This window comes from Saccostrea cucullata, unplaced genomic scaffold (genome assembly GCF_032062105.1).
Source record: "Saccostrea cucullata isolate Sc308-1 unplaced genomic scaffold, CSIRO_AGI_Scuc_v1 ctg564, whole genome shotgun sequence".
NCBI classification, from domain to species: domain Eukaryota; kingdom Metazoa; phylum Mollusca; class Bivalvia; order Ostreida; family Ostreidae; genus Saccostrea; species Saccostrea cuccullata.
The window spans coordinates 7,351-137,500 of record NW_026928294.1 but is presented as its reverse complement, the minus strand read 5'-3'; the positions used below and the strand labels follow the sequence as shown (position 1 = coordinate 137,500).

The 130,150-nt window shown below is 34.2% G+C and overlaps 8 protein-coding genes, 1 long non-coding RNA gene and 1 other non-coding gene across 17 annotated transcripts in view; 5 read left to right on the top strand and 5 right to left on the bottom strand.

The window, feature by feature from the left end:
• Positions 1-4,609, bottom strand: part of LOC134277101 (WW domain-binding protein 2-like) — a 9,025-nt gene extending 4,416 nt beyond the window's left edge. The window contains exons 1-3 of the mRNA XM_062759389.1: positions 4,504-4,609; positions 1,038-1,140; positions 516-654 (exon numbers count right to left, since the gene is read on the bottom strand). Of these exons, the coding sequence (XP_062615373.1) occupies positions 516-654; positions 1,038-1,140; positions 4,504-4,559 (298 nt within the window). The 5' untranslated portion in view covers positions 4,560-4,609. The remainder of the gene's footprint in view (positions 1-515; positions 655-1,037; positions 1,141-4,503) is intronic.
• Positions 4,610-15,464: 10,855 nt separating this feature from the next.
• On the top strand, positions 15,465-18,438 carry LOC134277089 (FMRFamide receptor-like). The gene is made up of 4 exons (XM_062759366.1): positions 15,465-15,612; positions 16,098-16,556; positions 16,877-17,308; positions 17,528-18,438. Exons 2-4 carry the CDS (start codon positions 16,110-16,112, stop codon positions 17,750-17,752), a joined length of 1,104 nt encoding a protein of 367 aa, XP_062615350.1. The 5' UTR covers positions 15,465-15,612; positions 16,098-16,109; the 3' UTR covers positions 17,753-18,438.
• Positions 18,439-24,225: 5,787 nt separating this feature from the next.
• On the top strand, positions 24,226-27,838 carry LOC134277077 (uncharacterized). The gene is made up of 4 exons (XM_062759349.1): positions 24,226-24,243; positions 26,257-26,522; positions 26,863-26,979; positions 27,127-27,838. Exons 2-4 carry the CDS (start codon positions 26,294-26,296, stop codon positions 27,300-27,302), a joined length of 522 nt encoding a protein of 173 aa, XP_062615333.1. The 5' UTR covers positions 24,226-24,243; positions 26,257-26,293; the 3' UTR covers positions 27,303-27,838.
• Positions 27,839-30,288: 2,450 nt separating this feature from the next.
• LOC134277088 (caskin-2-like) lies at positions 30,289-90,598 on the bottom strand. Of its 5 annotated transcripts, none has more exons than XM_062759361.1 (20): positions 90,256-90,598; positions 86,617-86,668; positions 82,769-82,866; positions 77,412-77,557; positions 74,502-74,597; positions 74,001-74,131; positions 72,922-73,030; positions 68,640-68,748; positions 60,721-60,815; positions 55,797-55,905; positions 54,771-55,013; positions 50,946-51,016; positions 41,802-42,002; positions 38,743-38,937; positions 38,368-38,478; positions 36,467-36,568; positions 35,810-35,948; positions 33,886-35,625; positions 32,576-32,639; positions 30,289-32,328 (listed from the first exon to the last, which is right to left on the bottom strand). In XM_062759361.1, the coding sequence occupies exons 1-20, from the start codon at positions 90,347-90,349 to the stop codon at positions 32,220-32,222; spliced, it is 4,014 nt and encodes a 1,337-aa protein (XP_062615345.1). In that variant the 5' UTR covers positions 90,350-90,598; the 3' UTR covers positions 30,289-32,219. The 5 variants fall into 5 exon arrangements, with proteins under 5 accessions (XP_062615345.1, XP_062615346.1, XP_062615347.1 ...); XM_062759362.1 differs by lacking the exon at positions 90,256-90,598 and adding an exon at positions 88,842-88,972; XM_062759363.1 differs by lacking the exons at positions 72,922-73,030; positions 74,001-74,131; positions 74,502-74,597; ... (2 more) ...; positions 86,617-86,668; positions 90,256-90,598 and adding an exon at positions 70,058-70,182.
• A 1,798-nt stretch (positions 90,599-92,396) lies between these two features.
• On the bottom strand, positions 92,397-92,505 carry Trnai-uau (transfer RNA isoleucine (anticodon UAU)). Its single transcript has 2 exons — positions 92,468-92,505; positions 92,397-92,432 (listed from the first exon to the last, which is right to left on the bottom strand). It is a non-coding gene; the product is annotated as a tRNA-Ile (tRNA).
• A 177-nt stretch (positions 92,506-92,682) lies between these two features.
• Positions 92,683-109,838, top strand: LOC134277085 (TATA element modulatory factor-like). The gene is made up of 25 exons (XM_062759358.1): positions 92,683-92,798; positions 94,024-94,191; positions 94,505-96,343; positions 96,534-96,601; positions 97,164-97,220; positions 99,009-99,112; positions 99,305-99,422; positions 99,676-99,731; positions 99,873-99,937; positions 100,064-100,160; positions 100,890-100,975; positions 101,140-101,201; positions 101,476-101,540; positions 101,801-101,957; positions 102,397-102,489; positions 103,180-103,234; positions 103,375-103,476; positions 103,855-104,024; positions 104,603-104,625; positions 105,817-105,886; positions 107,442-107,534; positions 107,729-107,839; positions 108,101-108,250; positions 109,644-109,769; positions 109,833-109,838. Exons 2-25 carry the CDS (start codon positions 94,062-94,064, stop codon positions 109,836-109,838), a joined length of 3,903 nt encoding a protein of 1,300 aa, XP_062615342.1. The 5' UTR covers positions 92,683-92,798; positions 94,024-94,061.
• A 96-nt stretch (positions 109,839-109,934) lies between these two features.
• LOC134277102 (uncharacterized) lies at positions 109,935-112,263 on the top strand. The gene is made up of 2 exons (XR_009994186.1): positions 109,935-109,964; positions 111,239-112,263. It is a non-coding gene; the product is annotated as an uncharacterized LOC134277102 (long non-coding RNA).
• Positions 112,264-113,375: 1,112 nt separating this feature from the next.
• LOC134277076 (uncharacterized) lies at positions 113,376-116,517 on the bottom strand. 4 transcript variants are annotated; one of them, XM_062759346.1, is made up of 2 exons: positions 116,289-116,517; positions 113,376-114,086 (listed from the first exon to the last, which is right to left on the bottom strand). In XM_062759346.1, the coding sequence occupies exons 1-2, from the start codon at positions 116,301-116,303 to the stop codon at positions 113,631-113,633; spliced, it is 471 nt and encodes a 156-aa protein (XP_062615330.1). In that variant the 5' UTR covers positions 116,304-116,517; the 3' UTR covers positions 113,376-113,630. The 4 variants fall into 4 exon arrangements, with proteins under 4 accessions (XP_062615330.1, XP_062615328.1, XP_062615331.1 ...); XM_062759344.1 differs by lacking the exon at positions 116,289-116,517 and adding an exon at positions 115,780-115,901; XM_062759347.1 differs by lacking the exon at positions 116,289-116,517 and adding an exon at positions 114,934-115,114.
• Positions 116,518-121,443: 4,926 nt separating this feature from the next.
• Positions 121,444-123,742, bottom strand: LOC134277087 (uncharacterized). The gene is made up of 2 exons (XM_062759360.1): positions 123,484-123,742; positions 121,444-122,038 (listed from the first exon to the last, which is right to left on the bottom strand). Exon 2 carries the CDS (start codon positions 122,023-122,025, stop codon positions 121,615-121,617), a length of 411 nt encoding a protein of 136 aa, XP_062615344.1. The 5' UTR covers positions 122,026-122,038; positions 123,484-123,742; the 3' UTR covers positions 121,444-121,614.
• On the top strand, positions 123,718-128,760 carry LOC134277086 (N-alpha-acetyltransferase 25, NatB auxiliary subunit-like). Its single transcript, XM_062759359.1, has 2 exons — positions 123,718-123,964; positions 125,932-128,760. Exons 1-2 carry the CDS (start codon positions 123,719-123,721, stop codon positions 128,602-128,604), a joined length of 2,919 nt encoding a protein of 972 aa, XP_062615343.1. The 5' UTR covers position 123,718; the 3' UTR covers positions 128,605-128,760.
• Positions 128,761-130,150: the final 1,390 nt, after the last annotated feature.

Here is a 130,150-nt window from a genome sequence, read left to right as displayed (position 1 = left end):
AAAAGTTTACAGACAGACGGACAGACGGACAGCTAGACAGACGGACAGACGGACGCCGGACAAAATGTGATCAGAAAAGCTCACTTGAGCCTTCGGCTCAGGTGAGCTAAAAAAAACCTCTGATGAAAACAGAGAGATTCTTCTGACATTCAAATCTTCTCAATGAATACTTATGTGTTATGAATTATCTTCAATGATAACTGTATAAAATGCACGTGTTTATCTGTAATTTTCCTGAAATCCTTCATTCTGTAGATATACATGATTGTAATAATGACTATGAAACACATAAAGATTTTACTGTTGCTTGAATTTATGGATTATTGAGAGTACAAATATTGCAAAAACAAAACACTACATTTTAGTTATGTCAACCTATAATGTATGACCAATCACAAATAAATACCTACATAATATATTTTCATTTTTATAGAACAACACTTCTTTAGACTTAAAATGTGTGGGAGGAAAATTAACATTTCTTCCGAACAAAGGGGGGACAAACTTTTAATTACCTCCTTGCTCTGACATTATCTTTCCTTTGATGTAGTTTGAACCAAACACAGGTTGTTCCAGCTCAATTTCCCGCATGCAGTAGAAGGGCATACTGAATGACTGTAACACCTCATTACTGTTACGGGCATTAAAAATGGCCTAAAAAAAGAGAAAAAAAACTCCAATCTAAAGGATACTCTTAGAGAGAATGTTTTACTATATTTCTAGAATATCACAAGTTTATTCCAGAAAAAAGACAATGTCAGAATAGTAAAATAATTAGCAATTTGACTACTGTAGATCACAAAATTTTTGCGAAACCTTATTTTCGCTGGATAGTCATTGACTCTTAATAAACGAGACAAAATTTTCACGAATTGTGGTTACTGCTTTATATAATCCTAAGGGATACTATTATACGCGAGCATTAAAATTTTTTAAAGTTCTCGCAAATAAAAAGTGATTTACAGTACCTAAAGGCTGTTCTACTAAATATAATATTTAAATCATACTTTTTCCAGCTGTTTTCTCATGAGACTTACCCTGTGAGTGGTGAGGTACATTCGACCTTTCTTGTGACCTTTGAACTCTGGTAGATTACCTCCATCAAATCCGATTTCCACATCATCACAATATAACAGAATCCTAGTGTAAAACATTAATTGTAAGTATTTACAAGCATACAATAACTGCCATTGGTCTTTTCATAAAGGAGACCCAAAATTTAATCTTCAACTCAATTTTCAACATTTTGGCTACAATAAATTTGAAATGTATTTGTAAGTCTTAATTAAGTACATGTATACATTAAATTATAACTTTTGCAAAATGTTAATGTTTAAAAACTTGTTTTACTGCATTGGAATATTATAAACAGTCAAAAAGATTGATACCTTTTTTAAGTCACTGTTTTAAACACCTAAGATTAATACTATAGAATAATCATATTGCAATATTGAGTAATCCCCAACTTACACTGCTCTGTAGCAAGAAGGGAGAAAACTGATGTACCTGGCCTGGGGGCAATATAAAACTTTATAGATGAGCTCACTTTTGATCTCTGTCTCACTTTTCCACTATTTATTCCTTTGGTGAGCTTGTCCAAGTTTTATAGCCCTTAGGCCTTATCAGGGTTGAAATCCTGAACAGCTAAACTCTATACAGGGGCTCTAACAAATGATTTTATTTGGCCATCAAACCTAGTTAGAATAATCTGTGTCTGTGACAGGCTTTCACATCATTAAACTGGGTCCAGAGGACATTTATCATTTTAACATGTTTAAGGATGGAACATTCTATCTAATCAAACTGCTTAACTGCTACATCCATTCTCCTTAAATATCACTGACATTCATTATACTTCAATTCCGTATTATCAATACAACACCCCAGACCCTTTTCTGGGAGGTTTTTAATTACCATACCATATTTAAAGGGCATTTTAATCATGGGCGCTCCCCATGTAATTCTGTAAATGACGAAAGATATGTATATATAGGTCTACCCCTCTATACTTACTACAGTGAAATATCTGTATCTCGAAGTTGAGGGGACCTGGATACGACTTCGAGATATCCGGGGGTTCGAGATATCCGAAGTTATCTTCCAAAGTCGAATCAACAATTTCCCGTTTTTTTTGCGTATATATCTTTACACATAAAACTATCCTGTATTACCAGACATGTAGTCGTTATGGTAAAGATTCAAGCATATTCGCAATAAATATTAAGAAAAAACAACATTGTAGTTTTCTTTATCGTGTATAATTGTAAAACAATTTAATTTACATGCCTTATTGCATATACAGCAAATTTACATTTTCTAGGTCATGCTTACCTGGTCAAACGGGATGTATCATAAGAGTTATAGTTGAAGAACCTTCTCCGTAAGAAAAGAAAAAGACGATCTTTTTCAAAACATTATTTGATATACCGGTAATTTAGTGCAAAATGTTATTTAGAGTGCTAAAAAAAATCAGTATTCATATTGTGTACTTGAATATTATTAATAGCTTACACGTATTACATTACGAAGTACATGTACTACTAAAGAACATATAGTTTATGAAACTAACAATGCAAATGGCGGTCAAGGTTATCTATTTATACGCAGATAAACATGAATGTAATCAATCACTGTGCATTACGCACTGCAACTTTAATAACTGATTAATTTAAGTTTATTGTGAAAAATGTTTGTGTTATATGACTTTACGATTTCAATTATACAGAACATATTATTAAATGCAATATCGGTAATACTGTCCTTATTTAATTTCTGAGTCGCTGCGAAGTGGTTAGTTTTATTGGTCGTAGACTACACCAAACACCCAAACTGTCATAACAATTAACCTGTCACAGATACCCAACATGAGCTTGGGATTAATTAAGATTCCCCAGGTTTGAAGGTGTTAATTAATAGCCACTGGCGAGAATGTGTGAAGTCTTGATGCCAGGTGTGTTTAGTGGACCGAAAAATTCAGTGCACTTCGAGATAAGCCATGTAAAAAAGGGCTGGGGACTTTGAATATACTTCGACATAAGCGGGGTATTTGAGATTACCATGTTCGAGATATCAGTAGTTATTTTAATCATATATATTGTTACGTTTCACGAAGTGTACCTGTGAAATTCGGGTTAATTCTTGTTTACAAGTTTGGAATATATGGAACTTGAACCCGATGTTTATAAACTCCGTAAATAATTGTCAATGAACAGTTAACGAAAGAAATGAACAATAATTGATTTAAAGAAATGAACAATAATTGATTTAATGACTTTATTAATTTAACATGTATAATTTAATGAGAAAGTGATGTATTTTGTATGTTTTATATGGGTACAACGTTACTAATTTAGTAGGTAATTTTGTTGGTTAAAACCCGCTAACTTATTGATTGTATTGATTGTGACGTAATTTAGGTATCTGATTGTCTCTTACGTCATCATAACAACTTTTGTCTATATAAACCAGCTGTTTTGGGTTTAGACTTCAGTCGGCTGTGGGGAGCGACTCGGAGCACACAGCCTTCCCTGGTTTGGGAACGACTCCGTATACTTCGGTTATAAGATACCAAGTCTATGTATACGAAACCATTAAGGGGACCAAGTTAGTAGGAACGTCCTGTATTGACCATCGGTTGGTCACCTTTTTGTTAACCAAATAACGTTGTACCAACCAAGTTACAGTGTACCATATATATATCGTCTTAATAAATGTTATAAACTTTTAACAAGTGTTATTCCTATTGTTTTACCAAAAGTTGGTCAATAAACCAAATAAGTGACCAAAAGTTGGTCATTACGTCTACCAAAGAAGGGACCAAAAGTTGGTCATTGTGTCAACCAAATAAGTGACCAAAAGTTGGTCATTACGTCTACCAAAGAAGGGACCAAAAGTTGGTCATTACGTCAACCAAATAAGTGACCAAAAGTTGGTCACTACGTCAACCAAATAAGTGACCAAAAGTTGGTCATTACGTCTACCAATCAAGTAACCAAAAATTGGTTATTAACCATTATATAAACTGTGACCAACGGAACCATCAAACCTCGACCAAGTGACCAGAAAACCAATAGCGGCCCACGAGTTTATTACACGATACCCTCGGATATATATAAATTTGACTTTAAGCAAATATCCCATATTCGAGATACTGATATTTACCTGTATGTTGATTTTATAGTATAGAGGGATAGACCTATATATACGGATCTTTCGTCATTTACAGAATTACATGGGGAGCGCCTATGCTTTTAATTAATTGTTTCAATGTGTTCAATAGTACCGTAGTTATGTCCGTAAAAATAAAAATCAATCATCACCAGGTTCAAGGATATACAAATTATTTCAAATTAGTATGTTTCCATTAATGATAGACATGATTACATATTTTATGACACACAGTCAGGTGATACCTTAAATTATTATTTCAAATCATTTTTTTTTCGATTCAAAATTAACACACAGGAAAAAATTTATGTAAACTGTCTAAATATATGTATATACCTTTCTCCAGCAAAAATCAAGACCCCTCCTTGGGCATGTGCTGTGTTAATTGACATTTCTAAGAATTTCTTTTCCTATTTCTGAATTTTCTTTTGTTTACCCGAGTATATATTTGCAGCAAATAATTTTGTTCTGCTTTTTTAAAAAGGGTTCCTAAAGTCAAAAGAAGAAAAGGAAAAAAAACAAAAATAAAAATCGTTATTAGGAAACAAAATAATTTGTACTAAATTAAAGCTTTATTATTATATTTTTTTTTCAAAATTCTATATAACTCGTACCGATTTTTTGAAATCCTATAATGTCTCCTGTTTAAACATTTTCATACTCTGACTTTATTAGGCTCTCGAATCGTTTTACATTATTTTAAATATCTTCAATCTCATTAAATTGAAAATATTATATATGGGTCAATATAAAAAAAAGCAGCTAAATGGTTCATATGAAAATTGGAGATACAAATAAATATTTCCGTTTCTTTTTTGTATCTAAATTGATAAAGCTACACAATATTTTCGGAAAACAACATTTAGCAAACAGTAGGGAAGCTATTGTTTTCAGAATGTTCTTCTAAAAATTATCAAACTGTTTTTCTGTCATTGGCGTTACCTTATAAAATTTTGTTGTATAGAATCAAGTGAAAAATTTATGAATGCAAGCTATGGATTATTCAAGTTAACTGATAAGTCCAAAAGTTGTCCAGTGATGAAAATTAAGTTTTCAATCATATTTGGACATTGACATGAGACAAAAATTAATAGACACACGCTAAACTATGCTGTAAATGTGGTGCCATGTGTGTATAAATCAAAATAATATAGTTTATGATTTTTTCAAGGAGTGAAATTAGGTAATATAAAGTTATTTCTTACTTTTAAACTTATTAAAAGTAAAAAAATATTAAGTTTTAGGTTGGTTATTCCACTGACTTAACTGTAACACCAATGACAGAAATTAGTAATACCAATGACTAAGCACTTAACAATTAGCAATTAAACATAATAAAACATGAAACTTCATGTGAAAGACAGAATACACTGCATGGCTAACATACAAAAATTAAATAAGTTTCTGGGATTTCATACTTAAAATGAATCTTATAACAAAAAGAAATCTGGTAACACCAGTGACAAAGACTTATCCCATTGTGACCATAGAATAATGCAGAGCTACATGAGATGTACTGTCATTAAATCATTTTAAAAATAAGTGATTTATGTAGATATTTAAATAACTTTAAAAAAAAATATAGGAGAAAACCCCCTATTGCAAACATTAATTTTTTTCTTGCACTTTTCTTCAATTAAGCCGCACACGTATACTGTATACAAATGCATGGTAAAAGCTGAAAGAAATACAGTGTTGGTTTATCATTGGTTTGAAAAAAATAATGTTGGTAGGGTAAAAAGGATCTCATTTGTGACGGATATAATGTTTTAAATCCCACATTCTTCATTAAAGAACTAGTAGATAAAATGTATTAATCAAAATCTCTTGTCACTGGTGTTACTTCACTAGTCATTGGTGTTACCGTAAAAAGGTAACTATTCATAGAGAAATTTAAACAAACAAAGTTAAACTTGACCAATTTTACTTTACTTAGGTAATAAACTCTGACATTCATGCACGGCCTGTGAATTTTTCAGAAAGGAAAATATATTTTATGAGCATAAAAAATGTTTGTCATTGGTGTTACATGTATATGATCTGAAGTTGTCATTGGCATTACCATATACATGTATTTAAAATGTCTGTAAGTAGGAAAAAAATATTTATTGGAAAATAAATCAAATAACTTTCAAACACCATAAATTAGTTTAGCAAAGTAGAATTCAAATAAATAATTTTTCTGTATAAGAATAATATATTTTGCCTCCAAAAGTACTTGTTTTGTGAATGGTGTAACCCTTCCTGTCATTGGTGTTAAACTTCAGGAAGTAATGCCAATGACAGTAACACTAATGACGTATTAGTCATAAAATGATCTGGTATCTCTAATTTACCCTGGATAAAGTAAAATTTTTGTCCACATTGCTATTAGTTCACCTAAAGAACATCTTTCGTAAAAGATTTCAATGCATATCTAAAATCGTTTTGAAATAACGATGGAAACACCACTGACAAAAAAATTTTGTACTAGTGTACTTTCTTTACTTCTGAAGTCAATCAATATATTCTGATCATGAATATCAAGGAACAGTTTCTGTTCTTTTTGGTGAGAAGTGATGTAATATGACTTAGCACTGTTTATATTCTCTTATCAGGAATGATAACTCTTTTGTAGCAAAAACAAAAATAGTAACACCAATGACACAACTTTCTTGTACAGTCATATTTAATGCTGTATCAGTTAAATGGAAGATGGGTTCATATTTTTTTTATTCCAATGTGTATTCTATTTAACATTTATTTTATGCATACATGATTTTTCAGACAAAATTTCATATAATTTTTGGCGTATTTATCCTTATTTGAAGAGAAAAATTCCATTGACAGCATGAATTTGGCTGATTGGTGTGATAAAATCATCATTGACTTTAATGAAATTAATTATGTGGAAATTTCTATTAGTAAATAGAAAGTATAGATGCCATAGATTATAAAGCAACAATCCAAAATTGGGAGAAAATAAGAAATAGGATTTTACAAAGAAGTGACACGTTTAGCTGCTTTTTTTTTATATTGACCCATATATTGATTTATTATATTGAATATCCATTTATTTACATTCTTTAACCACCTTGAATTTTTTAAAAAAAAATGATATGAAGTTAAAATATGTTGTAATTTTAAAGATTAAAAACAAAGCGAAACAAAGAAAACATAAACAGAGCCCCTGTTATGTTCAACTTTGAACTGAACATCGGTTTTATATACATGTATCCATGTAATACATGTACGAGTATCATACAACAATACGCAATTTAACTCAATGGACTTTTCATAGACCTTTTTATTAGTCACTGATATCTAAAGATCTATATACAAATAGACAAAGGGTCGGATTAGACAGTTTACAAAAACATAATAAATATATATATAGTAAAATGGGAATGAAAATTAACGTCGGCATTGACAGTATGATGGATTACACAGATGTCGGATTAGTCAGTTTTCACTGTATATCATATATATCACCCTAATCTGCGAGAAGAAGGGGGGACAATCATTACTGTAAAACATGTATTTTCTCCTCAAGTCTTTTTTATTAACAGAATATTTTTACTTATAATATCGAATATACAAATCTGCGAATTGACATGTTTTTATTATTTTTTTTTTACTATTACTGTTTACTTCCTTTTCTCTCTCTGACTGCGGTGGCATAATATATAAGGAATGTCTTCCACTTCCCATGGTTAAGTGCTTTGTTGATTTTTTTTCCTGACACAGTGCCACGTGTTACACTCATTATTACACTAAGTTTCTAGAACTTCTGTTTTAAAGAAATCATTAATTGCGTCATGTTGTAAATTTTGAATTTACCGGGTGGCAGTAAATACAAAATTTACAAGCTTCATTTGAATCGGTTTTTTTTTTTGGTCAATTATTGCTATTCATAAAATATATAAATTGATAACTAAAAATGATCGAGATCTATTTTATTAAATGAGCCGATAATATTTTAACATAAAAAACTCAGTAAGCTACAGGAAATCTTTGGGGTAAAGTCGGAATTTTAATTGCAGATGTTAGTTCGTATGAGCATGTTTTAATAGCTGAAAACCGCGGAATATTTAGGTCGATTTTTAAGAAGTTATAGAGGAACAAATAAGTTTCGGAGAGCTTCCTTGTTTTCTGTGTTAATGAATTAGAATTATGACACGGTGAACTACTTAACAAATATGTCGGTCTAGAATGAAAAGGGAAAAATCGTCAATACGATGTGTTTTTGTGTGTGTTTTTTGAACACACAGGCTCGTCTGTCTGTCTGTCTTGAGAACTTTGTCACTCTGTCGTTGTGTCACATAGTTCTCCATGTCTCAAAATTCCTTATGTTTATATTTCCATACTGATTTATTTTCAGGCAAAAGGATTCGATCGAAAATTAAGTTCTCTGTGTCCATAATAATCTGTTGCAATGAAATTTTTTTTTTTTTCGGGGGGGGATTAAATAAAAAAGAAGACATCTAATAAACTCACATGTTGAACAAGATATACTAGTAGTTTCCAGATAATGAATTTAGTTCTCTTTGCATGAGCTTTATCAATGCATCGTGGGTGATAGACAGCACTCAAATGATGTATATTAAGGCCAAAATGTGAACGCCAAACTCAAAACCCCTTTTTTCATTTCTTTTCTTCGCTGATTTTATTGTTATATAGGTCTCTCATACTCCTAAATTGTTATATAAGTCTCTCAACCTCCTATTTATGCGCCTGGATTGATAGATCTGGGGCGTATATTGTTTTTATCCTGTCTGTATGTTTGTTTGTTTGTTTGTCTGCAAACTTTAACCTTCGCCATAATTTTTGAACCATGAAAGATAGAGACTTCATATTTGGTATGCATACTCAAGTAATTAAGCTCTTTCAAATAACACCAAGGTCAATGGCCTTGTGACCTTGACTGTGACCTATAGGCTAAAATAGCTTTTTATCTGCAGACTTGAACCTTCACCATAACTTTTGAACCGTGAAAGATAGAGACTTCATATTTGGTATTCCTACTTCACTAGTTAGCCTCTTTCAAATGACTCAAAGTCAATGACCTTGTGACCTTGACTGTGACCTGTATGCTAGAAATCGTTATTTCGTACCTTTGCCACAACTTTTGAACCACAAGAGATAGAGACTTCATTTTTGGTATCCATACTTTACTAATCAAGATCTTTCAAATGACACCAAGGTCAATGACCTTGTGACCTTGAATGTGACATATATGCTAAAAATAGCTTTTTAAAAATTTTGTTGCCGCCGGGCGCATAAGTTTCACAAACACATCTTGTTAAGTTAATGTTATTTTGTCATAACCTGCACTAGCTTGATATGGCGTTAAATGGTTAGCTTTAGTCAGTAACAAAGTGAAATCAAAAGTGGAGATGACGAACACAGGGGCCTGTAACATACTGTATTTGATTTTACGTAATCACTATATGTATACAAAAATCCTTTTTTGTATATATATAGTGATTACGTAAAATCAAAAACAGTATGTTACCGGTCCCTGTGATGACCAACAGCAATCAAGCTCGAAACAAATGTAGACCTCTAAAAAATCAGGGGCGAGATTAGGTGCCATGAAGGAGTAAGCATCCCCTATCGACTGGGAACACCTATACCGTGTGGTTCTTGTCATGATTGGACAAACGGAAAGTACATATTAGTGTAAATAATGACTGAACAATTATAACGATAATATGTAAATATGTACTGCGCACATGTTGCGCATCCGCATCTGTTTCGTCACGTACATGTATTTTTATAAGTGGCAGCCCTTGACTTTCTTTTTTTCAATGGGGGACACTTATTGTTTATGACTTCCTTGAGGTGTTTATGTCTAGTAGCATGACTTGTAAAATATCCATGAATGAAACAATATCCGTCTCACCCACTATAACAGACACGATTTGGTTTTTAAAATCTTATTTTAAAATTTCTAAAAATTAAGTAGTACTCTGACATAATACACTTTTTCTTAATTGATTCACGTAATTTCTACATGCAACACGAAGTTACTTTGCAGCATAGCTAAGTGGGCGTACCGACTATCAAGGATTTCTTTGTCTGCACATGTCTGGTCATAGTGTTTCTATACCCCATTCATATGACATGATTTGCATACCTCAGTATATTTTACACATACATAAATTTGCTCACATGTGCAATTTTTGTCGTATGAACTCATTTACTCATATGCAAATTCTGCAAAATTGAGTAAATTTACACCTGATCAGGACTAGGTGCAAATTAACTTTTGCATACACATTGTAGCACATTATTGGTTCATGTGTGTAAATTTTGTTATATGAACAAGCAGCAAATTTACATATGTATGTATTTTATTTTGTTTATTGCAAAAATATTCTTTTTTATGCCCCGAATCGAAAGATCCTGGGGGTATATTGTTTTTGTCCTGTCTGTCTGTTTGTCTCTCTGTCTGTTGTCAACTTTAAACTAGCCCATATTTCACAGGTGTTTTCTTGCTGACAAGACCTTTCCAAGAGTACCACCAAATTTGACCTCTTGACCTTTGAGTTTGACCTACTTTTACAAAAGTATACCACACTTTAACCTTGGCCATACCTTTTGAACAGTTGGAGATAGGGCTTTCATCCTTCACATGTGTATTTACTGTGACAAGACTTTTCAGCTGGTATAGATATTTTGACCTTGACCTAAGAGTTTGACTCGCTTTTTAAAAAACTTTTACCTATGTCATAACTTTTGAACAAATAGAAATAGGGCTTTCATAATTTACAAATACATGTATATTCCTTGTAATAAGACTTCCCTTTGAATACCAACACTTTTGACCCTTTGACCTTGACCTTTGGAGTTTGACATGCATTTGAGAGAATTCAACCCTATAGCCATAAGCTGCCATACAGGGACATCAGTGTTTCACAAACACATCTTGTTAGTGTTGTTTCGGCTGTGCATTGTATATTAGTCGGTAAACATGGTGGCTAGAAAGCAAAACTCTTAACAAGGAGCCATTATCTCTATTTGCAAAAACGAGGACATGTTTTACCCTTTGCAAACCTATGTTTACGTGTTGAAAGATATAGCTGTGGTTGCAAGCATGTGCCCTGTAGGATCAATAAGAAGAGTCCTTACTATTCAATTTGTCTCTTTGGGAATGCTCCAGAGCTATGATAGGAACATGCATTCCATCAATAGTTCGGGTCCCATCACCGTTTAGCTCTTGAGGACTTTCTTTTACCTTTTTCAGTTTTTTTAATTCAGGCAAGCTACTCACATACATGTATAAGTTCACCTAACAAGAATTTCAATAAACTCATTGAAAGTAAGTATTCGTAAGTATCCTCCTTGATGCCTGATCCCACCATGATTCTCTTTGGGTGCGTGTTAATTTCCTATTCACATACATGTAAGTAGTATAGCCGACATATGGGGGGGGGGGGGGGTAAACAATGGGGCATATTGTTTGAGAGAACAATAGCTGACCTTTTCGTGACCTGTATAGTTGACCTCGTTCTTGACCGTGACGGTCCAGGAAATATGTCTCCAGGTCACGATCAGATCGTTCACCTTACCCCATTGTTCTTTCCTCCTCTCGACTTTCAATAGAGGGATTACACCCTCTTGCCTACCAAGGTCGCTATGAGGTCAAGAAAGAGGTCAACTACAGGTCACGAAAAGGTCAGCTATTGTTCTCCCAAACAATAGGCCCCATTGTTTACCCCCCCCCCCCCCCCCCCCCCTAATATGTCGGCTATACTACTCATGTATTTGTATCGTTCACAGATTTTTGAGATCGATCACTGTTAGTTCTCTTCATCCTTTTCATTCTCCTAGAAAATACATAATTATCATATTCAAGTAGATATTTTTGATGGCCTCACGCACTTGATGTACATGTACTGTAGATTTCCCAACACCAAAAAGATTTCAATTGTCATATTTCTGCTGAAGGAAATAGATGGCAACAGTCACCTTTTTCTCTACAACCAACGGCTCTTCTATAGTCTTTAGGACCAAGGCAACGATATTTTCCAACATTAAACAAAAATTTTATTTATTTTTTTCTTTTTTGATTGTAAATTCTTATACCATTCTTTGTCCTACATTTGTAAAAAAAAAAAACAAACAAAAAAACAAACGTTATGTTCGGGTTTTTTTGTACCAATAAATCAGTGGATCGGTTCCTTCCCCCCATGCAGTTCTTTGAGGAACATTAAAAAATTAGTCTTATACCCAAACAGTAAGGTAATATCCTTTTTCTATAAAAATTCACAATTCTCTCCTTATTTGTATGAAAATATGAGGATTTACTAACAGTACATAAATCTCGTCTGAACGCAAAGCAAATTAACTTTTACTTATGTATGTAGATTTACTTATATGTAAATTTGCACACATAAGCAAATTTTCGTCGCATGAATGGGGTATAAGTAAAATTGATTAAAATTTAATAAATGCGTTATCATTCAAATTTTCCTTTAATCGAAGCCCATCTAGGACCAATTAAAACATATTTCTGAGTTCGATAAAAAGAATTGACGAATTTGTTAAAACAAATTTTATTTTGTTATAACATTTGAATTCGTTGTAACAAATTATTTTTTTTGAATTTGTTACTTCATCAATTAATAGAAAGTTCTGCTTAATTTTAAGTTTTTTTCTCTGTCTGCCCCTTTTTAAAAACGATGCTATGTATAAAGAAAATTGTTTGATTTGTTTGTTTGTTGTTTAACGTCTCTTTCGAGAAGTTTTCACTGGGATCTTTTACGTGCCAACACCTACTTCGACAAAGGGCCTGGTTTTATAAGGTTTCATCCGAAGGATAGGTCTCCACTTCCCACACTGGGATTCGAACGCCTTCGAATTCGAACACTCCTTGCCTTACGATTCTAGAACAGGCGCTCTAACCACTGCGCCAGTACGGTGAAATTGTTGGTGAAAAAAGTTAAATTTCAAGATTAATTTGTCTGGGAAAGCAGGGAAAAATCTCTTACTCACCTAACAGGGACGATGTGTTATAACATCTTAATGAAGATAATTAGTGAACTTATTTTTATAGACACCCTCTCGCGGGGTAAAACTACCCATTTATCACTAGTTATCTACACGTTTGTGTCGACACTTTATTTTTGTCGTAAGAGCCTGACAACATTATGTAACACTTTCCAACTACTGCTGAAGTCTGCAGAGGTTTTATCACGTTTTCCATGATGGCGTCCTTTTTCTAGATGGGGGTAGTGCACTGAAGGTTAGGAGCTGCGTGGTTGTTTTTGCTGATCATTCAGGGGGAAGGGGTTGATGTTCTTGGTATTGATGGTGAGATTCAGAATACCCTTGTTGCTATAGAGCGCATCTCTTTTTCAAGCTCCATTTGAAGGATTCCTCGGCCTTAAGCAACAATTTGAACTTTGAACTCTACAGACAAAAACACAACCCCGAAATCCTTGTCCATATAAAGATTACAGCTCATCCCCTCTGTTAGCTCGGTATAGGTCATTACTTGAAGTTATAAGGAACATCAAATAAAATCAATATTACAATTTAAAAGTTAAAAACCTATTTTAAACAAGGAAAATTATCCTTGCCGATCCAAGTGCTCCAATTAACCATTTTTTATACTGGAGAATATAATGTTTAAGTACATCTAAAAACATTTCATTGGTCCCATTTCAAAAATAAAGTTTGAAGAAATTAAAAAAAAAATAATTGAAAATTTAATTAATTATTGTTATTTCAATAGTATTGGTCAAAATGGAAATATAATAAATATAAAGTTAAAACCTGAAAAACGGAAATACATTAAGTGGATACTTTTGAATGTATATCGACAAGAACGTACGACTGGTGCCTAATACTTACATATAGATCGAGATATGTCGGTACTTTTACATTCTCATTAGAATAAAGCCCCTTACAACAAAATTTTCATCATTTTTTTTTTTCAATTTCAAAACAAGCAAATGATTGAGTCAGGGGCATAACCCTATCCCCCTTTATTGCCCCTACTGCCCCCTCTTCCTATTTTCAATTCTTCCACGAAACAGAGTTAAACAGTGTACGTACTGAACCCAATATTGCCTAGAAACACAAGGGATTAATTCCGTCATTTGTTGTCCATAATGTAGAGAGGCAATGACCGCATAAACCACGTGATTGAAGTCCATATTTAGAGTCACGTGTGGCAAGTATATCCCGAACACGTGGCGATTTTAAAATTGTGCAGTAGTTATCACTTTTTTGTTTTGCGACAATTTAAGAGCGAAGATATCATTTTCCAGCACGCAATTTGTCAAGGGTCTTTAGTACTTATTTTTTACAGAGTAGTAGAAATGCATTCTTTTACATCGTTATGATTGCAGATTTCAAGATACTTAAAAGACTATGAATGAAACTTAAAAAATTAACGTCTTCTGTTGCAGAAAAATCCAGAATTTTTAATCTACTTTTTCAATAAATGCTTTCATCTTTATTTTGGGATGAGCGAAACAATATCCAGTTGATATAGATGTTAACAGAAATCAACATATTTTTCAAAGAAAGCGTTTGATGTGACAAAGTGCATACTGTAGTACATGTATTTTAAGCTGACATTTAAAACCACTAAACATCCCCTTGATGAACTTCGAATATTACCATAAGGATTCAAATTTATCCACTTTTTTTTAACTTAAAATAGAAAAGAATTCTTCGCTCCAAGTTATTGTAAAGAGAGAAAAAATACCGTTTTAACTTATTTTACAGGAATTTTAATATAACTATCATCCATTCTTCAGAATATTTATGCAGACGGAAAAGGTCTCGATTTATGCATGCTATTTTTTTTTTTAAATGAATATATTCAATCATCAATCATATTGTAGCGAAGAGTATAAAATTACGATACTAATTATATTAATAGTGATTGATAATGCAAGAAAATAATATTTATATAGCCAGTGCCAAAGTTATAACTTTTATTTGTTCGAATATCTTGTATAGATATAGATATCCACTCTATGATATCTATACGTTTCATTTCGCTTGATAAGAAACTCTAAAAATGGTAGAGGCAGTTAAAAAAACCTCACTGGTAACTAAATAGTTCTTTTTAATCTAAGTAGATACCGATGCTTATTGTATTCAAGTGATGAAACCTAGTTTTTGACCAATGTCCATACAACTTTGTGAAATGCATTCAGGATTAAAGACAATAGACTTGAAGGTACTTTCTTCCTGATAAACAAACTACTTTTAATTCAATTGTCCACTTGAACCAAGCCTCCCCTCCGGAAAATGACAATGACTATGTCACTCGCGGTATAATCGCATATAATTATCACCCAATCCTTACAGCGCGGGATTTCTCGTGAACTTTCTCGACGCCCTGATTGGCCGAATCTCGCTCCATAAAAATAGCATCTCTCCGACGCATCTTTATTCACACAGAAGGAATTCGACAAGGAGATTATAATATTTCTGCAGAATGTGAGTAAATTAGTAATGTTTAAACAATTATACATATCTAAATTATATTACTGCAAGAATTAAATTTAAAAAAAAATTATTTAAGTTCATTAACATTTTTGTTTTAATGATTTGATTTTCCGAAAGTAAAATAAAATCAAACTGAAATGCGAGCAATATCACCGCTTGGTAGTGGCCTTTTTAAATGTTTGATTTAAAAAAATCTAAGCAGAAGACTGTTTTACGAAAGAGCTTATAATTAAGAAAAAAAATCAGTCGATTGTAAAACTTTGCAAAAATAATGATTCTGTTAAAAATCGCTAGCGTTAAAAACCTTTCTACATTTCCTTTTAAAATACATTAAAACTTTTTTCAATCAAATGTAAATTAGAAAGTTATATGCAAAACTAAATTTGGGTCTTAGTCGTAAGTTCTTTTGTAAAACGGGCATTGGCTCCTTCTAAAGAAAATGAAAATTTGTGATGCTGAATTTTTCTACATGACAGAGTCCTCAAAGAATGGCGGATAATACCTCCCTAGCTGGCTTTACGGACGCTGGGGTACGGACGGTTACCGAGGCCCCGAGTGTAGCAGATGACGTCATGGCGGTAGCGAAGAAAATGCATTGGGTGACCAGTACTATATTTGGTTGCATTTTCGTCATCGTGGGACTCGTCGGAAACACTCTCTCTATTCTCATATGGAGCAAAAAATCCATGCGATCTTCCACAGGGATATATCTCATTGCGCAAGCGCTGGCGGATATGGGTCTCCTGATTTTCTTCTTCATCACAGACAGTCTGCCGATGATGGCGCCCTCTGTCAAGTCTAGCTACGCGTTCGGAGTGTTTTTCTCGTATATTGGGTACCCTATTTTCTTTCTGTTTGTGGTTTGGAGTATCTGGATGACGGTTGGGGTAACAGTAGACCGATACATTCAAGTTTGCTGGTTCACGAAAGCAAAGGTAGGAAACTGACGTAACTTTGAATGGTTAAAAAATGTGTATCAATGAGTACTTTTAAGAGCCCACATCCTTATGTTTAGGGCGGAGATCCAAATATTTGTAAATGAATTTGATCATGTTTTACGTAATTACCAGTATCAAATATTAAACATCCCTCTTACAATTGTTATAAACAAGCTTCGTTATTTGAAACTTGCTATTGATCTTAAATACCTGTGATTTTTTTAAACGACTGGTAAAAACTGCAATAATAGTACTTTAAACACAAAATGATAACCTAGGATCACAAAAGTTTAAAGTTTACCTGCCTCATATTACAGGAGATGTGTAGCGACAAGAGAGCCGGTATTGGGATCGGGATCATCGCTCTTCTTTGCTTTGTGATCAACACGCCCCATTTTAAGACATTTTACCCGATCCCGGAGTCTGACAGAAATCCGGAAGATGACGCCTACTCTCACACAGAGTTTGGGGCCAGTGAGGGAAGTAAGCGCTATGAATTCTGGGTACACTGCATGTTTCTGGTCCTGGTTCCATGGCTTACAATCTTCATCCTGAATATGCTTATCATCTGCCGCGTTGTCAGGGCCAACAGGGGCATGTCAACCAGAAAGAGCATAAAAGGACAGGAGAAGGCTAAGAGGGCAGAGAACCAGATGACTCGCCTCCTTTTGACCGTGACATTCGTTTTTCTCATCCTCATTGCCCTCCAGTGTATAACACAATGCTTCTTCATGATGCAGCCAGAAACGGTGAGATGAATTATAAGTCCCCAGTTAGTTTCATTATACTTGTTTGAACTTGAATCGTTTGAAAAGTATGGTCGGCCGCGCGGGAGATCTGTTGGTAGACCACGTGACAAGTGATGCCAAAGTCACGTGTTCGATTCTCCGATTCAGCGATATATTTTCTTCTTTTCTGTTGCAATTATACTAGTATTTTGTTTAAGATATGTCTTTTATTCGTTTCAGGCCGATCTGCGTATTGTTGATGAAGCATTCTCAGTCGCCAAACTTGGAATCGTAATCAACTCCTCCATCAACTTCTTTCTGTACTGTCTCAGTGCGCGGAAATTCCGAAAGGAGCTGTTCCGAGTGATTGGAGTCCGTAAGGGTGAGAGAGAGGAGTCCTTCTCCAGCTCCACGGCCTCTACCACCCTGTCAACGTCCAAATTCAAAATGTCCTACAAAGCCTGATCCAGCTCCACGGCCTCTACCACCCTGTCAACGTCCAAATTCAAAATGTCCTACAAAGCCTGATCCAGCTCCACGGCCTCTACCACCCTGTCAACGTCCAAATTCAAAATGTCCTACAAAGCCTGATCCAGCTCCACGGCCTCTACCACCCTGTCAACGTCCAAATTCAAAATGTCCTACAAAGCCTGATCAGTGGAGAAATGACGTCACATGTCAGCAGTGCTCAACACGTTCTGAAAGTCAAATGTGTGAACTTGCAAAAATCTCTCCAGAAGAAACTTTCGAAATCATGAAGATATGCCCTCTTCCCTATTTCCCACACTGCACTGATAAAATAAGGGTCCAAGGGAGAGCATGGGTTGGCATTATAATTGAGAGTTTGCTTTTTATTAATAAAATCCAATAACAGTATTGTACAATGAAAAGTATTTACTATTGTATATATTTATTTTCCCTTGTCTACATATGACAACCTATTGGTTTCTTGTCCAGAATACTGCAGTGATTTTTCTTTAACTTCTGTTATGTGAAGTTTTGTTGTCATAAATGCATCTCGATATTTTATATATTCGATACACCATTTGTATTTATATAATGTTATTAATGTTTTCCTACTTATAATCATTCTTAGATCATGAAAATGTTGCTGTTTAAAAGGTTGTGTTAATAAAATGTTTCAGCTCTTTTATGTTTAATTGTTAATTAATGCTTATATAAATAGAGTACAAAGGGCTAGAACGGGACTGTGTGCTTTTAATTATTCTTCTTGGGATAACACTTTTTGGGCATGTTATAGGAGTATTTTTCTTTCATTTTGTGTGTGTGTGGGGGGGGGGGGGGGGGGGGGGGGTGTGTGGGGGGGGGGGGGGGGGGGGGGGGGGGGCGGTGCTGCATTCTGCATTCGGTTTTCAAGATGACATAGTTCGACCCAAGTTATTTGAATCTTGATGAGATAATATACTGATATGAAAATGATGCAACCAAATAGTTTTAAGTATGCGCATTTAGCCATTTCATTAAATAGGGAGATGGGCGAACAAAACAAGCTTTAATTTATGAAAGTTAGCTTTAAATTAAATTTGTCAAAGTTCGCCCATGTGTCAGCGTCTGCTCTAGAGTCGCGGAGTAAGGAGTTGATCTTTACGTCAATTTAAGGATTCGAATCCCAGTGTGGGACGTGGAGTCCGTAAAAACCGAGGTCCCATGTTGCATTTGGTGCTGGCACGAAACTCCGACGATGGGCACGAAAAAGATCTTTCACTGCTCATGGTCCAGAGTGCCGCGTAAAGATAAAAATTTGCAGCACTCCGCCAGGTCTGAGAGAAAAATTCTCGAGAGGGACGTTAAACAACAAACAAACGATGTAATTAGTATTTAGAGTATAGGTACGAAATAATGACTAAACTTTTTTTCCGCACTAAAGTTTGGCTTATAAAAAGGGGTTGATACTTCAGGGGTTCGAATCCAAGTACTAAAATCATCAGTATCATTTTTTTTCCTTTGAGACTAACAAGGTAGCCATTTTTTTTTTTACAAAAAATATATAATAATTTGACATGAAATATAAAAAAAAATTTATCACAATTGAAATATACTTTGTTTTCATTTTTGTTGCAAAAAGGCATTTTGAACGCCATATTCGCCCATCTTCTTTCTTGGCAAGTAAACTCTCCTTAGAGTATCTAGGCCAATGATATTGTATACTTTACTGAATGTAAGTAATTGCAAAATTGTATCAAAAAAGGCTACTGGAACAATGGAGTGTTATATATGATGAACCAAACAGGTGAATCAACTGATACACATATTTAATTATTTATACATGTTGATGATTATTATTTTAACATTTCCTTGTCATGAAGTTTATAAGTGCGAATTTAATTTTGTCTACAGTCCCAAATATAAAAAATACGATTGCTAGGCTGTTACAACACATGTTTGAAATCATTAAGGAATAATTATTTTTTTTAATTTTCAATTAAGACGCGATACAGAAAATGAAGAGTCTGTACTCTTGATGAACACTATTTGTCCATTTCTGGAATGAGCTAAGGACATGTACATGATATATCATTAAACACCACAGAAGAGGATCTACTTACATTGGATGGAAGAATATGACCCTCTCCTCTTAATTCAATGATGTTCAGTGATTAAGTGTTAATCACAGGGTTGATTGATACATATTTACATATTATTGGTGTTCGAACTGGTCATTTTTCGTTCTTTTTTGTTTATTACTTTCCTGTTTTGTTTTGTGTCTCCATTTTTTTTTTATTTTTTTTTAGTTGTTTGGTTTATTTTAAAGTCCCTGTTATCAAAGATTCGGGGTATAACTTTTCTGGTCTGGCTGTCTATTTGTTCGTAAATATTAACCTTCTTAGATCGACTTTTTGTTTCATCTGTGTTCACCTTGTGACAAGACCTTTTTTTGGGTACCAACATTTTCTACGTTTTCATCTTGACCTCAGAGTTTGATACTTCAGTCAACCAAACTGTAAGGTTGCTAATAATGTTTGTTAGTGATAGAATTTTTATGATTCTTTTGTTGATTCCTTCCATCAATTCTAACACCTTTTACCTTTTGATTACTAGTACCCCGGTATAACCTTGATTTTTACCTACTTTTGAAAAATTTGATTTTGGCTTACTTGTGAACGATTATCGCTAGGGTTTCATATTTTACATAACCTTCTTTTAAAAAAAAATTTAACCTTTGTCATAATTTTTGTGTGGTTGCTGCTTTGGCTTTCATTTTTCAGGTGCACTCTTTGTCACAAGATTTTCCCTTGGCTACTCACAATTTTGACCTTTTCACTTTGACCTTGGAGATTTGCTTGCATTTGAAAATGGCAATAAATTGTCCTTTGGGAAAATCAGTGTTTCACAAACGCGCATCTTGTTTGTTACCGGGTACATTGTAACGGGTTGCTAGCAGGGCAAACGGCTCCACATTCTTTGTTTATATTCATGTATGCATTTTGTTTGGTACATTTACTGTCTATATACTGTATATACACATGACTTCTGAAACAGTGAAAATAGTCAAGGGATTTTTGTTTCGCTTATTTTGAGTCAATATGCAGCTTGCACTTGATTTATTTAACTTGAAAATGCTTAAAGTTCTCAAATATTTAGATTATGTATTGTCCGGCTTTTTAAAAAAATGTTCAAATTAAACTAACCTAAAAGATACTTATACTTGTATTTAAATGAATGCATACTTTAATTTTTAATAAGCACATCAAATAATAAGAAGATAAAATGATATAGTAACACTAACAAAGAAGCAAAACATAACAATATAAAGTATATAAATCCGTTTTCACCAAAGAAGATAAAAACAAATCCATCATCTTAAATTTAAGAGAAAGGATATTCTCGGACATGTCAGATTATGGGAAGTAGTCTGAAATATTTTACATTTTCCAGATTTTTTTTTTACGATTTTGATTTTTTACGTTACATGTGCCATTATTACGAATACTGGTTGTTACGCCGTCCCAGTCGGAGTTGATTTTCGATGCTTAACCGAACTAAACGCCGAAATCATAATTTATCAATATCACAATGCTTTTAGTACTCATCAATATCGACGTAAAGAAAATATAACTCCACTTCGTTACAGGACTTGCAAGATTTCAAAATCCACGAAATGAAGACAAATTTCGACAGTCAGTCTTATTTATTAAATGTTTTCATCGCATTGTATATTTTATAAATGAACCATAAAAACGATATTGGTAAGTTCTAAAAGCAATGTAAGATATTTCCACAGGCACCTGACGTTACTTATTTTTCTTTTAATAAAAAAAAAATATACACCTAATAATTATTAGGTGTATATTTTTTTATTAAAAGAAAAATAAGTAACGTCAGGTGCCTGTGGATATTTCGGACTTCATATGGGAAGCAGAAAGGGTACAAAAGAAGTAAATTATAACTAACATATTTATCATGTTGTAAATTTTGAATTTAACCCCCCTCCCCCTCCGTAAATTCAAAATTTACAACATGATATATTGTTGGGGAAAACATTGTGAAATACCAAACAAGCAGCTTACAATCGAATAAAAAGACGCAAAATCAACAGACAATTTTGTGAGACGAAAGTTAATCGATGCCAAACCAACAGAAGCTGCTCTCTTCCACTATATGGCATACATGTACTGTACATGGCTGTAAACTTTCTTGGATACTCAGTAATGTCTTTTTTATCTTTGAGAACGCATATGACGCCGTCTAGAATGAAATCATGGGCTGCAATAGCATTATATCGGAAATTTTGAAAAATGATCGGTTATCATTGTACCGAATATTGTTTATCATTGTACCGAATATTGTTTATCATTGTACCGAATATTGTTTATCATTGTACCGAATATTGTTTATCATTGTACCAAGTATTGTTTATCATTGTACCGAATATTGTTTATCATTGTACCGAATATTGTTTATCATTGTACCGAGTATTGTTTATCATTGTACCGAATATTGTTTATCATTGTACCGAGTATTGTTTATCATTGTACCGAATATTGTTTATCATTGTACCGAATATTGTTTATCATTGTACCGAATATTGTTTATCATTGTACCGAATATTGTTTTTGTTCTTTCTTTAATTTCCTGTAAACTGCATAAAATATTTATAACGAAAAATCAAATAAGTGAAGAAAAAATTGCAATCGCATGTAGTAATGCAGTGACCATGTATCTGGAACTGTGTCACGCTCACACTTTGTTTCAGTGGAACTGAAATTCCCATGGGAACTAATTGCGCCCCTTATAAGCAGACCTATTTTTATATTCACATGAAGCAGAATTTGTCCATAATCTTATACGTGAAAAGAAGAAAACACTTACTGTGGCCTTGAACTCAACATTTAGATATATCGACGAGGCATTGTCAATTAACAATGGTTATTTTCATTCTTGTGTCGATACGATATAATCATTTAATATAACATTTTAAAGCACAACAACAATATGATATGTATGTATTTTTATTTTTAACACAAATTACTGAATTTTTTTGTTTATCTACTTATTGATTGCCTTTGTCTACACATGTACCTTTCATGCCTCTCTGGGGGCCCTTAATTGGAAATAAAATATTGTCTATTGTCTGTTGTCTATATATCCTGGTGAGCTTGAAATAAAAGATACCACAGAGTCTGACGCACCTGTTTCATATTTAGATATTTTAAAATTAACGTGAAAAAGACGTAAATGGTAATCTAACAACCGAGCTTTATGACAAAGGAGATGACTCTATCTTTTAAATCGTCAGCTTCACTTACTTATGCAGCAATATACCTTCATCACCTGCATACAGGGTTTACATTTTTCAGCTGATTCGATACGCAATTTTCGAGGTAAGTTATTGACATACAATTAAGGTTTCGTCAAAGGTCAACATGTCTAAAAAATTATTTTTACAATAGCTCCAAAACTATGTGTGGTATAAAGTCAAGACGTTTACAGTTTATAAATATATCATTGATTAATAGATAGAAAGTATCACTTGGTAACAAATATTTTAAAACAGATATTATTTGAGAAAAATGTATCAGAAAATGTGCATATTTAAAGAAAAATGCACCTGCTTAATTCAGGGTTGTAGAAATAATATATGTTTATCTTGAAGGGCAAGTTGGGCGTGAATGGTCTCTGAAAGGCTGTTGTTGAAAGCATGACATGTATAAAGACAAGACCCCTATAGAATCGGCCATTTGCAATGTACTTTCACTTTCAAGTCTTGACATTTGGACAAAATAAACAGGGAAAACAACTTTCCAGAGGCTATCCAAGTCCAACTTGCCCTTCATTGATAAACATATTTTGTTTCTGCAATGATTTTTCACTAAGAGCATGGAATAAACTAGGTGTATTTTTTTGAAAATATATGCATTTTTAAGAAGAATTTTTCTCAATTAATATTATTCCAAGTATTTTTTTTTTTATAAAGTGATACTTTCTTGTTAATCAATGAAAAAATTATAAACAAAAGTTTCAATATCAATAATAAATTTTTGGACATGTCAAATGAATATCATAAGATACAATGTCTTTGTCAGCAAAAACAATCAATAATTTAGTCAAATGTTGACCTGTGGTCTTCATACTAATTGTAAGGCCATTATATATACACTGAATTTTCGACGGATTTTTTTCGTTCATATCAAGGAACACACGGCGGGTGTGACCGGTCGGCAGGGCATGCTCACTCCTCCGTGGCTCCTGATCCCATCTCTGATGTTTTGGAGGTTTGCTCTGCTTCTATTTTTTATTGTTTAATGGACTTTTGAGCTTGAATACTGTGCGTTAATTATTTCCATATATTTCATTATTAGAATTATTGGGAAATGCCAGGTTGTTTCATCAAAAATCCGGAAATATCCGAACAAGGTTATTTGTCCTATGTACTCGGAATCACTTTAGAGTTTTCATTAAACCATAGCGAAATGAAATGCCAAAACTAAAATACAGTAAGTTTTCTTTTGACATCATCTAGTACTTTTATTTGACATTGTGGATGCTTTCAATTTGTGAAATTAAATCAAGGTTAGCTGTAAAATATGTCGAAATCACGACAATGCCAACGACTCTTACGTTTCATGATTTGACGTTACGTAACGTTAACAGAGTGAAGCCAAGGGGAACTATTTACCAGTGTTTACACTATTATGACTATACTAGTATACTACAATAGATGTGGCAAGAAGTTATACTAATTTTTTAAGTGACAATTTAAAGCCCAAAGGTACTCCCATATTGCCATAAAATGTATCCATGACAGCAACTATGACTGAGTATGAACATATATATAGACAATATGATGAATATCTATAATTTCTTGTCAATCTGGCAGTCAAATGGATTAAATTGCCAGGGGCTAGAGAGCTCAGTTAGTAGAGCACCTGACTGGAGATTCAGGGGTGTACACGTTCAAGTCCCAGTCAGTTGCTTGTTAAGTTTGGTGCTATATGTCACTTCCTGGAACTTATAGGTGAAAGACCTGCTAGAGAAGAGCACAGGATACTCATAGGTGTCTTTAGGGGCAAAGACCTTTCAGAGGAAGGAATGTGACAGTCAAAGGGCTCAATTGCCAGTGGCCAGTACATCTCAGTAAAGCAGTGACTCGGGAGATTTAAGGTCCTGGGTTTGAATCCCAGTCTGGTCCGTCACATTTTTCTCCTCTCCAGTTACATTGCATGATCTGTTTATTGTTTATTGTGTTTACATTAATTGTTACCTATGACCTATGTCAAATCAGAAATGTGTAGATAAACACAAATTGTAGGTGGGTAAAGTCAGTCAAGTCACAGGGGTCAGAAACTGGTACAAGATATAAACATGTTATAAACACTTGGCTAATGGCTATAGTTCCTGTGGATGATACATGTATTTATATGCACTACAGTACATGTTATTTAAATGTTAATGTCTTTTGTTAGCTTTCATCAGGGATTTTCCACTACCCCGAAGGGGAAAAGTTCCCAATTGCAAAACCTCTCCCTTTAAAATGAACTCTCTGTTCAATTTTTGAATGTCTCCCTGTCAATGTGTGACAAAATACAAACATGGTCAGGTTTGAAATTTGGGTGTGTGAGGGTGTGTGTGTTTGATTGATTATTATATATGTTACCTCTTTTAACTTTATCCCAGCCTGTGTTGAAATGCTTTTCAATAGTTCAAGTTAAAAATTATTTTCTGCAAACTGATATTTGTGTGTGTGTGTTTTCAAGTTTTGTGTATTTTCACTTTGAATTAAAAATTATTTTTAGCAAATTATTAGTGTTTTGTGTAAATTTCACTTGATTTAACTTGATTTGGTTTGTCAGGAATCCCAAGTTATGTTTAAATGTTTCTATACTTACTAGTCATTAAGGGTTAGATATACGACAGTTTTATATGATATACAATGTCATGTACAGTGGAAGCATAATTATTAATATTTGGGAATCATTGTGTACATGGAAAAGCAATATTTTATTGTTTCTGTACAGTTCATGGGCAGAAGAGCAATATATAATTTATTGGTCTTTTTCAATTGTACAGTGGACCCCCTGTAATTTCAAATTATCTAGATAACTCATAAGTCAAAATTTGAAGATAGTCAAAAAGAAACTTGTTTATTATCAAATATCTTGGTGGAAAATATTTTTAGCATAATCTGAGTTCATTTAAAGTAAAGTTGGAAATTTTAGATTCTTTGTTTATTTTTTTTTCAAAATATTTTTTGAAGTTAAGATATGATATTAAATATTACAAAGAAAATATCAAAATAACTGCCCCCTTTTCGCAATTTTCTAAGCGCCCGGGGCGGTTAATAGGGATTATACGGTAATTGTTATTAATGGTGATGTAAATTTTGATGTAAAGAAGGTGACACAGCATATATGCTGTGAAGGTTTTGTGGTAACATTTAACTGTATCAGTGTTCAACAAAGACTGTGACCTATGTGATGTAGAATGACTTTATATGATTTTTTTTCCAGGATAAAAACTAAGGATTAGGATATGTAGATAAACACCATGAGTGAGAGGCCTACGTTTAGACCGTACACAGACTACCAAGAAAGACAGCGGCATCTCCTCGCACACAAGGATGAATTCGGACCGAAGCTGTTTAAGCAGATGGTGGTGGGGTTTGTGTGTGCTGGACTGCTGGGGGTCGTTTTTCTGATCATGGGTGCAGTCTTTATGAGAGAGGCTCTTGAGTCAGAGTATTCGATATCAGTGATGCTCTGTGTGTTTGGAATGGGTAAGAAATATACTAGTAAGGTATCAAATGTGTATAATTTGTATTGTTTGTGAAGTGAAATCTCATGTCATGGATTTATGTACATAAAATATTTTCTTTATTTAAACATTGTTACAATTTTAAGTGTTAGTGCAGAAAGATTTATAAGAAAATTTGCAGTAGTCTGTTGCTGGATAAGTTGAGATTTACTTGTTATGTCAGCCAGCATAGCTCACATGTTATCTAAGCTTGGTTTTTACTGTTTTAGTCATATAAAGGACAAAAATTTCGTAAGAAGATTGCACACATTATCTTGGCTGTCATCTATATCTTGGAGTTATCATTCAGGTATTTTTTTCAGTGGCGGGCCTTATCATCATTGTGGGGACAGCCATTCTTGGTAAACTGTCAATTTCCAGGAAATGGCTGAAGGCTTCACCTGCTCCCAGAAACTCACAGTGCTTTCAAACTTGCTCAGGTAAAAAAAAAAGAAAACATTAAAAATCCTTTCAAAGAATTTCAATGAAATTTGAAAGAATCTATGATAAATAAAAAAAACCCCAAAAAATCTTGTGATAAAAAGTCTTAGAAATGTGTAGAAAACTTGAATTTCTTTTACATCCAGTTGTGTACACACCTTCGCAAGACCCTATAGGAATACAGGAGGCACCCCCTGCATATGATACGATCATGCTCGGCGAGTTAGTTCCGGGGACAGTGTTGGAGACGTCGCTGGCGGGAATGCTGCCTCCTAAGTACTGCGATGTAGCCTCACTTCCAAATTATGGGGAACCTGTCTAATTGATTTGGTCAAATGCCTTTTTTTCAGGTTTTACAAAATGATTTATATATTATTTTTATATGTGTATAGAGTTATTTTTTGTCATGCATATCAAATGTTCAATTTCAAATTTTTTGCCTTTGCAGGAAAAACTTAATAAATTCTATGCGAAATGCAAGTTTTATATTTAATATATATATTTCATGATTGTTTATATAGCATTGTATTGTATTAAGTAGCCAAGAGATATGTAGGTTGTTTCATGTTTTTGTGTTAAAGACACAATATGTATATAATTTATAAATTAGTACCGTATATCCCGTTATTTTCGCGATGGTCTATTTTTCGCTTTTTCTGCGACCATTTTTAATTCACAAAATATAAAACACGCAGAAATTATATCAACTTTAATGTGACATAAAAACATTACCATTTTAAGAAAAAAATCTTCAATCGTAAAAAATAACTTACGCAAAATAAAAAATGTACTAATATACCCCTTTTTCGCAAAATTTCCAACAAGTGAAAAAAAAACGGATATAAGGTATTTTTGTTAAAGTTTTATTGTACTACCTAGTACTTGGCATTTTGTTTTACACACATAGAGAGAAATGCCAATCATTCTGAATAAAGTTTTTATCCTTGTTTGTGACGTCACAATGTGAAAATGACGTGTACACTTGTGACTAAACAAACGGTCTGATATAAAATGTCTGATTTGGAAGATTGTTTATCAAAACAGATAATTTTACCTTTGAATAGATATGTGTTTTTAATTAAGCAATTTGCTATCAAAGTTTTGAATTAATATTTGAACAGATTATTAAATACCTAAGTACACTTTTATATTAGTAAACTGGTGTTTATTCGCCATGCTTATTTTTGGAAAGGATATTCTATCTAGTATTTGTATTAATTCTTAATAATAATCATTTGTGATTAATGTATGTATGCAGTGTAATTGTAACAAAGTTCAATCTATTTCAGCATGCATTTATTATACAGTTTTATTCATGTATTACACATACTCTATACTAGTAGTGTTGTAAAAATGAATTGCTTTTGATTTAGATTGTTAATTAAATTTCATTCCAGGAAATTAATAGTTTGTTTTCCCAGGTTTTAATAACTTGTTGTCTTTGTGAAGTTTGCTTTTGAGTCTGTGCACAGTTTTCTGTTGATTAATTTTATTTGTACAGGTGCTCTGTTCTCTGTAAACATGTTCCTTTTCTATAACACCAGAGATGAACAAAAACAGATCTTTATGAATTTTTTTAATCGTATTGTTATAGATATATTTTATATCTGTTTTCTAGTTCTATGAAGATTTTAAGTTTGTCCATGAAATTAGTGCTTAATTTACATAACATGTACTATATACTGAACCAAGACTGCAACTTTTTGATAATTTTTGGTTAATTAAGATTAAAAAAAAACAAACAAATAAAGGAAAAAAAACAAAAAACAAAACAAAATTCTGTTAGATGTTTCTGATTGATAGTCTTTGTTGTGATTCAGGCATTAATGATGACAAGGAGAGTTATCTCCCTTTGAGATTTTTAGAGCTACTTGTGAATTTACATTTTCTGATTTAAAATGTAAATACTCAGGTCTTGAAGAATTAAATCAGTTTAATTAAAATTAGCCCCATGTTTTATTATACCACAGCATTACAAATACTGTAAAATCACTTTTGATTTTGTTGAGTCAAATTTTCTGGTTTGAGGGGAAAAATTGATTTGTGGGGATTTCATGGATAAAGAAGACAGTGCTGTGTTGTTTTCATATGTTTGGAATTAAACAATTTGTGGAGGACATGAAAACAATGAAAATTTACACCTCCCCCATTAGTAAATATAAGTGATTTCTTAAAAAGAAATAAAAGAGGAGGCTAATTTTAAGTATACTGTAGTTCAGTGTTCTGAATTTCTTGTCTTTAATGTAAATGTATTTTAAAAATAATTTGCTGTGATATTTCATGTATATTTTGTTTATATACAGATACATATACCCGAGGGTATGTTTATATATTGAAAAACACAAAGTAAATATTGATCTGCTTAACTTATTTGTGTTTCATTGAAAGAAGAATAGCTTTTATATGAAACAGTCTCAGAAACAGAGGCAATTTGCTTATACATTTTGTGTTGATTTTAACTAGGCATATATGAAATTAGAGATAATTTTATCTTTTGAAGAATGGAGTGAGAATCAATATATGTAAGATTTTTAAAACTGAAATTCCACTTGCGATTCATTTTTTTTTAAAGCACTCCATAATTTTTGCAGATGCAAATCACATGGAGATTATGTGTAATTTAAGTCCTCTCTCCCCTACCTCTAGATGTTAAGATTGACACAGATTATAAAATGTTACAGTGTGACAATGCTAGGATCAAACCTGGTACTAACACTATGCACCGCGCTACCGAGACTGATATTTAAAGGCCATTCAGATAACTTTAAAGTGCACACTTCGTCATACTGTATATGACTTTTACATTTTAACAAGTCAGCATTCATAGGTAGGCAAACAATAGTTATGGGCATTTAAAGCAGTGGATTTTAAGTCCATATCCTCCTAACTCTTCCTTATAAGTAATGGAACCAAGGCTTATGATGATTACTAACCTTTTATTACCTTTTTAACAATTTTTCATACTCTGTGTGCTTTTAAGGGATGAGAGTGTCCCACTTAGGGCATCTATCTACTTTATTACGACAGCTATAGAGACTTAAATGTATGATTTTCTGATCATATTTTCTTATATTGTGACCCAAAAATCCCTCAACCCCCACCCATTCCCCAGTTAAGCTGCAGAATTTCCCTATAGCCCTGATAAATAAAACTATATACATATATAGTCATAAAGTGTTGTCATTTTAATCATGACGTATAAAAAAAAGGAAGAATGTATTGATAAAGAAAATTGCTCCCAATGTCCCCAATTTTCAAAGTGGACATTTCTAGATAAAATTCCCATTACAGATAAACAACACTGTAAATTCTGAGACATTTATTTTATTTGTATACATCTTTGATGAGCTGTATGTTTGGTACAGCTTTGTATTAAGACAGTAACAATAACATAACACAAAATAACAAACTCCAAATGCTCCTGATAGCTTCACAGCATTCTCCCAGGTGCTGAATATTGGGATATTACAATTTTGGCATTTATCTCCCTTATCTTTAAAACTACCAGAATTATATCCCCTTAACATAATAAAATACTATCAGGCACTTAAATAATGACAGCATAGTAACTATGAATGTAGGAAGTAAGTTAAAAATCTATATAAATAGGAATATCTGTCTAATGTCATGTCCAAAGAGGATCTGAATTGTAGTCTTGCAATAGCACAGAAAAGGTAACATTTCAATACATGTATAAATAGAAAATATTGATAAAAACAATATTTAAGTTTTTTTTATTTAGTAAACAACAAAGGTAACGAAATAAAAACCAATAATTCAGTTCAGACTTGTCTATTTAGTTCTTGTATGAAATGATTATATTCTTCATATAAAACCTATTTTGTTGTGTGACAAAAGCTGGTGTCTTTGAAGTCATTTTTCGACATAATTCCCTTAAAATATTTATTGCTGATGATCTCTTAAAAACTGACCAGTGGTGCTCAACTTATAATGTTCAGCTTAAGTAGCTCATAAAAACCATGTTCCCTGAATTATGTTGAATATGCAGTAACTGTTACACTAACTGAAAATGTTTCAAAAGAATTGGTGTACGAAAATAAGGCTAGAATGACCGTTATAGCGACTACACACTCTAATTTCCTTATAGCTAAATTACCACCACTATTCTCAATAAGAACTGAATATAACCATTGTGCATTCCAAGATCATAACTAACATTATTATGCCAAAGATTATGTCACAACCATACAATCAAACAGTGTCAGAACTTATTGCAAAATGGCTGAACATTGAGAGATCACAAAATACAGAAAGATAATATTTTATAGGATTAAATGAAACTTAACCCTTTTATAAGTCCTTTTGAAAATCATTTTTTAGAAAAAAATAACATGACAGGAATAAACAGATCTTAGATGGTGCCATTTACTGCAATAGCATTATTTCCCAGAGTAAATATGCCTTAGACATTCAGTGAAATGCCGGTAGATGTGTAACAATTAACTGTACATAGATAATACTGCATAGTTTATTATTTGTCTCCCATATGAAAGTATACATATGATTAAACCTGACACTACATGCTGAAAGAAATACTTGAAGGACAAAATTTGTCATTCAAAATGCATTTAAAAAATAACCAAACTGCAGAAAAGACCTAAATTTCTATGGAACATGAAACAAAGTCATACTTATGTGGCAAATTAAGGCATGTACATTGACACTAATATTCAAAGATCTTTAGCACAGTATAAACACTTAATATACAAGAAGTTATCACAGGCACAATAAATACATTTCCTCATTGACATAACTGACTAGGTTTACAACTTAAAATAGAACATTTTAAATTAAGACATGATGCAATGGTTCAAAGCACTCGCAGAAGCACGGGGATGTTTAGCTCTGTACAATATAAACAGCTTCCTGACTTTGAAATTATTTGTTTTTAAACTTCTCCTTATGAATGACATCACATAAGTATTAAGTCTGTTTCCCTAAGGAAAATACATGATGAAATTCACACCTCCTCCAATGAAGCTTTGTGATTGGCTATTTTAAACAAGCCTCACCATGTCCAGCCAATGAAATTAAAGAAGACATTCTGGTAGTGATGAGATGATGTTTGAAATGAAATTCCAGATGACTTATAATGAGAGCATAATATATAGTTTTTGAAGAGCCCCATATCTTTTTATAACTTGTTAATAAATAAGATGTTCGAAATGAAATCCTTGTTTTCTTTCCTGTCCACTTTGTTCAATAAACCGTGACAGATTCACTCGTCGATTTCTAGCTCCTCCTCCAACATTGCGTCTAATTCCTCTGTCAGGCCTTGTAACATATTGTCTATATCATTCAACACATCTTCATCCTTCTTCTTACCACTGAAAAACAAATCAGTTTAATTTCAAAACTGTACCTTATAAAGTTATTCTATAGCATTTTCCTTAAAAATACTATGAAGAATTTCACTTCTGAGACTGAGTAACAGATACATGTCTCAATTTTCTAGTTTAAATATGAAATCTGATTAGGTGTTTGCTGAAACTAGTTACCAAATGAAAACCCAACGGACTTCAGAAACTTAAGGTAAAAAATTCAACATCAGTTTTCTGATGAAATCAAACTTACATTTTTGGTTTGGTTGGCACTGGTGGTGAGGCATTAGGCTTCATAGCCACTGAGGGTCTTGGTCCTGAAATACATATAGTGGTACATTATCACCTATTTACCGTAGTTATTTATAGAATTTTTCCTATTTCTGTCCCCCTGCCAAAATGAACCTTACATTACTACCTAATGTCTGAATTCTAGAGCCAGGTAAGCAGTGATTAGTTACACATACTCGGAGTACATTAGTTGAATCTACCATTATACCATATATACAGGTACTCGCCCCTAAATCAGCTGTATTTTAATTTTCAGATTAGTTTGGAATTGTCATTGTCCTGATTATCAGTAAGATTTTTGTTGCCAGAATCTGTTCCAATTTTCAGTTTAATATTCTGGGGATTTTTTTGTGTTTCAAAGAATGCTTAGGGGTATGTCATCAATATTTGATTTTTTAACAACAATTAAAACAGATATATGATTATTAAAATCTGTGAGCACTTGAGTTTTATAAATATAGATCTTCCGTTCCTTTAATAGCAAAAATATACAATCTATCTGAGATCTTACACTTTAGGTCTATGATTACATGTATCAAATGATTTCAAGACTGTCATTACTCATTAAGCTATATTAGATCTTTAACCAAAATCCCCCCTTCCCTGACCAAGTCACTAGAATGAATTTAAACCTATATTTGTTGATATTCTATTCTGTTGCTTCCTGTTACACATTTATTTAATGCTTCCAGCCTTCCACCCAAAATGCCAAAATGTTGAGGCTTGAGCCATGTACCATGTTTAGGCAATTTTTTTCAACAACTAAGTTCCTGAATTAAAAAGCATTTGTACAGAAAATTGTGAGAATCTGGCAAAAGCACCAAGTACCAAAGGAAGCAACGAGAGAGATATTAAGCAGATTCGTGGATATCTGTCCAATCTACGACTGCCAAAGCATTAATTCTGAGAGATTAGATAACGTGATGTGTACTCATCAGCCTTGAATTTAAATTCTTCTATCTCTAGAATATCTGCAAAAACATCATGCTGCAACCATAAAATACAGCTTTTACGAGGAAAGGGATTAGAAATTGATAGATAGAAATCTATATATAAAATTGCGTCACACAGACCTTATCTGTGTGTAAAAAGATTATCAATGAATGCAGAATTTTTACAGTATGCCACTTGTTTATATTAATGATTTCAAAATTGGCTAATAAAACTACATGCTAATATATTTTAGTGCAGAACATTGTGAATCATGAGTTATGGTTCCTTATTGTACAACAGGAGTTATGGTTCCTTATTGTAAGAGTTATGGTTCCTTACCTTTGTTTGGTGTCTTGAGGTGAGCTGGGATGCTCGGTTTCTGTGGAACACTGGGTAAGACTCGTTGATGGTCGGGGAATCCCTGTCCGTTACCCTGAGCTGGACTCTCGTTGATTGGCACTATGGAGGGCTTGGCTGGAGGTGCACGTTGTTTTATTGTTCCTACATTCTCATTGGCGAAAGGCAAGGTGTTCGAGTCTACACTGGAGGCTGACACTACAGAATCGGAACTCGATGTCGAGTCTTTTCTTTTGAGTTCATGAGAAACATGTTGAACTCTGGGAGAGGTTTGAACTTGGTCTTTTGATTGGGCAGTGGTAGTCACATGATTAAGAACAGGGGGATTCTTGGTAAAGTTTGGCACCATGGAGACTACGGGAGGTGATGGGTTCTCTTTGACTGTTTGTAGAACAGGAGCTTTATAAGTGAATGAGTTTGGTTTATCATTAGGTGTGGGGGTGGGGGGCTGCCCTAATTTTCCCATTCCCCTTAATTCACCTGGTGTTTTATCATCCTTGCTGGGGATTCCATAGTTATGAATTTTTGGAGTGATAATGTCCATGGCTATTGGAGGAGGGGGAGGTGGAAAGTCTTCTCCATCAGAACTGTTCACATCCTCTGAACTCTTCTCCACTCGTTTACTGCCAAATTTGACTGAGAGACTTTGAACACAAGAAGCAAAAGCAAGTTGTTTCTGACCATCTTCTATGGACCCCCTTCTGGGAGTTTGTTGAGAAGAATTCCCAGTAGGCATCGCTGGAGTCTTCTGAGCGTTTTGATCATTATTCTGTAAGGCAGACTTGGGAATACTTCCAGCATACCTGGATGAGTTTGTATCTTGCCTGTTGGAGATTGAATTAGTGCGTTTGGGAGGTGGAGGAGGGGGAACTTTCCGACTAGTTGGTGAATTCTGTGGCTGTTGTGAACCATTCTGATTTGAGACTGAGACAAAAACCGGTGCTGTTGTGCTGGCAGGGAACGGATGGGACATCGGAGAATGTGTGGGAGACTTTGGAGATTTAGGAGAGTTCTGCATTCTCGGTTGATCATAGATGTGATCAGATTGTCCCGTCTTCTTCAGCATCGCTGCATTGAGAAGGAAGGCTTTTCCAGGACTCATCCCCATTTCGTGATTTTTCTGTGCCTCGTATTTCTCAATGTCTATAATCTCTGGCGATGTCTCTTTGCTGCTTCGCTTTGTTTTGGCAATGATCTTGGCTACTGGCTTTGGTTTGATCACAGCTTTTGGCACCGAGGGGGCAACAATGGGAGCAGGCTGCTGTTCCATCTCCTCTTCAGCTGTGGGGGTGCTGTCTCGATCCTCCCTTACAGAAGTCGGTCCCTGAAACGATGAAATCCTAGCACCAGGCATGTCCTTCGGAGATTCTGATTGAGATCCGTGTCTTTTAACCTGAATGGCCACGACGTCCGGCTGATAGCTGGTGTTTGGACTGTGAGACACAAACTCCAGACTATTGTCACTATGCTGTGAGAATCGGTCACTCTTTTGTGAGAGACGGTCACTGTTTAAATTGTCCCCAGAGAAAGATTTCTTTGTTTTAAATGGTGAGGATGGAATCTCGTGGATGTAATCCTCCCCTGACCATCTGGTGTGGCCCAGGGGTGGGGGTGGGTCTATTATTTCACTGTGTCCACTCCTGTCCATTGAAGAAAGTCGTTTACTGTTGGCATTGATTCTTTTCAGACGCTCTATAGCCAAAGTTATTTTCTTTTGGTGACCTAAAGAAAAACAAAAAGTTCAGTAAAAGAAAACACAATGAAGAGGTTACACATGTACTGATATATTGCTAAGCTCTAATGTAAAAGTTGTTTAAATTATACTGCATTTGTAAATTTACTAGATTATGAATGGTCTACTGACCTAATTTCTGTAAATTAACTAGACTATGAATGGTCTACTGACCTAGTTTCTGGATGCCTATTTCCTCCAGGTCCTCCCAGGTTATGTCCGTGACCTTGTCAAGGTCAGTGTAGCCCTGCTGTGACAGGGTGTTGTAATACTGTTCTAATCCTAGCATGTGGAGCCACTCCATCATATCGACCTAAAATCAAAAGGTCAAGGTCAGCAAGTCTTGTGTATCAATAGAAATAGAGGATCAAGACTAATCAAGTGAAAAATCTAGTTTAGATTTTATTTTAATATTTAAGTCTATTTCTAAATTTCTCCTCTGTGAGTGTTCATAAAATTTTAATATTATTATCTATCCTCTAAAAATAGAAGCAAAACTCATGACTGGCTTTTCTAACAGTACAAAGCTCATTTAATCATGGATCATATAGATGCAAATTCACTTGAAATTGACATTTTTTATGTTTTTTCACAAGACTACAGCACATCTGAATGAACAAATCTAATAAGATTTTTTGAAAAAACAAATTCAGGTTTATACCAACAAGACATTTTGATATAGCCTTCTCTAAGATACACACTCCCTCCTTTGAACTTAGATGAAGGTTCAATGCTGGCAGAACACCCTAGTTAATTACAGTTATCAATGAGTTCTACTTTACCAGCTGTATTCAAGGTTCTATGAATAATGATATAAATCATGTAAATTACGGGTTTGAAATCCGGGATCCCATCATGAATATTCAGCCGAGCTATTTCTGCCTTCAGTCGTTTCCTGTGTCCGGGCTTGGTAATCCCTATAGCAGATAAATCCTGTAATGGAAAAAATCACAATAAGCTGATATGAAACATGGGGGTGGGGTGTTAAAATTCATTTTGCCCCATCTTTGTAATTTACCCAATAATGATTTTTTTCTTTTGTTCAAAAAGTAATCACTATGGTTTTTTTCAAAATGAGAACAGGGCACAGGCACTTATTTATTTCAATTTTAACCTATAGTTATAAAATTATTATACTATGGCTTAAAATTTATTTCCGAAACAAGTGCTTGGAACAGGGGGTGGGATTGGGGTGAGTTCTGATAAGGAAGTGTGACAAAAAGTGTAGTTACAATCTGGTTATAATTCAGAAAATAATCACTCTACTAATATTGTGGAATTTTTTTTATGTGTTTAGCCTATGTAATGAAAAACAAATATTGTTAATTACTTTTAACAAGATAAACCACAACTACAACCTGAAACATTAAGAGAAAGAAATGCATTTTAGCCTGACCTAGCTACAGTGTTGTAATTTGTGTTCTTAGCACTCAAATGAGATGGAAGAAAAAAGCACCACTCAACATGGGGTAATAAAAACACAAAACAGACTCATTTGTAACATCACAATACAAGACAGAAGATATGGTACACCTGTAGTTACAGAAACACACACTAATTACTCTACTTCATCACACCTTGTAGGTGCAATGACGCGATTGTCGAAATATAGAGACATAAACAAAGATGTAAGTTTTAGCCGCTCATAAACGCCTTTTCTAATACAAATTATGTTTTAGCAATTTTTATATTAATTTCAAATCACTGGTACTCTGATTTTTCTTTCTGGCTTTGGGATCAACATAAACTGGCATCATTAACAAACTGCTTGAAATATATGCTAGTAAGAGAAGAAGAGGAATTGTTAGGCTAAACATAGAAATATAGCTTTAAGATAATCTTCACCACTCAATGGCAGGAAAGGACTCCATAGCAGATTAATTTTGTCACACGTAGGTGAAAATTGAATTAGGCATGCCATCCAGGAGTAATTCAAACGAATAATGAATCTCCACCAGATTTAAATAAGGATATAAAACAATAGTTGAAAGAAATTAAAGACCACACACTGCTGCCCTTATGTGGGAGTTGATCACTGATTTCATCATTCAAAGTTTTTCATGTTCTGTTCAATGAAATCCTAAACAATTTAAACCCAAAACTTGAATTTACTCTGCTTCTCAATTTATACAAGACTGCAACATTTATTGAAGTCTATCATAATGTCTAATACTTATAAACTCTTCATTCAATATGTATTTATAAACTCTTCATTCAGTGTGTGTGAAGATAACTTAGCCTGACACCGGAGAACTGATAAGATTCCACCAATTTACATACAAATATCTGACAAAGATGAGAGTTACAGAGATGACCGTTCAAACTGACAGTTCTCAAGACTGACCAAATTCCACAACTAAACCAATTTACTTAAACAATCTCTGAAGGTCACTCTGACAAAACACCAGTTATCTTGTTTCTGCTTCTGTTTTACCAGAATGAAATCATTATTTCAACTTCAATGTCACACAAGACCAAGCAAGAAAACTTCAATAATAAGTGTAAAATTCTTGCAATCAGAGTAATTAACTTCAGAGTAGAAATTCTTGGAATCACTCTCTAGTTTATTAGGTATGCCATGCCACGGATATCAACGATAGTTGAGACATTGGATAATTTGCATAAGGGGAAATATTATTTTTTACACAATTTTGGACTCTTTTGCTGGTGAATAAGGTTTGTTATTCAATATAGATATCAATTAAATATGGCTTGGTTTATTATAATCATACCTGAGGTGTCATGTGGGAGATGGTAGGCATGTCATATCCTGCCTGGACAAATAAGATACAATATTCCTCAAAGCGGAGGTCCCTCAGCCAGACTCTCATCACCTCATGGTCCTGAAAGACAGAGATGTACTCATAATACAGGACAGATAAAAACTAGGACCATTCAATTAACTTAAAGTATCTAAAATATATTCCACATATTTCTGAAAAAAATTTGAATTTTTCTATTTCTTTAATTAAAATATTGTTAAAATTTGATCATGTCAACTTCTGAATAATCAAGCACAAAATATTTATTCAATTGAAAATTGGCTATACAAGACACTCAATCAATATCGCATATACCATACTCATATATGAGATAAGTATACATACAGGCATGCCTGCCCTGAACAGTTCGGCGACGTTGATGGTGCTCATTTGTCCCGATTCCTCCAGTCGGTCGAGACTGCCCACGCTGGAACTGGACGTGCTGTGATAACTCTGTCGCGACGACACCCCAGACTCGTAACTCTGACTGGACAGTCGATTGTTGTTGTTTATCTGGACATTGGCAAAGTTATGCGGTGGCTGAAAAAAAAAAAACATAGATATAGATCATTAACCTAAATCACCTAAATCAACTTCAACTAGATATTTAGAAACTCAAAGGAAGATCAAAAACAAACCAGATATTAACTGGTAGCTGCATTATTTCATGTTTTTGCTTTATTATAAATCAAATCATATCTGGAGATTTGTAATTTGGATGCCTACCAACTTCTGTCTAATGTTTCATTGTACAGACACAGAAAAATATAAGATTAAAAATAAAAATCTCCAAAGATTCTACCATGTTCTAATAATGTTCAGTCAATTGCTGTAAATGTAATCAAAATAGAATCAAAGCCATAAAAATCAGCAAGATCAGCCAACATTCTATCTTAGCAAGTGAATTTGTGCATATCCCAAAAGTGTGGTAAAAAGTATGGTAGTGAAGGTACTGGATTTTATGTATTCACGATCTGATAACAACTAGGGGATAGCAAGATAATGTTTTCAAGAAAATGATTCAGTATGGGATATAAACAAAACCAATACTAAAAGAAGATGGTCATTACTATAACAAGATACTCAAGGAATTTCCAAAAAAATCTCATTCTTTTACCTTTACTTATATGCTAATTTTCATGTGCATTATATCACCTGGAAAAAGCTTAACAAGGCTTGATTTTTGTAATGTAACAATTTGTTAGGCAAAGAAAATGAATATTATTGTGCAAATTACTGATTCTGTTACTTAGATTAAGAATTTCAATGATCGATTTATGTGACCAAGACTATATCTTTTGAATATTTCCACATGTACTGACAAAGTTTTGATATCAATTTGAGGTTATTTTGTAAAGTAACATCTTTTATCGGTGATCAATGTTTTTTTTTTTGGTCTTCTCTCTCACACCATCTTTCTGGAATTCAGGAATTAGATATATCAGTATTTACCAGACACAACTCATTTACATACACAAAACCAGAAACTCATTATTACCCAAACTGTTTCCATGCCAGCTTGTCATGTTTTCTATCTGTCGTTAGCGAAGGTCCTTACTTTGTCTCTCTCTCCAAACAATTAACAAGCTAATCATCTTTTCTTAAACTAAACAATGATGCTTCCTTTTGGGTGAAAAATTATTCGATAGTCTTTTTTTAAAAATGAAATTGTTGACAAAAGAGTTTTTTTTCACATAGAATTCACATTTAAAATCAAACAAATTTGAATCTGATCAGTCAGCAGAAATGCTCTATTTGCCTGGTGCCTGGGGAAAGTCTCGATATAGAATTACTTGAGGAATCTTAAGTTCTCTTCCATTTCCAGGATAAAACTACTTTCTATCTGAATTAAGCTAAAACCTCACTTTATAGATACAGGAGAAATTGCTTTTAGTGGTGACATAAAAAATAAAAAAAATCTATATCAAGAGAAAACTCATTTAAAGGAAAATGGAAACTTTTCTGCACTAGGGAGATGAATTTTAGAGAACTCTTCAGCAGCAAGGTGATTTAGGAATACAGATTGCAGGAGGAAAAGATTAGTTCTTCCTGCATTGTTCTGTCATGACAAACACATGTGCCAACTATGCAGTTACCAAAAAGCTGATCGTTGATCATTTCTGAACTGAACAAACAGTTCCATACAGAATTATCTAAACAATTACTCAGAATGACAAACTATAACTTCACCACTGTCCCAAAGGCTGCCCATTTCTCTTTGCTGATAGCATAATTGATTTTTTCCCTCACTCTCCAAGCTTATGATATCATTTGTCAGAAAAATATGATAATTGTGTAGAAATTAAGTTCTTTTTTTTTCTTGTCAGAGATTTTCCAGGTGCAAATGTCCCAGCATACCTTCAGGACTTCCTGTGTTATAATGCCCAAGCATGATAAATTTTGACTATTGATTATTTTCCATCATTTTACTTTTATATCAGATTTTTCATTGTAATCAGACTTTGTCAATTAGCGACTAACGTTAATGATCCAAGGTTGACAGAGTACTTCATCAATGTTTATATTCGGAGGGATTGACACATAAAAGGGGGAACTCTTAGGTCTTTATTGCCAGATTCTGATGTTGACTTTGGTTTTCACTGCTCTGAAACCCAAGCATCCTTGAGAAATAACCTTGATTCCATTCCCACTTAGTTAGACAAAGTATTGGGAAATCAATTAATGAGTTCAATATGATCAATTGTTCCAATTTTAATCAAGAGCTCTGGTTAAATGAATAATTAAATTCAAATGGAGACTCTTTGAGGTGATGGGTCACAGGCTGCATTTCATTTCCGGAATTTTTGGTAATTATCTACTTTTCATTTCCGACATTTTTCATTTTTCATTTCCGACATTTTTTTGTTTTCATTTCCGACAATTTTCAAAAACATATGTACTACTTTTAGTAACAGATCTTATGACTTTACTTATGATAAATTTAAAGAAAAAATCATAAATAAATCATTGAAATACAATAGCTGAGTTTTGTAAATCTATCAATGACTTGTACATAAGTGTGGTGCTGTCACTGACATTTAATTTAATGCATATTAGATGTGGTGAAAAAGTTTATGCTCATTGAACTCTTTTACCTAGACTTATTGCTCAAGAATGCTTAAATGTGTTGATGTTTTTTTTTTTTTATTTATTTAATTTTTCATCAATATTTTGTAATAAATACTTTTAAAATTCCATTTCACTTAGAAAACATTGAATTACCGCACAGGTACAGTTATGAACCTTGAAACTTAATGACATAATTACACACACTGGAAATTTTAATTGAATTTAAAAAAAACTTTCCAGATATTTTCTGTAATACATATCTAACTTACCAGAACCCTGTATCTGGACATCTTTTACAGTGTTTAATGTTAAGTGAGTTGTTGTTGTTTACGTACCTTAACGTTAGCGTTGGCGTGGTCTAAATGTCCTGTACTATATCCCCGTCCACTGTCGCTGCTGGCCGCGCTGTTACGATTACTGTTAGTCGGGCTTCCTTTTCCATGTCCTGCATTTCTTATGTCACTGGCAAAGGCAGGAAGCGATGACCACTCACCCACTTGTTCACCATTATGGTTCACAATCCGGCCATTCAAGTTCTGAAACGTGCAAAAACAAAACGTCATGGAAATAGCCACAGAGTCTCGATTCCTTAAAATATACTGTCGATTATCACAAAGTCAATGCATGCATTGGGAACATTCCAAGAAATTCACTTTACAGGATTCAATCAAAATACATGCTGCCTGTCCTATAAATGTTGAATTTTTTATATCATTTCATCACATCTTTTCCCATCCACTTGCATGAGATGTCAGTTAAATTTTCACAGAAATGACAAGGGAAAATCAAAAAGTTATTATCTTGTCAAAAGCAGTCCCAATACTGTTTTGTTATCACTTCCACAAAATGTAGAATAAAGCTAAGTATTTATGATCTCTATAATGTCTTCAGAACCCAATGCCTCTAGGTCCTGTGTAACAGTTTAAAACATAATTGCATCCTACTAGAATGCTGATTGACCAATCAATAGCCTGGAAAGCCAGGAGAAACCCTCTCTGGTTCTTTTATGCAGTCTCAGATGTTTCATTTTTATCAATAAAGCTCTTAATACGCGGCATGGCTCATAAATACACATATCAGAATTCTATATCACTGAGTATTGATGGATGAAATGACCATAAACAATGAATTAAACCACAAATTACCACCACTTGAGCCGACAAATGGATACAGACTCATTCTGGATCAGGTTGATACATGTTTACCTGGCCCCAAAAGAGACTTGGGAAGGGTGACTAAGACATATAAATTTCAAGTGCTTCACAAACTGGCCAATTGATTACTTCCTACCCCCAAATCCTTATATTGTAAGAATAATAGGTGGAAAAAAAAATCATTTTTTTTCAAAAATAGATATCAGACTTTTGAAGTAACACAAAAGTGGAGAGGACAATTGCTAGACTGTGGAAAGAATAGCCCACCTTACTGAAAATAAGAATCATCAGTAAAGGCCCCCACCCTTTCCCCTCAGTTTTTCACCCTTAGCTGGCACCTCATTGACCTTGAATACAACATAAGCAATAAAGTGGAGATTGTTTTTCTAACCGACAAATCTCCAAAGTGAAAAAAATCAATCCTTATTTATTTGTCATATCATCAAAGTCTGAAAGTATCATCTCTTACAATGCATTACACTGTAATTGCACTTTCCTGTGTTAGGTTCATCTTTCTATCTCTGACAATGATCCAAATTTTAATGTTCTTAAAAATGCTCACATTTTTAATATTAAAAATTTACAAGGCTCAGAAAAGAGACATAAAGATGTCTGTAGAACCGGCCCCTGATGAAACGGCTTGGTGTAAAATGCGGAGGATGGAGTCTCCACAATGACTCCAAAATGGAGGGTCAGAGAGTGCAAGGGGTGGAGCCTCTTGTGTCAATTTTAATACATTTGCCCGTTTTATCTTTCAATCATTTTAGAAACTGAATACAACTGGGTTGCTTGTAGAGCTCTCCATCAGTGATAAAAAGTGCCTGTCAGAATTAATTACTGGGTCTAGATACCGGTATGTCCTAAACATTTTATTGCAGATAATTATGTCATGCATAACACACCGCAGATCACTTTGTCTGCAAATAATCAACAATTAAAAAATATATTTCAAATTGCTGTAAAAGCTGCAAAAGCTTCTGTATGTGTAAACCACAAAAAGAAGATACAATTAAATGACAACTGAAAATGAAATTTAGCAAAAAAAAAAATAACATGACTTTCAGTTATATCAACAACAAATGAGGGGACAAATTTGCTTCTGTACACTAATATATATTTTTTTTATCTTTCCCTAGAAGTTTAGGTAATCTAGCCCTTAGCAATTTTAACATTTTTCCCTTCAGATATTTGATACCTATACTAATAAAATCTGTCAAGACCTCATGGGTTACTGCGAGATAGCAGTGTGAATCAGACAGTTTTCATTGCAGCATAACAAAATTTAAATCAAAAGCACAGGCTGCATGCCCCTCAATTATTTCTCATATCTATAGGTCATTTCAATTCTCATTTTGTTGTTTCTTTATCATGTTGCTTGTTTCTCATTCCTTTTAGAGCAATAAAATAGAATAAAATAAAAACAGTTAATGGCCAGAGTTCTCTAATAAAACAATAAGTTCATTTACTGAATCTATTAACTAATTATTTTTAATTTTTCTAAAATGTTTTTGTGTGCAGTAGATAATTGGGATAATATTTCTGAGTGAATAATGACATCACGGCACATTTCCAACATCGGACAGTGTCTTCGACAGCAATCAGATATTTCAGATGGTAATAGGTGTTTTGTAATGAGGCCGATATTCATCGACACCTTTATTTACATATCAGTCTATTAATATATATCTGTATGTAATATCACCAGAAGATAATAATTTTGATGCTATTCTGTTTCAGTCAGTCTCTATTATCTTTAAAAATTAGATAATCAGCAAAGCTGTTCCCCTCGTTGAAATGTGGTGTTCTTTTTTTTTTTTTTTTACTGTTTCCTGTTTCTTTGTTTCTCATTTAGTATTTTATGGACTTTATAAACAAATGTCATCAGATACTGTCAAATGCTCATCACAAAATAAGGTTGGGAGATATAACTGAGTTTCATTCACTCAACTTCAATGGAATTATTATTTTTTTAATTGTTTGGGTAATGTAACACTCCAACACATTCTCACAGAGTATCAGAAAATGAGATGACAGATCTAATAAGCACGTGCTAAATTTACGACAAGCACTATGCTCCACCTCTTGCATCATCTAACACAAGAGGCTCCACCCCTTGCACTCTTTGACCCTCCATTTTGGAGTTTTGTGGAGACTCCATCCTCCGCATTTTACACCAAGCCCTGATGAAACGTCTCGAGATTAGAGCACAAAAATCCTCCTGCACCTGTTCCCAGGAGATAAGCCGAACATTTGGGGAGGCATGACACACTGTTAACTAGCCGAAAACACAGCAATACAGGCAGGGGATGCACCGAGAGATCACCTAATCACATTCCTCCCCGCTATTTTTAGGTTCTCCCCATGAGCCATTAAAAAATATTGTGACATCAAAGTATGGAGCATTAGTAGAAGAAAGTTTGCCTGATTTTACCAGACTGATAAGGCAAAAATCAGGCATCGCTGACGGCATGCGAGAGACGTATAATCAAAGTAAAATTAACATGTACAGCTGTTGGGGTCTTTTTTAATGCATTCAGATTTGCAGATTTATATATGAATTTGTCCGACTTTGATTTCAGATTTTAATAAATTTTTCCATCTATGATTCATCAAAGAAGAACTAAAATTAAATTTGTTCAAATTGAATCAACAATATTTTTTATATAAAACTTAACAAGTACCAGGTACATGTATTTCAATGGTCTAAGGCAATTGAGCATAAATGAAGTTGCATTACATTGTAAACAGCACTAGTTATGTATGGCACCTACCATTTCCATGTTTAGAAACTTTTACAACACAAATAATTCCATCATGAAATAAGTAGTCTGCAGGGTTTCAATATCCTTTATATTGCAAAAAACACAAGTACTCCACATATCACACTTAGAACTTGACAAACTCCAAACCAATCAGAAAACTTTGTGTCATAAACTGAAAGAAGATCTATCATCAAATACACAAGGAAAAGGAGTAAAACACTAAATACAAGTAGGTCAGGAGGCAGGGCAGGATCCTGCAAATGTTGTTGTCAAAGAAAGCTGTGGGTAACGAGAGCATTCCTGGTATAACACAACACTCATCCCTGGTTCATCCCCGCTACACTCGGGCTCGACCCTCGACTCATCAGCTCGAGCTGTCTTATCTTTTTTACAGGGGAAGATGTTACTGGGGCCCTTTTGAAATGCCAGAGTAGATAACATCAGTGATGCAGAACGTGGCTGTGTTTTTCTGGGAAGCTGTGAGGGCCCTATCTATGTATATTCTCCACTTGATCAGCACCAGTTAGTATACAGCTCTCCCATCAGGGGGTTCCCCCTCAACAGGCAGGGAAGATTCTGATGAATGGGTTATCTCCAAAAATAACTTTTTTATGAATATTAAGTACTACAGAAACACCTCAATAGATATTTAATGAAAAAGATGAAAAATTCAAACAGGATGCAGATTATGTAGCATTTTAGATACAGTTATGAACCAATAGATATTAAATAAACTTGTTGAAGTAGTTTTCATTAAATGCATTGTAACATACTGCATGGTTGTTTTGATATCACTGCATCATCAAAGTGCAGAAATTACCCAGGAGTACTGCCATTAATAATTCATCAATTAGTTTTGTAGAGGAATTATGATTGTTTCATTCACAAAAATTGGCTTTAATGGAACGATATTTCACTATGAATTACAGAGTTGGATATTTTATCCTTTGATTCAGAAGCAGAGTAAGGGAAATGAATGGGTGTCCATTTCACCCAATGCAGATTCCACTTAAACAGTCATTACAAATTCCAAATGAGCAGAAAAAATGGACATTTCCAGAGATAATTTCTCTGACAAAGGGCTATTGCTTCACCCAAAACAAACCCATAAACCCGATCAATGGAATTCAATACTACAGAAATCCCAAACTTGTACAGTCCTCTAAAATAACACTTTACACCAAAGTCAAGTCGAGCTTTTAAAATAAATGTGATTGACCTAAGGTCAATGGTCCCCAATCGATGATTGGTTTCAAATAGCCGACCACTGAAGTGAGAGAAGTACTTGATATAGAGTATTTAGCCGATATTATTGATAGAACAATGGTCAAAAGGGGACAGTGCCCTGTTAGATGTAGTTAGTTCATAGAGAGGGGGATTACTCCTGAGATATGTGATATTATAATGGAATTCATTTCGTTTCCTTTGAAGTTTACTTGTATGTCACACTGTTAAATGGTGTGGTAATCATTATATCTATTGTAGGATACACAAAGAAAACAATCATAGTAATCATATGTATTAACCAGTCCACTTATAACCGATTCTTTTGATGTACAACAAGGCGAACAAGCAGCACTTTTTTAATCATACTTGCCGAGTGAAAGCCTGATTCCCGAAGAGAAATGTTTTATTACTTATCTTCTAGAGAAATTGTCTGTCAAAATCCATCAAAGAACTATATGCGGTATATTGCATATGTTTGCCCCCACAAAAGTCAAATTTTGAAAACTTCCTGAAATGTGCTGAATTCAATAAATTGTACGAGAGAAAATATTATAGTTCCAGAGCAGTGTATTCACAATTTCTGTTTTTATGACGTCACAAACTAGTCCGATTTTATATCCTTTTTCAGAAAGAGGACAAAATGGACAAAATTTCAACAATTTAAGCTTTAAAATTTATAGAGCGCATGTGTGTTCAGGAACAATATTGACATATTTCATTGATATTATCATTCTACACATTATATCAAAATATTTATCCTGAACACACATTCGTGACTTTTAAAAATATCGACGAAATATGTACATTTTTCTGCAAAATTCATAAAAAACTGAAATTTACGTCATATTTGTGACGTCATTACGTACATATGACGTCATTACTTATGAAATTATTCAGTGCTTTGAAGTCAGCATATACTCCCCTGTTTAAGGACTTAATTAAATATTACTCCATCAAAGTTTGATTTTGGGGGGCAAATGTTGGTTAATACCGCATATAGTTCTTTGTTAGTTCTCCTCTAAAACAATTGCTAAAATAAAGTTCCAATTCATCACCTTTAGTTCTAAGACGTGTTATGAGGTTAGCTTTCCATGAAATTCAGAATGCCTTCATAAAGACAACCTCATGTAACTAGAAGCTTTTCAAGACCCCTTAGACTCAAGTAGAAAACTGTTTGGGAAACACTAATAGAGATGAATTGTCATCAATTATTCATAAAGTCTGTAACCAGATAAAGCATCTCTAAACATTCCAGAACTTTATAGCATGCAGCAGGGCGGCCATTTTGTCCTTTCAGACAGATGGTCATAAGAAGCAGCCTAATTAAAGCTGTAGAATACTAACTAGCATCAAATTATCAGGGCAGGAGACAGACTTAATCAATCAGCTGGAATCTGAAGTGGTGTAAGACTCGAACTGACCTGAAAGATAAAATAAATCACCCAATACCTATTCACTGGGGAAATATCCCATTTCCTCTACCTTAAGGTCAATTCATCACATTTACAGTATTCTGATCTATCCATCAATACCACAGTAATCAACAACTTTATAGAGCCTTATTATATGGTTCTGAATCTAACTGACCTTAGAGGACAGAAATGCAGATAGACAAGTGTTCTAAGATGCTACTGTTACTCATCAATGCCAGGCATGCATGTAGGCAAAGGAGATCTACCTCAAATGGTATACATCAAATGATGGGAAGAAAGAAAGATTCATAATTCCATTGAATAAAATGATAGACAAACAACACTTATCCATCAATGTTAGTGAATTACTCAGAATTTTGATATACCTCATCAATTGTACTTGTTATATTAAGACAAGCATTAATCACCCTCTATAATGTGTTGGCATTCTGTACAAATCGTCCCCAGATGGACCAGATAACTTCTGCAGCCACTCAGACTGGGAGAGAAGGAGATAATGTACCCAGTCCAGGGGGTCACATCACACAGCATTAACTCAACAGATAAAGGCAATCATTGAAATCCCATACACCAGGGCAGGGGATTAAGTTTAAGGGAAATAATCCATACATGAAGAGGGTATGTAAGTTTGTTGGATAAGAGTTACTTCAATGTCGGACTGACATGAAATGTTCAAAGACTCGGCTAGCTTCAACATTTACAGGCAGGGGACGTTAACAGGTGCTCCTTAGATGTCAGCAATCCTCGTTTACAGGTTGTGATAAAAATAAATGAATTGCTACAGTAAAGAATTTGTTTGTTTCAATCTCCAGTTCCTCTCAGTGAGAGATTTTACCTACGATTTGGCAAGGATATTTATACAGGTTCATTTATAGATCATTTGCCAGATCTCAGACACCAAACTGGTCATCTCAGTTTAAAGATCAAGCACCTTGCTGATTGAGATGAAAGGCTGGGGGAATCCAACAGGAAGCCGTTTTTTTTTTTTGGTGAGGGTGAGATTAGGACAGCTGTAGGGGAAGACGGGAGTGATATAACTTGTGTTTACATAAGAGTTCAAACTTCTGGAGCAGGGCCAGATCAGCTAAAATTACCCAACATGTGTAAAAAGATGATATAGACTGACAGAGATCTATACACAGGTGAGGAGAACCTGTCAGAAGGTACAGGGCATCTGTCTACTGAGGTGTTCTATATACCTATGTACCGTTATATATCAGAACTGTGGTCAAGATCGTAGGTGCTACATAGCTCTTAGCCGCTAAGATCCTGAAAGACATGCTAGCCTTGAATTGTAAATTTTTCATTTCAGAACATGCCATTATAAAGACAACTTTACAGAAAAATTAATTCACATATTGCTTTAAAAACAACCTAGATATCTAACTCAGCAGCAAGACTGGATGCTAGGATCTTGGATGCAGCCCAGAATTGAGCGATGGAAAGAAACCTTTGAATAAAACAAGCCCAGGGTGAAGCTTAACATTTCTCTCCTCAGATTAATCAGAGTGTAACCTTCTGTTCTTCTACATTAACATGATTAATACATTGGTAGAACTCTTCATTTTCTGGAGGAGCATATGCATGCCATGAAGAAAAGGTGTTAAAGAGTTTACCAGACCAATTACCAAATTAATTTTTCTGAGATCATTCCATCTGGTACGGTATATAATATCACAGTCAGGAACTGTTTTATCACAGACATAATCAGGTTCAATGACTTAATACAACTTCCAAAAATACAATTATTAATGGATTTTGGAAATGTCAAAATATAAAAATATAAAAAAAAAAATAAAGGCCATGTTACTTATCTTTGTGAAGGTCTTAAAAACATGAACAAGAAATAAAATGTAGTAGCTAAAAACAGCTGATTTTCCAACCCCTTTACTTCTCATCTACAGCCAAATTTATCAAATTTTGGCACTTTAGCCAGATAAATGTAATGAATCCCTGATATATTGTTTAAAACGTCAGTGAAGCAGCATCATTATTTTACCCATCTTATTATCTGCTTAGGCTAAGTCTAGATAATATCTGTTTATAAAACACTCAGCATGAAACTAATTGGCTGACATCATTATCAGCTGCTAAGTTAATTCTAATGTTGGGATAATTAAGTGTTACATTTCCCCCCTCCCCCTGAAACCAATGATGAGGCCAGCTGTTTTGACCAAGGTCAACAGTATGAATTTCCTCTTCGCAATATGAGCCAGTCCTGAAAGCTGGGGTCTCTCTAAGGATTCCTGTATCTAATGGTGGCACTAATGACAGTACAGTTGTCACTTCATTATGCTTGTTTCCTTACATAAAATATTCTTCATTTGATGACACATTCTCCTTAACCAGTTTCTCTAAACTTTAATGTTTATAAGCATTTAAGGGGATGTACCTATGTCTGAGAATTTAATAGGTTTGTGTTGGTTTTAAAGTCCCTAGCACTTAATAAAACTTAAAAGGTTTAAAGTATTGTGCATAGACATGTAAGGATGCTACAAGACATAATTAGAGATACTGAGTAATTTTATGCAACTTGTACATACACAGACAGGATAAAAACAGGAAATTGCTTAGATAAAAATACCTAACCACAAGTCCTGGTTCAGAGTGAGAGATAATCACTTATAAAAAAAATCTTAATCAAACACAGGGATTAATTAATCATAGTTAGGAAAGAAACCAAAGATCAGAAAAATACATAACACACATTGATTTTTTGTAAAGTGTAAAATTCTAGACATTCCATGATTAGATGATGTTTTAAATTGAGTGAAGAGAAGGTACATACTGACAGAATCTGTACCAAATACATGACATACAGAATAGAATTATACACAAGAATGAAATTTTATTTAGTTGTCCAGTTTTTATGTCAAAATAAAGTTCCTGCAAATAAAACTTACCTCTGATGAAGTGTTGTACAGTCTGTAGGTCTGAGGTGGTGAAAACGTAAAGGCACTACCTCCGTCCCAATCTGAAACCAAGGACAGAGAAATTATCATAACAATATCATATTTACATACACAGACATTTATAGATAATATTCTCGCGCCTAAATGATACACACCCACAACTTAACAAGAAAATCCTTTTGCATGTCAACAAAAAATTAAAAAAAGATCATGCCCCATCATTATTAGATGATTAAACTGTCAAAACTCAGCAACATTCTTTGACTTCATAAAAATCACTCTTCCATAAAAAGATAGAGTTTCACTTCTCTTGAATTTGATCTTTATGCAAATCCTGATGCATTAAGCTGCCACGGTTAGGTTAAATAATCACATGTATTAATAGAGCTTACTCTCAGCATACTCCTGACAATATAAATCAAAAACAGGTCACTAATTTACATGTGCTAAAACAATACCTGCCAGAAAACCACAGCACACAGACACCTGTAACTTTTACCTGATTCAGGTGGGAAGGTTTCACTTTCAATGAGCAATTAATCAACACAAGTATCCAGCAACAGAGAAACGCAGATCTCCAGAAAGGTGTGATGTAAGAAAATTAATGCTTTCCTTCCACATCACACAAAAACAGCCGGCCTCCCAAACCTCCTGTAAACTTCAGAACAGACCTGATTGTCTGGAGTAATTATAGACTATTTCCCACTTCTCTAACACTGAGCAAGAAACTAATTAGCAGAGAGTTGTCAGAATCCAAACTTAGACACACTCTCTCATCTGTCTTATACTGGCATTGGGTAAAAATGTGCATTGTAAACAGAAATTATCAATATATCTAAATTATCGTTAGGAATATACCTTAAAATTGCAAGCCCTACATTTCCCTTCATTTCAATTACATAATGGCACTATCATGTTAGTGTATAATGATAGTGTACACATTCATTTCACTTAGGAACTATAAGATACAGCTTATATAATGTATCAAGGGACTTTTCCTCCTAAAGTCTACCAGTAATATTGGTTAGCATTAACCAATCAATTGGGGCAATATTTAGTTTGGTAGCCAAACTCTGCCTGAAATGATGAATTGAGAACAATATTAAAACTGAAGTGATCATGAAACTGATCTAGATTCATGCTGATACTGGACCATAAAAATTTTACTTTTACATTCATCAATTCCCTTGGTAACACTAAATTCCACTTTTTTCCCAACGAAATTTGGATTGTTTAAGCAGAAATCGTGTTACGGACAACAGTTCTGATATTCCACAGATGAATAATTCTAAAGGCATACATTCAGCTTGCTATTCTCTTGGTATGAAATTTCAATTTATATGAGGCTCTCATTTATTATTTCATAGACTGGTACACAAAAGCAGGAAATGACCTTGAAATATTTTGAATTTTTTAATAATCTTGTATAAAACAAGAACTTTATCTGACATTAATCTTTGATAAGCTACAAAGAGAATTCTGATATCCGAACTTTTTTCGATGGTTATCCAGGATTATACATGTAACAACAGTCATGTGACCTACCACCTGTCCACCTGTTCTTTTGTTTATTCCCTCCCCCTCTTTGACCACATCAGTACCTGAGATGATTATACATGTATTGCCTTCCCTAATAGCTTTACCCCCATCTCCTGACAGACTCCACACCTAGAGTCAGGAGATGGACCCCCATCCCGTGCAGGTAATGACAGCCAGGTAGGTAACCTTAGTGGGCCATGAAAACCACATAATACGGGGGTCTGATTTCAATACACCTCCAAAAGTACTTACAGTCAGGGTGATCATTGAAATCAGTAAAGGGGGAGAAAAGCTTAGAAATATTATATCCCGCTTAGCTATAAACCACATCAAACACGACCTTTACGATTTTTATGACAGCATTTAATTTCCCTCTCATATAACAATAGAGAAAGAAGGAAAGAGAGTGTTATATTAACTTTGTTGCAGCAATCCCAATGTTTTTTGTCTCCTATATTTAACATATGCTGGTTAGCGAGTACACTGGTGTTTTCCTATTTACTACATCTGTGTACAGACTTCAGATGTAACCTGTTAATTAACCCTTGTCTGGTTTCTCAGTGACTCTGGGTGTGGGACTATTTCAAAAAGATTACTACATTGCATGCTATCCAATTCAACAACAGATAGAACTTGACAGGATGTTTCTTAATCCAAAAGATTATCATTTAAGCCAATGAAATTGAGTATTTTGACCCTTAAAACATAGATGAAACACCTGGTTTGATCAAGTTTAACAAGGGATAACTCCAAACAAATGTTATTGACATCGTGTGACAATCATTTAAACCCCCTTTTTTATAGTAAGAATGTCTTTGTCTCTATTAGCAGCAAATACAAAAATAGTGGTTAAACATCAAGTTGCCAAAGAGAAGCAAAAAATTTTTAAAAACCTACTTTCAATATTTTCTTTGAGTTAAGATAATATACCTGTCTCTTAGAATTCAACTTTCTATAACAAGATAATTCTTTTCTAATTTTTAAACACACCTTCTTCTATGAAATTATTGATTGATTGTGTACTACACATGTCTTTTAAGAAAAATATAATATGGAAATGAAAGGGAAAAAACCGCCTAATTTTATATGAGTATTAGCACTTTTACTTCACTTTACATTGTATATAATGTCACCAATTACAGTTGTATTTTATTTTAACATTCCGTGATGCACATCAATGGCTGTCAAACTCAGCAGTAAATTTAAAATTTAAATTCTCATGAAAATATTCCATCTCACTGGAAACCCAACAGAAATTCAGAAATAAATTACTCCTATTGGACAGGGAGACAGTATTCATAAAAAAGATATTTATGAAGCAAAGTCTTTTTGGTCCAGTTTAAATCCTGCTGAGAAATGTAATGAGAATTGATGAATTCATAGATTAGGGTCCATCCCAAATGATGTATCATGACCACTCAGCAGAAAATTAAAATTCAATGTGATGCTTCAGCAAAAATAAATAAGTACAAAACTGATTTCTACAGTTTCTACATATATTTATCTATACATCTAGAGGCTAAAAAAATTCCACATAAAACTATGACCCCAGTAACTGCTAAACTACTTCCTACATGTGACATGATCAACTACCAGTTTTCTCACAATTTAAAACAATAATTCCTTGACATAATGGTCTTCATCAAAGAGACTGGAAATTAAACACTTCAATAAATAGAAATCCACCCACCAGATCTTTTACTTTTTTGGTTCCTATTGCCAAGGGATATCATGACAACACCAAACCAATTGCCATCAACATCATATAAAAAATAATGAAATAGGGCTTTTCATAGATATCTTCCTTGCATTTTTATACTGAGTGAGAAAATGTGAATATATAATTGCAATTAGTCACTGAGTTGTGATGGCTTCAATCCAATGAAAATAACAAACAACATTCTCGGACCCAGAAAACAAAGACCAAATATTAATGTGAAGGAAGATGTATATGACATAAAGATCCGAAGGGAAAAAATGGACCTCAATCTGTTTAAAACCTTGGTAAAAATTTCCTAGTGTTACCCATTAAGTGAAAAGAATTAAGAGAATACCAATGAAAACACACAACAAACATAAAATAAATGTACCTGTATTAAATAAAATTTTAAAACAAATGTAAAAGGAGGAAATAATTCCTAAAATGATAAAATATGCATACAATTTCTTATTCTCATTGACCAGAAAATACTTTTGCTGACATTCATGATAAAATTCTGTGATCCCCCTCTCAAAACACATTTTATCAATACCACAATTTCATGATCCGCTCCTTACCTTTTTTATAGGGTGAGTTGGGTGAGAACATGGCTGGGGGTGGAGGAAATGAGTGGTCCATGCCGAGGCTGGTCTGTGATTGGTGGTGCCCGGGGCTGTGGAGGTACCCCGAGGGTGGGAGGGTCGCGGAGTTAAAGGGGCTCCCTAGGCCGGTCTGAAGGTATCCTGGGCTCCGATTCAGTAAGTCGGGGACGCTGGGCATATGAACCCTTTTTCCTTCGATAATGTGGCTGGGGTAATGTGCTAGAGTGAAAAAGGAAAGCAATCAGTTTATTCATTTTGAAATATTATGGGTCAGACATGTTAACATGAAAGGAAACATTGTCAAAAGATGACATTTTGTGAAACAAGAGACCATTTTGCAGTGAATGAAAGCTGTCTGCATTCTTGACTTGTTTGTCACAAAGTTGTTCTTCGTACAGATACTCCTTTAATGCTAGTGGAGCCAATCATTAAAAGTGCATTTATTACCCTACTGTACTCTAATGCATTATTGTAAGAATGCCAACAAATCACCCTATCAGACATATCATTGTTTATACCCACTCATTACCAAACTTTTGTCTTGTAACTTACACCATAGTGTCGGCAAATCAGTTAAAATGGCACCAAGCATAACCCCAATTCTTTGAGCTAATAATTGTCAATAATATCATTCCATCTACTTTTACAAGTGACTGCAATGGCATTTGCCAAGGCTTTGTGTAATGAAAGTTCTAAAGCAGATAGATGAAAACCTCTATAATTAATCTGATGACCTTGACCATAATCAAAACATCTATTATTATGTTTGTTTGTAGTTAAGTTTTCAATACATAAAATATTTTTAAGAAAATCTATTTTACCTTTCATATCTTATCACTTATCTAGATATAATAGAATTCCCGTGCAAGTTAAAAAAAAAGTATTAGTGACCTTTCAATGTTTTTTTCATGTTATTTGTAAAAACTGAATGTCTCTACTTTTACCCTAGTTGTTGAAGTATCTACAGAATATTCCACAGAAAAAAAATTAACAAAGAGCTACCGGAGTTGTCCAATAAGACTACAGCATCTGGAGGGAAGTATCCAGGTTTGGCCATCCGCCCATCACTGATCACCACCCCCTTCCAGGCATCGTCTCTCTGTTCTAGCACCTGTAAAGACAAGGAAGAAGTCAGTATCACAATCAGCAATCTGTATCACCGGAATTTATAAGTACTTCATTAATTTTGTTCTAGCTTCTATCAATATTATACCACAATCCACTCTACCATTCACAAAATGACGGAGAATGTTTTATTACTTCCTCACAATTTCATCCTGTATTAGATCACACACAGAACTTCAAAGTCTCCTGACTGATAACAGTCCATTTAATTTTTATTCCACTGTTCAGTAATAATTCCTCAGTGAGTATAAGGAGCAGGGTACCATGTGTCATGCGATACGAAGCCTGACTGGTCCGCTCCAATACTCTACATAACAGAGAGACTGCTAGCCAGGGATCCAACTCTCTCCAGGGAAATGTTATGGAGATTACCACAAATTAAATTTTCTGGAACATTAAATCTATTATGACCATGATAACCTAGATAGCTAGGAATCTGTAGCAGTCCCATTAGCAGAAATTCCAGGACACTTAATTCCTCAAGTCTTATGCTGGAGTCAGAATGGTATCACAACACGAATGTGGGTGTTCTGGTGCAAAGTCATCAATGTAACAGTGCATGACAACTCACCTCAGGTGTGCAGAAATATAGGATCTACTTTACATATTATATTACTGCAGGTGAAAAGTAAGGAAGATCCAGTTCGCAGAACTCACTAATTAATCAAATTATATAAACTTATCAAATCTTTAGTAAAATGACTTCAGACTCCCCAGAATGAAAAGTATGAAAAGCATCATATAAAACATTATTTCCAATGATTCTATACATGGCCTTACCTCCATATTGCTTTCAAAAAACTAAAAGCAGAGCGACATATCTAGATATTTTGTAGTAATCTGCCTAATGGTCGAGTGTGATTGGTATCTGTTGGTGTTAGATGTAAAGTGTATGTCAGATAAATAAGGGAGTCAGAAGATGAGAGGAAGGGGAGATAATCAGGTTATACCATCAGTGTTACATCATGGTGGCAGCTCTAGGTGTTATACTTCTCTGTAGATCTAACACGGCCGCTCACGGAAATGTGGGGTTTGTAAAAGGAAAGTAATCACTTCTGACTGATCTGCCTCTAGCAACATTGTTAAAAACAAAGCGAAAACCCACACTTGGTGAGCAAAAGTGAAATAAAATTCATTAGAGAAATTTGAACAGCAGGTAAGATTGACACAACAACAAATTATAACAGAAGCACCTACACTTTCAATGCTAAAACAAACATTTGTTCAATAATCTTGTATCCATAATTCAGGTTGACACATTATGAAAACACCAAAGCAGAAAGTGAATTACGTAACTGTGTGTAACTGGTCTACAATCTTAAGCATCTTGTGAGTATAATTCAGTTAGCAGCTTAAAGGAGCAAACAGATGGAGGGAGCAGTCATTATTGTCCAACGACAGCCCCATCTGTGAGGCAACCATACATAGCCATAACTGAATTATAGAAAACCAATACCTGCAACATGTGGAGAACTGACTGATTTAATAAACCCAAGCAATGAATGGACATTTCCACTGACTCAGTGAGAAAGTAACTTGATTTGAGACAGTAATAAAGTTATTACTCTCAGATACAAGAGGCCCATGGGCCTTATAGGTCACCTGAGCATTATGCAACAACTTTCCAGTGATTGAATTTGATTCATGTTTTAATCCAGATGCTATGGCATTCACAATTTTGAAATAGGCACCATTGATCATCATAACAATACACTTAGCAGTTGCTTAGTTTGTTTACTTAATACCCATAGGCAGGGTAGGGGAACAAAAAATGCATTTCAAGTAATCAGCAATATTCAGCATGATCAGTAATGCCCCAATCACACATGAACCCCTGACCCTTAGGCCTAGATCCACACATTGCACAATTTTTGAAAGGCACCCTTGCTTTTCAAAAATATTTGATAAATACCAAGGAGCAGATTTCAAACAATTCATCCAGTTTCAATATATAAGTACAGCCCCCCCCCCTCCTTTATGGTACCCCTGACCCTGGGGCCTTGAAATTCACAATTCTGGAAGATTAGGACCCTTACTCATCATAACTACATAGGTAGTTCATCTGCTTAATACCAAGGAGCAGAGAAGAAAACTTTCAAAGATTAAGTGTATTTTCATTGTATAATCAATAAAGCCCCACCCTATCACTAGAATCCCTGATCCTGGGGCCATAAAATTCACAATTTTGGAAGAGGCACTCTTGCTCATCATAACTATGCACTTATTTTGTTTATTTAATACCCAGAAGCAGAGAAGAAGATTTTCAAAGAATTCATGTATTTTCACTATATAATCTAAAGAGCCCCCCCCCCTACACCAGAACCCCTGACCCTGGGGCCATCGAATTCACAATTTTGGTAGAACCACTCTTGCTCATCATAACAAAGCACTTAGTTAGTTAATTCAATACCCAGGAGCAGAGAAGAATATTTTCAAAGAATTCATGTAATTTCACTATGTAATCTATAGAGCTCCCCCCCCCTTACACCAGCACCCCTGACCCTGGGGCCATAAAATTCACAATTTTGGTAGAGACACTCTTGCTCATCATAACTATGCACTTAGTTAGTTTATTTAATACCCAGGAGCAGAGAAGAAGATTTTCAAAGAATTCATGAAATTTCACTATATAATCTATAGAGCCCCGCCCTAACACCAGAACCCCTGACCCTGGGGCCATAAAATTCACAATTTTGGTAGAGGCACTCTTGCTCATCATAACTATGCACTTAGTTAGTTTATTTAATACCCAGGAGCAGAGAAGAAGATTTTCATAGAATTTATGTATTTTCACTATATAATCTATAGAGACCCACCCTAACACCAGAACCCCTGACCCCGGGGCCATGAATTTCACAATTTTGGTAGAGGACTCAATGCTGATTACAATCATGCAAACAGTTTGACTGCTTGATGTCCAGGAGTAAAGAAGAAGATTTTTAAAGATTGCACTAATTTTAGTGGTTTTTGCCCCACCCCCAGGCCCCAGGGGGGCAGGGCCCATGAAATTCACAATTTTTGTTCCCCTTCACCCATAGATGCTATATGCCAAATTTGGTTGAAATTGGTTCAGTGGTTTCAGAGAAGAAGCTGAAAATGTTCAAATGTTAACGCACGACGCACGACGAACGACGAACGACGACGGACGAAAAGTGATAGCAATAGGTCACCTGAGTTTACTCAGGTGACCTAAAAACTTTAAATTGAATTGTATTGATTTAAAAATACGTTTTTATACAGAATTGCTTTTGGAACTGGATTTTTAGATGTTTTTGCAGCAGCATTTCAAGCCATACAAATTATTGCCCTATTTCTTCAATATCAACACAGAAGAAAGCAACATCTCAGACTGTCTAACTCCCTAATTCCAGAGATTCTATTTGTATGACTTTGTTGAAAAACAAATGAAATTAATTTCACCTCTCTTGACTTGCCACACTTTGGCCAAGCCTAACGACTTGCCCCTAACACAAACCATCTCAGATCATTCCCCCTCCACTAGAAATCCACGATTCCTGCTGTATAACAAGACCGAATCTGGTGTTACACAAAAGTCTGACACATAAATCACAATTCATTCAAGTACCCTCTCTCACCCAGTGTCTAAACAAACATTTGCTGAAGCAATGACCCCAATTCTGGGCTCAAGTATCAGATCGGAGTGTGTTTCTTATTCTTACTAACCCCCCTTCACTTTACAAAGCTCACCATACAAAGCTTTGGAATGCCTCATCTTAGAACCACCCAGACTTTGAAGTTCAGGATTTTTGTATCTGTTCAATAATTACATCTCTGTCACATCTCTAGACTTCAATGAAATTTAAATCTTTGATATCTTATTAATTGTGTCACCCCTTTATACAGTGTATATTTAATGAGGGTAAACAAGTCTTAATAGTTGGGTTTGAGGAGTATTCTGCCAATGACCACATTTTTGATGCTTGACTTTTCTCCTCAGCTGTTTTGATATCACCAGAAAAGTTCAAGCAGAATAAAGTACAGTCTACCAATTTACAGATACTGGACTTTTAAACCAACTTTTAAAAAAAGCTTAATTCAATCTGAAAATTATTCTTCAGGTTTATTTTAAAAACAAAATACATGTACAAAATTTCTTAACAATTGCAAGGAGGGCAAAACCATCTTACATTAAAGAGTTATTATTCAGTAAATAAACTTTTGATTAGGACCATTACAACTCTTTTTTTCCCCCAAAGTAATCACTTCAACATACTTCAATGATAATTCTAAAGTCTACATTACCACAGACCTAAAGTTTGACTCGGGCTTACTAAAAAATCTGTTATCAATTGAAGAAAAAAATCTAGAATTAGTCATCACACTGAAATTTCACTTTCAGGTGCTAATAAATCCTCCCAAATTCAAAAAAAAAATTTTGTCAAAAGTCACAAAGCCACTGTATGATTGAGTATAAATCGTTATACACTTTATGTTAACTGTGAGACAGAGAACTGGAATACGAGGACTTCAGTATGGGACTCTATCAATGCGACAGACTCGACATCATACATAAGTAAACACACAACCTGTAAACATGAGCACTAGGCTAGTTGTGATCTCTATAGACCAAGATTAATGACTAATGGAAAATGTTTTTTAACACCCTCTATAGATTCAAAAAAGTTAAATCCATCAGAATCTAAACATCATATACATTATTCTCTTCAGATACGTTTTCTGCCTTTCACTTTCTTTAAAGAGAAAATGCATTATGTCATTATCCTTCAATTCAGGAGATAAACAAGAAAAATTCTTTTTTTTTCGGCAAAAATTGTCTTACCTTGATGATATCCCCTTCTTTAAATGCCAGGGTACTCGGGTCATAAATATTACAATAGTTTTTGATGGCTCTCGCCTGCACAGCGAAACTGGCCTCTGTAAAAAAGAAATGTCACTGTTATAGAAATATAGAATAATGAAACTGTATCCACTATGTCTCTAGCAAAGAATATTCATAGACTGAAAATTATATGCTGGTGGCATTTTAGGAAAAAACGTGATCAATTTTACAGTTGAAGACAAGACATCAGAAGTCATTATTCATGTAAAATACAAACCAAAGTCTCCGAAAGTCACAGACACCTTCCCTTGTATAACAGAGAAGACATATATATTATCCTATTTTTATTACACGGTGTCAGTTTTTAACTCTGACACACAGAGTCAAGTTCATATGAAGTGAAACCACAATTTTTTTCATCCTTGTATGATAAACCAATAGCACGAAAAAGGAATGAGAAAAAAAGGTAAAATACAGTAAATAAAAGGAACGTACCGGTATATGTATATATACAGAGTGTACGATATACAACTTTATCAGGTGCGTACATTACAAGGTCACCATTGCTCTATATCACAGAGAGAAAGTAAGACCTACCTGGGGAGATTTCAAACACTTGATAATTGAAAACAAAGTATCCTATGTAAAAATCCTATGGCTGGTATTAAACTCCCCCCAAGTTTTTATCTATGAGGACACCAAGGAACAACACACCATTCTAGAGATGACCGCGATTATCAAATCAATTTTAAAAGTAAACTGTCACTTTGGATCTGATTAATCGTGGACCTGGGATGCAAATATTAACCGATTCCTGATAGAGTTCTATATTACCTGAACATGCATGGTGTTAAAATCTTACTAGTTCAAAGGATGACCTCTGGATTTTTCCTGGGCAGAGTTTTACATAATTTTCACATTTAAAATCACTTCAATTACCTGCTTGAATTCCTAGCCTACCATTACACTATCTAACCCATCTTAAATAGGTAAATAAAATATCTAACATGCCTTTCTAATCAGAAAAACTCGAGAGCTTGATACGTAAGAACACAATGAAAATCACAGGTATTGAACAACCAACAGCTCTTCAGAGCCATGGTGAATTTGAAGATCCTCAATACACTACAATCACAGGTATGTCTGCTCAATGGGAGCCATGCAGGTATACCAAAGACAAGAGAGCAAAAATTTACTTCTTCTTCAAGAAGTCAACTTTAAAATTCCTCAACACTTAGAATCTCCAGTACAGACACATAATCCAGGTATAATCCGATTAAGATGAACTCTTTCTTGTTTGAAGGTAAAATAAGTGATAATTACCCCTTGATGTCAGATGAGGTGATACAGTCACAACAAACTAAGAAACTGACCCCCTGTACCACAGGTAAACGTAACAAGACACCTGTCTGGCCTATCTCTTCTATTAACCTTTGTTGACCACCGTACACCTCGCCAGACAGCTAAGGTCAACAAGAATTAATTTCTCTCTGCTATGTATAAACAGATCTATTGCTGAAATGTTTAAACGAGGTTCCTCAGCCTGAGTTTTTTCCCTCCCTGTCATGTATAAAAATAATCCCAAGCTATTTTATGATGGATTTTCTGTATCAATTTCAAATTTGTACTTTCAGAAGATAATTCAGCTTTCTTTTTGTCCGAATTTCAATTACAGAAACTTTTTTTTAGTGTATCAAATCAAGAGTTTTGACATCTGATTATAAAAACAGTAACTAAATGCTAAATCTCACAGAAGAACAGCAATGACAGGCACATATCTGTGACAGGTCTCCCCTTAATAGTAGTGTAACATCCAATGGCTCTTTACATTACTGTCTTGGAGACCTTTCCCATTTCATCAGCTGGGGTAGGGTCTACATTTCAAACCATGTGACAGACAATACCCACCCAAATTATCAGAACTTTACTACTAAGCCTATTTTTCTTCAAAATGTAAATTGTACTCTGACACAAAAAACTTTTTTTAGTTAAAATTTGCATTGATATTCCTATAAAACATGCCAATGACCTGGCCGGGTCAGAGATTCTGTGATATTGCCGTGCCTTGACCCTTACCTTCCTGGGGCTCCGTTCTGTCCCCCTCCCCTGTGATATTGCCGTGCCATGACCCCTTACCTTCCTGGGGTTCTGTTCTGTCCCCCTCCCCTTTCTTCCCTCCATCACCACTACATAGAGGCACACACAGCATCCTCTCCTATAGCCTGACCATCCTCCCTATAGCTCCTCTGAGTCTTCCTGTCTCTGAATCGTCTTAGTTCTACATCACAATACCAGGCTGACAATGTCATGCATTATGCATGTTTTACCATTGTCAGAAAACCAAGCTAAGCTCCCTGTACAACTTACTTCATGCCAAGAACACAGACACTAAACAGGACTCTTTATATCAAGCTTTTTTGTTTACATTTGTTTTTTTTTTCCTTCCCTGACCTCTTTTAAAATGGCTGTATTTGAGCCTGTTTTTTGGGGGATCACTATTAAATTGAGGGAGAGCTACAGCCATAATAACAGGGCACACAGGTTATAGGTTTTATAATCAGATGTCAGGGGACCCTCTTTTGAGTGCCTGAATAATAGTGCATAAATCTTCCTCCCCCTTCTTCCTGGGCTGACAGTAAAAATGATGGGAACTGTTAGTGATTGGGACTTCCACTATGAGGTGCTCTATGGCTGTCTATAATCTACTCCAAGTGATAAAACTGTCAAATAACTTATGCAGGGTGTTTTGTTCCTCATATATTCAGAATACTTTTGTATTTTAAAGGTGTCTTGAACTTAATAAATGTTTGACACAAAAAAGTCATGTTCCTTATGTAAAACTTGAGCCCTTGAATCTATTATCCTGCAAGGACCGGAAAAGCAATGACAGAAGCTTGATCCTCTCCCCTTACATCTAAATTAACCTTTTTCTGTAGGGTGTATGAACTCTAACAATCTTGGCAGAGGCTTGAGCCAGTGGTAACATAAACAATGTAAAAAACAAGAGCATTCTGCAAATGTTCAGGTATAAAACTTCAAAAACTGATGATTTTACGGCTATTTACTTCACGAGTTTGTCCATAAAAACAATATTGATGGTGTTATTGATTCTTCGGCTGATTTTGGTGTTTTCTTATTTCTCCTCATTCCTTATGCTCATCCTTAAACTATTTACACCGTGTTCAACATTTAATAATCTGGAACTTCTTCTTTAAAAACCATAATTTTTGCTGTTTTTGATAAAAAGACATGTAAACGAATGCTAATTTTGATACTGCTTCCCTTGTACGTAAAAGATAGGTCATTCTGACACCTACCTGAACATACATTGATTTTTTTTGGCTTTGATAAGAAATTCTGAATTTCCTGTGTTTTATCTAAAAACATAGATATCAGAATCATATAGATGAACAAGCCTATAGGGCTCGGAAATGTCAGAGAGAACTAGCGTGCCTGGAAATCGTTCAGCATCTTACACGCTTCAGAGAATTCCTCTATACGTAACAGGTGGTGGTAATAGTACAGCACAAATGGAAAGCATAACAGTGAAATATGGCTATCCGTTGACTACAATGAAGAAATTAACACGGCAAATAACTATACTTCCCCCTCCTTATACATATGGAAGTCATTCAATATGATTACTAACTGCCGGCAGTTACTACACTCTATCACTTCATATTAATGAAAATGGATTACAGGCTAAATAATATATCACAGATTTATTTTGAGAGAAAGATAATTTACTTTGTCTACCTATAAATCAAAACAGAGTGATTATTTTTACAGATTTCTCTAATCTTTTTCTGCCTGGCACAAGCTTGGAATACTTCTGTCAGGTGAATCAATGGACCTTGCCTGTAATTTGTACAATGTCACACTATGCAATGAGTGCAACAGGTAAAATATGGCTTTATAGAGACTTTTACCTGTCAAATCACACTAATTAATTATCAATCAAATAAAAAGTATTTATAAATAAATTATAACCTAAATGTCATTTTCTTTTCATGAAAGGAAACTTGTCTCCAAAACTGTTGACTTCAATTCAATATTTTCAGGCAAATAAAAGAAAGGAAAGGGAATATGGCTACATGGATATGAATTTTTACAAATTAAAGTCATAGTCCATTCTCTGTGTTGCCATAAATTGTGACTTGTTTTTAAATCCATGTCCCATCTCTTCCCTATGGTCAGTTTAAAGATTAAATACATGACATGTACATAATTCTGTTCTTTAAAATACATAATGCATCCCCACCCTACCCTACTGATCATAATTTAAATTTTGAAATCTTACCCCATGATCCTTTGGGCACATATGTTTCAGCTTTTTTGGCCCAGTGGTTCCTGAAATGCTTTCACAAAATTTTTCATATATTTCTATGTAAAACTTTGATTCTATTTGGCTTAATAACAAATTTTCATAAGTGGCTTCACTTTTTATAGTTTAATGACAAAGATTTTTCCTATATATTTCTATATAAAACTTTGATTCCCCATTGTGGCCCCGATTATTTGAACAATTTTCTACATTATACCAGGATGCTTCCATAAGTTTCAGTAGTGGTTCTTGCAATATATATTTCTATGTAAAACTATACCCCATTGTGGCCCCGCCCTTCCCCCGGGGGTCATATTTTTGCCACTACCCCAGCTTCCTAGCTATGAGTGCGACAGGTAAAATATTTCTATATATTTCTATAAAAAAACTTTTACCTGTCAAAACAATCACATTAATTAATTATCAATCAAATAAAAAGTATTTATAAATAAATTATAACCTAAATGTCATTTTCTTTTCAGTGAAAGGATTTTCAAAGATTTTTCCTATATATTTCCAAAACTGTTGATTTGAACAATTTAGAATCTACACTACCCCAGGATGCTTCCACTTTAATTCAATATTTTCAGGCAATATATTTCTATATAAAACTTTGAAAGGGAATATGGCTACATGGATATGAATTTTTACAAATTAAAGTCGTAGTCCATTCTCTGTGTTGCCATAAATTGTGACTTGTACCTCTTTAAATCCATAATCCCACCCCAACTCTCTTCCCTAAACACACATGGTCAGTATGAAAGATAAAAAAAAATTGTAGAAAGGATATCAAACAAACTGCCAACTTTAAATAAAGAAATTTGTTCTAAGATACAAACAACCCTTGCTGCTCAAGTACTGGGAGTGATTTTAATGCTGGTTAAGGAAAAACAAAGAGATCTGTACACTGTTAGTTTGTGGCAAACTTTTTTGTCTTGTTTGACTTTTTTCAAGAGCCAGAGGAATTTATTTGTACAAGAGTAAAGGGATGATTCATCTTGACCTGGAACAAATTCAGGTTATTTTGGGAAAGTTGGACGACCTTACAATTAATAACTGCGAAATTAACATTCTAATCAAGATTGCGTGAATAGGTATTTTCTCCCCAAATTTAAAAAAGATGCAATTCATCACTGCCTTTAACTATGCATTTGCCACAAACCTTTATGAAAATTTAAAAGCATGTTGATTAAAAAATAACTTAATACTGGCTTACTTTTTATATTCTGGTTAAATTTCTCTCCTTGTGTATGAATTGCTTCACAAATAAAACCCTGAGGAGCTGTCAACAGCATGTTTCAAAATATCTCCAACTGCAATGTGATACGACAAGGTTGATGCAGAGGAGAAGGGAACTGAATAAGTGAACCAGTTTAACCCGAGGCAATCTGATATTAAGTTTCTGACCCTCCATGCTTAACCTTGATAAGGGTGATATCTTTTAATGAGAATAAAAGTACTGAAACTCTTTTCAAATAGTGACATGGTCTCCTTTCTAACCAAAATATTTGTGGTTGAACGGTCTCCGATTTGATGTCCCTGTGAACATGGGTGTGTTCTTGTCATGAATTTGACAGAAAATGTCTTGGTTTTAAAATCTCTGGTGATAAGAATCTTGCAGTGAAATTATTTTAATGACAGTTTTGTTGAAAAAAATATCTATGTACTTAACATCTATAAATGACAATTTGTATAATGTGTGGGAGACATTAGAGATATTCAAACCATCCCAGCCAATTAAAAATCAACCAGAAAACGTAAATTGAGCTTTTAAAACACGGGTCCTGATTTATAAAGGTACAGACCTTCTGTCTTCTCCTCAGGAATTCTTTTTAAAATTACATTTTGCTTTTTAAAACATCTGATTTCCTTATAAAATAAAACACTAGCTGTGTCGTCAATCTTTCTCAATGTCTAGCAAGAAAGTGTCAATGTAACAGTTAAGTTAACCAGTTTCATAACAACTATTATGAAACTTTAATTTTTAAAATGTTACAAAGTGAACACAAATAAGCCATATATACAGGTGACTCTCGATGGCTCGAACTCCGATCTCTCGAAGTTCTCTAATCTCTCGAAGTGAACCTCCGGTCCCGTTTTTTTTCCTCTATATAATTAAGCAAATTTACTCCTGATCTCTCGAACCTCTATCTCTCGAAGTTCTCTATCTCTCGAACCAAAATCTGGGTCCCGTTACACATATTTCATTGAATTTTACTCTCTATCTCTCGAAGTTTTGATTGCGCGCGTTTATACACGCCAATCAAGCGTAAAATTGATGCAGTCTGGACTTATCTGGAAACAATGAAAGCCATGGGCTGGCATGGAGGTGTTAATTGGGTGTTTACATAGATGACACTACACGTGTGGGTTGTCCGTGTTTTTATATAATTAGTTGGTTATTAATTACAACAACTTATTTCGAATTGAAACTGAGACGATAATTTTTAAAATTTAATTTATAGATGTTCGTTTCAGTAAGTCCGATAGACTATGAACTTTTATTATGATTAAATAGAGTCTAAATAATTCCAGCATGGCAAATATTGCACAAGAAAATTCCTTTCTCAAGGACTGAATACCGATTAAGAAAAATCTGTTGAACATTGGTGAAGGTCCCGATCAAGCCGCGGAATAGTCAAACAGATAATTGCTATTCGGGTTTCACGTAATCATGAAATAACAATAAATAAATACTAAAACATTAGAAATTAGTTTTATTTATTCGAAATGCAATCATTGTTGTTGATATCACGTAAATTTCCTGTCTAATACGATTGAAAGCGTGCAATGACTTTATTTACATATACTTCCGGTATCTATAAAAGTAGAACTTCGGTGTGAACACATCTCTCGAATAAGCGGTCCCTTGATATATATGTTGTTAATCCATTTTTGAAAACTTCCATAGACATATATGGACCTTTGTTTTTTGTTCTTGTAGAAATTCCTTTATAACCAGGACACGGGCAATGACAATGGATCCACTCTGCCTTTGACCTTAGAAAATGACAAAGACATTGAACTCTAATGAAATCAAATCTCAGGTGTGCTACAAGGATTTATAGGTAAATGATTGAGAACCTAATTCATAACTAGGTCTTTGACAAGCATTGACCTCATTTATAAACTTACAGGATTTGTTTTGTAGGTCACACAGAACAAGGTTAGATCCCTTTGAACCCTTTACATACAATGTAAGTATCTCTCTGATTAACATCAGACAAGAGGGATCCAAATTGTTACTAGATTTATCATCCTTAGATCAATAGTATATCCTTATATTCAGATTCCATACACAAACAATGATCTTGATAATAACTCATTGAAGATGAAAACCCAAGTCAAAATACACATGCAGCAGCTCTTTGAAAGGGATCTTTCAAAACAAGCAAGTCGACCCAAACAGATATGGCCGAATTGTTTGTAAACTCACAAGCATTTAGTTGGCAGTTTGTACTGTATGTTAATTGAATAATTCAGGTTATACTGTAAATTGATATATCTGTATACTTTACTCTTTATAATAGTTTTGTGGATCTTGAGATAGAGTAAAAGCTGTAATTGCTTTATATATTAATTATATATACGGTACCTTTCAGTATCTGCTTTAGATCTTTGGCGGCTCTCGAGGTAGTGTAGGAGTTGACGATGTCTAATGCTGTCTGGTCGTAAGAATTCGCCTTGTTGACATCTATACCACACTACAATTAAGATCAAAGGATTAATTACTTCATCAAACAAATACAGTAAAACACGCGCTTATAACAAAGTGCCAAGGACGGAAAATTTAGCTTACTTATAAGCATAGTTTGTTATATCCGTTACGGTTAGATGTTCAATATATTTTTAAAGTCAAGAAGAATGAAAATCACTTCGCTATATATAAGTGTCAATTTGTTATTCGCTATATGTGTGTTTAACTGTAAACTGAAAAGCATAAGGACTTGATTATCATTTACATTTATCAAAACTTTCTTAAAGTAAAGTTGGATAATTTGATTGAGAAATTTCATCATCTATTGCTGGATGAATCTTAGTACATGTATCTCTGATTGGATAAAGAATAGGCTAGTATCTGCATGTTAAAACTCTACATCAAGTTTTGAAGAGTAAGAAAGGAACCTAATAATTCATAAGCAACATTTATATGCTTCTTATATATATGCCATCCTATTATGATTCACATGTTTTGAAGGAAAAAGAAAAATAACAATTTCGTTAGTTATAATTTCAATTCAGGTAAAGGGTGGAGTGAGAATCTTATTAAATATAATCTTACAGACATAAACATTTAAATACATTACATAACAAGTAGGTGGCATTATCTGTGCTATAAAGGATGAGGTAAATTTACCTATCAAATCTGTTTTCCTCCCATTTTAAATGAAAATCATGATGCAACATGGATCATAAAGTATCATTATAATCAGTTCACAACTTCTAGGGAGAATGCTAACCCAAACAATTACACATTCACATCACGAACACACCGATTCAGAAGTAATAAATGTTCCCTGGTGTCACAACATTTAATAACACATAATATATGGCACATAAATTTGCTTTTTTTTTCTCCTTGATGAAGAAAAAAATGGATATAAAAGAAAAAAAAATGTAAAAAAAAAAATTATTAAGCAAGAAATTATGATACAACAATAAATTCCACAAAAATGCTGATTAGTCATACCTTTGCCTGGGAAAATGAAAATAAGAGAAAAATATTGCTAAAAATATTTCATTCAATTCTCAATGTACTTAATTTTGATATTAATATATTAATTTTTTTTTTCAAAATAATACCTTGTACATGTCTTATGGTTTCCAGTTTATACAGAGTGTTAGGTCAAACACCAACTACAGATTCTTATCACAAAAACACTGAAAGACAATTCCACTCGGGCAAATTCCATCCAAATTATCCAAAGCTAATTAGAAAGAGATGAAAGTTCACAAATTCTTTAAGAATTTCTCTTGATAACCGACTTTTTTTCACCCAAATTTCAAACTTACATTCTCTAGAGCATGGGCATTCCCAATGGTCAGGCCTTGCACATTCCCTTCACTTTTACACCGTTTAATTCGGGGGCGAGGTGATTTGGGATAATTCATTGTAATGCATCCAAGAATACAAATGGCTATTCACTGGTCAATAAAAAAAGGTAGCCCTATCTACCACACAGAGAATGTATCAATGCTGGTGAAACTGGGCACATTATCATCAGAGCATCAGGAGGTACTAAGAGAAGTATGGCAGAGATTTTGGCCATGTGCCCCAGAAACTGGTACCTTGTCATAGTACCAAAGGGAATCCCCTGACATCTCCTCATCACTGTCACAAACCATCGGAAGACCCCTACCTGTATGTCCAAAAATAAGTTCCAAGGTCTAGTAGTGGGTCCTACATTGTAACACAATGACCCACTACTGCAGATTTACAGAACTATAGAATTGCAGCAGCAAATTTTATATTTTTTTTGTTCAATTGCATTGATTAGTTTTCTGCCTTAATTTTTAAATACCTAAATATGCTTATATTTTATGCCTTTTGTACACTCAGACAAAAGACATGTCTGAGCTAATAATGCCAAATATAAACCCTTTTTAATGACCCTATCTCTTACATATGAAGCATGCAGTGAAATTAAAAAATATATGAAGATTTTTAAAAAATGAAAGCATTTGTTAAGTTTGAAATATACCTGTTTGAGGATAATCCAATTTCAATTTTTCCCCCAAAACAAAAATTGCTTTTAAAGTTAAGCTCAGTGTGATGGTATCAAATAAATAAAGTATGTTTAGGATGGTGAGGCTGTTATTGTAGGTAGATTTATCACCTCTCATACTAAGGTACAGTTAACAATCAACCCATCTCCTGGGTCCATGCCACATAACCTGCCTTACGATTGGACAAAAATCAATAGCTATCAAAGCAATCAATAATTATTCCCCCCATAAAACACAGCACCTGCTTATCTTCGACATCAGGAAATAAATGTAAAGAGAAGTTCCCAGATATTTCACCAATCTTACAGAGACTGAAGCTGTACAGAGTTTGTATGGGAGATAAGTTATAGCTTACAGAACAGAGAGAAGCAAAGAGCGATCCAAATTTATGTATTATTTCACATCTACTACAGTAAAACATCTAGCGATACATTCTACCTTAGGTGGACAAGATTGGTACACAGAGAAACAATATCAATCTTGATAAAGAAAATATATAATATAATGATGATACAGGCAGGGAAAAAACTTCTACTGATACATAGGAACATGTTAATTAAGCAGTACACAGATTAACAGAGCATGTTCCGAAACCACAATAGATGGAGACTTTGGAGAGGGTAACATACAACGGCTTGATTATTAAAGAATATTTTCCAAAAGGAAAAAGATATGGAGGATTGCTGACAATTAATAGTTTTCTCTCTGACAATGGGAAAGAATTTGCAAAATATAATAGTGTCAACTAAAGACAGTGATTATATTGCATATTCCACGAAACACAGATACTTTATTACTGACAACTTTAGACTGACTTTATATTGACAACTTAAAGGGTTTTTATCATCTTATCAAAAAAATTGTAAATTGCACATAATTATCCTTTTAATACATGCTATAATTGTTTTTCGGTTTAATTAATCTAAAATAAGGAGACTGATATTTTTTTTGGACAAGACTGATATTATACATGTATTGAGAAAACATATATTATATTGAAAACTGGAGACTGATACATGTATTACATGACCAACTGAGACAAATATCAAGCATTCACTAAAAACAGATAAAAATGCACCTATAAGTTAAACAACATCTTCACTGACACTATGGTTATGCAAGCCAACAATTTATCAACACCCATGGTCAACCAAAACACCTTACAATCTCAAATAAAGATACCGTATATATTCGCCTATAACAAGAGATTGGTATTTTTCTGAAGGCTAAAAGATAGTATCTTATTTGCATTTCCGACGATTATGGAAGAAAATATCTGGATATATATGATGATTTATGCATTCTCAGATTATATATGTAAAGTACAAGTATTTACATATGTTAATAAATGTATTTGTATTTTAAGTGAGCATTGCCTTTTTGTTTAATAATTTAAGATTAAAAATCAGTGTCATTTAAAAAAATATTAATTGAAATCAGGTTAAAACAAAATGAATTTAATTGAAATTGTCACCCGATTTGGGCAAAGAATTGTACCGACTTATAAGCCAAAACACCAAAATAACAATACAACCGAAATAAAGATATATACGAATTCAAAAGGAGTTAAGAAAGGTATATTGTGACCTTGAGAATGTCCTTCGAGCTTTGGAGATCTTGTGTTTTTGTGGGAGGGTGTGGTTATGTATTGAACATCTTATCTGGGTTTTTTTGTGTTTTTTTTTATAAAGAGGAATTGTCTGCTTCCAGCTGTTAAAACATCACTTTACTGATGTTCTCAAACATTTACACAAAACGTTCACCAGGGAATGAAGATACTCCTTTCCTATCTATTTTATGGCCATTATGAAAAATTGCAACACCAATATTTTTGTTATGAATATCTCTTAAAAATGCACATCATTATATAATAGTGTGAATGCAATAATCAAGAGATATATTTCAGAGGTAACAAAGATTTTATAAAATATTGAATTTAAAGTCGTTGATCAATCCCTTTTTTGTGTGTGCAAATTTCAATCTGTGCACACTTTAAATAACAATCAATTTAAAGGAAGAAATTCTTTTTTCTACTTTGTTGCTGCAAAAAAATCCTTATTTTTGCATGTGACATAAGATGATGGGGTTCAGTACAAGCTAGGTTAGATCATACAATTTTCCCCAAATGCTTAATGTGTAGATTTACTTACATCCAATAAAAGTCGTACAACTTCTATTTTTCCACAGAGTGCAGCTTCATGGAGTGATGTCCCCTTCAGCGTACTTCGGTTGATGTTCACGCCAGCTTGTAGCAGGAGTCTACAATATAATGTCATATACACTTATATTAAAATTATAAAATGCCTTTAGAACTTATGATTATCTATTAGAGCAAGATTGAGGATTTCCAATACTGTAAAATCACATATTTCCGTGGGGTCAAATTTTCGTGGATTGAGGAAAATCTCTTGATTCGTGGAGATTTCATTTTGTGGATCAAGAATTAATGATTACTTATGTATGTAACATTTTACATTTCGTGGTGGAATGAATTCGTGGGTCTTGTCATACCTCGTAAACCCCCAGGAAAATTTGTGATTTCACAGAATACTTTTAGAGGTACATAAAAGTTCAGAAATTTACAGTGCACTGGGGTAGCACCATGAATTTTTTTAAATACACTGAAAAGTACCAAGTGTAAACTTACAATATAGGAGAAAAGACAACATAGCAGGAGATACAAGTCAAATACTTGAAACAAGTTACTGAAATCAATTGACAGCTTCGGACAAAATTATGGTCTCTGGTCTGACAAAAATATTTTTAATTTGACATCTACACTACTAAAACTATTGTAAAGCAGATTTTACTCATCTCATTTCTAAAGTTGGATTTTTCTCCTTTTTTTTCAACCATACAAAGGGTACAGACCTACATGAAGCTGCCTACATAAAACTTACAAATTTTCACATTAAAACAGTCATACTGGCTGTAAAACTTAAAACCCTTCATCATCCTTCTAACCCTGTGTAATCACTAGCCATGTAAACGGCTGTTATTATTTAATAAACAACTTATTATTTACCGCATATTACATACATTTTTATTTTGTAAAAAGAAAAATAAATTGTTTGGTAATATATCTATGTTTCATCAGTAGTGTTTGTACAATCAATTTAAGTGTTCTTCAAATGTTTTAAACTAAAATAACACACATATTATTTCTAGATTAAAAACTTGTATTATTGTGTCCATTTTACTAGTACAGTAAATGTATATGTATATTTACCGTATAATTTCAATGTGTCCATTTTTAGCGGCCAAATGTAGGGGGGTAGTCCCGTTTTCATCTACAAGGTCATCAGGACTATCCATCAACAAAGAGGCACACAGGTTACTCCTGAGTAACAAATCTACAACCTACAACATGGGGATACAGGTCAAAATGTACCAATTCTAAACTTTTCTTATTTATATTGTCAAGATTTTCATAAATTAAACAAAGTTTATCTGCAGTTTTGATTTTTTGAAGAAAAAAAAAACGCATGCCAATTTACATAATTTAACAAATATTGTGTCATATTTTAAAGATTCTTGACAAGAAATATTTTGACTGGATGCTTTCTCAATTGTTTGAAAATTCTTGAGACCTGAACCTCAATACTCAAAATCATGTGCTGAGAATCTGTGGGCAAAGGGAGATAACTTCACGCAAAGTACAAATTAATAAAATCATAGACAATTGAATTTATGTGACAGTAAAAATGATAGATATGTATTATATTCTTACTCTGTATCTTCCGAATTCACAGGCAAGGTCTAGCGGAGTTTTCTTGTCCTTATTCTGCATTGTGGGGGAGGAGTTATGAAGCACCAAAAGATTCACCTGTAAAAATAAGAATACAAGAGTTATCTCTCTTTACACTGTTCAGCATCCCTGTAGGAAGTTTTCATTTCTGTAAAATGAAGGGAAAATAAAATACTACAATTTATTCAAGCCCATTTTAATTCAATTTTATCTAAAATTCAATTTTTTATTAATATTAATAATCGAAGATAGATTTGCAATACTGCATGAGCATCTATTAAGAAGCTGCAATTTCTGAGCCCTGTCTCAAGAAATTCTAAGGTATGTATAAGATACAGGACAATGAGCTTAGTTCGTGTGAACGTGATCTATGAATGAGCTCTGAGTGACACTTAATACACAACCAGCTATCTCTCCTCTCTTACACTTCATCTATAATCACTGCAACAAAGGGCCATCTTTAGCCGAGATAACTCTGATTACACACCTCTGGTTATTGTCTGGAAATACCTGTGCTCGCTCAGGTACAAAATTAGGTCAACAGTCCCTAACTCACCTAAATCGCTAGAATAATAATTTTTATTCTATAACAAAACAATAACACCGACACATTTTTTCTGCTGATTTAGCACAGACTTGACTCAGAATATCAGGTCTTCACGTTTAAAAACACACCTGAATAGGTAACTGTGTAAAACGCAGAAATATATTTCTGTTTTTTGTGTCAATGTGTTTAATAATTAAAACAGAAACACAAATCCTATACCAAACTTGCATAAAAAAAAACCTGTTAAATTTGATTCATCCTCAAAGAACTGTACAGATCTATCCTATAATCGTTTACTCAGGGATTATTAGCGTTCTTTTGATCTCCTGTGTAGGCAATTCAATGTAACAGTTTCTACTATCTCTCAGTTGTTTTGTTACCTTTTATTATTGATTACAACAGAACAGAAATTGACGTTGACCAATTATCTCTTTTACAAGTTGACACAGAGCCCTGTACAATAGTGGGAGACTGTGGGTGGTCTTTGTATCCCCCTCCCTGGAGTTGGAACTCACAATGTGAGAAGGGGACAGGTGCCAATGGCTTTTTGCATCTCTAGGTGTACTTGAAACAATGGAATGTGTGTCAGGTCATAAGAAGTCTCTCCCCTCTATACCACAAGTTCTCTTCTCCGACCGGTACCCAGTGAATCACTGAATCGTAGAACCGGATCAGCCACGATCAAATGATTTACTATCTTAGTTTTTCACAAACCCTGATGGCAAAAAATTTGATTGATTGCATCATTTGGTTTTAGTATCAGTATTCAATACAACATTTGATATCCTGTCATTAAAATGATTTAGGATTGACATAGTGAATGGAGAGTTTGTGAGAAAACAATTCCAGCTCTCATTTCACAAAAATTTAACCTAAAATGAAGATGTTTCTTTAAATGCCCTAGGAATTGTATCATATTTAGAAAAGCTTGTATATTAATTTCTACAATAAAATAGTTATGTAATACCAAATACTAACAAAAAGACATGACCCAGCAAATATCCTTTTCATAGAGCTGAATTCAAAAAGACTTTCAGATATTATATAAAACTCGGTCAAAAAAATTAGTATGACACATCATATTTGGCAAATGCAGACCGAAACTACCTTTTCTATAAATATCTATTCGAGTTCTTACTTCTTTCCCTCTGAAAGTTAATATTTACATGTCTTATGTACTTAAAATGGGCTGAAAAGTTGTACAAAGATCTCAAACTTATCAGGTATCAATATAACAAAAGATTGATTGAAATCTACTTTAAAAGAATGGCATAAGGTCACAGGCGGAAACCAGGGCATGGAATTTTCTCTTTCTGCAAGACTGAGCGTATCGTGGACTCGAGACGTTTGTATCATCCTTTCCGTAATCTCTTTGAAATCTTTTACATAGAAAGTTTGAAGGGTGTACCACCATATGAAGTTTTTGTTAGCTATACCTTGCATAGACACAGAGAATTGTTAAGCTACAAAGCAAATACATTTTCATTTCTGCTATGACTTGTAAATATGACTTATGTGACAGGGGGTTAACCATGACTAGTGACTGCTCATTTTGAAGGACTATCTTTTACCAAACTGAACAAAGCCTGCAGAATATTCCATATCAATCATTTTCTTATCATTTGGCATTATTTATCAATTGAAATTCAAGAGGATCTGTGAAAGATTGAAATCAAAATGTACTTTACATTTCTATATGGATTCCATTTATAAACCATAAATAGCCATTTAATAATTATACACCCACTCCCGTTTTTCTCACCACAAAAAGGAAAAGCCCTCAGAGCAAATATTTGTTATTCTAGAGTCTTCTTAAACCATTTTAATCCCAAACATTTATAATGGCCAAGAATGACCAAAATTGTTCTGTACATTATGCCTTGGAATCACTGTATTTCATAACCTAACGAGTTATATGTACTATCATAACCCCTAGACTTTATTTCAACTAGAAATGATTAAACAGTAACATATTTCATGTTCAATTTTTATGCTATGCTCAAATAATTTCATTTGAAAGTGAAAGTTTACAAAACAAAACCAAAAAAAAGAACATTTGTTGGATTTTTTGGTTATAACTACTGTTTTTGTGATCAGGACCTTCTAAATTGGTGATTTTTTTTTTATTTTAAATTTTTGTTAAATTTTTGGATAAAGTTAGTCAAAATAATTTTTTTATTATCAAACAAAGTTTTCTCCCTAATATATGTTTTTTCTGCTTCTTCAGAACACTACAGAGTCTGACATATTTTTATTAATTTGGTTCACCTTTAGGAGTAATCAGTAACTATACAGTTACCACTGCATAAACCCTAAACCTACATCAAATAACCCTATAGACTTACCACATCAAAATGTCCGTGCTGACAGGCCAGATGTAGGGGGGTGTTCCCGTCCTGAGAGACCTCGTTGACTGGGGATTTCCACTGGAGGAGGGTGTGGACGGGATCAGACAATCCCTGCCAGGCGGCATAGTGGAGGGCTAACATACCTACAATATAGGTGTACCATTGAACGAAAAGCTTATCAATTTTTGTTAAAGTCGAACTATTAACACTTATGTATTTTAATAGAAACAAAAAATTACTGGGTCACAATAATTAACTGTGTCACCTGTCCATCCCTTATGAATAAATATGTAGATTATGGAACACTATAATATCATAGTCATCAATTCATTAATGCAATATGGCTTCAATAATTTTAATTTAAGCTTCATGTTAATTCTAAAAATTGTAGCCATCTTTTTTACAACTTTATATATTTCTTGGTATTACACGGTAAATAATTTGACCCCCTTTTGCTGCTCCACCCTAGCCCAGGGGGACAAGATTTTAACGCTATGTGGTGTTGCTTTGATTTAAACTGTGACAAATTTGTTGTCCATACCATTTTTTTTGCATCAGATGAAGAAAACTAAGCAAACAATTTGTACTACATGTTTATGTCTGTGATCCAAAAGGACCTTCAAGGAAAAAATAAACTGCATATGGACTATTTAGTGTAAGCTGTTTATGATTGATTGATATTGGCAGTAGACAGGCTGGTCAGGTAAGGACACGGCCAGGCATTTCAAAGATTATTATAATCCTGGCACCTAATCTCTCAATACACCCTTATAAGACGAAGACTCTCAAACATTCAATCTTTGTTTTTCGTGGCTACAATTTATAATCAACACCGTAGATCTACAATGCCCTTGATACATGTTATACAGGATTACGAATATAAAACCCGCCCAATTCCAGCTAATTTTCCAAGGAATCATGTCATATTCATAACTTAAGATCGGAGAGGAATGCTAAGTGGGATCAGAAAAGGCTCGGACAATGGTAACAGTTGAAGAGGACAGAATTAACGTCCTAGAATGTATACACACTGTTACATACTTTCTCATGATAAAATGAATCATTGGTTTAAGACTCGGCCCTCAGGAGTACCCTACGTTTGACTTCATTAAAACTGGCCCTTACAAATACCCATGGCTGAACTCCATTGTGCTTGCCATTGGGAAAATGTTAAGTAAATGAATCATAGCTTACAATGCTTTATTTTATCTACAATCATTAATTCTTACACACCTCAGGAAAAAAAATTATCTTTCATATTTGTAAAACAAGATCAAAAACAAATTTAAAAACATTTATTTTTACAGTTTGTTATTTTTAATTCATCGACTGCCTCTGGTATAATTTCATATCAGGCCGAATTTTCTGCATTAGTAATTATATACGTATACTGAAGTCTACACAATTCAGAATGATAATGAAGAACAAACTTCTCCCAACCTATTAACAATTGCAACTTTTTTTTCATAATTTTTTTTCCTTTTTTTATACTTGGTAGAGCTGTGATATTTATATTATTCTCCCAGAGAAAAGAGACCATCTGTATATTTATAGGACGAGACATATTTATGTTTGTTTTAACGTCTTTTGTCAAGGTGATTGGTCGGTAGGGAAAAGAAACCTACACGCTAAAAGCTTTTTTTACAAGCACATAAACATGGGAATTTCGGCACAATTACATATCCAGCATGAATCATTTAAACTTTTGGTTTTTATATGGTGATGTTTCTAATGTCACTAGCGTTAATATAAAAACATGGTGTCATTGAAGCAAAATAATTAACAACTGTCATTAAATTTCTAAATAGATATCTCTTTTTTTAAGTGCACGTCCTCATTTTTGTGTTAATTTACTAACATTACTAAATGTGAATCATCATTTTCTGACCTTTTCATTACAAATGAAATCAGAGTGTTTCAATGCAAACCCATATGATGGTGAATCAAAGTGAGATCACTGTAAAACCTTGACATTCACTTGACCTATTGATCCAAAGGTTAAACTTAAATATGCCTTTTTTTGTTGATTGACAATTTCTCTTCTGAAGGTTCTCATCCTATCATTTGCAAAAAAATTTCAAAATTTAATTACCTGATAATAACAAGCTAATTACATTGATTTCTGTGGAAAGTAAATTTACACTTCTTTTTTTCAGCCTGTTTCACAAACTTTTGATCGCAAAACAATTTACACCTGGTTTAAACTAACCTACATATGGCATAGTAAACTTTGAAAGAATTTTGTTTTTTACAGATATAAAAAGAGATATATACTTCTCGTATTTGTTTTTAAATATCTTATTTAACAATTAAGAGGTCAGATTTTACAATCTCTGAGTAAGGGGTGAAGCTGCACCATTTTCACCCTTTGTTTTGGCTTTGACACGAGAGCTCTAACAACAAAATTGCTCCCTCGATCCCGAATCTTGTCATGTCTGATCAAATTTCACATTTCCTTTTTCCCTTTGTAAGACTATCCAGTAGAATTTCAATAATAGGGATTAGTCTTGTATTGTGGAAGGTGTGTCCTTATAGCCCCTGACAAAGCCCCCCTGACAGTCGGACTGTTGCTCTAATCTCCCCACTATGACCATGATGACAAAACTAATTTCATTCACAAAAAATATGCATTTCTCATTTCAATCAATGTGTAAATGATAAATTTCTTTAATAATGATTTTGCAACAGCCTTTTTTTGAGCTTGTAAATAAATTTGATATGCATTAATCATTATCCATCAATTTTGAATTTTTTTTTTTTTGAAAATTTCAAGAATTGTGTGAAGACTATTTAAGATGCAGCAATGAATTTGCTCATTTTTTTCTTCTAAAACTGGGGTGCAAGAACAGGTACATGTATATTGACACAATGGCAGTGTTGCCAATACAGGGTAGAGCTTTTTTTTAGGAGATAACATCACCAAATATTTAGTCTGTTTAACATTACAACACAGGCACTGACCCTAGACATCTTTATCTTTTCTCAAACACTGACAAAAAAATGTGGACACGTGAATCAATAGCATTCAATCAGTGTTCCAAACAAAGACGAGGCATTCCTGCGATTCCGAAGAAACTCTATTAACCCTCTTCAAAAAATCTCCACTCGGGCAAAACATGACGGTTAAATAACAAAGCGCCTAAAGCTTTGCAACAAGGCTCTCTTTTTCTCTCAGCATGACCCTGCATCAGACTCTAAAACAGGTGTAATGTTTGGGTTTGCACTTTGGTGTGAAAGTGCAGGAAGTGAAAACCCCACCCTTCTTTGTATTTCTTTATATTTTTTTTTTACTTTTGTCAGCATTTTTCTGTCTCCAACAAGTTAAACCTCCTTGTCTTCCAATAAAGAAGTCAGAAGTAGTGGAAACAATTGTACAGATATTGAATTAGAGGTGGTTGCCATCGTTCTTTAAAATAGACAGTAAAACTCGATTATATTAAGGAGGTCACTGTTACCCCAAAGTTCGCTTCTTTTTAACTAAGATTCTTTATATCTTTATATTATACAGAAAATTAGAAAATAAAATAATGAAAAGTCTTATAAAGGATTCTTTAAAAATTCAGTATACCAAGACTTCCTTATAAGTGAGTTCTTTAAAACCAAGTTTTACTGTACCCTTATACCAAGTTTAAGCGAAGTCATGAGAAAGTGATCCAAACTTCTCTGCAGGTGATCTCTACAGTGAACATAATGAAATGAGGGTGTGAACTTTATGGTCTACAACTATTTAAAATGTGTTTACTTTAAAAATACCAACAAGCACTTAATTTTTTTTCTTTCCACTTGAAAACCTATTATGTAATGTTCAATACCCTGTGTCCCACCATGGGGATTGTTTATCTACCTAACCTTGGAAGAAAAAAAGACTTCATTTCTATTCATGAGGGACACCAAGGACACAGAGCCTTTAAAAACATGAAACTCGGATCTTTCACACAATCTCTCTCGAACCAAACAACCCTCTTTCAGATCTTGTAATTATTTGCATTATACTTCTGAATTCCTTTCACTATATTCTTACACTCATAAACACGACATAAAATAACCATAATACATGCATTTATATGTGCATAACATTTCCCTTCGTATAAAAATCGGCCCATCTTTTTTTTTTTGGCAACAGGTACGGTTCCAATTTTCCTTTTTGTTCTGGGTTCCCTCATTTTTTGCAGGGTGTTTCACCATTTCTTTTAACTTCAGTTCTGCGATTCTCTTTAAGTTTCGATAATTACCAGACATTGTACGCTTCTTGAGTGATTTTGTTTCTACTTTGCACATATCCGCATGTGTGGCACTGACAAGTTCCCTTCTTGCCATCAGCTTCACTCTTTATAATGGCAGTCAACTGTGTATCTTATCTTTTACAGGATTTACTGACAAATATCTGTTGCCGTCTTAATTGTTATTCAAAAACCAGCAGCATCTGTTTTTAAGCCATTATTCATTTTGAAGATCCACTTGACTATAATCTTCATGCCAGAATGATGTTCTCCTCATTTATTCAAATGAGGATTAACAGAACTCACATGTCTGCTTGAAAAATATTAAAAAGCTCATTTGATAAATCTCAAAAGTTGTTTTAGATTAAAATACCTGTAAGACAATTTACAGGTCTTTCAAATCTTGCTTTACTAACAATTTCCAATACGTCATCAAGAAACCTAAGGGAATTTGGACTCTGTTTCTTTTTCCCTTGGATGAAGCACACTTATCTTCTACTGAGATATAAAATAAACTATGCCGGTGTATGGTTTGGGCTGTAGATATTGGCCTGGGTACAGTGGTCTTGGGATGCAGGGGTTCTGGGTCCTGCCATTAAAACATTTTCTCAATTCCTGCTACAGATTTGGTGCCTTTGACCACCTCAGGACTTGCAGATGAAAGCTCTACCAAGAGCATATTAAGAGATAGGGTTGCAAAAGCAATTTGAAGAGGAAGGAATGTAATGGTTTGGGTCATGAATAATGTCTAGATAGCTTAGTCAGTCGAGAGCTTAATTAGTGATGCAGGGGTCCTAGGTATGATTCCTGGCCCAGCCATTTTCTACTTTTGTACAGGGGACCCCAAAATAAAGTCTAAATAGAGTTCCTGGCCTTTTTGCTACCTATTTGGACTCTGAAGTCTTCTAATATACTTGTTATGCTGTTCCCCTATATTAGTCAAGTGTTTGGCTACGTGTTCAAATCTTTTTTTAGTTCAATATTTATATGTACTTGTAATGTGGCTCAAAAGTAAATATATACTCACTATCAATCGTATTATTATGCTATTGGCTGGACATTGATTGTGGTAAAAATGACAGATAGGTGGAGACATAAGTCTATTGTCACAGATTTATCGTTTATCGGTCTTACCTTTGTTGTCATGGATACTGACGTCGGCATGACACTCCAGTAACATTTGCATCATTTCGACATTCCCCATTAAGGAGGCCTGGTGCAGAGCTGACATTCTACAAAATCAAAGCCATGGTCAGCACAGATTGTCAAACAAATCATTACTGATGTTAAAAGGGTAAAAAAGATATTCAATAATAAAACAGCAATGTACGTGTAAATGTTTGTACAAATGATTTTTACAAAATACAGAAAAGTTTTTAAAAGTTTGAATAAAATCCTAAATATGCTTTTTGCAACCAATATGTTACAATTTTTTTTTCTTTTTAGCATTGTTGTTTAGCAAGTTAGTTACTGAATGGATGTAACACTCATATTAAATTCAGCAATGAGAGATTGTTGCTTGCAGTTTCTTCTGACTGGCAACATTTTAAAACTGAATCAAAAGATTTCTACTATGTTTTCAAAATGAACAATGATGGGTACCTGGTAAATAACTACAAAGTTGTGTAAATTTGTCAAAGTGTTCATTTACAAATTGTAATATTTTTGTATCAGATCAACTTTTTCTATCAAATTAACTTCATCCCCATCAGATGCTGGTGTACTGTGTAAATTCTTCAATAGGCACCGATTCAGTGGTCAAGACATGTTCAGCTATTCATGAGATTTTCGCTGCCTATTGATTTTTAATCTGGAGATCCTATTTGGACCTGACTTGCTATGGCCTCTTAAGACAAACTCTGTGAGGATCAGAATTAGATTCCTCCATTAATCTCTAATTCCTGACCTTTTCACTCCAGACTTGTCTGACCCTATCTTCTAACAGAACTACAATTCAAACTCAAGATCTCAAAACTTTGCTGCCTACTGGATTTAGTGTTTGCTATAGTTGAATTTTGACACTTCAGTTTCTAACTGGTATATCAATAGCCCTTCTTTTATAATGTTTAGAAATGTATATTTAGAACTGGAGAAGAAAAAAATGACTAATTACCGGTATGACTGTCTTTGCAGTTCAATTATAATTTAATCAAATTAAAGTCTATAAAAACGAAAAATCTCAACAGTGGACAAATTTGAAAGATGATTCATAATACTTGTAAAAATTTATATTTGCAAATAAATGAAATTTAGCAAAAAATTGTGCCTCTTAATTTTTTATGACTTTTCTCTCTCTCTCAAACCACTGTCATTACCCATACAAAAGTGAACTAAATGAAATATTCACACTCTCTCATGCCTGGTCTTTTGGTCAGTTGTTGGTAGTCTTGATTTCTTTTAAATCTGTATAAAGCTATGTCAGACTGTCCACAAACACATATGTCAACCTCTGATTCATTATGAAAACAACATGTGCACCAACTAAAGAAGCTGATTAAAATAACCATTAAAACTGTAAATTAAGGTTTATAAGCATGTTGTTTTAATAAATGTAAGTCTCTCATTTTTTCAAAAAAAAAAAAAAAAAAATGAGAGAATAAATGTAAGTCCAGTAACTTTCCAATTATTTCTCATATATGCCACTCAAGAGAGCTCAAATAAAATTATCAAATGTAAGAAAGAAGATCAATTTCATTCCAGACATTTAAGACATTAAAACTCTACTTCCAGACAATTATAACTATCATTTTGTCATTTAGCTGTCTGTAAAGCTTCAAAATCAGGGAGTTATAAGAAAAATAAAGACTTCTGAATCCATTAGCACTTAAACATAACCAATCCATTTACATGTACTAAAATCTGATCAAATATGACTTTCTGGTGCCTTCTTGTGATAAAATTTGTAATATAAAGAGATTAATGAGAATTATTCACACTGGAGGGATATTTAAAAACTCAAAAATTCACCCCTAGAAGAACAGAGAATTTTATCTGTTCATCAAAAACCTATAATTGTGACTAACTAGACAGTGAAAGTTTTTTTATGACCTACTAAGTATTTAAACACAAGGCTGTTAATTCATAAAGCTTGCTTTTGCTCTTGAGTCGAAGAGTAAGGTCTCATTGTCCATATATAGAAACTTATTCACACATAAACAATGTTATTATACTTCTGTTAAAATGTTTCCTATATAAAGTTCAGAAGGTAAAATAACTATTCTTCATAGCCTGAAAATTTCCCCGCATAGAAAGCTATACCCTGGGGTATAGTTTTTGCTACCCACCCCTCGGAATATTTTCATGCAATTTTTGCCGCCAGTTTTCATTTCCAGCGTTAAATCCATAGTCTGATGATGTCATAATGACTTCAATGGCATTGTGACGTCATCAGGATTTCAGCTCATCCTTGCAGTATTATATAACTCCAAAGAAAATTCAAATCTTAGAAATATAATATACATCAGTATAATAAAACACTTATCCACTGGTTATGAGTGGGATAGCTCTTTCATCAAACCCTTGACAGGAACTATTCCCCTCGGGCAAGCCCTCGGGGAATAGTTCCCTGTCGCGGGTTTGATAAAAGAACTATCCCACTCACAACCATTGGATAAGTGTATACTATTCTGGTAAATATAGAACTCAGTCTAATATCAATCTCTATCATAGTATACGTAGATACATATGCATTTCTATACATCTCCATTCTGTCATCTCTATTCTTGCATACATATATATACAAATCTCTATTCTGGTATACAGACATGTATACAAATCTCTATTACGGTATTCTGGCAAACTATACGTATCTCTATTCTGGAACATGTTACACACATACAAATTTCTCTATTCTGGTATACACATACAAATCTCTATTCTGGTATACAAACATGTATACAAATCTCTATTCTAGTATACACACATACAAATCTCTATTCTGGTAAACATACATACAAATCTCTATTCTAGTATACACACATACAAATCTCTATTCTAGTATACACACATACAAATCTCTATTCTGGTATACAAACATGTAAACTTAGTATACAAATCTCTATTCTAGTATACATGTATACAAATCTCTATTCTGGTATACACACATACAAATCTCTATTCTGGTATACACACATACAAATCTCTATTCTGGTATACAGGCATTCAAATCTCTATTCTGGTAAACACACATCAGACCTCTTTTCTAGTATACACACATACAAATCTCTATTATGGTATACAGGCATTCAAATCTCTATTCTGGTAAACACACATACAAACCTCTATTCTAGTATACATACATACAAATCTCTATTCTGGTAAAGACACACACAAATCTCTATTCTGGTATACATGTATACAAGTCTCTATTCTGGTATACCTGTATACAAGTCTCTATTCTGGTATACCTGTATACAAATCTCTATTCTAGTATACACACATACAAATCTCTATTCTGGTATACATGTATACAAACCTCTTTTCTAGTATACACACACACAAATCTCTATTCTGGTATACATGTATACAAGTCTCTATTCTGGTATACATGTATACAAACCTCTTTTCTAGTATACACACACACAAATCTCTATTCTGGTATACATGTATACAAGTCTCTATTCTGGTATACATGTATACAAATCTCTTTTCTAGTATACACAAATACAAATCTCTTTTCTAATATACACATACATACAAATCTCTATTCTGGTATACATACATACAAATCTCTATTCTAGTATACACACATACAAATCTCTATTCTAGTATACACACATACAAATCTCTATTCTAGTATACATACATACAAATCTCTATTCTGGTACACATGCATACAAATTTCTATTCTGGTACACATGCATACAAATTTCTATTCTGGTATATACACACATTCAAATCTCTATTTTGGTATAGGTATATACATGTAATCTCTATTCTTGTATACACATGTAATCTCTATTCTGGTATATATAGACACTCACCCATCTCCATCTTGGTAGTTGATGTTAATTCTTTTACTGCTTCCTATTAACTCTGAAATAAAGAATGTAATGGCATTTAAAAATTTATGGCAGTTTTCGATTTAAGACAACTGCGTCCAGTAAAAGACACTTCTTTTCTAACACACATCTTCCTAATGTCAACTATAATCTTCTTTTAAACCTTTTCTGTTTTCACTCAAAAATTTGTTTTATTTTCTTAAACTCTTCAATGATATATCTTAAATTTAGGGGATATCATCTTCTCAATTGTTAATTGCAACTTTCAATGCTGATTTAACGTAATTAAACAAAGAGCAATTGAAAAGATTTCCTTTCTTATGGAATTTCTGCATTTTGTTTGATGTTTACATCTTATTTTCCTGCATTTTGTTACATAGTTCATTTCAAGTGCTTCAAACATCAATTTATTAGCCAATCAAAATGCTTTTCACAAAACAATTGTATGAGAATAATATTTTAACATGACCTGAAATTATCCATAAAGAATACAGATCTAGAGTATTAAAGTAATTCAATTAAGATTTCAAGGCTGAATTCCTTTAATATCAGATACATCAGTTTGTCTTACATTGATATCTTTTAGCAATCACGAGCTATGAAAATTCAATTATTATATATCAAAATCAATTCATACAGATTAACGAGCACTTTGACAACATCTTTGTTGCATGCTACTGTGCACGTAAAATTAATAAAGTGCACATATTCTAACAGCTATTGACCATTAAATCCCAGCTCTCTAGAGGTTATTTGTACATGACTAATTAGGGCTGTAATTAATGATTTCTGATAGACCTGATAAGGTCATTATACACCTTTGAGCATTCCTGGCAAACAACCCTGACACATCAAAAACTCTTTGCTTCGTCCTGCATGATAAATCAAAATGAAACATGACATCATTTGCAGTGATCTACCTATTCATATTGCCCTAGTGATCATATTGTCTTTTATTCAAATTAAATCTAATTGGGACACGCATGCAACTTTCCCATTTGATTCAATGGGTACCATCAATAGGTGTTACACAAAATCAAAAAAAAATTTCAATCATAATCATGATAATTGGGTAAAATATATTCACAACCCTTGTATAATATTGAAGAATTCATAATCTAAAACATTATAAAACCTTCACATCTATACTTATATTTTTTTAAAAAGTTTTATGCACAATTTTATTAAGCTTATGCCTTAAACTTTGAAAAGGATATGCAAGGCCTTTGCACTTATAAGTGGTATAGTGTTAATCAACCACAAGTTCATTGAATCTGCATGCATATTGCCAAAATATACCCTCTGCAACCTGTTGCAACTTTTGTGCTTATGCCAAATTTTGTGTTTAATCTTTGTGTTTAACACAGTATAAATCTCTATACTTGTAAGATTAATTGGCAGCTAGTACTCTAATTAGACTGCACCTTCACAAAGCACTTGTCTTCATCAATCAAATGCCACACACTATCAAACGGACAACTTTTCTGTAACAAATAAACAAATTTCAACGACAGGTTGTGTAAATTTATCTCAGCCATCTCTCTTTTTCTTTAGGTTTCCACCCAACCTTGAAGGCCTAAATTCTACCCCTGCTCAGTTTGATCTGTCAAATCAAGCGGAAATTCTGGCCCAGGTCAAACATGGCCATTGGCATTTTGTGCAAATTGGTAGGAAAACTTTTAAATAACTTTGGTTTTTTTATGGTCTGTTTATTTTTAGAACATTATCTGTCTAATCTAAGGTGTTTTTTTTACTTCCAGTTTGGTCATTTATTTACCAATAAAACCCCTGTATAACCTTACGCTGCCAAGACAAAGCAGGTATTTATTCCGTACGCCATGTGACACGGGACCACCATCACAAGGCAATATTCATTTGTAACCTGCCTTGCATCATGGTCAAGTTACATGCATTGTGGGTATATAAAGATATAAATCAATTATGCAATTGTTTGATGGTCGCTTTCTTCTGAAGTGTATTGCAGTAAATGTACATTTATCCACTTTATGAAAACACTTGGAAAGAAAAAAGAAACAAACAAAACTGCAGAATGTTTTAACAATTAAGACAACGCAGTCTGTCTCTTTTCCACTTTTAAGTTAAGAGATAGCATAATAAAAGTGAAGACTTGAAATGAAATATCAAAGGTTTTAGGATAATGGTTTGAGATAATGGTAATAGACAAAAAACCATCATTCTTAACTCACCAGCAACTGGGAAGGCAACGATAGCAAAGATTCTCATAATTAAATCAAATACAGAAAAACAAAGCAACCCTTTGACAAAACTCAGGAAGAAAGTCAAGAAGTGTGCCCTAACATATCCTCTTCATTAAAGAATGCAGCTGATTGCTGTGTGAATACTAATTTCTCCTTTGATATGTGTTGGCCAGGGTACAAAGTGCTATTCAAACTCATTAGCAGTATCAGAGTCCCGATAGTAAGTTTATTAACCAAAGTTAAAAAAAGTTGCTTAATGTATGTAAATTGATGCTCAATTTAGAACTGACATGTTTTATTATCAGACATAATTTTCCATGAGCATAATTAGGTGCAGTCTTATACAATATTGCCTGAGTGTTTATAAAACATTGTGCAGTACAGCGTACAAAAATCTCCAGTGTAAACTTTACCGACTTTTATAACAGTTAGCAAGTGAAGTCACACCATTGCTTTGACAAAATAAAAGGGATCTGAGTTAGTGTGCCCTAGAATCAACAATTTAAAAAAGCCTGTGTATAAAATGTTCACGAGTCTTTATAAAATGTGTTACAGATTTCTATCTTGTAAACACAATATCTTGGTACAGCCCCTGGGTTGTTGTTTTAAGCACTTACGACAACAAACAAGTCATACCTTCTCACAAAATTTTGTCATGTATCTATTGATCTAGACTGCTATGTAACTCCTGTCTCTCTTGTGGGTAAAGGTAATTTTACATCTAAAGCTGCCTTGACTATTTTAAAAAATGTTATTACTAATATCTAACGTACAGGATATATTATATATCTCTTGCATCTCAACCACCTAAGTCTTTGAGAAAATAAACACCTACTTAGCTCTATTGTGTCTTAGAAATTCTAATACATTTATTGACTGTTGTCAGTATTAAAAAAATATTTAAACGTTAAATTTAATAATCTTTCCAAAGTGTTTAGATGATGCAATACTTATTTCGAGCTGCAAAACTATAAAAAGAAGAGAAAAAAACTTTATATCTAAATTGTCTTTACGTGAAACAGATCAAGTGATGTGATAATGCAACCCTCTAAAAATACTGACTTTTATTGATGTATTTAATTACTGTATCTGTAGATTCAGTAATTCATAAGTTTCAAACACACAAATCATTTCAAATGACATAACTATAAGGATTATAGACATGATTAGGCAACATAATGAAATAAAGTTTTAGAAAGACAGGAAACACGCAAAAATTCCAGAAAGGGGGAAAAAGCAGTTCAGTATGAATGATAATTAAAACTGTCAATAATGACAAGACTTAATTTGACAGGTATTGTCAACATGGTAAATACACCGACTGAACCCTCTATACATACCTATGCACACCTGTGCATTTCACCTGGAAGAAAAATCAGATGTACCGCTGAACCATACTTACTTTTATTAGATTTCCCTGTTTTGGTCAGTAACTTTTGTAAAACTGGAATATTTCTATCCTTTACAGCTTGAATTAAATCTTGATCCTTCACCATTGTTACAAAGGGAACTAACTCTCAATAGCGTGATTCACCGAAAAAGTAAATATTGCTACGTTCCAACATACACGTGCCATGTCCCGGTGTTTTTACATGTCTGAATGAATTTCACCTAAAATTCCGAAATATCCTGAGAGAGAAACTTGAACTTAACATGTTGTAGGGAAGAACAACGTATGTATCATACAGAACAAGCCGTGGAGACTGTTTTCAGCTCATAGACTGTTTTTCCACACCTGACTCGAGTATGACCCTACAAGATTACGCATGCGCAAACTCTTGTAATGCACAAATAGTTACAAAATACAAAAACTGTACCATAATAAATAGAGTAATGCAGCTCATACAGAATTCAACAGTTTTGCTTGCATGGGGCACGCATCATTGTTTTGTTAATTGTTTTTGGAGGGGGTGCTACCCCCCCCCCCTCCAAAAAAAAAAAAAACGCGGGAAAGAGGAAATTCATCCGATATTTTTACTTTCAGCAAAAATATATTTCCTGAGTCCTGCAGTAATATTGACCAGGGACAGATTCACCCTAAACTGTTAAAGATTACTTTTGGTTCCAAATTTTAACTTATATACACTATGCACAACACCAGAACACATTACCATGATAGATGCAAAGAGAGAGAGAGAGAGAGACGGAGAGAGAGTGGTGGTGGTGGGGGGGGGGGGGGGGGCTTTCAGTCAACATTTTCAAAATGTTAATTATGTTTGTGAAAAAGTAGAGAGCGGCACTGATGCCCCTGGCTCCCTGATGCTTCGTACCTGAACTATATTCTACAATTTGCGCAGAGTGAAGAAGATTTTTTGGGGGAAAATATGCAGTTGAGTTTGACTGATGTTTTTTATTATACCTCTGTTAAAATGTTTCCTATATAAAGTTCAGAGGGTAAAATAACTATTCTTTATAGTTTACGCATAGCAAAACTATACCCCGTGGTATAGTTTTTGCTATCCACCCTCGGAAAATTTTCATGCAATTGTTTCCGCCAATTTTGATTTCCAGCGATAAATCTTTAAACTGATGTTGTCATAATGACTTCAGTAGCATTGTGACATCATCAGGATTTCAGATTATTCTTGCAGAATTATCATACTCCAAAGAAATTCAAACCTCAGAAATTAAATTATACATCAGTATAATAAAACGCTTATCCACTGGGTGTGAGTGGGATAGCTCTTTTATCAAACCCTTGACAGGAACTATTCCCCTCGGGCAAGCTCTCGGGGAATAGTTCTCTGTCGCGGGTTTGATAAAAGAGCTATCCCACTCACACCCAGTGGATAAGTGTATAATATCTATAGAGTAGCACACCCTTACACTATAAACCTTGACTCTGGGTCCATAAGAGGGGGCAATCGGCCTTTTCACATATGTATTCATTAGAAATTATAGGCCTATTCAAAAAGGAAAAACATTGTATGTATGCAATGAGTAACCTGTTTTTATTTTACCCCCACCGCACCCCCATCCCCGCTTGGTAAGCGCAGGAGGGTTACGCTTTGGGTACCCATCTCTTATCCGCAACTCCTCTTTTATTTTTTGATAGGACACATATTTCGGGTTTCCAAGAGCAGAACATTGACACTGTCATTCTTTCTATAAAATTGAAGGCCGGGGTACGCATCTTTTATCCGCAACTCCTCCTATACCATTGAATAAAATTTAACGATACTTTCGCAGTTTCTTTGTCACATAATGCCCCTGTGCACCTTCTTTTTTACTTTCTTATCTGACATTTTTTTCGCGTCTCCCAGAGGCAAAACATGGACTTTGCCATTATACATGTAATCATATGGGAGGAGGGGGATATCATTTAGGCCTAGTGAGTTCTCGGCTCATACTCTCTACTCTTCACTGTAGCGCTAACTGAATATTCGCAAATATTTTCCATTAGAAAAAAGTTTATTTCAGAATACAATTTCTCCCTTTTAAAAAATGAATTTTGTAAATTTTCATGAAATGACAAGACAAAAGTAGATGGCAATATTGAATTCCACGTGTTAGAAAAAAATTATCGGGAAAAAAAAAAATAAGTGCTCCGGGTGAGGCTCGAACTCACAACCTCCGCATTCCTCATCCTGTGCAAGCACAGGGAAGGTACTGTCTATAAGTACGGCGCGCTAACCGATTGTGCCACCGGAGCAACTGCCATCCTAACAGAAAATAATCTACAAATGCCAAAAGCCATAATTATAATCATTGATTTATTTTCTAATTAACGAGATGCACAATCAAAATATCTAATTGAGTCAACAGTTTAATAACAACTTCTCTTTATATTCAAACAACCGAGAACAAGGAAATTAATTCACCGACAAGTAAGCACTTGCTACGTCAACAAAACAAAATGGCTGCGCCCATGTCAAACTTGTAAACATTTCTAATTTAATGAAAAATCTCTATACACAAGGTCCTTTTGAAGGAAAACTCAAATAGGTACGAATGAACAATGTATAAAAAGTATATTTACTTAAATAAAATAATTTAACACGATTTAAAATATGGAGAATTCATGAAGAATAGAATTTGTGTAGATCATAGATGGATTTCTGAAAAATGACTTCTGCATGTTGGTTTTATGACAAAGAGGCGTTTCAAAATAACAACTAGCATGTAAACAATGCCTATACCTGACAAACACTTAGTAAATAACGGAATTCTGACTATTTATTGCATACAAGTCCTTGTAGACCTACTGCTTTCATCTGACACTGTATTTATGTAATGAAGAATTGTTACAGTCACTGTGGAGTGTGGACCTAAAAGTAAAAAGATGAATCCTATGCATTATGTATTTAAAAGATACGTAATAAATATTTCCTTTTAAAGTAGATAACACATGTGTTCCTTACAATGGAACAGGAACTAGCAACTATCAATAGGATGTGTACCATACATGAAATATGTTTGATGGTGAAACTGTTAGGGCGAGCTCAGTTTTATTTTTTTGTAATAATTATTCAACAAATTTGTAACCTCTCAAATGTCTGTTTTATTGAAAGGAACATGACAAAATAAAATACTCTCTTATTTAGTAGACACTCATGGATCAGGATCGAGATTTTTAACTTCTCAGATTTTTTCAACAAAAATCTGCTATTTTTCCAGAAATACCAGAATGATTTAAGTGATGAAAATATGACAATATATTCAAAGTTGTTTCCTATTCTTTTGGTGTCAGCCTCTTGGTCAGATTCTCTGCCAGGTGTTTCTTGGTCACTATACCATTCTTATGTTTTCCTTGGAGGTTCCGGGACGGGGCCTGTCTTGTGATGTTAGTATGTGGTCTGTGTAGAGTTTGCTCGATCGCTTCAACCTTTGCTTTATTTATCTCTTCTTTGATCAAGGGTTTGTTTTGTTCTCTGCAACAGTTTGATATTGTTGATTTTGTCAGACTGTTAGATCTAGAGAATTTATTTTTGACATAGTTGATAAAAATGTCTGAATGTTTTTTTGTTGCTGTATCGGTCTTCTTTATTGTTTATGAGTATGACCCATACAAGAAGACCAGCTTAATATTGCTGTTGAACAAAACAGCAGCAGCAGTCACCTTAAAGTCATTTGATTTATAAAACATTTAGTCTTAAACATATGAAAGAGTAGATACAATTAGAATATTACTAAATAAGTATGTGCTTTTGAATCTGTTTCTTTTTTTCAGACATGTTGGTGTCAGAGCAGTAGTTGTTACTGTACATAATGAGTTGGTGGGACACGTCCAGTTTCTCCAGCTTTGCGACTCAGGCCTTGAAGAATGCCCAGAAAAAGATTGATAAAGTCCTTGACATTAGCGAGGAAGGGGGTGTGGAAGAAACTTCATCGGTATCAGGTAGAGTTTAAAAGGCTAGAGAATTTTACAGGTTAATTAACATCAATGATTAGAAATGCTGGTACTCCAGAAGTTAATGCATGTGAAACATGTATGCATGGTTATACTCAATATATTGATTGTTGACCATAGCCTTTCCACTGTAGGAAAGGTGTACATGTACTTTTATTCGGTGTTTAGTAAAATAAAACATGAATTGCAATATCTAGACTTCATCCAGGTTTAAAAGTAAGCTTTGATTGGTACATTCTTCAAAAGAAAAAAATCGAATATTGTTTTTAATTTTATGATGAACATTAAAACTTATTTACAGAAAACAAAGTTGCAAAGTCTACAGAAGAACCTAAAAAGGTAAAAGAGACAAGTTCATCGTGGTCTTCCTGGGGATCATTTTCTGTGGACAAAGGAAAGGATGAATCAGAAGAGGAAACAAGAAGTGCCTGGTCCATGCCATGGGGAATGGATACTAGTCTTACCAAGGCTAAAAAAGAGAAGTCACAACCGGATAAATCTGCCGAGGCTGCCTCATCATCTGTCAAACCTGCCGGACCGTCATCTAAAAGTAAGAAAGGAGCACTGAAATTAAAATCCAGTGTACAGAGCGAAAAGAGTGAAAACAAAGGAGAAGGAGAGACAGTGGAAGAAAAATCAAAGTCAGAGTCACAAAATGTGGGGATAGTAAAAGAAAGTGATTTATTAGAGACCACTGGAGACATTAAAGTTCAGGAAAAGGAAACTTGTGAAGATGTGAATAACAAAAAGGAGTTGAACATTGATACACTTAAACCAGTTATTGAGGAAAAAACTAACAGAGAAAAAGTAACAGATGTAGATATAGTTAATCAAGAAAGTGCTGAAATATCTATATTTTCTGAAGACAATAAACATTCCAGTTTAATAGAGTTAGAACGAGAGAGGTCTGGTAGTGAACCACCAATATCCAGTGCTTCTGAATCAGAGGAAGGATCTAGTGAATTAAAAGCTAGTAAACAGTCAGACACAGAAACTTCACAAAGCCATTCACAAGTAATTCATTCTGATTTCAAGGAAAAAACAGAAACTACTAAAGTGAAGGAAGAAGGGGAAGAGAGTATTGTGAAAGAAGACAATTTAGTGGAATGCATACCAGATTTGGAACAGAGGACAGTGGATGCGGCTACCAAGGAACGGATTCAAACAGTGGAAAGTCAACAGGAAGTAGAGAGTCAACAGGAAATAGAAACTAAACAGGAAGTGGAGAGTAAACAGGAAGTAGAGAGTAAACAGGAAGTGGAGTATAAACAGGAAGTGGAAGAAACCCAAACCAAAGAAGTGGAAGATGAAGAAATGAAAGAAAAAGTGGACAAAGACACTGTAGTTGGAGAAGAAGGCACAGTCATTTGTGATAAAGAAAGTGATGTTAATATTCCAATTGGTTTGGATTCTTTAGGCGAAGAAAATAGATCTCAACCAATGGACATTCCATCAAATAGTCCAGGTCCAGAGTTTGATCAAGAGAGGCTTTCTGGTTTACCTCTGAGTCCTTCAACAGCGAGTTCTCTTGGAGGAACAGACTCAGACACAAATAAATTAGACAGTAGTTTAGACACTTATACGTCAGATGAAACAGTCATTGAAAAGAGTTCAACAAAGATGACAAAGTCTGATGAAAGCATACCAGAAGATTACATTCCAGAAAATGTCCCTGACCCAGAATCACCCAAGAATCAAGATGTTGAATCCTCAGAAAACATGGCAGAAATTTCCCCCAGTAGTTCCTATGTTAAATGTATGATTGAAGATGCCATGGATGACAGTGCCAAAATGGAGGATAATGGAAGCGACACACCGTCAAAGTCCGAGTGTTCTCGCAGCACGGGGGGCCACGACTCAGGGGACGAGATATCCACGACGACGTCTTCCGACATAGAAATCATATCACACGTATCAACTCCCACTTCTAATGGTGATGGGTCTAAAATGGTGGACTTATCTCCCCTGAAGATATCCCTCCAGAAAACGGCACGGAGGGGGAGCAGCCCCACCCACAGGAGATCTGACAGTCAGTCCAGCTCCAGCACCCACAGCAGGGAGGGGCAGTTTGAACAGCTCAGCCCAGGGAGGGATTACCAAGATGAAGATGACCACAGGGGAAACCAGCACATGCATGAAGGTGAGGCATCATCTCAAATGAAATGATCTATTTCCATAGATTGACAGATTTTGTCGAATGTTATTGAAATCTAATTCCTTTACTGGCTCAGTAAAAGATCTTAAGGTTTCTTTGGGAGGGGAGTGATTAGAGAATATGATTTTAAAAAGATGGAGATTTGATAGAAATTTCATATTTATTGTTTTTGTAGGAGGAAAACATGATCTGTTTCCACTAAGTGAACATTTTGAAAATGATCAGCAGCAGAAGCTCATAAAGGTAATATTGTGTTCCTGTCCAGTTCTTGCTTTTCACCAGGAACAAGCAGTAACATTGGACATGCATACATTGCTTGTTGTTATGAGCATGTTCGGAATTGATAATATTGCCAGCTGTTTGCTTAGTATACTAACAATTGGTTTTAGCTTTTTATCATTATTTCAACGACATTTTAATTTGAAAGTATTTATTAAATTTCTAGGGATACTCTGCATGACACAAATACAATATCTCTTGTGAAATGTGATTGAACATTTTAAAGTTTTCTTGTTAAGCATGTAAAGCCAGTTCATGTTCGTTGTTTTAAAAAGTCATTTCTGCATGATAAGTAAATAAAATATGATTTATTTCAAATGCCTGTGAACGAATGTATACAGAACAGTTTGGGTTTATCGAGTAGTGGGCCAAAAACATTAATAACTATTTTTGAGGTGTGGTTAACTAAACTGTATTGTCAATGTGTGAATATTTGAAAAATAACATTAGAGCAGAATATCGCAGACTGGTTACCTGGTGCTGGATTAGCCAATAGGAAGTATTTATAAGACGCTGTATGTTTTAGTTACAGACCGTCCCTGAGAATACGGACACCGCAAACAGTGATGTAGTTTACCAGCAGGTCAGGGTTTGTGTAGGGGTCAAAGGTCAAACAACATCTACATTAGGGACCTTCTCAGGACTCATTACATATAGCTGCATTTATAAAATCTTTTTGCCAAATTTTTTTTGTTGAGATTTTCTTTTGACTATGAACTACATGTACGAGTATTTAACAATTTTGTTCATTACGGCAATATCATGAAAAACATGGGGGTTTGGTGTAAATTAAAAAAAAAAAGTTTTTTATAAAAAAAATCTATTACTTTCAAACCACCATTAATAAAGTGCTGAAGTGTAAACTGAAAGAGGAAAAGCTGGCTATTATACGGAACAAAAACAGGGGTATTATATAAACATTCACCCCTTAATTGACTCCTGAGCAGGTCACATCTAGATGTTGTTTGATGTTGGTGTGTGCTACAGCTTTCAGTGTCTCGTGGGGTATTTGCACTAACACTATCTGTTGAATGTTTACATTATCATTTCATTTTCACTCTTTTTTTTTTCAATTAAGCTTACAAGAAAGTACCAAAGACGTAAATGGACAAATTGGTGGAGCAGAATTTAAAAAATATATTACAAAAATTGCCATGCGTAGAAAATTTATGAATTCAGCCTTCTCTGAACAATTTTTGAAATTATGCCATAAACATGTAGATAGCGGAAAAATATGAGTTCACTTGACACTACCTGTAATTATTAATAAATGAGCATTAATCATTGGTCTTCATCTACATCAAGCACATGCAGCATTCATCATAATTTTTTTTTTAGCTTGCCTCATCAAAGTTTCAGTTCTGTAATCCTAGTTAATGTAGTAGTATGTGACTACAGTCAAAATCTGGTGCAGACCATTCTTAGCTTGTTTAAACAGGATTTAAACTTGAACTGCTTAGAGCTGGTGCAGTTTGAAGTACACGGTACATGTATTTAGACTTTTATTGCTCTGTGTGAAACTCACTAGAACAACACTAGGAATAGTCTTGATTAGCCTTAGAGTCCATTACCAGTAATATTCTAAATAAATGCAAGGATTAACATTCTTTGAAATTTGTCAGTTCAGGGAAAATATTACCATAGTCTTGACTCCAAGAACATGTACTCTGTTGAGTGTTCTTTACTCAACCAAGCATAGCTGGTTTCCAATGTTTTAGATATTGCACACCATTTTTAATTTCTAGTGTATTATCTCCACGTAAAAGTCTTTGGAAAACCCGAAGGCTTACCAAAGTAAGGATGTATTGCAGATAAGGGGATGCTAAGTAACAGTTTAACTTTGAATACTGGTCCATATCTCTCTCACAATGATAAACTAGCTAATACACAGCATCACTTATAGATTACAATCATTGAGGTGAGCTATGGTCATAAATGTTTCTTTTTTCATCCATCATTGGGTTTCTTCATTTGGGTTCCCTTCCTTATGACTGTATGTGTTTAGTCTTTTTTCTTTTTCATTTCTGGTAGTAATAACAAAGTTATCAGGCATTTTAACTTGTATAAAGATAAACAGGCATGTTATTTCTCATTTAAGAAATTCTGGCGTATAATTCTCCAACAGTTTCTAAGCAGAGGTATTCCAGGAACTTGCTTATATTCTATCTCTGTGACATTAATGCTTCATTTTCCTTGATTCAATATAGAGGATTTCAGAATAATGAAAACAGAAAATAACTGCACCTATGCTTCAACCAGCATGCAATGTATTCGGGTTTTGTTTTAAAGAACTAAAACTTACATTAATACAATACACTGGGTAGATTTGTATAATTTACAATAATGACATTTATTTTGTATGCATTTTCAGAAAATTGCAGAGCTGACAGAAATTTTACAAGCCAGAGAAAGTAAACTGGTCCAGATGAGTAAAGAAAACAATGACTTGATGGAGACCAGTAATATCCTACGCAAGTATGTCACAACACACACACATCCACACACAGAGACATTTATTTATTGTCAACATGTAAAGTACAATTAATAATTACGGGTAAAAAAATAAGTTGTATGCCATTAGCATTTTGAAGATTCAAGATACAAAATTTTTGTTAATTAAATAAGATGCAGTAATTTTGATGCTTATTTGAGCATTTCTGTCTACAGTCAAATTCAGCAGTTAGAGGAATTAAAGGAAGCAGAATCAGAAGATGTTAACAACGTCACATCAGAATTCACAAAGAGGCTGTCGGAGGCGGAGAAAAAAATAAACCAGGTCATACGGGTAGGTACACTGGCAGCTGAGAAGGACACAGTGTACAGCTGGCATCTTTTTTATGCAGCCATGTCTTGACAGAACACAGCTTTCAAACAAATACTGGTACATCAAAGAATTTGTACCAGGTGGTTCTTGTTTCATGATGCATAGCATTTAGATAAGACAAAATGTGTATTTTCCACACAGTGATTTTCCACATTAATACTTCTAGTAAGTTCATATACTGAATACGACCGCACATATTCTTTTTAAATTACAGGAAAAAGAAACCATGAAGAAACAACTTCAAGACACTCAAGATGAGTTAGCAAAAAAGTAAGCTACCAACTCCACAGAATTTTATACATTTATAAGATTTTACAGCTATTGCCTAACACAGGAATAAGTGCATTTTAATTACCTTTTTGATGGAAACAAAGTACTAAATCTGTTAATTTAATTTTTACTTTGTTACAGAACGAAAGTAAATTCCAATCAGATTCAGGAGAAGGATCAACAAGTTAAAGAACTCCTACAGGAAGGTAGGGAACTCATAAAATCTTATCAGTCAGGGTAATGTACATAAGTATACATCACAAACAGTGTTTGAATAGAAAAAAAGTGGTAGTTTTATAAATCCCTTGCTAAAATTGGCATTATTATTACAGGAGAAAAGCTTTCTAAACAACAGCTACAGAGTAATAACATCATTAAGAAGCTGAGGGCTAAAGAGAAAGAAAATGATTCTCTCATCACTTCTCAAAAGTAAGTCCACCATAAGAAATAATCCCAGCATTACTTCTCATAAGTAAGTCCACCATAGCAAGGCCTGCTGGGAAAAATGACTCCCTCATTACTTCTCAAAAGTAAGTATACCAAGTGCTTTGAAAAAATAACTCCTTCAAACCTCTCAAAATTCAGTCTACCATAGCAAGGTGTACTTAGAAATGACTCCTTCATTCATGCTTCTCAAAAGTAAGTCCACCTTAAGGCTTTTGGGAAAACTGTCACCAAGATATACATCATATTCTGCCTGTGGCTACATCCCCAGATAAACTGAACTATGTATTAGTTCTTCTGAACCAATCTCACTCCCATCAAAATGAACATCTCTTAGACTCCTTTGTCTGTATTTTGTTTACTTTTGCATAATTTTAGAATTTCTTTGAAAGTATACCGCTAATCTTTGTGATATTTGAATTGTGTTGTGACAAACCTGTAAAGAGATATTGTTCAATAAATGTATCGTCCATCACTGAGAATGATGCAGGATCAGAATCAAATACTGTCCATATAAGATGAAATTAATTTAATCGTTTGCCAACTGTTCTTACAATTGACATGTGAAAACTGAACCAGAAGTTTTAGTTAAATGTACTTGTATTTACCAGAAATTATTGTAGAATTTTAATTACATGTGGTTACCAGATATTCTTTTAAAAGTTTTAGTTACGAGTGATTACTGGATGTTATTTGAGTTCTGTCTAATTACAGGAAAAAGCTGGAGGATCAGAAGACAGAATTAGAACACCTGCGTAAGGTGTGTGAGGTCAAGGACGATTTAGAGAAGAAACAGACAGGTGAATAGTCTTCTCCTAGAAGGGGTGAAAAATCTGGCATGAAAGTCAAATATTGAATGATTTTGTTATTCAGCATTTAAAATGTAACATTTTCAGAGAAATATGTGTATATATGATGTTCAAAGTATTGGTAAACATTTTTATAACCCTAAGTCTTATTTCAGAGGCCATCAATCAGTTGAATACAGCTGTACAAAAACAAGAGAGAGAAAAATCCAAACTCAAGGTGAATACACATAGAGAAATATTGTAAACATGGAAAGCAAGTGGGTGATTTAAACTAAGTATGCAAGTCAGAAGAAATATCTGTTGTCTCCTCTCTACCTATTTGTTTTTTAAATTCAAGTGTAATGACACTGATTTTTTAAATTTCTGATGCATTATGCTGACTACATTTTCTGACATTGATGGTTTACAGCATCTGACATTGACATGGTTTCTTGTTCTAGATTTCCCTATGATTTTAAATAGATTTACATAATCCATTCTTATTACAACAGAGTGACCTAGAAGATGCTCAGGAGAGAGTGCGAGGACTGCAGACAGCCCTGGACAACTCCTACAAGTAAACTCATTCTTATTTCAAAACACTTTTCAAAAACTACATACATGTAAAGTATGTATTTGTAAGTTCCCAAACTTCCATTCATTTGAATTTACGAATGTGACAGAGAATGTCATAACTCAGTATGTTGAATTTTTCCTGTGATTGTTTTTTGATGTTTTCTGTGACATGTTTTGGTTTGTGATTTTAGGGAGATAATTTCCTGTGATTGTTTTTTTTTATGCTTTCTCTCTGTGACATTTATTTGTTTGTGTTTACAGGGAGATAGCAGAGTTACACCGCTCTAGTGCGGCTCAGGACAGCAAAGCTGCCGAGACTGCACTGAGTCTTGAGATGCAGGTCAGAGAGGAACTGAAATCTCAGCTCGAGCAGGAACGCAAGAGTAACCAGCAGGAGAAAGAAGCGCTGATCAATCAAGTATGGTCACACATCAGAAGACTGTTATGCAAAAATTATCCCACGTTTCCAACTATCGTTGATGTCCCTGCAATACTCCACTACTTAGACAGTGATTCCTTATATTTCCATTTCATTGTGAAATAAAATTGTAAATTTATACTTTAACAATATTGTGTAATAGGTTTAAGTTATACAAGGCCTCCCATATCAATTTCAATTGTCCCTGCCTACTGTTGTCAAAGTCAAAGACAACGGCACGAGATTTACAAGCATATAAGGCCTCCTTAGCTCCTGACCTTTTGCTGGGCGAAATTTACATTCCAGTAGATTGATCAAGAAATCAACTTCCCTTACTTTCAAAGAGTTATAAGAGAGAAAACAAATAGAAATGGAAATATTTACAAATTAACCCTTTTGTTGGAAGCCGACGTACATGTATGTGATATTGGTTTTACAGATAGAGGACCTGAGAATGACAGTGTCTAGAATGGAGAAGGAACACAACAGGAGGGAGGACATGTTACGACAAGAAATCTCAGATCTACAGCGGGTAAAATACTCTTTATTTATCTAATATAAGACATGTTACGACAGGAAATCTCAGATCTACAGAGGGTGATGCTATACTCTTTATTTATCTTATATAAGACGTGTTACGACAGGAAATCTCCGATCTACAGAGGGTAATGCTATACTCTTAATTTATCTTATATAAGACATGTTACGACAGGAAATCTCCGATCTACAGAGGGTAATGCTATACTCTTAATTTATCTTATATAAGACATGCTACGACAAGAAATCTCCGATCTACAGAGGGTAATGCTATACTCTTAATTTATCTAATATAAGACATGCTACGACAAGAAATCTCCGATCTACAGAGGGTAATGCTATACTCTTTATTTATCTAATATAAGACATGCTACGACAAGAAATCTCCGATCTACAGAGGGTAATGCTATACTCTTAATTTATCTAATATAAGACATGCTACGACAAGAAATCTCCGATTTACAGAGGGTAATGCTATACTCTTTATTTATCTAATATAAGACAGGAAAACTCCAATATACAGCTGGTAATCTTCTTCGTTAACCTAAATCACAATATTTTTACATTGTCATCAGTAAATTGAAGATGATGGAGACTTCTTCAATTGTTTATGGATCAATTTCTTTGATTTTTTATGCAAACTTGTCTGATTTTGAGATGTATACAATATAGAATGTACTTCCAGCATTTACAAGAAGACGAAGCGAGAAATCAGGACCTCACTCAGAATGTCACGTCTGGTAAGACAATATGGCCATCATGTACTAAGGACTCATACTCTAATAGACATTTATATCAATTACAATGGCTAAGAAAACTAAACACACCTTTATGTATGTGTGAGATATATCTGTGAATTTTGAGCTGTTATTTTTTTCAGCCACTCGCCCCCTGCTGAGACAGATAGAGAATCTTCAGTCTACATATGCTGCTCAGTCACTTTCTTGGGAAAAATTAGAAAAGAATCTCTCTGACAGGCTAGGTATGGGTTGTTATTTGTAACAGACTCTAAATTCCTTTTTTCATAAATGAGTACTTGATATCTTGAAATGACTCATAGACATTAGTTTGCAAGAAAAGAAATTTCTGAGTATACTGATGATCAAGAGTTGATAAATTATTTCAGAAAATGTCAAATAAGAGCAAGTTGTATTGCGGATGATGTTTCTTTCAAATTACAACATAAAAATTCCTTGCATATATTTGGTAATCTACAATATTATATTTTGTAACAGCACACATGATGTAGCATTATGTGATATCTGTACAAGATTTACCTCTCACCAATTAGAATCATTAAACAATTTTGTGTAATATACAATTTTGAACTTGAAATTTATTTAAAAATTGTTGTTTTTAGTGGAAAATCAGACCCAGCTGGCGATGGTGACAGATAAGGAGAGGTCAGCAAATGAGAAAGTGATGGAGTTCTCTACTCAAGTCGCCTCGCTAGAGTCTCAGAATAGTCGACTGAGACAGGAGAAGGCTCAACAAACGGCTCAAACTGAAATGTTAAAGACCCGAGTACAGGTGCTAGAGGATGCCAAACACAGGTAAATATTGTGAGATAAAGCTGAACAAATGGCTCAGACGGAGATGTTAAAGACTCGAGTCCAGGTGTTAGAAGACACCAAACACAGGTATATATTGTGAGATAAAACTCAACACTCAGACTGAGATGTTAAATACTTGAGTCCAAGTGTCAGAGGATGCCAAACACAGGTAAATATTGTGAGATACAGCTCAACAGACACCTGAGACATAGATTGCAAGAAAATGAATTTCTGAGATAAAACTCAACAAATGGCTCAGAGACTGAGATATTAAAGACCCGAGTCCAGATGATAGAGGATGCCAAACACAGGTAAATATTGTGAGATAAAACTCAACAAATGGCCCAGACTGATATGTTCAAGACTCAAGCACAGGTGCTAGAGGATGCCAAACACAGGTAAATATTGTGAGATAAATCATGAAACTCAACAAACGACTCAAAACGAGATGTTAAAGACTTGAGTCCAGGTGCTGAGGATGCCAAACACAGGTAAATATTGTGAGATAAAGCTCAACCGACAGCTCAGACTGAGATGTTAAAGACTCGAGTACAGGTGTTAGAGGACGCCAAACACAGGTAAATATTGTGAGATAAAGCTCAACAAACGGCTCAAACTGAGATGTTAAAGAATCAAGTCCAGGTGCTACAGGACGCCAAACACAGGTAAATATTGCGAGATAAAGCTCAACAAACAGCTCAGACTGAGATGTTAAAGACCCGAGTACAGGTGTAAGAGGATGCCAAACACAGGTAAATATTGCGAGATAAAGCTTAACAAACAGCTCAGACTGAGATTTTAAACTTAAAGACTCGAGTACAGGTGTTAGGTTGTATGTAGGCCTTTCAACTGCCACTAGGGGTCGGTGTTATGAACAATAACTCACTGCTGAAACTTGTTTAGAGCAGGCTCGGGGTATTTAACTGTTTACACGCAAGGCAGTTTTTAGCATTTCCCAAGTGTTTCTTTGCTCTCAGTAGAATCCAGTGGTTTTAAAATTTAGCTCCATTCTTAAACTTATTTACTGTATAGTTGCGGACACTGGTTTACTGATTATAATTAAAATTTTTAATTAAAATAAAAAGTGAAATCTACCCTTCTTCTCAGTTCTAACCTATTTAAATTTTTATACTCGGTCGTTCCCCTTCGTGCTTAGTAACACAAATAAGATGATCAATTGTTGCATTTACTTGTAAAAAGATATATATATACACAGGAAGCAAAAAAGCGCGAACACAAAAAACATGACATTAAATTTTCTTCTTCGTAATAATTGTCAAAGAGAGTTAAAACTATTGAATATAGTCTGTTCCCCATTCATTTGACCCTGTTATTTCAGGTAGAGTGAAGGCATTCTCTTTCTCTTGGTCAAAACTTTTTGTGTACAAAACAATGTAAGGAACCCTTTTGTGTATATAACAATGTCAGTGCTGAAGCAGCCTATATGTCATTCCTATATACGATAACTCATAAATCGGCACTAAGTTGGTCATTTTTCACACCTGAGATACCTGTCCTTAAACACAACATCGGAAAAGTCAATTATAAATGATTAAACTTTTTAATGATGTGATTAAAAGTATGCATAAGTTATTATCTTTTTTGATAATTTTTTGTACCTATAAATTTATCTATACAATGTTTTTTACCATATGTGCAACTTGAAAAATTAGTTGAAAGGCCTATTGTATGTTGTTTAATGTCCTGCTTGAGAATTTTTCACTATTTCACATTAAGTTTAGCTAAGATTAATGATTTTTTCTCTGCAGTGAAATGGTTCAGATTGAGGCTGTTAAACAACAGATGTCCCAGGAACTGTCTGACATCCGCAAAGAAAAGGTACGGCCAGTACAGATATTATTAACATGTCACCATATTGTCAGGTAAAATAAAAAGTGAAACAATTTTAAAAGTTAAATCAGAGAACAATCATTGCCCACATTTTTCACTGTCATTTTTATTTGTATAAAATATTAAGTTTAAAGTTAAACGTGCTATAACTTGCGTCAGTTTAAATATGGTGGGAAATTTATATACTTTGTTTACCAATAAAAGTTCGGAAAATACTGTAAATTACACCATTAAAAATGAATACATCATAAGGATGTCAAATTTTAATATATAAATATAGCCCTTTGATGAGGTCAATCCATAGATATATATATATCGACTTCACAGAAAAGCATATCGACCGAGCAGGAAGTGCGAGGTCGATATGCGTTTCTGTGAAGTTGATTCATGTATGGATTGAACGAATTAAAGGGCTACATTTGTTATATTATTTTTTACAGAGATTGACAAAACAAATTATGAAAATAATGGGGAAAAGTTTTCTCTCTTTAACACTTAGAGAGTAGAGATCAAAATAAATTACGCTGTTTAATGTAAATGTGTTTCCTTTATATCGATGGAGTAATTTAGAGGATTTACTTATTCAAAATACTTCATTTATTTGATTATGTTTTGTTTCAATATTTGACACACATATCCAATATGTTTTAATATGAAGTAGATCTTATTCAATGCATTGTTTCGTCTCATCAAATACAGAAAATTGAAAAAAATTAGTAGAAGTTGAAATAAATTTTTTTTCTAGAAACATTAAGTCATACACTGTATTGGCTACGATTGAAATCAGTACTATTTTGTTTCACAGAAATTATCTCCATTTTAAGAAACCTCAAGTCGATATGCTTTTCAAATTCTATAAATAGTAACTCAAGTCTTTATGCTGTTATATACTTAATCATGTGATCAAGCTTGAGCCAATCAGAGAGCTTGGAATAAATGATAAAAATAATATTTATTTATAATCCTGCAAGGAAAGTAATGCCTCTTTTTGAATACATTCATCACATGATGCTATAGCTACTTTTAAATTGATAAACAGAGATTGTGTCAAGAAAATAAGGTAGGCCGTTTGGGATACAAAAACTTTTGACTTGAATGGCAAACGTCTACTCTTAAAGATACGTATCTTTTAATGTAACCAGTATCAATCAACTACTCTGCCATGACACATATAAACCTTTATTATTGATAATCATAGTCAAAATGCAACGTACCTCGTTGTGTATGATTTCCCAAGGACATGCATGTCTATATATACTGTTTACGCACTTCCCTCATCAATATTCATGAAAAGACTGAATTCTTAATTACAGATATTGATTAAGTCTTTAATAAATACAATAAATTTTTTTAGGAAAATTTTGTGGAAAGTAAAATTTTTCATTGTATTTCATGTGTCTCAAAGCATTTAAACATTTGTTTCACACAAAAATCAGCATTTAAATAGTGTGTATATCTTTAATAAATTTTCACCTATAAAAACCAGCTTGAGATGAACATTTTTTTATTTCACTACATACATTATTTCTATACATTGTTATAGGTATTCCTGGAGACACAACTGGACATGGAGAAAAATAAAGTGGAGCAAGAGAGGAAGAAACTGAACCTGGCTCAGGAACAAATCTCACAAATGGTACCATACCTCTCAATCTCATTCTTAAGTGATGTAACTCACAAAATTTATGTCCTGTAGAAATGATTATCACCTTTCTAGAAAATTTTAGTCTGTACATCACACAATTTCAACCAAAAAAATCAGGTTTTTATGAGCCAGCGGCGAGATTCTTGTGTAAAGTGTTGATCTATACAATGTGAATGTGTTTGTAGGAGAAGGACCTCCAGCGGCCCCAGTCCCGGGGGTCAGTCTCCCCCCTGTCTGTGTCCAGATCGGAGAGTGTGGCCGGGGACCAGGGGTCCATGTCTATATCCTTCTCACAGGTAACCAGCGTAAAATACATGTAGGGTCACTCACCTATAAGTCATCTGCCTATAATTTGGTTGTATTTTTTGAGCTTATATTAGAAGGATTGACCCTATATAAAATACTCATCTTTTTATAACTTGCCTATAAGTTGGACAAAGAGTTTTGGACCAAAGATTAACTCCCCAAAAACCGACTATGGGCAAGTTTATACATGTAGGGTAATCAAATTTGAAAGATCAAGGTTCCTTTAAGTATTACTTATATTATTTTTTTAGGACGATTTGGAGAGAAGTTTGGTGATGTCTCCTGTGTCTAGTAGATCTACTTTATATGAGAGTATACGACAAGGGGGCGGGGCTGCAAACTTGATTGACAGCCTTCAGTCACAGCTAAAACAGAGAGATGGGGAAATTTTCCAATTAAAAGTAAGTTTGTCAAACAATATATTAATACAAGCTAATTCAGAGAATTCGTGTCATTAGGGAAAAAGTATTTTCCCCCTGACTGAATTTGTAGAATTATTAAAAGTATACATGTATACTGAAGCAAATAAAATACATGTATGTCAATATGCATATAAAGATTTGATTGCTTATAAGGTAATAGAAGATTCTTTTTATATGGAATATTTATCAACTGTAATGATGATTTTATAACCTCTTAAATTTTTCATTTCACATGCTGAATACTATCATTTAGTAAAAAAAAAAAAAAGAAAAGTATTTAAAAAAAAAAAAAAAAGGATCGATCGAGATTTGATCCCGGGACCTTTCACATGTGAAACGAGAGACATACCACTAGACCACGGAATCGCTTTACATTAGAAGAAGTATATGCAGAACAGAAGTCACATACATGTATATATTCATGTTCGGTATTCTCAAAATTTTACACAATCGATGGTGTTTGATTTATTTAGCCTTTATTAAACAGTTTTAATAGATGTAATAAAAACATGAAGTCCGCCGCCGAGAACCTGTTTATACGCAATAACTCTCCTCATGCCCCTGTGCTAAAAATAGCAAGATGTTATACTATAAATACTAATAAAACAAACGGGGCGGGGCACTTTGAGAGAGTCGAGAGAGGTCCTTGGGAGTTACCTCTCAATCTCATTCTCAAGTGATGGAACTCACAAAATTGGTATAAAATTATATTGCATAAGAAAATTTTATCTTCTTGAAATATCAACCAAAAATGATAGTGTTACACACAGACAGAATGTATAAATATACTACAATGTACCTTGAACTTTGACCTTTTGACCTAAAAATCAATAGGGGTCTTCATTAGGCCACAGGGAGTTGTTATGTAAAATTTCATTGCGATAGCTCAAATGGTTCTAGAGATATCATGTGGAAACGAAAGTGTTATAACAGACAGAATTTGCTTATTTATGACCTTGACCTTTGACCTTTTGACCTCAAAATCAATAGGGGTCTTCTTTAGTCCATAGGGAGTTGTTATGCTAAATTTCATTGCAAAAGCTCAAAGGGTTCTTATATTATTTTTTATCATGTGGAAACGAAAGCGTTACAGACAGACAGAAAGACGGACGGATGGACAGACGGACGGACGGACAAACCCAAATTAATATCCCCCACTTTTCAAGCAGGGGGCAAAAACAGATCATAAAATATTTTAAAATGAATAACAACTCATGCATATTTTAGTAATTAAAATGTTTATTACACTTTATGTGCATGTTTTATTTGATCTTTCATTTACTATTGTTATTGATTTACAAATTCCTTAAGATAAGATGTATATACTTGATTTAGTTTTGTTGTCTATATGTGAGTTATTTATATGGTTTAGAGTGATATCCAGCAACTGGAGAGAACACGGGAGTCCATGGCTCGAGAACTAGTCAATCTAACAAATCAGAATGAAGAAATTCATGAGAAGATTGAAGAGTTACCACAACTCAAAAAACAGCTTGAGGTAAACAAAGGACTTAGATTTAAAAGAACATTCACTGTAAGATTACTCTAAATTTATTGACAGAAATGACAGACATTTTTAGATTCACTTAGAAACACACATCAAGTTAGGCAATAAAAATGGGTAATTGACTGAAAATCTGGTTGACATTGGAAAGTTTCATCTCAGGACGTCAAAGAGATGTACAAATTACAGGTAGTCAAATTCTGATTGGTCAGTAATACCAATTACAGGTAGACAAATTCTGATTCGTCACTTCAGTATAAATTACAGGTAGACAAATTCTGATTGTTTACTTCAAAATAAATTACAGGTAGACAAATTCTGATCGGTCACTTCATATAAATTACAGGTAGACAAATTCTGATTGGTCATTTCATATAAATTATAGGTAGACAAATTCTGATTAGTTAGTTTTACAAATTACAGGTAGTCAAATTCTGATTGGTCAATTTTACAAATTACAGGTAGTCAAATTCTGATTGGTTACTTCATATAAATTACAGATAGACAAATTCTGATTCGTCACTTCATATAAATTACAGGTAGTCAAATTCTGATTGTTCACTTCATATAAATTACGGGTAGTCAAATTCTGATTGGTCACTTCATATAAATTACAGGTAGTAAAATTCTGATTGGTCACTTCATATGAATTACAGGCAGTCAAATTCTGATTAGTCAGTTTTACAAATTACAGGTAGTCAAATTCTGATTGGTCAGGTTTACAAATTATAGGTAGATAAATTCTGATTTGTTGGTTTTACAAATTACAGGTAGTCAAATTCTGATTGGTCAGTTTTACAGATTACAGGTAGTCAAATTCTGATTGTTCAGTTTTACAAAATACAGGTAGTCAAATTCTGATTGGGCAGGTTACAAATTACAGGTAGTCAAATTCTGATTGGTTACTTCATATGAATTACAGGTAGACAAATTCTAATTGGCCACTTCATATAAATTACAGGTAGACAAATTCTGATTGGTCAGTTTTACAAATTACAGGTTAACAAATTCTGATTGGTCACTTCATATAAATTACATGTAGTCAAGTTCTGATTGGTCAGTAATACAAACTACAGGTAGTTAAATTCTGATTGGTCACTTCATGTAAATCACAGGTAGTCAAATTCTGATGGATCACTTCATATAAATTAAAGGTAGTCAAATTCTGATGGATCACTTCATATAAATTAAAGGTAGTCAAATTCTGATGGATCACTTCATATAAATTAAAGGTAGTCAAATTCTGATTGGTCACTTCATATGAATTGCAAATAGTCAAATTCTGGAATAGATTATAAGTACTCATCCTCACAAAAAATGTTACAAAAATAAACAAGTTTAGAGATAATTTGATCATGCAGAAGGTAGAAAAACACATTGATTATGTTGATTATTTCATGAATGTGTATGTATAAATATAAATATATTAAGTTTTTTGAATTGCTTATCTGTTATCTTTTCAGATTGATCATCTCCTGGCTAAGTAGTGGACACTGATTGGACCGCTGAATGAAGACGACACGCCATTCTGTGATAGAATGGACAATGATGAAGTCCCTGGTAGATCCGACATGAGAGATTTCTCATTTAATCAGAAACTATACAAGGTAACTGGTACTACAAAGGCAGGGACCCAAGTATGCATTGTATTGTCAATAAATTTCTTGAATTTTATTTAAACTGTGTAACTTTTATTTAATATTTCTGACAATTTTATTGAAATATGGATAAAAAGTTTATATATTTGTCATTTATAATATGTTGAAATCTGTTGGTGACAAAAGCATATACAGTCAAAATTTGCTTAGTATCTTGAACCTGATGGGGCTTAGGAAAAACTTCGAGATATCCAATGATTCAAAATATCAAGTGTAAAATACTTAAAGAATATGTAATTGGGACTTCCACATCACTTCAACATATCCGTGATATTTGAGATATGGTATTTCTAGATACCAAAGTTCAACTGTATATGTTTAGCATATTTCTTAATTTATTTTGTTTTGTTTTTGGAATAATATTAAAATGTTTTAAGCAGTGTGTAGAACCCCTTGAATTAAAAAAATCAAAATCAATGTAATATAACCTTTAAATGGGATTACATAGTGAAAAGTCATGATAGTGGTACTTTCTGATCACGTGTGTTATATGGATGTAGATAATGAATGTAATACAAAGGGCTTTCAGAGTGTGGGAGAAAAACTTAATATATTGTGGTGTTATAAATGTGTATTTATTATAAAATAAGATTGCATAAGCTCAGAGCTGAGGAATTCAGAGTGAATGCTTCATATTAGTGTGTCTCATTGTGTATGTTCTCATTTCCATGTTTACTCACTTGTTGAGCATATAATGATATATATGTTTCTGAGTCAAATACTTTGCTTTGAAGGTATACCTGTATATAATATGGTATGTACAGTCAATGTGAATTTTATTTTAAAACCTGATATGTTGAAACTTACAGTATTGTATATTCATAAATAATTCTTTGTAGGTATTAAATATATAAATAAAATATATAAACTGGCAGGTGTTATTGGCTCCATTGTAAAGAATTTTTTTTATAGGAATGGAAACTTGAATTTTTTAAGAAATCTTTACCGAACTCTTAAATCAGGCAACATTTTACCATGTTTTGACTTTATGTATGAATTTCAAGTTAAATTTATTATTACTTCTCTTTGTTACTAGTAATGCCTGTTTTACTGATTGTTTACGACTGTCAGTGAAATAAATCTTACAGGTATGAAAATTTTTGTTATTTATTTAACCATACACTCAACCTCATTTAATTTAAATTAATTGCTCCCGTTTGTAGTGACTTTATTTATCAAAAATTCATTCTTGATAAATTAATTCCAACCAATGAGCTTCTGAGATAGTTATCAGTTTACCACAGAATTCCATCACATACCCCCAGCTTCTCTCGGCACATTTCAGTAGATTAGCCGAGATTTGTCGAATGTCCCGTGCTTAGAACTGTTTTTGGCTGGATAAAACAACAGATGACTTCACACACGTTTTCATTAGGACAAAAACTTTCTCATACAGAAAGGTGTTTAAAGCATATTTACTCTAAAATAATGATATGATTAAAATTTATAGATACCAAAAAAATATATAAGAATAAATAATTATAATAATCCATTTTACAAATGGTCTGTGAATAGGATGAAGCAATCGTCCGTAACGTGTAGCAGCGTGCCTCTGGGATATCAGCTGTTTTGCTTTCTTAGCTCCAACGACCACGTGCGTCTTGTACATCCTGATCCAAAATCGGATCATAAAAAGATTAATGTTGTAATGACAACAGATTTGAAGATAAGATCAAATGACGTGAACACTTGTCAGATAAGATAAGTCAATGATTAATTACAAAATGCATGATTAATGGATTATTTTTTTGCAATAAACGTGCTATAGTTAACCTGCAGTGATTAACTTTGATTTTTAAAATGGCTTTTGATTGATTAGAAATGTCAGCTGATCGCACTCTTAATTGTCTTATTCAGTGATCAAACTATATTCGTATATATATTAAAACAGAAACAGTCAAAATTTAGAACAAACAGAATATCTATTGGTGAAAGATATTATTTATTTCTTTATTTAATAAAAATGATGAAAGCACATACATTTCCACTCTACACAGTTGAGAAATATGACTTGAAACATGCACATAAACAGGAAAACGAGAATATTATCAAATGTGAAAGCACTACTGGGGCAGGTATTGTGGTATTTTGTGTCAGTTATACAGAACACTGCCATTTGATACTAAACCACTGTCACGTATTATTGCACTGTGATTGTAATAAGTAACAATTATTACATTGTAACCAAAATTCACATTTACTTTCCAAGTCGGACTCGGGGTATTCCGTACACGGTGAAATCCGGCAGCGATAAGTCTGTTGAGGATTTGCGCATGCTTTTGGAAGCTTCCTGGAAACAATTGGCGCTGGACGGCACATCCTCTTTGACGTCACTGTCCATTTCCGCGTACAACTGGTCCACGACCAATACGTTATTGATCAGTTGTTCGTTCACTTTGATTCGCCATGTGGACCACCTCTGAATTTCTTTCCGGTCATCTGTTGCAATGTCTGCCACCTCGCAGTAAATTTCACTGGCGTCGCTCTGTGAGGCGGGGGGATAGTCTGGTTTTTCCTCATTGTTCACACTTTGAACACTGTATTTTTCACAGTCCAGAAGCCACTGGCGGACGTATCTGTCATTGTTGTCCATGAAGACGATGGTGGGCCTCACCCACCCAGAGTCCGGAATCTCGGAAGGATAGTGCTTCATCTGGAATGGAATAAAACCAACAATGAAGTGAATTCGTTAAGAAAATCAATCATCAAAATTAGAATTGTCCTGGAAGTCAAGATCTGACAAGTTACATTTATCACAGAATTCTAGCACCCCGCCCTTATATAATCAGGTATAGTTCAACCCTTACATATGTGGTTAAGACAATGACAAAGCAAAACTGTAGGATCACCAATAATTAGGTTCATTAGTATAATATTGTGAACCTACTCTTATGTTCAGTGATTTTGGATAAGGGTACTTGAACTCCCCTGACTTATAAAGGTCAATATAGACACTGTGGACATAGTGTTGCGCAATGTCCAAACATTACGTAGCATTAAAGTTAAGCTTTGTTATACCCGATCCTTATACTATACATCATAACCTTTTGACCCAGAGTTTAAATATAGTGACCTCTTGCTCGTCGTCATATAATGACAATAGTTTGTTAGAACGCCGCTCCAAAGGGGGGATATATAAATAGTTTAATCTCTATACGAATATAAAATCAGGAAAATAAATTATATAATGACATACAATAGTTGGGTTGACCTGTGGGTTACGCCATCATCAATCAATCGGACATAATGTTTCCCCACCCGCTGTCCCTGAAAAATCTGTGTACCCAAGTACATAAATTAAATAAATAGTTACTTTTATAAATAAGGTCCTCAACGATAACGTAAAACGGTTAAGCATTTTTATTAAACGATGAACAATAGGAGTTCGAAAAATTTTACATTTTTATGTACATGTACTAGTATTTGAATTTAAAATTAATACATGTACCACGATGACGAAAGCACGAAACAAAGAATACATATAAGCATGTCCTACCTACCTCTTTTTCTGTAGTATTTAGTTAGATATACGTGCACTTACTTTAGAACAAATAACCGTGAACACTGAAGGGGATAGAAAGTTAATTTTAATACAAGTAGGACCTTCATTTTCATCACCTAAATGTCAATTAATGGATTCCTCCAATGTCACGCTGCGACAGACAGACGCATAATATGTCAAAAAAACTATTATTCTGAGAATCTACTCTTAATAAGTGGGTGGGGCTCATAGATTTCCGTTAATTAATAATAAATTGTTGATCTGTCTGCCCTTTTTTTTGTTTTGAAACATCATTATGCATGTTGAAAAACGCAGTAACAATAATATCGTTTAAGTAAGTTTGGTTTATTGTAGACCGATTGTCTGCTGTTGTCAAAGATATAAAGTTCCTGGAATCTAATTTCAGGAAACAAATCATCTGATTACAGACAGCAATCACATTTTTAAAGAACTTTCATATCCTCCATTTAAAAATAAATAAATAAGTTATATAGTTATAAATTATAATTAATTATTTAATTACAAGGTGTGGACAGGTTAAACTTACCCTTTCCTTTTTTATAATTTTCTTTTTGATTAACTTTCAGTCAACAATCACTTCCATACAGTGCGACTCACGATTCCAATTATAGCAGTGAGATAGGATCTAATCTATTTTAATCATTCAACCATGTTCAGCGATCGAACAGCTGTGAAGTATGCTTGATTGATTTTGGACTATGATTTAACTTCCTTGACATAGTAAAATGAAATCTTATTTTATTTCAAGCATGTCTGATTTTTTTTCTTTTTGAAAATAAACCGCTTTTTCAATTCACCATGCAGTAATTTTTTTTACCCTTACCTTCCTCCCAAAAATTGTATTTTTCCTGAGAAAATGATTTTTCATTTGGACTTTGTTGTTCACACAAGTGTTTGCAGAAAAAAGAAGCCAAATATTGTCTGTCTGATAGATAATACCCCAATAATAAACAATATGTTGACTTAATATATATAGGCCACCCTTCCTCCGGCCAGGTGTCTGTTATCAGTGACGTAATCATCATCATCGATGTTTTGTCGTGATTGATTTCATATCGACCTCGAGATAGTCCAGCTAATCTCACAGCACACCTCGGGTACTATTGTGTTGTCGACTTATAGGGAACTAGTGAAATTAATGTGTCAATATTGACATTAATGGATGTACAAATGTTACCCTTCGTCATTTTTTTTTTTTTTGGATAAATAACAAAAATATGAATTTCTTTTGAAGTTTAAGACTCACTCAAAAGCAAAATTTCATGTTACAAAGTAGATTGTAAATCAAATTAAACCATTTCAAGAAAGCAGAGAGAGAGAGAGAGAGATTACCTTTACTGGTAACATGGAGACGTCGTAGCCCAGTATCACTAAGAGACAGTTTTTTTATTAGGCCATTTCCCCCGCCCCGCGGGATTGTAAAGTACCTGTAATTACTGGTGATAAAACACTTTGTTAAAAGCTGTCCAGCGCGTCCTTGATATGTTGCGTAAAGTAAATTTGCGACATGACATCATAAATATTTGATTAATTCCTCCTCTTATAGTTCTGACACGATAAGCAAAATATGCAGATTAGCTAATTTGTTTTACAGCATTAATTAAGACAACCTTTCTTTCTTCCTATTTCCCGTAATGGACTGCGAGAGAAGACAAACGGCTACGCTTGTTAAAATGTCTGACTAAGATTGTCCATCTCCAAATGCTTCAGTGAACAATAACTAGTTAAATTTTATAGATTATTTCACATAAAAGTTTAACGACACGGGTCTTGTCATATACATTACGACAATGTCAAACTCAAAGACATTCTTAAAACAGCTATGACAAACGCCTGAACCATTTCAGGAGAGAGAGGGAGAGAGAGAAAACGGATGAAAAGGTGAATGAACAGCATCGTGCGGTATGTTTGCAGTCCCTGAATGGGATATCATTGCCAACATAAAATCGCATTCACACCAATAAATATTTCAAAACGTAGAATGATTCAGGAGGGGAAAGTAAAGGAGAATCAAACAGAAGTTTGCACGGAAAAAATTTCACTGAAAAAATGTATAAATTGTTTCTTATGCCAAAATTTGCAGTTCTTTTGTTATTTTCCCTAAATCTGTAGCAGATTAAAAGAAGAATTTTTATGTTGCAGAAACTCATATAATTTTTGTTCAAATGCAACAATATATAAAGCACAACGAGAAACAATATTTGGAAGGTGTGTATTGACTTTCAATTTGCCATAGAATTATGTGAAAATTACTCTTACGGCAAAATATATAAGATTTTCCGTTTTTTAAATAGGGAATCCCCATTGTTCTGAAAAAGTGCCTCCTTGAAACAAAATAATTTTGATATATACACAAAGAGGCAGGAATTTTCTTCAAAACTGCCATTTCCGATTTTTGTTTCGCATATTTTTGAAAAACGCAAAAATCTCTCTCTCTCTCTCTCTCTCTCTCTCTCTCTCTCTCTCTCTCTCTCTCTCTCTCTCTTTTTGCATTTTTTTCCATATTTAATGGTAGTGCGATGAAATTACATATATTTTGAAAGAGAGGTGGGAGGTGGATGTCAAGAATTAATTGAGTAATAACTAATCTATATATTAAAAATGCAGGATTAAATTGTTTTCCTTGATATGCTTTGACTTAAAACTAATGCTTTATTTGTTTTGTCTTGGAAAATAAAGTTACTGTATTGTTTGAATAATATATTTTTTATTTTTTTTTTTTACAAACTGTAGTTATTGCAATTTTGGTCTCTTAATTTTTATATGATATTTGAAAAACCAACAGTGTGATTATGGGACGCAGTTTTATTTCATGAAAAAAATATTTTCGCATGATGTCTACAGTATATATTTCAAAATTCTGCTTTAGCCATTGTGCTTTTTGTTGTTCCAACCTTTTTCGTGCAAAATGATGTTTTGCTGTATTTTCCTAGGTAGCTGTATCTATAATAAGACATAACGAGGGTATTTAAATGTCCTTCTCGATATATAGGGAATAATCGCGAGTTTCTGCAACACCCTCTTTAAAATATCATTAGGTTATAAATGTCTTATTTTAAACAAAGGGTATTACTCGTCAATCCGAGTATTTGCTGATCAACCCATTGTCTCAAGCCAGCCCACGGTCCGGAGTCCGCATATAGGCTAGCTAGCTCTCTCTCTCTCTCTCTCTCTCTCTCTCTCTCTCTCTCTCTCTCTCTCTCTGTATTTGAGAGGATAGTACACTTTGGCCGTGGATTGCGACGATGTGATCAACCACAATAACTGGAAAATAATTTTGATATTTGAACGACATATGCCTGCAAAAATCATGTTCATTTTTACGTGTGAAATATTTATCTTTAGGAAGTACAGGTAAATCAGATTTGCTTAAAAAAATATTTAGAGAGTACTGGACTATCCACATTTCTATACTTTGAAACGTGGTACTAAACGAACCAGTGTCAATGATTAAACTCATCACAATGTGTGAAAAATAGTATTTAAGGGATTTGTACGTTTCCGTCTTTTGTATATCAAAAATAATATTGTGATATCGCATTCAAAAAAAAAAAATTAAAACAGAATCCCTAAAAATTTAACTGTAAATATTTTTGGACGATATGTGCACATATTGTAGGCACATATTATCGCCGGCGACATGTTGTACATTCATACTTTTGAATCGTCGACAATATGTGACGATGGACGACAATATGTACAGTGGCGTTAGAAGCATTTTATCACCGATGACAATACCCGGTATATACAGGACTAGTCACAAGTTACAAACAGTGGTGCACAGTATAAGTTTGGGACCCAAATGTTTTTCAGTTAAACATAATGGGTGCGTTCAGAGTATCTCCAGTGGTACCCTCACCTCTTTGCCAATGGTAACAATTTGTACCGTTGGTACCATTGGACCCATATGTACTCTGAACGAGTTTTGGGTAGAGTTGGTAGGAAACTCACAGATGTTAACAATGGCACCATTAGTGTACCATTTGTGACATTGGTATATACCATTGTTAACAATGACAGATTTCTTAGAAGGAAATGTCAAACCAAGATTATTATTCTTGCTTCGAGCATCATTTTGCAGCAAGAGCATGTTTTCAGAAATACTTTTTTAATACAGAAAAGTACTTCTCCACAAACAGAATTTTTTTCCAACTTGTCTTCCGGATTGTCAAATGTAAAATAATTAAATAAATAAAATTTTGATTCTACATTAAATACACTTAAAAAGATTCTGAAACTTTCAGTAAAAAAAGACCTTTCATACACAGAATTTATGTATATAGGTGTGGTAAAAACATTAAAATGATTTGTTACTTTTTCAACTTTTTTCCCGAGGGAAAACTTTCATAGAATAATCTTGTTAATATAAATTTTATAGATAGAAAACGATTTATAGAGTAAAAATGAACTCAATTATGCATAAAATTTATTTGAATTTACCAAATACCACCTGGTAAACCTAGAGATCTCTCAGGTTCTCTGTTAAGTAGGATGAACTCGATCAGTACCCCCCATTTTGTTTGATGTCACTAAAAAAGTTACCATCGCTAACAGATCTCTAGTTCGTCTGCAGTAAAATCTACCTATGGTAAATTTTTTCGGCAAACTTTGGTACCATTGGCTTACCAATGGTAAAAAATTCTACCAGTGGTAACTTTTGTCAGCCAACCGTAGTACTCTGACGCACCCACTAAATTTCATGTAGAAATCATGTAGAAATTATTTCAACAGAAAATGCTACAAATTAAACACACATTCTGCTATAATTGATATGCACGTATCCAAATCATATAAAAAAATGTATTCTGTAAGAAAATCACCTTTGGTGACAGGTTGCAGCAGGATCCTCAGGTGTCTGTCATGGCCCAGAGGTGTCTGAGGACCCTCTCCCAAATTTCAAACTTTAAATTCGTTTTTTTTTTTATGCCCCGTAATTGAAGATTCGGGAGTATATAGTTTTTGCCCATTCCGACCGTCTGTCTTTTTGTCCGCAAAATCCATACTTTTTGACTGGTTGGAGCTGAGGCATTCATGTTTCACATGTGTATTCCTTGTGACAAGGCCTTCATTTGGGTGCCAACATATTGGACCTATTGACCTTGACCTAGGAGTTTGACTCACTTTTGCAAATACGTTGGCCAACTTTTGAACAATTGTTGACAGGACTTTCATATTTCACATGTATTTTCATCCCTGGGTGTAAATATTTTTTTACCTTGACCTTGGAGTTTGACCCACTTTAGAAATCACATTGCCCTTGGCCATAATTTTTGAACAATTGGCACTAAGATTTCAAATTTACATACATACCTGTATTCCTTATGACAAGACCTTCCTTTTGGTACCAACAATTTTGACCCTGACATACTTTTGAAAAATTTTAATCTTCTTTTTAACAGTTGAGGCATTTTGCTTTTATATTTTGCAGGTAAATTTCTTATGACAAGGTCCTCCCCTGCATATCATTAGTTTTTACCATTTGACCTTGACCTTAGAGTTTGTCCCACTTTTAGAAAACATTAATATTTACCATAAATTTTGAATGGTTGGTGCTTGGCCATTCATATTTACCAGGTATATCCATTGCCACAAGACCTTTCTTTGGGTAATAATACTTTGATCTCTTGACCTTTGAGTTTGACTTGCTTTAGAGAAACTTTAACCTTTGCCATAAGCTGCCATACCGGGGCATCAGTGTTTTACAAACACATTTTGTTCCACTTATTTCACAAATAATCTTTTTATGATGTATTGTTTTCTAATTCATACATTCATTAGTTACATATTACAACTTACACAATTAAGTTCCGGTATTGTAAGTGGCCACACTAAATTATAATTATGCAAAGTTTGTTTGCTTGATATCCAGGAGTAAAGAGCAGGATTTTTTGGATTGCTTTCATTTTTCATGGTTTTAACCCCCCCCAACTCAGAGTCAAGGGGTGGAGTGGCTGGGGAGGGGGTGAAATTCAAATTTTTTCGTTGTCCTTTACCCATTGATGCTACATGTATGTACCAAAAAATGGTTGGAAATGTACAGAAATCATCTGATGACTTGGTGTCAGATCACATTTTTGAGTAAGACCGACTTACTAGTTTGACCATGACAAGTAAATAGCACATTTTGGTAAAGCTGTCACAGTTAAGCTTCATCTCATTATACTAGTTAATCCAAAATGAAACAAATACAGGACTGAGAAAAATGGAATTCTTTAATATGTAAATGATGAATATACTAAAACATTTTGAAAAGTAAAACAAGACTTAAACAAGTGTATTTACAGGTATAAACAAACTTTTTATATCACTTAGGAAAAATCAATGTTATGTAATAAAATAATAATGGAATTCTTTAATATGTAAATGATGAATATACTAAAAGATTTTGAAAAGTAAAACAAGACTTAAACAAGTGTATTTACAGGTATAAACAAACTTTTTATATCACTTAGGAAAAATCAATGTTATGTAATAAAATAATAATACATACAATACATGTACAAATGCTTTGATTTATTTATATATACACATTTAGATATATGAATTTAAATACAAACTTGTTGATTTATTTCATTTGACACAGAAATATTTACATGTATACAGCAAAAATAAAGGCTCTGGAATTCATTCTTCTTTGCTACTAGATTAAAATACAAGTTTATCCTCCTTTTTGAATGTCACCTACAAAATCTCTCAACAGTTTCAGCAGCATGTCCCTCTGTACTTGTTGTGAGATGAATCTAGTGAGGGCCTCTATGGAGGACGTACCGACTAATTCCTGTACGGCCTTCACAACCTTCTGTTTCTCCTCGTCATTTAAATTACGTAACACTTTTATCATAGCTGTGTACTCATCAGAACAAATATAACCAATCATGGATCCTGCTACTCCCCCAACCATGGCTCCTGGGGGGCCTAGAAGGACTCCTCCTACTGCCGTCCCTCCTGCTGCCCAAGCCATTTGCTTGAAGATACCCCTCGCACTCTTCCTGAGTTCATCATTTGTCTCCAGGATTGTCATTAGTTGATTATAATAAGGAATAAAGGCCATTCCCATCACACCTGCCATTTCTATTTTTTTGCTTCAAAAGAAAAAAAAATGAAGAATCATCCCTAATCCATTTCACCCATGAAACTATGGAATGATTGAACAATTGTACTAAAAAGATTTTAGCATAAAAGTTACTGAAAATAGCAATGGTGGCCATTAAATTTTTGTGTTTTTAATATAATCAAGACAAGCTCAATCAGAATACCGTATAATCCCTATTAACCGCCCCTGACCCTCTAAATGCCCCCTTAGGTCTTTTTCAATTGTCAGGAAATAAGGGCCCCTGTACAGTGATTAAAATCAAGAAGAATTGTATCAAAAAATTGAAGAAAAAGAAAATGAAACGTGTCTATTATCCTACTTCTCAGTAAAAAATAAAAAATTTAGCTTAATTTGGGTAGACTATCTTCACTTGAAGTAAAGTTTGACATTAATTTAGTGGTTCCTTGTATTTATTTTTTTTTTCAAAAGATTTCTTGAAGTTAAAATTTGACATTAAATATCATAAAGAGAATACCAAAATAACCGCCCCCTTTTTGCATTTTTCTAAGCGCTCGGGGCGGTTAATAGGGATTAAACGGTATCATATCAGTTTTGCTGTACATGTATATAATCCCAATTTTTGTAGGACTTCCTTGGGTCTTCAATTACCTGTAGGTCTTCAATTAGGCAGGGTGTAATAAATGGAGTTGGTGGAATTATGTTTTTAAAAATTTAAATATGAAAAGTCCCGTATATAGTAATGTTTTTAATAACCGAGAAGATGTACAATTCCCGTTTAGCATAACAGTTACTGAAAAAGGAATTGGGCCCAACCTTTTTAATGTTGTCATCTCCAAACAGGGCTCGACATTCACGCTTGTCCGCTAGCAGTGAAAAAAAATTATGGACAAGTGAATATTGCTGGGCACTTGTCCATGTGGACAATTGCATTTAATGTAAAGGATTCTCTAAATAATAAAAAGAATGACTGGTGAAAGTTAATTGGTAGTTTCAAGATGGAAGCTGCACATAAAAGCGGACTTCAATCCCAAAAGGGATCGCTATTAATTGAGTTTGATCGGGATCAAAGTTCACTAATTGCATACTACATTGTATTGGAAAGGCATGGAACTTGCGAAGTTTGGATTCTGTTTGATGTTGACAGGTTCACTTGCGAACTTTTATGTTGTTGTCAGAACAGAAAGCCAGGATAAATTTCGTTTTTATGTGTTTGTTGTATTTAACAATTATACCACGCATCTATCAAATTTTATTGAAAAATTTTTTGACAAGTGAAGTTGAATTTCGGACAAGTAAATTTCTTGGTCACTTAAACGAATGAACAAGTAGGGAAAAAAAGTTAATGTAGAGCCCTGCCAAAAATATCACATCACCTTGATTAGGGACATAAGTCTCTGATAACATCCATAGAAATACTTTATGATGGCGTCGCCATCACAGAAATAGGTTCACTGGCAGTTGTATATCACTTACATTTATGTCAGTGCATAACAGATCCTCCTTTTTTCTTTTCTGACGTAATGTTTACAATGACATTTTCTTTCTTGTTCATGGATATGAAACTGGAAACTGATGTTTGACCCTAATTGACAAACTATTTTGAAACAAGATTGAAAATTCCGGAAAACGGCATCTCATGAACGCTTCAGAACACGTTATCCGAGTATATCTAAAAATCGATGTCATAAACACGTTTGCATTTCCAAAAATGGCATCCGGTAGCCATGTGGATGTCAATGAAAGGCGTCTTCGTCCGATTTATGATTGTCTGGACAACGGAAATAACAAGAAAGCCATACAGGAGGCAGAAAAAGCTCTAAAGAAACACAAATACTTCCAATGTGCTAAAGTATTGAAGGCCCTTGCCTTGTTGAGACTCGGTCGTCATGATGAGAGCACGGTGATCCTAGACGAAATCCATTCTCAACACCCTACAGATGAAGCTACACTACAGGCATGCGCTGTTTTTATTCTGTCTCTGGTTTGAATAAGAAAACTACAAATCAAACTGCCTCTATGAATAGTTGACGGATTGAAATGCCCGTCTGATTCAAAGGGCAGATAAATCATATTTAATACATTTATAAGAGTTTAAAAAAAAGTTTTGCTGCACTTTTTGTGCTGTAAAAATATTCACAGTGTTTTCACTTTTGAATAATTTTATGACAATTTAACTTAATGGCATGAGATTTGATGAGTTGAGAGTGTGACCATAGGGGCAAACACAGTTGTGTATTAGCGTTAGCCCTTCAGCCCTTGGATAATAAACTGCACTACTGTACTGCCCTTTCACAAGGCTAAAATTGTCAAAGTTAACGTAAATCACAATTTCGTCTAGAAAATGTAAATATGTCTACTTGGTAGACCTCATTTTTACCTTACAAAATCTCTTGAACCCAGGAGCTTCCGGGGGCTTCGCTCTGGACCCACTGGGGGCCTCAAGGCGGCCCCCAGACCCCTTGCCTACTTTTGGCACCCCCTCTAACTTCAATTCCTGGATCCGCGCCTGTGACCATAGGGGCAAGCGCAGTTGTGTATTAGCCCTTACATATAATAACCAGGTCCAGTCCAAAGACTATTTCTACCTACGGAGCTATTAATACTACGTAGGTATTTAAACCTATCCAAAGTAGCAATTTTTACCTACTCTCTGCTGTACTTGCAGTTTGTGGTCAAGTGCAGGAATGGCGCAACATGGTGAGCACAAAATTCCTTGATACAGTCACACTGATAATGTATATGACAAAAATTTGGCCAAAAAATGATTACTTCGTATATTATCAATTTCGCATAGAAACTAATGTAAAATGACTGTTTCAAAAAATATGGTATTCACCATGTTGTGCTGTTTGTTCTTTTGGCCACAAAATGCAGATAATACAAAAAGTAGGTAAAAATAGCTACTTTGGGAAGGTTTAAATACCTATGTAGATATGTTGGTAGAAATACTGTAAATCACTAAATTTTCGCGAGATAAGCATTGATTCTTGATAAGCGAGACAAAAAATTTTCACGAATTGCAGTTATTATTCTATATAATCCTAAGGAATACAATTATACGTGAGAATTAAATTTTCGCGAGCACACTGTCTCGAAAATAAAGTTCTCGCGAATAAAAAGTGAATTACAGTAGTCTTTGGACTGGACCTGATAACTGCACTATTGTACTGCTCTTTCGCAAGGCTAATTAATAATGTGTAACAAGAAAGGAGAAAATGTATGGATGGACCCGAAATTGAACCTGAGACCCCTGCTGAGTACCAGTCAGGTGCTACCCAGGCCGATATCCATGGCCAAAACCATCACATTTCTCCCTCCATAAATGGTCTTCACCCTCAAAGACACAACCCAAGTTCTTGTTAGCCCCTGGCAGGACTTTCGCCTGCCATTCCAGGGGTGGTCAACGGCACCAAATCTGTAACAGAGAAGGAGAAAATGTATGGCTGGACCGGGAATCAAAGCCGGGACCCTGCATTACAATTTACTAGTCAGGTGCTCTACCGACTGAGCTACCCAGGCTGTTATCCACATCTCAAACCATCACAAATGTTTAGTCAAGTTTTCAAAAAGATGTTGACTGTTCGTTTTAATCACTGTTAATACTCCCTTTCAATTTCTGTATGAAAGGCCCATTAAAGGCAGTTCATGAATTGATTAAATAGACAACCAAACTGGACCCGGCCTGGATGCACTAATGTTAATTTGCCATATAATATCAAAAACAAGTTAAATCCTAGTTGAAGCATGGTATTTGGGAGAACAGTTATTTTGCTATTGGCATTGACTGTGGTCCATTGTTTCAGAGGGGCAACCTGCCTGAGTTATTCCTCATAATAAAGTGCTTGTTTGTTAACTTATGGAAAGATGAAGTTGAAGACCTTTGTGTTATGAATGTTAATAATATTATTGTTTATTTTGCAGGCAATGGCGATATGTTACAGAGAGCTGTACAGACTGGAAGCCATCGCAGACCTGTATGAGAATGCCCGGAAGAATTGTCCAGAAAACGAGGATATTCTATCAGCTTTGTTTATGGCTTACGTTCGCCTGGGTGATTACAAAAAACAGCAGCAGACGGCCATGTTGCTCCATCGACTCCAGCCCAACAAGAACCCGTACTACTTCTGGGCTGTGATGAGCATCGTCATGCAGAGCCAGACGAGCGATAATGAAAAGCTAGCAAAGGGAATGTTCCTCCCACTGGCCGAGAGGATGATCAAGAAATACATCGACGAGAACAAGATCAATGCAGAGGCAGAAGTACAGCTGTACTTGATTATTCTTAATCTTCTCGGGAAGTGGGAGGAAGCGTACGAAGTAGTAACAGGGCCTTTAGGGGAAAAACTAACGAGTGAAACCTTCTTCAAGGAAAAGAAAGCTGCAGAAATGTTTTCCGAATTAAGCAAATGGCCTGAAGCAAATGCAAAGTTCAAGTTTCTGTTGAAAGAAAATCCAGATCATTGGCAGTATTGGAAGGACTATCTTTCTTCTTGTTTGAAAACTGTGCAATCAAAATGGACCCCACCACAGGATGCTGAAGACTGTGAAACTGATCACAGCATTGAGATGGCATCTGCATTCATTAGTCAGACCATTACGTCTTGTTCAGGAGAGAGGCCTTTGCGGGGCCCTTATCTAGCACAGCTAGAACTGATCAGGATGCTTCGAGAAAACAAGGAACTTTCTATTGAACCCACAGGATCACCCATGGAGCTTTTACAAGAATACTTCAAGACATTTGGAGACAAAAGCTGTTGTTATGATGACATGAAACTGTTTACTGATTTAATTACAAAACAACAACAAGTGGAAATGATTGACTTATTTACAAAATCTCTAGATCTTCATAATACTGATGGCAGCATTGTGTTCGCTTCGGACATGAAAGTTATGCAACGTCACTTGACCATTCTGCAGTTGGCCAGGTATCTTGGAATCCTTGACACCAAGACCTCAGAAGAAAAACTTGCTTTGTCCAGAGAGTGTATACAGAGGTATCACCACGGCTTAGAGTTTGGCAAGGATCTCCTTATCACAGACATTCAGTTTTCTGACAATTTCTTGCTGATGGCAGCTTACCTTTTAGTAGAAGTTTGGGAGGAAACAAAGGATCAGCATTACCTTATAGAAGCCATTGTCCAGCTCCAGAGAGGCTCCAAAAACTGTCCAGCCAACTTCCAGTTCAAGGTGCTTCTCATTCACTTGTTCTCCCTACTGGGTGCTTACGGCCCCTGTCAGCAGCTGTACGAGAGTCTAGAGGTCAAACACATCATGAACGACACACTCGGGTATCTCATTTCCAATCACATGATCAGGTTGGGACATTTTGCCGCGGCTGGTGCAAACTTTGGAAGCATGCTCAAATTCTTTGCCGTAAACCACAAAGAAACAGCAGAGTATTTGATTGCAGCATATAAATATGGCTCGTTCAATAAAATCTTTGAGTTTGTGAGATTCAGGGACAAATTACAGAATTCCTTACAATATGCTTGTGCTAAAGTAGAGAGCATGCTTCTGGACCTGATTCTGGAGACGTCCAGTCATCAGAGCGCGGAACAGATGGTGACCTACATGGAGATCGATCCGTCGGAAGAAGGAGCACCTGCTGCGGATTTTGATAAACTCTGTGATAATCGAGATCTGCGAATCATGGAAGCATGGGAAAAAGAATGCTACAACTCCAAAGCAGCCTCCGATTTCTCCTTTAAGGAAGAAAAAGCGTGGCTGAGAATTAGAAGTTTGACTTTGCGAATTATTGCCTGTGCCGTAAGCCTTGGTCAGCAAGTGGGATCGAACACCAAAAACTTGAACAATGGAGTAGATCCAGAGAAAAAGGCCACAAATGAAATTCTAGAATCACTTGGAAAACAACTTTGTGAACATGTCAAAGAATATGAAAAGGAATTCAGCAAAGTCTACAACTACTCTCTACAAGGCCCTAGTCCTACACGGATATCCAAATATCTCGCAGATGGACATTACCAAGTTGTGTGTTCAATGATTGAGTATATTTTACATGTGTTCAAATTGCAGTCAGAGGATTTAGAGCACTCAGAAAATGAAAAACAAGAATCACCTTCCCAAAAAGTTCCAGAAATTCTCACAGGCCTTTTAACCAAATACAGAGGTACTCTGTTGACAGAAATCGATGGGAAGAAATCCATTAATGCTGCTGTAGCCGAAAACCTCTCTCTGCTGGTGGAGACTCTGTCCCATTCAGCCATCTTAACGGGGGTCTGCCACAAAATCTTAAAACCACTGAAGACCTCATGGAACAAGAGATGTCGGAAGAAGAAAGCCGAGACTCCCCCTCCACTTCCTGCTGTCTTCACCAATTTTACGAAGCTTGTGGCTAGTTTTGACTCTTGTGCCAAGGACATGCATGTAGCCATGCGTGACCTTGACCCTGTGCTATTATCGGTAGACTTGAGCAGTCTGAGTATAGTCGAGTCAGAGGACAGTGATTTTCCTGAGGCTGGCGAGGTTAGGAAGGAGGTGTTGAAGGGTATTGAGACTAGTTACCAGACTTCATCCCGAGAAGTGTGCGAAATCATCCATAACAAATTACAATATTTCAGTAGTCTAAGACTGTGACATTACATTTTATAGAATATATTACTATGAAAGGGTTTTTAAAAGACCACACAATCTGACTTACTCCAGAGCTTGGAACATTATCAATACTGATTTTGATACCATTGGGATGTATTTTTTGTTTTGATTGATCAATATACAATGGTTTTATACAGGTATCATTTTTTTTTTTTCATGAAGTGTTAGAATATTTTATATTAATATTGCATGTTGTTGAGTGTAATTATATTGAAATTTCTCACCCCAAGAAAACCATTGTCAACCGAAGTGCAGACAAGGTTGACAAATGTTTTCAAGGGGTGAAAATTTTCAATGTTACACTCCATACAGTACTAATATTTAATATGCTGAATGTTTTTATACAAAAACGTTACAGTGAACCTTGTGCGCATGAATTCTGGGCAGTCAATTTTTTTTTACTAATGTACATGTATAATATAAAAATTTATGTAGCCATGACCTGTGATATAAAGGCCTGCTATTTCCAGGTGTGAGGAAAATGGAATTAAAATGTTCAAGACAGGCCATCAAAAGTGTGATAAAGCAGGATTATCATTCAAGCCTCTATTTGGATGCAGTATCGGTAATTCTCAAGATGAAATGGGGATTAGAATACACATCGTTCTACCGAGTATATGTATCAGTTCGAAAATTATGATTCACTAATCTGGTTTCTTCATTATTTGAATGATTCCTCTTTAGTAGAAGTGCAGATTCAAAGTTGGTATTAAGAGAGGTCTTGATACAAGGAACTGAAAGTTTACTGGTGCCAATAGCCACCAAGTTATTGGCAACATTTTTGAACTCTACTAGTCAGATTACCAGAAGAGCAATTTCGATATAAATTCATCCGGCTTTGAAGTCTGTAAACAATTTTTCAAAATGCTACTCCTCCTACAGATTTGGTCCGATTTCAATATACATTGTAACTTGGCACACAAGTAGACTACACTAAGATACATAATTCTTTGCATCGGTTTTTGATTTCGATGAACGGTGTTGCCATGGTTACTAAAAATATAAATTTCTTTGAAATTCTTTCAAAATGCTACTCCTCCTACAGTTTTAGTTCTATTTGAATATAAATTGGCACACAAGTAGACTACACTAAGATTTTTACATATATTCTGTGCATCGATTTTTGATTTTGATGAACGGTGTTGCACTACCTGAGCATGCTTCCATATAAAATAGAATTATTTTGTCATTCTGAAATTTTTTCCTATATATTTCTACTAAAACTCCTAAAGATTTGTTCCAATTTCAATATAACTTGGCACACAAGTAGACTACATGCTTCCATATAAATCTGATGAATTTTTGATGGCTGTTGTCATTACTAAAAAAGAAGATTTTTAAAGAATTTTCCAATATATTTCTATGTAAAACTTTGGTTTTAGGGGGTCATGATTTGAATATAACTTGGCACACACTACCTGAGCATGCTTCCATATAAATATGATGAATTATGGCTTTGTCATTCTTGAAAAGAAGATTTTTAAAGAATTTTCCTATATATTTCTATGTAAAACTTTGTTGGCCATTT

Excerpts from the sequence above, each read along its gene's own strand:
- LOC134277089 (XM_062759366.1), top strand. The coding sequence starts at position 16,110 with ATGGCGGATAATACCTCCCTAGCTGGCTTTACGGACGCTGGGGTACGG. Across the intron at positions 16,557-16,876 it reads GCTGGTTCACGAAAGCAAAG|GAGATGTGTAGCGACAAGAG; the intron begins GTAGGAAACTGA and ends CTCATATTACAG. Across the intron at positions 17,309-17,527 it reads TCATGATGCAGCCAGAAACG|GCCGATCTGCGTATTGTTGA; the intron begins GTGAGATGAATT and ends TATTCGTTTCAG.
- LOC134277077 (XM_062759349.1), top strand. The coding sequence starts at position 26,294 with ATGAGTGAGAGGCCTACGTTTAGACCGTACACAGACTACCAAGAAAGA. Across the intron at positions 26,523-26,862 it reads GCTCTGTGTGTTTGGAATGG|TGGCGGGCCTTATCATCATT; the intron begins GTAAGAAATATA and ends TATTTTTTTCAG. Across the intron at positions 26,980-27,126 it reads GTGCTTTCAAACTTGCTCAG|TTGTGTACACACCTTCGCAA; the intron begins GTAAAAAAAAAA and ends TTTTACATCCAG.
- LOC134277088 (XM_062759361.1), bottom strand. The coding sequence starts at position 90,349 with ATGGTGAAGGATCAAGATTTAATTCAAGCTGTAAAGGATAGAAATATT. Across the intron at positions 42,003-50,945 it reads TGTACAACACTTCATCAGAG|AACTTGAATGGCCGGATTGT; the intron begins GTAAGTTTTATT and ends TGCACGTTTCAG. Across the intron at positions 36,569-38,367 it reads TCTCCCACATGACACCTCAG|GATTTATCTGCTATAGGGAT; the intron begins GTATGATTATAA and ends TTTCCATTACAG.
- LOC134277085 (XM_062759358.1), top strand. The coding sequence starts at position 94,062 with ATGAGTTGGTGGGACACGTCCAGTTTCTCCAGCTTTGCGACTCAGGCC. Across the intron at positions 103,235-103,374 it reads CACTCAGAATGTCACGTCTG|CCACTCGCCCCCTGCTGAGA; the intron begins GTAAGACAATAT and ends TATTTTTTTCAG. Across the intron at positions 108,251-109,643 it reads GGGAAATTTTCCAATTAAAA|AGTGATATCCAGCAACTGGA; the intron begins GTAAGTTTGTCA and ends TATATGGTTTAG.
- LOC134277076 (XM_062759344.1), bottom strand. The coding sequence starts at position 115,824 with ATGAAAAATCATTTTCTCAGGAAAAATACAATTTTTGGGAGGAAG. Across the intron at positions 114,087-115,779 it reads ATACAATTTTTGGGAGGAAG|ATGAAGCACTATCCTTCCGA; the intron begins GTAAGGGTAAAA and ends ATTCCATTCCAG.
- LOC134277087 (XM_062759360.1), bottom strand. The coding sequence starts at position 122,025 with ATGGCAGGTGTGATGGGAATGGCCTTTATTCCTTATTATAATCAACTA.
- LOC134277086 (XM_062759359.1), top strand. The coding sequence starts at position 123,719 with ATGGCATCCGGTAGCCATGTGGATGTCAATGAAAGGCGTCTTCGTCCG. Across the intron at positions 123,965-125,931 it reads CAGATGAAGCTACACTACAG|GCAATGGCGATATGTTACAG; the intron begins GCATGCGCTGTT and ends TTTATTTTGCAG.